Source organism: Eumetopias jubatus, unplaced genomic scaffold (genome assembly GCF_037043125.1).
Source record: "Eumetopias jubatus isolate StellerSeaLion01/CBP00866 unplaced genomic scaffold, mEumJub1_p1.0 scaffold_14, whole genome shotgun sequence".
In the NCBI taxonomy this organism is placed as follows: domain Eukaryota; kingdom Metazoa; phylum Chordata; class Mammalia; order Carnivora; family Otariidae; genus Eumetopias; species Eumetopias jubatus.
Window position 1 is genome coordinate 18,337,181 of NW_028274820.1, and position 144,179 is coordinate 18,481,359.

General features: G+C 42.9%; 1 protein-coding gene across 23 annotated transcripts; it reads left to right on the forward strand.

The window, feature by feature from the left end:
- Window positions 1-21,810: 21,810 nt before the first annotated feature.
- Window positions 21,811-98,120, forward strand: NRCAM (neuronal cell adhesion molecule). 23 transcript variants are annotated; one of them, XM_088018553.1, is made up of 29 exons: window positions 21,811-21,916; window positions 24,040-24,057; window positions 26,619-26,724; window positions 28,922-29,118; window positions 30,665-30,787; window positions 36,119-36,289; window positions 36,798-36,854; window positions 38,657-38,768; window positions 40,898-41,082; window positions 42,441-42,572; window positions 46,875-47,018; window positions 49,869-49,980; window positions 51,252-51,418; window positions 51,511-51,658; window positions 53,498-53,622; window positions 54,065-54,094; window positions 55,718-55,819; window positions 59,648-59,845; window positions 59,942-60,012; window positions 61,408-61,633; window positions 62,021-62,136; window positions 70,614-70,818; window positions 73,279-73,401; window positions 74,054-74,238; window positions 75,307-75,343; window positions 87,956-88,087; window positions 88,904-88,982; window positions 97,322-97,333; window positions 97,883-98,120. In XM_088018553.1, the coding sequence occupies exons 1-29, from the start codon at window positions 21,811-21,813 to the stop codon at window positions 98,118-98,120; spliced, it is 3,657 nt and encodes a 1,218-aa protein (XP_087874679.1). The 23 variants fall into 23 exon arrangements, with proteins under 23 accessions (XP_087874679.1, XP_087874673.1, XP_027950312.1 ...); XM_088018547.1 differs by lacking the exon at window positions 97,322-97,333; XM_028094511.2 differs by lacking the exon at window positions 97,322-97,333 and having other exon boundaries at window positions 74,054-74,230; window positions 75,308-75,343.
- The last annotated feature ends 46,059 nt before the right edge of the window (window positions 98,121-144,179 follow it).

Consider the following 144,179-nt stretch of genomic DNA (forward strand, 5'->3'; position numbering starts at 1 on the left):
GTCTGTTAAAGGACAGATAAAGATGATAGCCTTTTTCTTTCTCTGTGGATGGTGGTGGGTTTCCGGATAACATGGTCTAAAGTATAATGTGTGGATAGAGCAACGCATGGGATGGCTGGACAGCCAATACTAAACATAAAGTGGTGTGAGTCACACAGAATAATTGGTATTTCTAGAAGAGAGTAGGAGATTGTCTTTTTATGGAGGCTTTGTGCACCTGGGGGCAAAAAGGATGCTGGATCTGATTTGGGCTTTGTCTCTTTTGGCTCAGATTCTCAAGAAAAACATTATCTAAGTTTCCCTAGAGCACACGCCATGTTCAGTGACTCTTGGAGACAGCAGAAAACCATAAGCCTTCTCTTGTAATGACAGCTCATTCTAGCCTAGCCGCCCCCCCCATGCCAGGATGCCAAAGTCAACATTGCTACAAGTGATAGGATGGCAGCCTTTCTTCATAGCCACCTTCCTAGTGTGGACACGCTGTGAAGAAATGATCCCACTGGACTAGACAGAAATGTCTTGCTCTTCACCCAAAATGGTTTAGTTGAGGCCATGCCACATGCTTAGAGGAGTCACATGTGGCCTTTACATGTAGCCTGATGCTGTCTCACCAGAAAGAAGCTAAAGGATTTTTGCATGCCATTCAGGGAAAGGCCCAAACTGTCCATCTCTATGTGTTTTGCCAGAACAAATAATAGTAGAGCTAAAAGAAGAGATACGAATAAAAAACATACAGGAGCTGTGGTCGCTTCGGCAGCACATATGCTAAAACGTACAGGAGCCTTCATGATTTTGTTCTTTGCAAGCAGCCAAAGAGGTTTCCTCTTGTTATAGATTGAGTTTGGCCAGCCTGTGGGGCTTGTGCTGCCACTGCCCCAACCCACCTTGCCTGGAGAGTGAGAATAATTTTTCTTCCCCTAAAAACCCATAGAATTAAAAACCTAGAAACTGAATGAGGGCTTGGTCCAATTAGTCAGACTGGAAACAGACTCTGATTTCTGATTAAGAGAAGACAACCCAGGGAAAGAGAGAAAGTTATATGTATTTGTTACAGGAACAGACATATGGCCTTTGTTTTTAGTCCTGACTCTGGAGAAGACCATAAGAAGCAATGGGTTGCCATTAGGATGCTAAAATGTAGCTACTGTGTAAACCAATTATGCCAGTTGCAGTTAAGTGTTGTATCCTTCAGTATGGAGCATGAATATGTCTCTGAAATATCAGTTTATTACAGCCATTGGGCCATTTTTAGAGTGATCATTTCAAGTAAAGGTAGAAGAATAATCCTGGTTCTGTCACTCCTAAAGACCTTAAGGTCCTTGGGGCTCCTGTGTGGCTCTGTTGGTTGGGCAGCCGACTCTTGATTTCAGCTCAGGTCATGATCTCATGTTCCTGGGATTGAGCTCTGCGTAGGGCTCTGCACTCAGCGGGGTGTCTGCTTGAGGATTCTCCCTCTCCCTCTCCCTCTCCCTCTCCCTCTACCCTTCCCCCACTCATGTGCTCTCCCTCTAAAATAAATAAATAAATCTTTAAAAGAAAAAAAGAAGACCTTAAGGTCCTTGTGATTTTCCAAGAGTCCTGGTTGTGTGTTATCTTTCTAAATTAAACCAAAAAACCGCATGTAAGTCAGTTTGTACAGAATATAAGCATAATTAGAAATGAAATAATGCAGGGGTGCCTGGGTGGCTCAGTCATGAAGCATCTGCCTTCAGCTCAGGTCATGATCCCAGAGTCCTGGGATCGGGCCCCACATCGGGCTCCCTGCTCAGCAGAGAGCCTGCTTCTCCCTCCCCCACTCCCCCTGCTTGTGTTCCTTCTCTCGCTGTGTCTCTCTCTGTCAAATAAATAAAAATAAAATCTTTAAAAAAAAATGAAATAATGCAGCATTAAATATGTCTTCCTAGATAAATGAAAAGACGGCTTTCCACAGGCAGAAAAGACACTAAGCCATATTATATTTTCATATACGTATCATTAAATGTAGTAGTAATATTGTGCTGGGTTTGAGAAACAGCGGGCAATGCGACAGGGAAAGATCACATCAACCCGCATGTCTTCTTAGGTAAATAAAGTTCAGGAACTCTTCAAGCTGCCAGGCTGATAGGAGGTCTGGCCCAGGTCACTTTCAGCTGTCTAACATGTGTTCCTCCCTCATGGCACCCACCCAACATGGAAATGAGCTCTTCTGATTAAGTCACCCCATAAGCCTGTGAGCTGAGCTCTGTGGAGTGGGTCATCTGTGGAGATGAATGACTTTCTAGCTTCCTAAGAGGTTTCTGGGCGACAGTTGTGCTCATGGCAGGGGTGAGGACTTCAGAGACATGCCCCATGATTTGAGGCAATTGCCCAGCCTGGTTCATGGCTGGGAAACACTGGCACCTGCCAGATGGTGCTGGCAGGAAGTGGGCACCGAGCAGGCCCCGTTTCAGTGCTGCCTGAGGAGGAGGCTCAGAGTCGGGGTGATGAACTGCAGTTGGCTTCTCTGCCACTTTGCCCCTGTTAGTGGAGGCCACACGATTGTGTCACCCACACGCAGAGGATTTCTCTTTCTCCAACCTTCAGAGTTAGCATTACTGCCTTGTCCCTACATTTGGGGAGAAAGGACATCAGTTCTCATTTCCACCAAAAAAAATGTCAAACAAAATGACAATATTCTTTTCTGTGAAGAAGTTGTATGAACAGAGTGCAATGAGGCCAACAGATAAAATAATAGGATTTGGTTATTCCTCCTGGAGTCTAGAGTCTGAGAAGAAATTGGGGGTTTGGTGCCACAGGGCATCAAGGTGGCTCCTGAGGGGGCCAGAGAGAAGAGGTGCTTGCTCCAACTCTTCCTGTGATCCCCACGGGCTGTGTTATGTTCACCTTCCTTTCAGTCGTCTGGTAGCCAAGCTTGAGGGGCAGTTGAACCTGACTGAGAAATGCCTCTCCAAGCTGTGACTCATGCACCGGGGGAGTCTGCATATGCGTTTCCAGTGAGGCAAAGGAGAAAAAGAAGCTAAGGCAGGAAGCTTCATAGTGAAAGAATGTGACCCAAAGGAAGAAGAAAAGGGGAGAAAATTCTAGGCAGTGAAGCAGAAAGACTTTACTTCGAGGGTCAATAACTGACTGATCGGACATCTTGTGCTCCCTGACGTAATGGAAAACCAAATATAGCATCCTGAGAAGAAATGAGGCAGAGAGAGAGAGTGAAGTTGCACATCCAGACGTACATGTCTTGTCCTCTAGATCTTCAGAGAATACCCATGGAAGACAGAGGTGCTCAAGGCTTGCAGTAACAAGGACTTGGCTCCTCTTAGTGTGCTATAGACAGATGATGGGCTTTGAACCTGCCGGACTAGGTTCAAATCCTAATTTGAATTCTCACTGTGAGATCTTGGATGAGTTATCTGGCCTCTCTGAACCTGTTCCCTCATTGTATAAAGAGGATAAATAAAAAAAAAATGGCGCTGGCAAAACCAACAAGGCTGGGGACACAGGTGTCAGGGGAATAGCTGTGCCTGTTTCTGCTGTTGGCTTTGGGAGGAAGACACAAATCACTGCACTTGAGGAGCCCGGGTATACGGGTGATGGGTACGCCAAGGGTCCAGTCATGGGCGTTGTGCTCCTGGAGCGCAAATCCAGCGTGTGACTTCGCAAATCCGATCTAAGGCTGCCACCCAGTTGTCTTAACATAGGATCCCCCAAAAGCAGAGCCAGAGACCAAAACTTGTGCAAAGGTAATTTGTATGGAAATGTCATATCAGGAAGCAGAAAGGCAGGATGGGGGAGTGACATGGAGAAAGAGGAAAAGTCAACACAAGAATGCACAATTGCATTGTCTGTTTGATTCCCCCTGGAACCTTTGAGGGAGTTTTCGAAATGCATCTCAGGATTGTCTGCCCTGGATGACATGGGGAGGCATTTATTCACTGGCTCCAGATTCCCGTTGGTCAAGAGTGATCCCATAGCACTAACTCCCCAACCCTACTGGGTTGTGCATATCCCAGTGCAGAGTGGATTCCTGGGACAATTGAGCCAGAGATTTGAGATGCCCAGGGCAGGAAGCAAGGGATCCCTTTTGAAGGACGAGGTGAGGCCACGTCTAGGTGCACATGTGCAGAGCTGTTCACAGCCTGCGGGGGACAGGACCCTAGCTGCTGTGGCTGAAATCTGAGGAGCGACTGAGAGGGTTTTGGAGTGGGGCAGAAGAGGGGTGAATACACCAGCTCTTGTAACAATGCCCTTTGTGTCCTTGCGCCTAGAAAGAAGGTGTTGAACTAACGTCCTGGAGTGTCTTTGGTCTTCCAAGTCTATGGTTCTTGAAGAGGAAACAAAAACTTGCTGAAAATTTCTGGAGTAATAAAATGTGAATGGACAGGCAAATCACAATACAAGCATTTTTCTCCAGAAGACGCCTGCCAGCTGTAGACAAGGTATAGAGCAGATCCGAGCTATTCCCGGTGTCTACTTTGAGAAAAAACAGACCTAACTTAGACGGTTGCGATATACTCTGAAAACGAAGAAATCGTTGCTTGGCTTTGAGGAAAGTCTGGTGAAAAGTCAAGTTTATTGATCCTTAGTACCAAGACCATTATCGGGGCCTTTAGTAGTTTTTATAATGATTTAGGAGCTCTTATTAAAGATGAAACTTTGGAAGGGGTGCCAGCGCCATTTTATTAGCCTGAGATTCAGAACAAAGAAGAAGACGTGGGGAATCTTTCAAAGGAGACTTGGCTTCAGACAAAATGATGAAGTGGATCAGGTTTTCTTCAGCCTCTCTCTGCCCACAGTCCCTGCTGACATCCCCACACTCACTTCCCCTGCATCACATTCCATCTTCGGGGACCCAGGACCCCATCAGACTGCTCAAATGCTCCTAGGCTGTCAACCAGGCAGTGTTCAGTGTTTATTGACACTTACTGTGTTCCTCGAACCTAAGCAGGAATCCAGTGTGAGAACACCCCACATTGTAAATCCTCCCCTACTGTCATCCTGTGGTGTCCAAGACCCACCCATGATGGCTGGATGATTTCAAAGAGTAACTTCCATTCGTTGTGCCAGATGCCTTTTATGCTCTGCTTCAGAGCCTGTCAGCTTCCCAGTGTCATGTTCTGGGTCCACATGGGCTCTGACCAGCTTCACAGCAGCACCTCTTATTTCCCACCTGGGCTCCTGTGTTGACAGCACTGCGGGACCCACGAGGTGCCCATGCTTTGGAATGCACAACCTGGAGATGCAGGGGTGGCATGCCTTTGACCAAGTGGAGCCTGGGATAAATTCTTCCTCCCTTCCCCACGCCATCCTAGGACTGTTCTGAGATGGTTTGTCCAGCTTTTTGGAGGAGTGGTCTGTGGATTGAACAGTCATGCCCAGCAGCAAAATAGTCTTGTCCGTATTGGCTCTCCTTCTTCTCAGCCTCATTCTCCTTGTACCTCATTCCTTCCTGTGATTGTATTTCATGATAAAACAGTGGCTCATTCATTCTTTCAGCAAATATCTATAAGCTGCGTACTATGCCAGAAACTGCCAAAGGCACTGCAAATACAGAGATATTTTATATTCGGTGACTTAGCTGGCATCCGATATTGCCCAGAAGCCATATGGTTTCATACCCAATCTTGGAGGCCAAGAAATCCTTGCCCACGTGGTTTAGAGCTGGGCTTGCCTGAACAGGTGAGGGACCCAGAGGGGCTGGAAACAAATGCAATCCCACAAAAGAGCACAATGGAGAGACAGGGAGGGAAGCCAGGGACAGAGCTCCATGAGCAGGAAATAGCAGCCAATTTGGGAAGATGCACATCTGAGAAGAGGAAAGAGGTCAAGTCAAGAAGGTTGGCAACTGAATTAAGAAGGATTAGAGTGGACTGAGACATGGAAGAGGAGGCAAAACAAGGCAAAACCATTCAGGACCGACTCCTGAAAGCAGCGATATCAGGAGCTCCTTCCTCATGGGTCCGGGACCTGCAGAAAATGAAAAGATTTTTTTAAAGCTTTTTAATCATTCAATAACCCATTTAGCATACTATTACAGATTGGGGTGGTACTTCAGAAAATTCACAATTCATAGAGAAAAACAAAGACTCCACAGCTGAAACATGAAGCGACAAGTGCTTTTACACATGGGTTAGCCAAGATGTTTTCTGCTAGAGCTGCTGTGTCCACCCCAGCAGCCACGGCCAGCCACGTGTGGCTATTAGGCACTTGCCATGTGGTTAGCGTGACTGAGGAACTGGATTTTTAATTATAGTTCGTTTTACTTAATTTCAATCTAAATAGCCATATGTGGTTAGTGGCTAATGTTTCAGACGGCACAGTCCTAGAGGAGTACACATGAGCCGAGACTCCAGGAACGAAGAGGAGTCATCAGGGCCATGAGGACAGTGGGGAAAGAGTCCAGCACGAACAACAGCGGAAGGCATGGAGATCAGTGTGTCTGTTCATTAGGCTTGTGGTAGAGCAAGTGACACAAAAGGAGGCTAGAAAGATATGTAGAGGCTGTGTGTCACAGGCCTTGTCACACGTACTTGTCAGCATCTACTAAGGGTACAGTAAGGTCCTGGCATGTTGCTTTGCACATTACCCATTTATCTCACTGATCCTCTCTACAGCCCTGGGGCTAGGTAAATTAGCCCCATTTTATAGGTGAGGTGACTAAGGCACAGAGAGTTTATTTAACTTAACCAATGCAACACAGCTTCTAAGTGGCAAAGCCAGGATTTGAACTAGGGGCTGACTCTACTTTATCACTTGACCCCACTTGTGTGCGCAACACGGGGAATCCGGGCTCTATGTCATTGTATGCAAGACTGTGCTGAATTGGGGTTGTTCCTGGGACAAAGGAGTTGAGAGGACAGACAAGAAAAATAAAGGGAAGGGTGGCCCATGGGACCTAGGCTGGAAAGAGAAGGAAATAAAGATAAGAGAGTTCTCGGAGAGTGGGAGAAGTAGAGAGAGTAGGAGTAACTGAGACAGAGAGCCGCAGGCATGGAGGACATGGTGACCAGCAGGGATTAATGCTGTTTTATCCCGCTCTCAGCCAGAGGACTACCGCAAGCATTTTCAGCCCTGGAGCTGAGGGTGTGTTAATTGGTGGAGAGAACCTCTTGGAAGAGTTCCCATCCAGCACACAGACAATCTCCTGCTTCTTTGGCAACCAGAGGCTCCGGCTCCTCCTCGGGGTGAGGAAATGGATTTCTTAGAGACTGAGTCTGCATTTGAGCAGTTCTATTTTTTTAATCTCTGCTTTTGGTGTCTTATTTTTGCTCAGTGAGATAGAAATAAATGCCACTGACATTTAAAAGTGTTGGTAAAAAAGAAAAAAATAGTGTTGGTAATCCTCAGTAGGCTAAGCCAAATGGAGACCAGGAGGAGGCATGGCGGCTCATGAAGAAGGCAGGCTGTGCCCTCATCTGAGACACCTGATGAGACCGCTCTCGGCCGCCCATGAGATGGAAGTGCTGGCAAAGCCAAAATAATTCTGATTTGGGATCAAAGTTATGTACAAGTGAGTCTTCGGTCATAAACACAGTTCTGAGAAATGCTGAAAGTTGTCCTGAGCTCTTGTTAAGGAAACTGATTTGCAGATGGTGATAGAAATACCATTTTCATGAAAATGACCAGTGTAGATTCTTTTCTTTGGCCTTGTCTAGTTTAGTCAGAATAGTACCCCCTGCATTTCTGTCTACATTCCTCCTCTTGAAATCACCCCTTCAATAATTCAGTTAGCCTTATAAACTAATATATTGCTTGCCATTTCTCAGTCTTGATAGTTTTGTTTATTCAGAAGTAGATGTATTTAACTCATACTGGGACTAGCAGGAGTATTGTCTGTGATAGCACATGCTGGGGGGAAGAGACCTCTGGAATGGGTCTTTATTTGGAAAACACAGATGTTCGAGTTATTTTTCTTTTTTTTTATAGCTTTGTTGAGATACAGTTTACATACCATAAAATTTACTCATTTTAAGTGTACTTTGATGAGTTGTAGTAAATTAATACAGTTGTGCAAACTACATTCCAGTCTAGTTTAGAACAGTACCATCACCTCCCCCAAAATTCCTTCCTACCCAGTCAATCTCACCTCCCACCCCACGGCCTTAGGCAGCCGCTGATCTGTTTTCTGATTCTATAGTTTCACCTTTCTGGAAAGTTTACAGAAATGGAATCATATGTAGAATTTTTTGTGTCTGGCTTCTTTCACATAGCATAATTTTCAGATTTTACCCATGTTGGTACATCTATCAGCCATTCATTCTTTGTTATTATTGAGTTTTCTATTACATAAATATACCTCATTGTGTTTATCTTTTCACCAGTTTGGGTTGTTTCCAATTGTTGATTATTATAGTAAAGGCTATTGTGTACATTTGCATACAAGTCTTTTTTGTATGTTTCATCAATCTTAGGTAAATATCTTGGAGTGGAATTGTTGGATTGGATATTAAGCTTAAGTTTTAAGAAATTGCCAAACTTTTTTCCAAAGTGGCAATACCTTTTTACATTCCCATAGCAATGTACAAAAATTCCAGTCACTCCCCATCTTCACTGATACTTGATATGATCAGTCTTTTTTAATATAGTTTTTCAGGTGGATGCGTAGTAGTATCTCATTTGGTTGTAATTTGCATTTCCCTAATGATGAATTGTATCAAATATCTTTTCATAAGTTTATCACCTATGTGTATATCTTTAGGAAAGTGCCTATCCATATCTTTTGCCCATTTTTAAAAATGAAACTGTTTGTCTTCTTATTTTTGAGTTGTAATAGTTTTCTATATGTTGTGGATACAAGTCCTTTATTAGATGTGTGATTGTAAATATTTTTTTCCTAGTCTGTGGCTTGTCTTTGCATTTTCTTATTGCTGTCTTTTGAAGAACAAATATTTTTAATTTTGAGGATGTCCAATTTATCTTTTTCTCTTCTTGACCATACTTTTAATATTATATTTAAGAAATCTACTTAATTAAGGTCAAAAAGCTATTCTCTTATTTTATGTCAAGGATAGAAAACTATTGACTTTTATTTCTTTAAAAATGACCAAGACTCATCCGGATGCTGCATCTAGGGCTTGGCAGTCTGTTAGTTTTCTGGTTTAGTGGTTGTGGTAATGATGGGGTCAGGGGGCCAGATGTATTATTGTCACTTTACATATTTATAACTTGGCTTCACGTGACTTATATCATCCATTCTGCTAAGCACTCTACTCAAAACAGCCCAGGCAGCCACTGATCTGTACATAATCGATTCTCAGATTATTGAGTTAAATTTAATTGAATCCTCTAAAATTCCCTGCATGTTTTTTTTTTTTTTACTCTTTGTGTGAGAAGTTGGCAGTTTTTTTAATGAGGTATAATTGACATACAACATTATATTAGTTTCAGGTGTACAACATGATTTGATATTTGTATATATTGTGAAATGATGACCACAATAAGTCTAGATAACATACATAGTTATATGTTTCTTAAATTGACTCTTAGCAACTTTCAAATAGGCAATACGGTATTATTAGCTATAGTCATCATGCTGTACATTATCTCCCGTGACTTACCAATTTTATAACTGCAAGTATGTACCTTTTAACTCCCTTCACCCATTTTGCCCGACCCACCCCCTGCCTCTGACAACCACTAGTCTACTCTCTGTGCTTATGAGCTTGTTTGTTTTGTTTTCTTTTGTTTTACTTTGTTTAGATGCCACATATAATGAGATCATATGATATTTGTCTTTCTCTGTCTGACTTTTTCACTTAGTATGTTGCCCTCAAGGTCCATCCATGTTGTCACAAATGGCAAGATTGCATTTTTGAATGGCTGAATAGTATTCCGTTGTATATGTATGTATGTGTACATATGTAAAAAATCACATCTTGGCTGCACCTATTTATGTATGTGTGTGTATGTATGTATGTACTTTTTTAAGTAATCTCTACTCCCAACGTGGGACTGGAACTCATGACCCGGAGATCGAGAGTAGCATGCTTTACCATTGAGTCAGCCAGGTGACACCCCCCCCTTTTTAAGTAAACAGCTGCACCAATTTACATACCACCAACAGTGTAAAAAATTCCCTTTACTCCACATCCTCACCAACACTTATTTCTTGTCTTTTTGATAGTATCCATTCTAACAGGTGTGAGGTGATGCCTTATTGTGGTTTTGTTTTACATTTCCCTGATGATTAGTGATATTGAGCATCTCTTCATGTATTTGTTGGCCATCTGTAGGTCTTCTTTAGAAAAGTGTTTATTCAGATCCTCTGTGTATTTTTTATCAGATTGTTTATTTGCTCTTAAGTTGTGTGAGCTCTTCATATATTTTGGATATTAATCCCTTATAAAATATATGATACACAAATGTTTTCTCCCTTTCAGTGGGTTGACTTTTTATTTTGTTTATGGTTTCTTTTGCTGTGCAAAAGACTTTTAGTTTGACATAGTCCCAGTTGTTTCTTTTGGCTTTTGTTACCTTTGCTTTTGGTGTCAAATCCCCAATATTTACTGGCTTAATCCTGAGCCAGCTGACCAGGCAGGGAAAAAGAGGACCTTCAGTGGTTCCTTCCCGCCCATGACTGCGCAATCCCTGTACTCACACCGAATACCCTGTTGAAGCCATATGCATTTGCTCCTTTCAGCTCTAGGAATGTGTTTGTGTTCTGTCTCACATACATCCGTTGGTCTCAGATATTCTTAGTGGTCTCCCTTGGAATCCTTTCTGCTGCCTCTTACCTTTCTGCTGGCTTTGTTCTTCCGCTAGCCTTTCACTTCTAGATTCTGTTGGCTGTTGTTCCAGGCTTTTGAATCCCCTTCTCCACAGATGTTGCCTCTCATTTTGCGCAAGTGGTGTCCACTGGACACAGAGATGCAGCAAGTGGTACCAGGATCCAGAAACCACGGCTTAGCCTCAGCTGGGAGCCCCACTTGTCCTCCTCTCTGAGAAGGGACTGGGCACAGACTTGCCTCTCCTGCCCACATCATTCTGCCTGTTGTTGAGATAGTAACATGTGCCTGATACTCATGTCTCCATCTTTACCTTGCCGAGCCTCATCAGATGTAATAACCAGTGACCTCGCGGAATCTGATGCTTATTAGCTCTCTTTTTTCCAATTTCTGGTCTTGGTTTTATTTTTCTACTGTGGCAGCTCAATGGCTGTCCTCTTGGTGGCTGCTTTATTTAGCTCCACTTACATTAAAGCTCGTACTCCAAAGCATAGGGCTGGAGAAGACCTTAGAGAGATATAAATGTGAGGCCCTACAGATGTTTTCCTGGAAATCTTTGTGATTCTTTTCATAGGCTTAAAAAAATTATTTTTCACAGGTACTTTTCTGCCCAGTTTCTTGGTTAATTGCCATAATTTCAAAACCAAAAAGAAAAGTGATAATGTAACTCAGGAATTTCTGACATCTACAGCATTTCTTCTTTCATTGCTGTGCCTTTGTTCTCCTGTCTCACCTTTCCTTCTCATTTTCCCGTTCTCTTTCCAGAAAGGCACAAGTGTTTCTCTTTAGGAAATAAATGCTCAGTTTACCCACAAAAAATTTTCCCATGAAAATCCAACTAAAGAGATACAAGAGGCAGTAATTCTAGGTGTATTGGTCTTGTCAACCAACTTGGATGAGACACAGAGGCTTGGGGCACCTGGGTGGTTCAGTCAGTTAAGTGGCTGCCTTCGGCTCCGGTCCTGATCTCTGGGGCCAGGGATTGGATCAAGCCCCACACTGGGCTTCCTGCTTCTCTCTCGCTGTTCCCCTGTCCCTCCCCACTGCTTGGTTCCTCTCTCTTTCTCAAATGAATAAATAAAAAATACTAAAAACAAAAACAGAGGCTTCCCTGTCCTGATTCTTCCAGGAAGCAGGACACTTGAACCAGAAATACTTCCTTCTTGTTGGCGTTCCTAATCAGCTCTTTGATTTGCCATTTCTTTCGCTCTGTCACAGCAGAATATATTCTTTCGGGGAGTAAGTCAGAGGGGGAGACGAACCAGGAGAGATGATGGACTCTGAAAAACAAACTGAGGTTTCTGGAGGGGAGGAGGGTGGGGGGATGGGTTAGCCTGGTGATGGGTATTGAGGAGGGCACATTCTGCATGGAGCACTGGGTGTTATGAACAAACAATGAATCATGGAACAGTACACCAAAACAAATTATGTAATATATGGTGATTAACATAACAATAAAAATTTTAAAAAAAGAATATATTCTTTCTGGGGAGCCCATTTAAATAGTAAATAAACAAACAAACAAATAGTAGTAGAAATAGAATGTGATTTTCTCATAGAAAAAGTGGTTCCTGAGAAGTCCGTGTCTTTTAGCACACACAGCAGAGTATTCTAAAGCTTTGACCAGTGGGTTGATTAAATCTCAGGTCACAGAGAAAGTTGTCTCTAATATTCATGCTTTTGTGTGCTTAGCTTTTATACAGAATATGGACTCCTGAGGAGCTAACAATTAACTTCCTGGAAACTGAATTATATTCTAAATTCTCAGGAGGAGGATGCTCTTTGGAATAAATCTGACAAATTCGTTTGGAAGCAAGTGATCACTTATTGATTTATTCTTTTTTATAAATGCAGATTTCTACATGGCATGTTTGTAGAAAATTAAAATGCACCAGGAGTTAAATATTTCATGAATGACTCCCCCGTTTTGCTGGTAAATCCTTTGTAGTGAAAAATGCATATCAGCAAGTAACTGAGATTTGTTCTTTACACGAAATTGCCTCCAGCTGAAATGAAGGATTTCCAGCTATTTAGTTTATGATAATATACCTTTACCCAGCACTGATAACAAGTGGAGAACACAATTCTTCAGGTCATGTCAGTCTCCATTTCTCATTTTCATGGTCCTGTTGTGATTATACAGAGCCTGGATACCTTAGCAAAATATATTTTGAAATGTTTCCTGTGAAGATGATTGTCATCTGTACCATGGCAGAGTGATGTCCCTTGGATTTTATAAATCTGGGCCTTCTGCCTCCTCACCCCCAAACCCAGGCTCATGATTCGGGAAAGCCCATGTTATAGGAAAGAGTGACTCAGAAATGCAGTGAGGAGGAAGGCAGAGGCAGGGACTGCAGGCCGCCAGCACTCATACAGCCCTGCTCACCACCAGCCTCCTGCACCCTGGCTCATCCCCGAGATGAAACAACAAGACGGTCCTCCCATAGAATGTTGCTTTTGAAACTCCTCCCAGAAAAAGCCCCTTCAGAGCTACTGTGACTCACGCATACTCCCTGTGACAGAGCTCGTAGGGCTCGTAGGCTCATGAGATTTCCCAGGAGTCATTGACTACTTCTGGTTGATTGGTTTGGAGCAGATGTGTGTGTGTGTCACCTCTGAATGGAAGCCATTTAGAGCAGGAGAATACAGGAACTCTGGAAGTCACATATTGAGATGGCAACATCACAAAATGGTAGAGCCTCCGTCAGCCTGGAGCAGAAGCCCCAGCCTGCCCATGCTAGATGTTAGCATGAGTGAAGGATAAACTGTCTTGTGCTAAGCACTGAGACCTCTGGGTTAGTTTCTCCCTGCAGTCATAGGCTAATTCTTTCTCCCACTCTTGTTCCCAAACCTGCCTCCAGGCCCATGAGGAGAAAAGCACGCGCTGAGATTTTGAACCATGCCTTGCATCTCCTCAGAAAGCTTCTTGCCATTTAGCAAGAATATCGATTTGTAAATCCTGGCTCGTGGTCTTTGAAATGTGACTTTTTTTTTTTTTAAGTGACTAGTCTGCCAGGCATCCAAAATGCTATCATCTACTATTAGATGGCTGCCATTTTGCCATGTGTTGTTTACTTGACAAATGGATTAGGCATAACCCATTTAGAATACTAATATCCCGTAAGGCCTTTTATGCTGAAGGTTGTAATAAACTGTTTCTGATCCTTACATCTTTTCAATGATACTTGTAAAAAATCTCAGATTATAAGGAGATAAATAGAGCTGGAGTGTGCATGTTTCAGTGGCTTGACAAATGTTGCCAACTAGATTACTATCAAGACCCATATTCAGAATTAAATTTCCATTTCTTCAGGCTTCACCTTTAGAGCAGTTCCCTACTTTCAGTTTCTAAAATTGGAACTTTCTGTTTCCTAATCTGAAGGCAACCAACTGGGAGGAGAACCTTGTGATGGAGGAGTAGACCTGTCTCAAAGGCTTGGCTTCCCTCTTTCTCCTCCCCACTTTCTTCGCATTCCCTGTTTGCTAGGAGAGTGAGTGGATCCAAGTCAAAGCCACGACTGAGCTCAGAATTCTAGTCTGATTCATGGAGTTGGTGAGGTGGGAGGGGTAGACTAACAACGTTGAGCTCCTTCTCACCCTGTTCACTAGCTCCATTTTTGCTTTTCTGCATTAGAAATCAATTGTTATATTGTCTAAGACTCTAAATTAGGCATAATCCATAATTACTTTAGTGTAAAGAAATTTATTTGCTGTCAGTGGTAACCATCTTCAGGTTAAGTGTGGCATGAGAAATGTAACTTAAGGCTGGGCCTTTTGGCTATGCCAATATGCATACAAGTAAACATATCCAGGAAAAAAGAGAATGATAGATCATTTTAGAGGGAAAACCTACATCACCAGACTATTCATTTAGAATTCCTGTGGTTCCAGCCATAATCTCATAAGGGGATGTGTGCAGTGGAATCATCAGTTCCTTTAAATGTGCATGTGAAGGTCTTTCTGGTTACAAGAAACAGCCTGTCTCAATTTATCCTATAGATTGTTCCACATATCTATGGCTATGTAACAAATCGCCCCCAAATTTTGTGGCTTGAAACAACAATTCATTGGTTTTCATAATTCTGAGGGTTTGTTACCCCTCAGATGGTCAACATCTGGTTCTCTGTTCTCAAATGGTTCTTCTGCTACATGTAGTTTAACAAGTCACTTGCTCAGTGGCTTTTATCTGGGAGCTCAGATGGGCCCAGAAAGTCCAAGTTGGTTTTTCATCTCCCTAGGGTCTCTTTCTACTGGCTTCCCATCATGTAGTCATGTAGCTCAAGCTTCCCAGAGGCAACTTATGAGAGTCTAAGCCCCAGTGTGCAGTGCTCACCATCGCTTGCATAATTCTCGCTGGAATCCCATTGGCCAAAGTACCTCACATGGCCAAACCCAGAGTCATCGTGAGAGGGGACGACGGTATGGATGCTGGGAGGCGTGCTCCCTATGGGCCACCCACAGAACAGTCTACCTAGCACACCAGTGAGGGCTTGTTTTAGTTCACAAGATGGAAGACGTTTCAACCACAACCACTATTCTGGTCAGCCTTAGAGAACTGGAACATTGCCTGGGATACCAAGAGTTTTAGAGGCCTGGTTATCACAGTACAAGAGGAGTAGGTTCTTATTCTCACCTGTGGGGTGTTCTGTGATGCTGCAGTCACTCAGTGACCGTCTGTTCCTGTTTCTATGGATCCTCTTGCTGCCCACTGGCGTCCTTCTGCTCTCGACACCTCATCTCCTCTGCTGACTCATGGTTTCTCATGCCATCTTGCCCTTTGGCCTTTGTTCCCGTTCCAAACTATTGACTCACTCTCCCTCTCTGCCTCATAGTTACCCTCTCCCTGAGAAAGACAGCCTCATCATCCCACAGGCCCAAACATGGCAGCTGCCTTGGTCCCACAGCCACCCCTGAGTCTTCTCGCCTTGGGCAGGGTGGGCGGCGGGGGGGAGGTCAGTGCAGAAGGCCATGCTGAGCAGAACAAGCATTTAGAGAGGAATAGTGTCCTCTTCTTTGATAGTTAACTGTAATTAGATTTGGAGGTGGGTGGAGAGAGGCTTCCTTTGAGAAGTGTGGTTCCCTTTCTCTCTTACTGCACCCATCCCTCCTTCTGCAGTCAGCTCTGTCACCCCTGGAGCTGAGCCTGCTGGTTGTTGTCACATAACCAGCTGCACAAGTGTGGAACAGGTGCATCCTTGGTCAGGGCCGCCAGTAGTCTCACCCGTATGGACTTTACATTAAGCATGCTTTATCCTTTGTCTTAGATCTTTCAGTTAGATCAGTGTCTCCTCCTTCTTTCCTTGCCATTGGCTGTGCTAAACAAAGGAGGTGTGAAAAAACCAGTATCCAAATAATTCCATGTGATGCAAAAAGCTAGATCACGTTGAAAGGCGTTGGTATTTTTGATGCTCTAACTTCAGTGCCTTATAAAGGCTTATAAAAGGCTTTTCTAAATTCAAGAGATCCTTAAAATATTGTTTTATATATGTCTATACTTCTTATGCATGGACTATCTCTAGAAGTATTCGCAAAACTTGGTAGTAATAACCCTCTCAGGGAGAAATGGCATTGCTGCGGTCGCTTATGGTCAATTTATGATCTTTTGTACCTTACGAACGTTGTACCGTGGGCATATAGTGCCTGCTTTTAAAATTAACTTTCTAAAGCATGTCTTGTCTGCATTGTCGTAACTAGCGGCTCTTTAAAACGCCAGGGTGGGAATGTGACACAGTTCCAGCTGACACTATTCATGTGGAATGCCATGTGAAGAGGCCCCTGAGGTCGTGCTATGAGCAACACTGTGAAGGTCTTCTGTGGATATTCAGAAACCATTAGTACTTTTTTTTTTCCAACATCAGTGATAAACTTGGTAATTTCTATTGGTTTATTAGCTAAGCACCAGATAAGATGAGAGGGAGGGAAATGCCAGGGGCTCCTCAGGGTGTGGCGATATGGGACGACTGGAAGCTCCAGAACTTTCCAGAACCGGGACTCTGGCTCTGTCACTTAACACACCAGTGTGTGCCCTTAAGCAGGTGACTTTACCATTCTGCATCTCAGCTTCCTTATCAGTAAATTGGGAAGTGTAATAGAATTTACCTTTTGGGGTTATTGGCGAGATGAGATAAGTAAATGCATGGAGCAAGCTCAGCGTCATTCCTGGTACATGGTAGGTGCTCAGTGAATAATAGCCGTTGTGATTGGATTCCCCCCCTCCCCGTCTCATCTATTAAATGGGCACAGTACCTGCTGTCCTATATTCTGAGGTTTTTTATGAATATCAAATAAGATAACCAGTTAGAGTGCTCTGAGGAATGAAGATTTGAACTGTTATCAAGATGTGTTCTATCATCTATTATTTCAATAAAATCATCTGCTAAGTATCCACCTTTCCTTACGTGCTATTCTCGATTCTAGCTACCAAGTTCCTCATTGAAACTCTACTATGGGACATCCCTTTGGGCTAGGGGCAAATTAGAAACATGTTCCTTGGTGTTTCACAAAGTTTAGCTTGTTCTTTGAAGAGACCATTACAATCTCTGTCTGGCACATAACCCCAGACTACTTTTCCTGAGGTGTTTTCATGGTAATGTAGTTGTATAGATTTAAGTGTGACTTCGTTGATGTGCTAATTATGCAAAGTCATTGTCCATTTCTCAATGGCCTTCCTTTCATAGTCTCAGACTCTGAAATCTTTGATTGAAAAGTGCAACCATGGGCTAGAATGGACATTAATGTGCTCATTTTAATGGCAAATATTTAACAAAATAGAAAAAGTGACCATCCCCAAGTTGACAGCTGAAAGAACACCTTTCATAGTCAAGATAATGTCACACCCAGTTAGTGAGGCCAGACACTGATGGGTCACCAAAGCAATAATGAGTGTGCCCAAGAGCATCCAGTCACATAAACATATTTGTTTATTGACTTAGAGAAAAGATCATGTTACAATCAGCATTGAACCACCCATATTGGAATGCCGAAAAGCAGAAACAGACCAGAATGAAATGGTGAGAAGTACATGGCCTTCCAGTTCTGGAAAAGAGCTGATACATTTTCTTAATTAAAGAATTTCATCTTTCACTTGAGAGAAAAGCAAAGATTTTATCTTCTTTCAAATGACAAGACTTCTTAAGTGAGGAACAGGAGAGCTATGTTTCTTGGGCTTAATATGAATCCTTTGTCAAAACTTCAGGTTTTTCTTTTTTAAATATATGGTAAATAATGCAGGGGAACCTTGACTCTGTGATTAATATGAACTTTAGGCAAAAAGAAATAAGGGAACCTTGACTTGTATTTCTTTTCTAATGTTGAGAAGTTTACCGAAGAAGGGAGATGTTCCTTTCCCTTCTGTTGCAGAGGTTCTGTAGGTAATTTGTGAAGAGCTGCTTTGAGTGGAGTTCAGTGAAGGGAAATATTAAAGGGCCTTTCTGTTTATCAATACTCTGGGGTCATTTTAACAATATATCTGGTTTTAAGTATCAGGATGAATTATATTCTGAATTTGGACCTACCATTTGTCTCATTTGAGCATGCTTTAAAATATCTGTGCAGGGGCACCTGGGTGGCGCAGTCAGGTGTCTGTCCCTTGGTTTCAGCTCAGGTCATGATCTCAGGGTCCTGGGATCAAGCCCTGGGTCAGGCTCCCTGCTCAGGGTGGAGTCTACTTGAGATTCTCTCTCTCACTCTCCCTCTGCCCCTCCCACTCATGCTCTCTCTCTCTCAAATAGATAAAATCTTTAAAAATAAAAAATTTTAAAAAATAAGATGTCCATGAAAAGATTTTTTGCAATCTCAAGCTGTGTGGCACTAACGTACTCCTTAGCCCTGACTAAACATGAGGCTGCTATTTCAAATTGGGGTTTCATTCATTTAATGTAATTGCATAAACAGCTTAGTTTTAACTCGTGACTCTCGGGTAAGAGAGAATGACCAACATTTTGCAAGGCAAACTACCAGACAGATTGGCTCCTAGGGTGTTGACATCAATATTGGGAGTGTGGAAGTGGTGGTTTTTCTTTGTGAGACGTGCAGAGCACATCGCTCTTAGAGAGAGCGAGCTCAATTTTCTATAGCTATATTTGATTTTCACTTTGAGTGCTGGGGACCTAATGCTGTCCTTAGGCACTGAGTTTTTCACCTCTGATGGCATACGTAGGAGGACTGGGTGATTTTCCATGGGCAGCAGTCAGAGGCTAGGCAGGGCAGTTGCTCTGTCCTCCCCAAACAGAACCTACACCGGAGACAATTTTATAGCTATTGGTGCAGTTAGCTTATGGCTTCTGAAGAAAGACTACGTTTAGTTCATGACCTCCTCTCATTGTGAGGATTTACTCATGTCTCCTTAAGTAAGTACCTTCTCAATTTTCCTTGAAATTTGAATTTTTTTCTTTAGGCGACACTGTGATTTAATGGCAATATCTTATTCCCTATGGAGTCTGAAAAGGTAAAGCAGGTGGAATGATACTTCCTTTTATATGGAACTAACAGTGTTCTCTGTTGGGAAGGATGAATGATTAAGGCATGCAGGCAAAGTAAACAATCAGTTAAGAACTTAGAAATTGTGTGTAGCTGCTTAAGATGTTATGGGCTTTGCAATTTATCAGGGCATCTTTTAGAAAGTGTTTTAGTTCTCCTGCCCCTCTTCGGAGAGCTAGGCATGTAAATGGGATGCACTTGGTTAGCCTGACACAGATATCAGGCAGGTGAGCCATTTGTTTATTGTGTTTGATTCTGGAGTTCTCTCTCCGTATGCCTAGTATGTAACGTCAACTTGTTTTAGTGCCATTTATTTGTATTTTCCCTGAAGCTCAAGTGTAAATTCAGAATTCGCATTTCAACAGAAAAATCACGAGAGACCTAAATAAAGCTGATTAAATGATAGAGATATGCTTTGCACACATAGAAAGACTGTCTGGTGTATATTTTGGTTAGAAATAGTTAGATGAGGGATGCCTGGGTTGCTCAGTTGGTTAAGCATCTGCCTTCGGCTCAGGTCATGATCTCAGGGTCCTGGGATCGAGCCCCCATTGGGGCTTCTTGCTCAGCGGGGAGCCTGCTTCTCCCTCTGCCTGCCACTCCCCCTGCTTGTGCTCTCTCTGACAAATAAATAAATAAAATCTTTTTTTTTAAAGAAATAGATGAGCTTCTGTATCAGCCTCTCCAAGTAATGGACATGATTGTTTATATATTGTAATATGGAAAAACAAATTTCTTAGATCTTAAACCACAGAATATGGATGTTTCATTCAGAAAACAATATTTATGTACATATAATGTCTATGTTTAGCCTAGTAAGTCCTGTTTTTGTATTTGTTTACCAAGAAGTGTCCCAACTGCAATTGCCATCAGGTTCAAATCAGAACTCAATTGCTAGCAAAACATGTTATCAGCATTGTTTCATGTTCCTTTTGTACATGTAAGCTCTCTTCCACACACAGACATGAGAGGATAACTAACTGACAGTATAGACAAGGGTTTGGTTTTCAAACCCAGTAGTATAAATGTAAATACAGCTTTAGGTAGACTGCGGTCAGATAGCCTATCTGAATACAGCCTCGTCTTCAACAATCTTAAATATCCATTTCTTTTCCCTTTCCCCCTTTCTTCTTTTTTTTTTATAAATATTTATAGACTCCCTACGATGTGCCAGGCACTGCTATGGCCTCTGGGAACACAATAGGGAACAGTAAAGACACAGTCCTTATCCTTAGGAAGCTTTCAATTTAGTGGGAAAGATGGATAGTATCAAAATACACAATTACACAAATCATTCAGTAATTAAGCTGTGGGAGCTGCCCTAGTCTGTAATAATAACATCCCTCTACCCTCTCGAGAGAGCCATTGGTCACCCCCACCTGTCTTCATAAAATGAGAAGACATGATTAAACGCTTCCTTCCAGGGAGGAGTTGGCCAGAGGTCTACATTGTGGTTTGTGCTCATGCTCTTCCGTGTAGGGTGGACACTTTCATGTGCCAAGCACACTATGTTAGTATTACGAGAGAGGGATGCCTAAGTGGGAGAGGCATCACCTTTGCCTGAAGGAGGAGGAGAGAGAGCATGCATACCCTCCCCCCAAAATCTATTTATCTCTGTATCTATCTGTATAATATACATCATGATTAAAACTAGGAATTTCAGGAATTCTTAGGGGGAGGGCGAAAGGCCTTCTAGTTTGGTGGATCAGCTAATGTTTCCATTTTAACTGATCTATAAAGAAATAAATTGGACTTTGATAAGGAAATGTGGTGGAGAGGGCATTCCAGGTAAAAGGAATTGAGTAGACAAAAGCAAGAAGATGGGAAAATTGAGGGCATTTTGAAGGACTGACCCAAGAGAGAGAAACAGAAACAGACCAGCAAACCAAAAAATAGCTTTATGCAAACAGGACGGAATAAGGTTGGTAGGATAAATTGAGGCCAGATCACTGAGGTTTTTCTATTATCTGTTTAAGGATATACTGAACATTATCTGGTCGATCCCACAGTTTCAGAGGGTGACTGGTGAGAAAAGCCTGGAACTGGGCACCCCAGCACATCTGCTGCCCTGGTCTGAGAGACGGGAAAGGCCTTAACTGCTGGTGGTTCAGCTGGTAAATCAGTGTTTGGGGTTTGAAGCAAATTTGCAACAGTGCGCTGGACTTTCCCAAAGATAATTTCTAGAACGGAGAAGCCATTAGGCCTTTCCTCTAAACTCACACTTTCTAACCCATTTATATGCCAGGTTTTTTCTATTGGGAATGATATGGTAGCCTCTGATATAAATGTAGATATTTAAAATGGGAAAACCATAAGGATGGCAGTGTGGACAGATTTTGCTTGACATCACTACAAATCTTTCTGACCTGATTTTAGCTGATTTATGAATAAATGATTATTCCAGTCCTGAGAGTTAAATATTTAAAAAGTTAGCTCCGTTTTAGAGTTCATGTATAATACAGAACTGATTTTCTGGGCAGCGGACTTCCTCTCATTTCCTTCTTTTTAATACACTGTAATTCTGATCTCTCCTTTTTCAGTTCCCTGCATGAAAATTATTTAAACGTTGCACGCAAATCTTTTGTGAAAGAAGAAAAGGAAATTCAGTTTGTGGGTCTCAGCAGGAGCTCAGCTAATGCAGCTTAAAATAATGCCGAGAAGGAAGCGCTTATCTGCAGGCAGGACGCCCCTGATTCTCTTCCTGTGCCAGATCATTAGCGCACTGGATGTACCTCTTGATCGTAAGTATTAATGTTTTAAAGCTGTTAAGCCCGGGAGTCAAAGCCTCCCCAGCATTTCCCATCACTGTGAGCTGTGTGAATGGAGAAGGTGTCTGTGTGATCCTGAAAAGCTAATCAAAATTAATTTGCCTTTTCCTTACAGTACCCTGTGTTTATAAAGAGTCTCACCACAGAAATGGCCATTGAACCGGTCAGACCATTGCCCCCTCCCTATCATTATCTTTCTGCCTCGTCAGGTGCCTTTTGTGTACCATGGGGGCCGGGCAGCAGTGGAGAAGGAGCAAATTGTAGGCTGCCCTGGTCCTCCCAACAGGCGACTCTTGATAGAAGCGGTCCTGCCAGAAAACAATACGAATCACTTTGAAATGGTCATGGAGACTTCCCCACCTGTCCGCTCCCCACTACTCCATCCTCCGCCCCCTCACGTGCTCAGAATGCTCTGGAAAGATTGGGGAATGGTTTCTCAGCCAAACCCACGCCCCTCCGTATCCCCAGACTACCCATAATTCATTTCTCTAGATTCCAACAGGGCAAAATCCACTTTACATATGAGTCTGGATCTAGGATGTGTATCTCTAAAGCCTAGAGAAAGATCTTTGGTCTACAAAAAAAAAAAAAAAGTGATCAAAGACCAAAATGTAAAATTTTGTGAAGAAAACAAGTCATGGGCAAAAACACTATTTAAAATGGAACCAGCAACAGCTACTGTATCAGAGCCTACCCCCTTTCCTACCAGGAAAGTATACGCTGCACTCTGCCTGCTCTGGGTGGCTTGGTTGTATAAAAGAAAGATAATGCTGGGTTCCACCTGGTCCCTTCTCTTGCAGTGGAAAGCAGAATTTCAGATTTGGACAATGACTGTACTTCAGATGCATCCTTTATTCTTGATCTGCCTGACCTCTTTAAATCCATTAGCTTCCTGAATAGAACATCTGTTTGGCAAGCTTTCCAAGGTGCAAGGAAGATAGCACTTTCCTGGGGCTATTCAATTGTTGGGATGTCACTTTTTGCCAAAGAAGGTTGCAAGTCCCAGTGGGCAGACATTAAGAAGAGATGTGGTTTGCCCCACACTTGGTTGACTTCCTTTGCTATGCATCTGTCGTCTAAAGGACAATAAAATGCAACATTTTACTTCCTTTCAAAAAATATTCTTTGACCTAATTTCCATTAAAAAAAATGTATGATTGGTTAAGCCCGTTGGAGTTGGAATGCCCAAGTATAAAGAAGAGAGACAAAAGCACTTGAGAGAAATGGGCTTTTGTTCTCTCTTGTGTTAAATATATTCTCCCTTAATCTGACTGCTCAATCTAACAATCAGGGGGAAACTGTCACCTACGGCTAACTCAATTATCGCTGCTAATGGAGAAGAGGCATAACCATGATGAAAAGAAAGTCACGGACAACCCAGGCGCTCCTGCATTAACCTTTACAAGTAGTAATGACAGGCAGCACTGCAGAATCATTTGAATTGCATGCTAATGTAATTTCTTCCCCGCCCCTATTCCTTACACCCCAGTCCATCTGAGCTGCTCCTTGGCGCAGGTACTAGCAACCCCTCGGTGAGGAGGAATTCTGAAGCAGAAATATGCTAACAGCTGAAAACTCCAATTACTGACTTGCAGATTAACCATAGAAATGTAAAAACCCAACAGTAGTATTGCATTTGGCTCGGATGGAGCATCGGCACTGTAGTGTTGTCCAATTGTTAGGTATTATTACCATGGGCCTAGTGATGTCTGGGATAATAGGATCAGACACGACACAGTATGTGACAACTCAGATTAATTGTAGATTTCAGCTATTTTTCAAATTGAACATAATGACTTGTCCAGCACATGTACAGAATGGAATTAGCCATTCCTAGTCCTGGAAGAATCCTTTTTTGCCGAAAGCATTCCTTTTGTTCTTCCATATGTTTATGTGGGATGGCTGCAAAGCCATTAATGGGAGTGTCTTTCTTTTACAACCTCACGACTTCCACGTTCACTGTACTGGTTTTTTAGGCCAAACCAAATAGACAAGATGCCCCTTTTATCTCCAGGGTGCTAACGTTCTTATTACTAACATCTGGTTTTCTTTAATCCTGTTTGCCCACTCACCTGCTGATATTGATGGGGAAAAAGCAAAACTTCTTGAAGACTGTAAGTGTCTTTCTGTAATTATTAGGCAGTGTGAAAACTTGACCATGTCTTTGTTTTTGAATTAATACTGTGAATTGAAGGCACAGCTTTAGGTTGTGACTAACGTCTTTTTGAGCATGTGCATTTCCTATGGCTAAACATTGCATTTAAATACCAAGAAGCAAGTTTAATATATGCCCTGCATGAATTCTGAAGACTCAGGTATTACTTTTTCTTTTACCAGTATGCTGCTCGACTAACTTCCAAGCTTTATTCGCATCTGATGTAACTCAATGAGAAAATTCACAAAATTTAAAGAAAATGGCTGTCTGGGTCTAAATGCCATTAAATGCTTGCTGACATCAAGGCGTGTCTTTTGGTATCTTCCAGACTGTGCCTCACCAAACTTCTTCAGGACCATGTAGGCTAGCGTCCCAGCAGTATAACGGCCCAGTGAAATTGAATATTGTTTTGAAGCGAGCAAGGCAATCAAGCAGGCCCCACTTACCCCATTTCTGAGGGGCTTGCTCTAAGCAGAAGCTTCTGCTGACTCTGGCAGTTGGGCCACTCCTAGTGTCTCCCTAAAACAGAGTTTTCGGGCATTTGAAAAAATCCTTTGAGATTGGATTAAGCAGGAAAATCATGTAAAATCACCCTTCCCCCCTATTCCTTCAAAGCGTTTGTTAGTTGCCAGGTGACCTAAGCACTGTTCAAAGAGCTGCCCGTGGACAGTAGACTCCTGACAGAGGAGGGGCATCTAACTAGCTCTGTGGCAGACGTGTGAACAGAAGTTTTGGGTTTGAAACCACCAGACTCACAGAAAAATATAAGGAATTGGACTGAGGCACTCCTCACAGTCCCCCACCCGCCACCTGGTATCCACCACTGGGGTGTGAAATTCCAGGCTTCTTTCCATCATCCCAAACTCAGTACTCCCAGATCCTAAAGGATCACTCAAAGATGAAGCTGGTCCAAGTAAAAATGATTATGATAATAATTTGCACAGAGCTCACGCTGAACCATTACAGTAGTGGCACGTACTAAGAATTTTCCACAGATTCTTTTATTTACTGCTCCCAGTGGCCCTAGAAGGTAGATAACGACTTTTAAACCCCATTTTCCCTCCAAGGAAAGTGGGGCTTACAGAAGGTAAGAAACTTGCTGGAAGTCTCACAGCTGGTAAGAAAGAATCAGATGGGTTCTCGACTCCCAGCCCAAGGTGCTATCCAGCATGGGGAACTGACAGGGCTTCAAGACCGAGGGTTCTTTGTAGGGTGGCGGAGGCTAGGAAGGGCAGCTGGCCAAGCAGGAGCATGAGACAGGGGTGGCTCTCACTAAAGGGAGGGGGTAAATGGTACTGTTGAGTATCCAGCAGTTACTAGGTGCATAATAAATGATGACAGGGACGAGCTCTGTTTTTGATCTGGGCTCTAGGTCTTATTTGTATGGTCAGAGCCAGCATTTAGTGCCCATTGTAGTGGACAGCAAGACCAAACAAGTGAAGAGAACCATGTTGGCTGCTTTATAGGCCATCAGACATGGAAATGATACATTTAGCCCTGGCAAGGATTAACCACAGTAAAGAAAGATAAGAGCAGAGGGCAATTAGAAAACTTTGGGAAATGCTTGGTTGGCAGGTGAAGGAGGTTTCACAAAGCACAGAGCATGGGCGGAAAGGGAAAAGCTTAAATGATCTAGATAAGTCTTTGTTGGGGGAGGGGGAGGGCTGTCTTGTAAGATGTTTAGCAGCATCTCTGGTCTCTACCCGACAGATGCCACTACCACCTCTCGCCCCAAGGGTGACAACCAACATTGCTTCCAGAAATGGCCAAATGTCCCCCGAGGGGACCCTAGGTTGAGAACCCTGGTCTGTATGAACGGCTCTCCCTGGAGTTGTACAAGGCAGTGGCTTCTACTGGGAGAGTTTGGTTCTCTTCTCCATAGGATTTGAAAATAAATGATCGGATAGCACTTTGAAGAGCAAAATGGAAATGTCTCTTGTAACCGAGCACTTCCCAGTTCCACTGATCTTCTAAACGAGACTGTTTTATCTTTGTTGCTAATAGCCACCTACCTCCTGGCTCTAATAAGACGTGCCAAGTCTCTAAATTACCCATCTTTTCAACGCTAACTTCCCAAATTGATTTGTTCCCAACATATATTAATTTACGTTAGCACACTAATAAACTATAAGTCAGTTACTCTTTCCTAAGAAATGCCCATTTACCTCATAACTTAAATTTTATTGAAAAGCATCATTGGAACCAAAAAAATTCTCAAGAATTTCTCATTGTTACATCAGAAGAGAAATGGTCTTAATATTAAACTTGTATTGGTAATTATTTTCCCAAACTTGTAGTGGGGGTGAAATGGGCTCTGTGAATCCCTATAAAGTTACCAAAAGGAAGTTGTGCTTTGACTTCAAAGTTTTAGGAGACGTAACGTATGTGCTGCCACCATTGAAATTGCTAAAAACATTTGGAGCATAGTCAGTCTAGGGTAAGTGATTTTGACATAGAAAGAATGATTTTTATTATGATCTTAAGTGATTTCTTTACATTGTTCTTCTTTCTACAATTAAGTGGTACAGCCTCCAACCATTACTCAACAGTCTCCAAAAGATTACATTATTGACCCTCGAGAGAATATCGTAATCCAGTGTGAGGCCAAAGGGAAACCTCCTCCAAGGTGGGTGTGCTTTCGGCTCTGTTATAGAACTGAACATAAACATTGGTATTATGGTGATAGGTCCTGCCTATTGTCTTTCTGATGAATTGAAGTCAGATTGTTTTTCTTGGACACCCAAATAATTGATTGCATTTCTGGACTCATACCCTTCTGCAAAATGCTCCAAAATTATAGGGAGATGTGAAGGAGAGCCTTCTAAGGGCTCTACTGCCCTTATGACATGGGCAAACCTGTTTTCTCTGGGCCTCAGTTTCTTCTTCTATAAAATAAAGAAGTTGAATTTGATGGCTTCAAAGATCCATCCTTGCTCTGTAGAGGTCTGTAAAATAGTTCTGAGTGGATTTTCAGACTTGGCAGGGCTCAGTACTCAGGATTCTCCATATAGATCCTGGCATGAGCACTGCACAGAAGTTTAGAGGTGGGGGAGATATGAAAGGTTATCTGGTCCAACCAATAGGTGTTATAGATGGGAGACTGATGCCTGGTAATGCTCCTCCACGCGACTACTCAGCAGATGCTCCGTCACTTGCACAGTTATATATGGGAAGTTTGGAGAGTTGGATTATTATTATTAAAATGTAATGTGGATTTTTAAATAATAAAGAAGTGAAAGTTTCTAGATCTTTCATTTCCAAGTCTGTCTATTGCCAGCTTTACCCAACTACCACAAACTGGCACCTGAGAAAAAAATCAGCTGGTACTAAATACTGAAGTATATCAAAAACACCCTTTGAAGAGGTTTGCTTCAAAACAGTATGTTCTGCCATACTGTTAGAAACCTCTAGCACCCAAGCCCCAAGGTGATGTCATTTCATGGAGTCCCCCTTCAGGTTCACACTGATGTGACATTTCCTGCCACTCTCTATAAGGCAGGATTACTATTTTGGGCCAGATAGTTTTTTGTTGTGGGAACGGGGACTGTCATGCCCATTATCAGATATTTAGCAGCATCCCTGGCCTCTATCCTCTCCGTCGGTAGCTCCCACTTACCACCACCTCCCGCCCCGAGATGTTGGGACAACCACTGCCATAGGGTAAGGAGTGGGAAGGGAAATCCCAGTGGGCGGGCAAAACACAGTGAGGTCTAGAGCTTCGTGCCTCTGGATAAGTGTGGCCTCTGTGGATTGATGACTAGTTATAAAGTATTTCATTACACAAGCGCCGCAACTTCTGTACCAGGCAGTCTTTTCTATAAATAAAATGGAAAAAGAAGAACTGCAGTTGACAATTTGAAATACTTCCTGAGGAATTTACAAAATCATCTCTTCTGGAATTGAGAATTCTCCAAATGTGTTTTATAGAGAATTACCACTTTTAATAGCCAACATTGAAAACACCACTGACCTCATTCTCACCCCCTTCCCCCAACTTACACTTTGCATTTTGCTAACTTGAAACTGGTCTGATCCCTTTCAAATGCACACATGTACTAGTACCTGGGAAGGCCTTTCTTGTCACATTTCAGCCCAGAGCAAAATTTTATAGACAGGTTATCAACTCTGTGAACAATGGAGTTTACAATAAAAATGCTAATAAAGCTCTAAGGGAACGTGCCTCGGAGACCTACTTTCTGTATTTTCTTTGAAAAATGACAGGCAATTTGTGTGCCTGATTTCCTTGAGACAGATTTCGGCTAGTTCTAAATGAAGACATATACCTTAAAATGTATGGCCAGCCCTTTTTACTTCTCTTTTTTTTTTTTTATTATGTTATGTTAATCACCATACATTACATCTTTAGTTTTTGATGTAGTGTTCCATGATTCATTGTTTGCATATAACACCCAGTGCTCCATGCAGAACGTGCCCTCTTTAATACCCATCACCAGGCTAACCCATTCCCCGACCCCCCTCCCCTCTAGAACCCTCAGTTTGTTTCTCAGAGTCCATAGTCTCTCATGGTTTGTCTCCCCCTCCGATTTCCCCCCATTCATTTCTCCCTTCCTACGATCTTTTTTTTTCTTAACATATAATGTATTATTTGTTTCAGAGGTACAGGTCTGTGATTCAACAGTCTTACAGCCCTTTTTTCTAAGCTCTGATTCAATGAAACATTTTAGGTATGTTGCTCTTTCACTGAATATTAAAATGTAATCATTATCTCTAGAAGTCTACCAAACGGCTAGGAATTTGTGAAAGAGGAAGTCATCCTGTTTTTGTGGACTGTTAACAAGTTTAATGCTTGATGTGTTGGGCAGCTTCTCCTGGACCCGCAATGGGACGCATTTTGACATAGATAAGGACCCTCTCGTCACCATGAAGCCTGGCTCAGGAACCCTCACGATCAACATCATGAGCGAAGGGAAAGCAGAGACCTATGAAGGGGTCTATCAGTGCACAGCCAGGAACGAGCGCGGAGCGGCAATTTCTAATAATATTGTTGTCCGTCCTTCCAGTAAGTGGAACTTGTCCGCCAAACAGGACCCTATTTTTAAGGATGGCTCTGAGACTCAGCATCTGTGACCTCATCTAGCTACTATTACAAGAAAACAATGCCATTGATTCCAGTACTCTCACTTTGTTTTGCCTGAAAATTCTTGCTCCTTTCCACTAGCCTAATGCTTTGCCAACCCAGTATGTCTTTTATGCAAGTCCAGAATAAAACACCAGGAGTAAGAAAAGCATTTCTTCCCCGAATTGATCAAATTATTAATTTCTCACATATCTTATATATGAGCAAACTTCCAACAGCCCGACAAAAATAAATTCAGTATGAAATGGGTAATGGGTGGGGCCCCTGGGTGGCTCAGTCGTTAAGCGTCTGCCTTCGGCTCAGGTCATGATCCCAGGGTCCCGGGATCGAGCCCCGCATCGGGCTCCCTGCTCAGCGGGAAGCCTGCTTCTCCCTCTCCCACTCCCCCTGCTTGTGTTCCCTCTCTCGCTGTGTCTTTCTCTGTCAAATAAATAAAATCTTTAAAAAAAAAATGGGTAATGGGTAATTAACATTTTTGTTTCAAAGTTTCACTGGAAATAGAGGGACCTCACTACCTTGAGATAATTGTGGCTCTTTTTGCCGTAGTCACTACCCACGTCCTCTCAGCAACTTGTACTTAAAGAGCATGTATATGAAGAACATAACCATTTGCAGTTCTGGTCATTTTGAAAACCTGTTATTACCTGTGTTCATTATTGGGGAAAAAAATCACAAATAACAAAAAAGAAATTGAAAAATTTACTCATGACTATTTCCATTCAAGCAAGTAACCACTGCTCTTTCCACATTTTCTAGGCAGAAATGCGTGTATGTGTTCCAACCGAGCTCATTCTGAAGTACTATTTTATAACCTTTTCTGACTTATCTACATATCATGTATATTCTCATATCAATCTTCTACATACCTATACTTACTTAATATATGACACTCAAAAGTGTAGGTGCACAATTATTCGTTTAAACAAACGTTTTGACATTTAGTGCCTTCCATTCTTTCGTAAAGAACATGCTCGTAGCAAAATTATGATGTATCTTCTTTCTTTTTTTACACACCGCAGCATGCTTTTTTTTTTTTAAGATTTTATTCATTTATTTGAGAGAGAGAGAGCATGAGAAGAGGGAGGGTCAGAGGGAGAAGCAGACTCCCCGCTGAGCAGGGAGCCTGATGTGGGGTTCGATCCCAGGACTCCAGGATCATGACCTGAGCTGAAGGCAGACGCTTAACCAACTGAGCCACCCAGGCGCCCCTATGATGTATCTTCTCAGTGATTTATTTAATAATACAAACTTTCAGACATGGAATTGCTGCATCAGCATTTATACTTTTAATGGCAGTGAATAAAAATCATCATTTTTTTAGCATTGGATTTAAAATTATTTTCTTGTTTCTTAATGTACATGAATTCTGAGTTACTATTCCCCCCAAAAGTTTATTTTGTCTTCCTTTCTAGTGCTCTTTTATTTTTCAATGCAGAAATAACTTAGAAGTTATTATTTTATATCATAGGATCACCGCTGTGGACCAAAGAAAAACTTGAACCAATAACACTTCGAAATGGCCAGTCTCTGATCCTTCCCTGCAGACCCCCTCTTGGATTACCACCACCTATAATATTCTGGATGGATAATTGTAAGTTTTAAATATATGAACTTTCTCTCTTCAAGATTCTTATGATTACTTGCTGTCACAATGAATCGTTACCTCTCATGATTCATAAAAATGTTTATAAGGTGTTTTAGAGATGCTCAAAAAAAAAAGAGAAATGCTCATTGAAATAAATAACATGTCACGAAATAAGCAACATGATTTTCTTGGGCACCTACTGTATACCAGGCGCCGCTCTAGAGAAACCACATTCCCTGCCTCCACCGAGCTCATACTCTGTGCAGTGGGAATAGTTGGGGATGGGGACAGAAGCAGCAGTCAATGCATTTATAAAGTAGGTGTCAGTTGACAATAAGTTCTATGAAGGAAAATAAGCAGGGACATCTGGGTGGCTCAGTTGGTGAAGCGTCTGCCTTTCGGCTCGTGATCCCAGGGTCCTGGGATCGAGTCCCGTGGCAGGCTCCCTGCTCAGCGGGGAGTCTGCTTCTCCCTCTGCCCCTCACCCTGCTCTTGTGCTCTCTCTCTCTCTCTCAAATAAATAAATAAAATCTTAAAAAGAAAGAAAGAAAGAAAAATAAGCAGTGTTTTGAGCAGAGACTTAGAGGAATGAGAGAGCAAGGCAGGCCCCTAAATGTCCAGGTGGAAGGGAAACAGGCAGGCCCCCCAAGGCAGGAGCATCCTAGTGCCTGGAAAGCCCCAGAGGGCAGCGTGGCCAGACCACAGGAACCCGGCGGGAGAGAGACAGACAAGGTCAGAGAAGTCCGGGGCTCAGTACAGAGGACTTTGGCTTTTGCTCTGAATGAAGCAGGGAGACACGGGAGTGACTATACCTGGACCTAACCAGCTAGCATTAGCCCTCCTTCAGTTCCTGTGTGGATTGCAGAGGGGACAAAGGGGGTAGGGAGACCGCCAGGCGGCCCCTGCTGAAATCCAGGCAGAAGCTGACGGTGACATGGACTTGGGTCGTGACTGTCAGGTGGGAACAAAAAGCTTCTGGATATATTGTGGACATGGAGCCTCTAGGATTTCTTGGGATTGGGCTGGGGCCACGAGAGGGAGCGACCAAAGATAACTCCAGAGCTGAACACTGAGTAGCTGACAACACGGAATGACCGTTTCCTGAAACAGAATCCCGTGGCTGGGGGCAGGGAGTCAAGCTATTTGGGATGTGTTCCTTTTGTCATTCAGGTTGTTTTTTTTTAATCTCCAACAGCTTATATTTATTGGGCATTTATGAAGTGCCAGTCCCTTCGCTGAGAACTTTACGTGGGTTATCTCATCAATTTTTTACAACAACTCTATGGGGCATGTCCGATTATTCGTTCTACTTTTTATTTTTTTATATGTTTTTTATCGAAATATAATCAACAATGTCCTGTTAGTTGCAGGTGTACATCATAGTGATTTCATACTTTTATACATTATGGAATGATCCCCACAACAAATCTAGTTACCATCTGTCATTATACAGAGTTACTACAATATGACTTATTCCCTGTGCTGTACAGTACATCCCATGACTTACTCATTTTATTACTGGAAGTTTGTACTTCTTAATCCCCTTCACCTATTTTGCCCATCCCGCATCCCCTCCTCAATTCTGGTAACCAACGGTTTGTTTCCTGTATCTGTGCGTCTCTTATTTGTTTGTTTTAGATTCTACATATAAGCGAAATTATGTGGTGTTTGTCTTTCCCTGTCTGACTTATTTCACTTAATACTCTCTGGGTCCATCCATACTGTCGCAGATGGCAAGATTTCATTCTTTTTAATGTTGTGTGCTAGTCCATTGTCTATATACCATGTCTTCTTTAGACATTCATCTATGGGTGGACACTTGGGTTGCTTCCCTGTCTTGGCTATTGTGAATAATGCTGCAAAAAACATGGAGTGCATGTGTCTCTTCAAATTGGTATATTCATTTTCTTTGGGTAGGTACACAGAAGATGGAATTGCTGAATTGTAGGGTAGTTCTATTTTCAACTTTTTGAGGAACCGCCATACGGTTTTCCGGAATGGCTGCACCAGCTTGCATTCCCACGAGCGTTCCTTTTCTCCACATCCTCACCAACACTCATTATTGTTTGTTTTTTTTTTATATAATAGCCATTCTGACAGGTATGAGGTAATTAAACCTGTGGTTTTCATTTGCATTTCCCTGATGATTAGTAAGGTGGAGCATCTTGTCATCTTTCCAGAAACTGAGGCACAGAGAATGAAGTGATCCATTAGGCCATTTCACATCTGTCTATCCCAGTACTATCCTTAAGGGAACTGTTTGTTGCCGCCTCTCCTCCTCTGCTAATAGGTTAGCATATTACCTTAGGGGTAGCTTGGGGTTCTGCTTGGAGACCAAGGAACCAGGGTTGTGGAGGTGAGAGGCCTGGAGGCCTGGAGGATAGCCATGAGGAGGTGCCCAGCAGGACTTGGAAGGCAGATGCCGGGCTCTGGTCAGCAATGCAGGAATGGTAGAGCAGAGGTGCCCCTAGAGCCAGGGACTGGGTGAGAGGACTGGGGGTTGAAGTGGTTTGGGGGCAGAGCAAAGCCTGAGATGTGGAGATTAGGAGCCACCCAGCGGAATTTAGGGACAAACCAGCAAAGCAGATGAGAAGGAGCAGTCCCTGAGGGAGGAAGAGAACAGAGACAGAGCAGTGTCCTTGGGATAAGGTGAAGCAAAATGTCAAGAAGACAGAACAATCAACTGTTTCAAAAGATCAGATAACTTCTGAGCTGACTGAAAAACAGTTATTCAGTTTGGCGACACGGGGATCACTGTTGACCTTGAAAAGAATCGTTTAGGTGGACTGGTGGGAAGGAATGCAAAATATTTGTAGGGAATACAGTCTATTCTCAGTGACATGATTTCCTCTGAATTCACAGACTGTTCACATTTCTAAAGAGAAAATTTTGCTGGAATATTTAATTTCCATTTGTGACTCTTATATGGAAAAATACTCAGAGAAAGTATCACAAAGAAATGAAAAATAAATATGTGAATGAATCAATGAGCAAACATATTTTCCTGTTACTGCATAACAGCTTTTGAACAGATTTTGAAAGAATACATAGCGAATTGGTTGTAAATGAGAGGTGTAGCCAAATGTCACTGCCAAAACGAGACTCCATGTTTGGTCCTTGGTTCTTACCCAGAAATGATGACCTTTTCACTTAATAAATAGATGAATACATGTGAAGTTTCAGAATCAGTTGAATATGTAACTTTGTTTTCCATATTGCTCTGCTGGGCTATGTCATTTACCTACCTTTTAGGCTGTTAGCAAATCATCTGGACCTTTCAAATGAAATTTCATCTGGAATACAAAAAAAATTTTCAGATTTGTGTAGCATTCTTGTTGTAAGATGACATTATCAAGTTCTTCCTATCTGCATACATTTTTTTTCTAAGTGTAAGGCAAAGGATCTCAGGGAGCAAAGTGCTACCACCCTCTTAAAGTCTCATTCCCTTTCATTTGACCTACCAACACCCATCAATAATAAAATACAGCGTGAGAATCCAAAGAGAATAAATGAATACTTATCTTTAACTCTTTGTATTCATTAAATAAGTGTACATTATTTTCCTGAGGTTTTTTTTTTTTTTTTTTTGAGAGAGAGAGAGAGTGAGCAAGAGCAGGGGTGAGGAGGAGCAGAGGGAGAGGGAAAGAGAATCCCAAGCAGGTCCCAACCCAGCATGGAGCCTGATGTGGGGCTTGACCTCACAACCCGAGATCATGACCTGAGCTGAAATCGAGAGCTGGACGCTTAACTGACTGAGCTACCCAGGCGCGCCTCTTGAGTTATTCTTAAAACAACCCTTTCTCTAGGCATTCACGGCTTATAATCATGAATTTACAACCACCAGCCAAACCCCCATTGTGGCCAAGAACTTGGCTAACATGGCTAACCTGCATTGTTTCAGGCTCTGGCTCCACATTTCCCTGCCCCAAGGAGCTGCAGGCTTTCGACCACAATTTTGTGTTTCATGTAATGTTAGATAGGGTGCCTTTTGCAAGAGGAGCCCACTGCTTGGCTCAGACTGGAGAATCCTCCAGAAGACAGAACACCTAGCCCCAAGGCTGCTGGAGTGTGCAGGTTTCCTCGTTCTCTCACTTCAGGGGCACAGAATGCTCAGTTAGGGCTCCGGGAATTGAGTCAGAAGCTTTAAAACATGCATGTTGGGGCGCCTGGGTGGCTCAGTCGTTAGGTGTCTGCCTTTGACTCAGGTCATGATCCCAGGGTCCTGGGATCAAGCCCCACATCGGGCTCCCTGCTCAGCAGGAAGCCTGCTTCTCCCTCTCCCACTCCCCCTGCTTGTGTTCCCTTTCTCGCTGTCTCTTTCTCTGTCAAATAAATAAGTAAAATCTTAAAAAAAAAAAGCATGTTAACCCACCAAGTGTAAATTCATGTATAGATCAGCGTCCCCACCTCCCCAAGTCCTCTATCCACTTAGAAAGCCTTCCTTCAGTGCCTGAGGCTGTACAGTGCCTTAACTGGACCTGAGGGGAAGTAAACTGTTAAGCATGAACCTGGAAAGTCAGAGTGCTGACTTTCATTTCACTTAATCACGGAGCCCCTAGCAAGGGCCTTGCGTGGGTTCAAGGCTACAGCAGACCCTCTCTGTCCTCCTGGAACCTAAATTCCCAGTGCAGGAAGATGGACAATAAAGCACACACGGGCCAAGTAAAAATGTATCGTAGGTTAGAAGGAAAGAAAAAAATCGTGGAGTGGGGGTAGGCTGGGCTGGGGTGGCTGCTGAGGGGCTCATCTGCAGCATTCCATCATCATCACTCGCTGTTGTGAGTGGCCCCCGTGTGCTCCCTGATTCCTCAGTGAGGCCCCGGGCTCGGGCAGGGAGGGAGCCTGAGATGCCGGGCGCCTCACGTGGAGCCTAGTTTGAAGTTAGGTGCTCTCACAGCGTCTGGTGTCTGACTGAGCACGTGGAGACAAGCCAACTTAACAGCCTTACAACCTTTTTTAACGCATTTTCTAAGATACATGTGTATATGTGTTTAACAGTTAGGGACTAACTTAAATATTAGGAAAAGTCCCACAAACTCTTTTGTAAAGCATTTTTTTTTTTTTGTTTACACTTGCTTAATACAACACTTGACTGTACGATTCTAATCTCACCTCTGCCCGCACTCCAGAGGAATTAGGGTTTGGCAGGCGCAGTTGAAGTTTTCATGTGTCCTGCTGTTTTTTTCTACAATTACTTGCTTTTATTCGAAGAGCTTTATAGGGGGAAAAAATTATGGTGAAGTTCACAAAACTATTAGTAGATACATTTGTCTTGGTCATTGGGCAAGTGGCCACTTTGCGATGGAATCATCTGGATGTCTCTCTGTCTTTCTCCAGCCTTTCAGAGACTTCCACAAAGTGAGAGGGTTTCTCAAGGTCTGAACGGAGACCTTTACTTCTCCAATGTTCTCCCAGAGGATACCCGTGAGGACTATATCTGTTATGCCAGATTTAATCACACTCAAACCATACAGCAGAAGCAACCTATTTCCGTGAAGGTGATTTCAGGTAAGAGCTCAGCCTCCTGACTCTTTCTTCCAATGATGTTTACAAGTGTTGCCTAAAATATATTAACAGTAAACACTACTGACTTTGAAGTATACAAGTTCATTGATCAGGAAAGTACCCGTGACTAGTTATTGATGTGTTGGCAGATAAAGAGCACACATAACCTAGATACTGTATTTTACATTCTTTGCTGATTTCACCGTTGCTGTTTCCACAATAACTTTCTGGGTCTACTTGGTCCCCAGAGCATTTGCGTGTGCTTTATGCCCCAGCGAGCCTTTAATTAGCAGCCCTACAGCTTCAGTTTTGTGTCCCTGTATTACTGGCTGGGGGTGGCTGAGTGAAGTAATCAATCAATCAGTCACGTACAATGTAAAAGCCTGTGTTTACTTGGTAGGGGTGGCACTTGGTCAGCATAGCTGTATACGTCTGCTTTTGTTGCCCGATACCTTTTTATAGTACCCTCTCCCTGCTTTTTGCGTTCTTCATAATATTCTGTTTATTTCAGTGGATGAATTGAATGACACCATAGCTGCTAATTTGAATGACACTGAGTTTTATAGTGGTGAGTTATGGTGACTGCAACTGATTCTCCTCTCCTTCATTGTAGAATTCAGTTCACTAACTTCACCTCCATAGCTATTAAACCTAATTTCTTCATGAGAGTCCTAGTTCCATGTTTAATGCCGCTAGAACGAATGTGTGTTTCCTATGAAATTTAGCTATAAGCTTACGTCATGTCACTAAAACATTTTGCACGTTGTATGTATAATAATAAAAATTATTGTCACTGTTTTCATGTGAAGCACCATTTCCCGTGATTTGGAAAAAAAACTCTTTCGTGTATGTTTAGAATTATATTTTTCATTTTTTTGTCTTGTTCACAAACTTTTCTCATTAACCAAATAAGAGTGCATTAACCCACTAGAATACTAACTCGTCAGTCTTAGTAACCGTTAGCAACTAACATCAAGTGGATTTTGATAGTAAATCATCACATTTCCCATCTGTTCTCACATGACATCATCAGTGTCATATAATTAGCAATAGCGTTTCTCTTAATTTTGTTTAAAACCAAGTCACTATCTTCAGTGGAAATAACCTTTTTAAAAATAGAGCTTTTAACTTTATCCTTTTAAAAAGAAAAGAATTTGGTTTCCTTAAGGGAAGTGTGACTTTCAAGTATAGAGTCTATCAATGAAAATTGTGGTTTCTGGATATGAGGGTCCTCTTAATGATCTCTAAGGCAGAATTTCTGCTGTATTAATTTTTTGCCCTTGAGATATAAAGTAAAAAACATTAAGGTACTATCAATGACCGGAGTAGGCATACCACAACTTCTGCCTTACTATTTGATTTTAATATTCCTGAAAAAGATGGGTCTCAAAACCATTCCCAAAGTGATTTCAGAGAGGTAAGGTTTCCTCCACAATTTCTAAAGTCTTAGGAAAATTCGCATTTCTCTCAAGTAATACCTTCCCTGGTATTCAGTTTTTTCTTCTGAGAAATGAGAATAATTCATATATTACCTTTTCACTCACTTTTGGTGAGCATCAAATAGATAATGCATTTAAGTGTCGAAAACTGTAAAGGTCTATAGAACCTTAAGACGGTATAATTCCTACTTCACGTTTTTCTGAGAGGCCATTAGAAGGTAAGGCCACATTTAAATAAGATTTCCATAAAACAGAAGATGGCCTACATGGGCCTCCCTGAGATCTTGGACTTGAGGCCTCTTTATTTTTTCATTGAGGAAACCAAGTTCAATTTATTTAACATTCATTATCCTTAATGTATGGCACACAATTTGCCAGACCTCTGTCAATAACTTTCTAGTTTTGTTTTGTTTTGTCTTCCATAAACCTTGCAGTTTGGGGGTCTTGATATTTAGACATCCCCCACAGATTTATGTCCATGATTAATCAATGGAATTGACTATGATGTTGTCCCTTGTGTAAACCAAACTGCCCGCTTCCATAGTCACAGCTTTCAGAAAAATCTAACATCTTCCGCAATATGGTTAATTTTCACTTTGACCCGAGCACTAATTTTAAGAGATGGGTAGTTTGATAATGTGACTTTCCTCTCTATGTCTACATTTTGAAAATTTGCCCATGCACCAAAAATTTATAAAAACCTAACCCAAATCAAAGGAATGCACAAGAGTAAAATAGTCCTTCATATTAGTGCTTACTGTAACCAACATCGTTTCCGTTCCCAGCTGAGTGAGCAATGTTTGTAAGGCAGAGAGAACGAATTTCACAGTGTTAAGTGGTTTTGAAAAGGGATTAGATTTTTAGACAGTGAACTGTGTTTCTAGAAATATATAGTCATAACTTTTAATCCATATGATTGTATTGTTTGCAGCAAAATCAAATAGAGAGAGGCCACCAACCTTTTTAACTCCAGAAGGCAATGCCAGTCATAAGGAGGAATTAAGAGGGAATGTCCTTTCACTGGAATGCATTGCGGAGGGACTGTGAGTTCACACTGTCTTTTTTTTTTTTTTAAGATTTTATTTATTTACTTATTTATTTGAGAGAGAGAGAGCACCAGCAGGAGAGAGCATGAGCCTGTGGGCGGGGGAGGGGAGGGCAGAGGGAGAAGCAGACTCCCTGCTGAACAGGGAGGCCAGCCTGGGGTCTTGATCCTGATCCCAGGAGCCTGGGCCAGAAGGCTGACTCTTAACCAACTGAGCCACGCAGGCGCCTCATGCCTCTGCTAGGCAGCTCCGCTGTGGGTTCACAGTTCCAGGGGTCTGCTGGCTGCTCGCAGGGCAGCTCTTGGCCTTGAGTTTCTCCTGTCCCTCTAGCCATCTAGCCCTGGCTTATTCTCCTAACAAGAGAAGCACATGCACGGCCTCTTAGGGCTCTTAGGGTCTAGCCTCAGAACAGGCACTCTGTCCCTCCCACTACTTCCTGTAGGCAGGTCACAAGCCTAGCTTCTTTGCAGATGCCTCAGGACAACTGTTAAGTTAGGCGCACATCAGTGGCAAGTTTCTACATCGTTCCGTCTTAGCCCTGGCACCGAGCAAGTAATGTTGATGTAGGCACATTTGCCGAAAACATTGAATGGAATCTCAGAAACATTGCCATGATCCCATGTCCTGACCTGGTAATGCAACAGTTTCTCGATCCTTCCCAGAACTGACCTCCAGGAATGGCTTTACTGCAGGAGACACGTGGAGGTCTCTGCTGGTCATGTCGGGAAATCACTACACATGTTACTCAGTTCAAGTTAACTGAAACTAGCAAAATGCCCCTTTAAAGATGTATTAAGTATATATCCTTCCCACCAGAATTAAAAAAAAAACAAACCCCCAAACTCTTGCAGTTTTCATCATCATGGTGTTAGAAAATGGTTTAATCTACCAACCTCCAACCTTTTGGGAGTAGAGATACCCATTCTCACAATTTTGTGATTCCCCTTCCTGTGAAGAGTCTATTACGTAAAAACTAAAATACGGTTGATATTTGGAAATTGCATAAAACTTCCAAAAGAATTTTTAAAACCTTGGGATGTTATAAAACTAATATTGGGGGCTCTTACCATTTACAAACCAGTAGCTGGAGGACTCACAGAATCAAAATATTTCTAATTCTTAACAACTGCTCAGTGGAGTACTAAGCAGGCTTCCAGAACAATCCATGACTTAGTTTGACCTCATGCTTCTATCCCCATGATCCATTCACCTTCAGATCATGTGAGGTGCAGATTATCTGACTAAAAAAAAACACCGGAATATGCTATCAGATACCACATGGGTCTCATATCTTCCACTATTTAAAATGATTTTACATTTTCTACCTCTTTTTGTATTCACAGCAGGTTTTATTTTAGAAGCTATTTCATCAAAGAAATATGTTCAGTTATTTCTATTCAGCTACACAAACCAGAAGCAATTCTACAGTCAACAAATTAATCCCACTTGCATTTCTAAGGACAAATATTTTGATCTTCCTGAGGTCCCTAGGCCTTTTTTTTTGATCTTTATCTTCCCAACACACAACTCAGTGCTTGGTCCTTAGTGCAGTGCTTAGTAAATGTTTGTGTCCTGTGGATTTTTATTTTACCTTCATAAAAATCTTCTAAAGTCACTAGATCAAAATTCTTCCATTTGATAGGGAAATGTGTGCAAAAGTTCATGGGCACAAATATATATATATATGTATATATCAGCTCTTTCTCTGCATTTTTAACTCTAGCTGATAAAAAAAACTCAGTATCATTAATTTCATAGTAAGCCTTTGGAGTAACGTATTCCTTCATAAAATTTTCGAAGAGTGTCTCAGTGATCAGAACTTTGAAAAGAATAAAATAATGAGGCCCCTTCAGCGAAGTCACTAGGCTAGCCTGCTCATTACATCAGGGAAGTCAAAGGTCATGGAGTGCCATGCATTACCACGATGCTGCTTTCATGAGGGTGCTAGCTCACAGAATTCGATACAGGGCTTAAGCATTATTTATAAAAGTGTGATGCTAGTTACAACGTCTTTCTAGTCCTCATGATCTTTAAACAAAGAAGTTGTTATCAACTTGCGTGAAGATTCACCCTCAAAAGCAGTGAGGTGAACCTTTTTTAATAATATCATTTATTTATCTTATCAGGCCTACCCCAATTATTTACTGGATAAAAGAAGATGGAACACTGCCCATCAACCGGACATTTTATAGGAACTTCAAGAAAACTCTACAGATCATTCAGGTTTCAGAAGCAGACTCTGGAAATTACCAGTGTATAGCCAAAAACCCACTGGGAGCTATCCATCATACCATTTCTGTCACAGTTAAAGGTATACAATTGTTTCAAATGCATGGCTCTTGCCTTCATGAGAAGTCATAAATCTTCAATTACATACACCTTTGATCTGATTCTTCAATTAATAATAAATGTAAATTCATATCAACATTCCTGACACCTTCTTTTCTCCTTGCTCTTTAGAGTGCATCTAAATCAGGTCAAAAATTCTCTTTCTCAAACCTTCCTCATAGAAGAATTCCAATTAATAACTGTAGAAAGAAGGAGGGAAACCAGAAATCACTTCAAGGAGAAACGGGGGATCCCCTTGGCCTCAAAGTATTTCTTGTCACACACACACCCCAAAAATTAATTATGGAAGCAGGTTTAACATATTTTCACAAATTCTTCACCTTTCCTCTGGGAAGGAGATGAAGCTGAATTTCCCTACCCTTGAGTGTGGGCTGGACTTAGTGACTCACTTCTAATGAATAGATTATGGAAAGCAGGTAAATAGCAACTTTACAGAGAAACCTGGCCTATATCACCTAAACCATGTGCTCAAGGTTAGCATAAACAGTAATAAGTCATGTTGGTATCATGGACCCCCTAAAATGATGCAGTAAGAGGGATCCATTACCCAAAACCTCAGTCTAATCATGAAAAAACACCAGACAAACCCAAGTTGAAAGACATTCTATGAAATAACCGATCAGTACTCTTTAAAAGTATCAAGGTCACGAAAGACAAGGAAAGACCAAGAAACTGTCAGATTGGAGGAAACTAGTAAGGTGACAAGACAAGTAAAGACGATGTAGTAGTATCCAGGAGAGGGTCCTGGGACAGAGAGAAGCCATTAGTAGAAGATGTAGTTTAGCTAATGGTATTGTACGAGTGTTAATTTCTTGTGTTGATGACTGTATCATTGTTATGTAAGGGAACATTAGAGAAAGCTGGGTGAAGGGCTCATGGGAGTTCTGTATCCTAACTTTGCAACTTCTCAAAAATGCGAAGTTTTTTAACTTCCTTCCCAGGTTTATAATTATGTGTATTCTGCAGGGCTCAGAATCTAAATTCATGTTTCTTAGCCCTACCTGTACCTGTAAATCTCTACAACCTTAGCAAAATCTGTTACCTTTCTAATGTCTGATTAATTTAATGTAAAGCGAGATGGCCTTTGTATCAAAAGGTTCTAGAAATAATACATAGTTGTCTGTGAATCTCTTGAAACATTCTTTTGAAAATCTGAAGTGTTCTTTGAGGCATCACTTATAAATTTATTTACTCTTAAAAAAGGAAGCTAACAAATGTTTTGCAAATATTTTTATTATTAAAATAGTTCAGCATACTAGATTTGCTAGAATACTTGTATGATTCAAATGTTTGTGGGTTTTTTTCCTTTCATTCACAAAGCGGCTCCATACTGGATCATGGCACCTCAAAACCTCGTGCTGTCCCCAGGAGAGGACGGGAGGCTGATGTGCGGAGCTAATGGCAACCCCAAGCCCAAAATTAGCTGGTTATCGAATGGAGTCCCAGTAGAAAGTAAGTTGCCTTGACAGGCTCTGCGGTTGCAGTCCATTTTCAGAGCGTAGCTACATCTCAACAGGGAACAGGTTGGGGTGAAATCACTGGTGGTGAGGAAGGAAGCCATGGGTAATTTAAAAAGAGGCACCAAATTACCTTTGGATGTTTATTTTATTACCTTTAGATATTCTTTATGACGGAATACTTTGTGCCCTTAACATGACGGTATGTGTTGATTAGGACTTGGCAGTATTTCCTGTTTTTTTACATGGATCCTAGGAAGAATGACAGGGTCAGAAAGAAACATTCCCGCAGAGTTCAGATGATCATCTCTGTTCCGAATGTCGAGTGTTTTGTGGAGACAGCACAGGAGTCCGAGGAGACATGGAGGGGAGGCTGTGACGAGAATAAGAGACACAGCTGTGGTCATTTAAAGAGTTTTCATTCCTAAGCACAGCCCAGATGTTCCCCAGTTCTCTGGTCTTCAGAGGTCACTGTCCCATTTAATGCCCACAGAAGAACATATCCTCTGACCATGACTACATGCAGGACCCTCGGTCTTTGATTAGTCTTCCCTCCCCAGGTATGCCGAGCTCACCTGGAGCAGTACTGACACAGGCCCAGCTCCTGTGGGCCACCTCTTCAGCCATCTTCCCTGGACCACTCGTGGCTCTCGCTCTCTCAACCAGCTTCTCCAGCCTGCTGCCATGCTGCCCAGAACGGTCCCCCAAAGTGTGGCCACAGGCCCGTCCATTAATCTTCTAAATCACAGCAGACACCAGCTTTACAAAACCTGGGGGAAGGCTTGAGGATAATGGAAGGCTTGAGGATGATGGCAAAACAAAACAAACCTAATATCGGATATTGCCCCTCCCTGCCCCCAGATTCCTAAGAGGGAGAGCCCACCGACTGTCCTTTTGTCCTGGCCTCAGCCACCACCAGCGGCTGCTTGAAGGAGAATCTCTGCACATGTTCCCCTTCTTGGAGTTCACACCCAGACCCAGAGAGAGAGAGAAAGTTGGCTTTCGTTTAAAACCTAGACTCAGGCTCACCCTCCAGCCAATAACATAATAATCAGCAAAGATATTCTTGACTCACAATAAAGACAACGTTCAGGCTTATGAAGTAGAGCAGCTTCGCTCTTCATTGCCTCCAAGCCAGAGACAGAAATTGGTTCTACTTCTACATAACTAAAAGGCCCATTAAACTGGCTTTTCTGAAATAGTCTTCACCCTAGGATGGATCTGAGAAATGCTGGCAGATTTCCGTGGCTCATTCCCTGCGGCTCACCATCCAGGTCTTACAATGGCAGGTCTAAACCAAGGAAGAGCTTCCGATTCCATGAATTTTATTAGGAATTTGTGTCACACTACGCAATAGTTACCAGATACTCTAAAACAGACAATCTGTGTTTACTGTAAAAGGAAATTATGTTCCTGGGAGAATACAGATTCCACAGAGGCCAGCAAATGGGGCTTGGGTATTTCTGCTCACAATTTTAACCATGATTGGGATCAGGAAGAAGTGCAGAGAGTATTTTCTGGTTGTGCATTGGGAAGCTGTGGCCATGAGTGGAATCAGAAAAGAGGAATACGGCCCAGACCTAAAGAAGAAGTTTTATGGTGCACTCTCTGATTTTCCTGGGAACGCGTACAAAATGGCAGGAAAGGCTGGAGTGTGCTCAGCGCTGCGGCAGCACGGTTTGCAGCTTTGGAGGGTCTGTGCCCTTTAGGGAGGATTAACCACACACTTGAGATCTGGCCTCTGTGGGACTGACAAGGTGGTGCCTCTCAGGGAGCCTTGTGGCTCCAGTTAAATTAAGAGCTTTGAAAGGCACTCATAGACACTCCCCTTTAAGTGAAATATCTGGGTGCAGGATCAACCCAGAAGGGCCTGCCTGGCGAGAGCGGAGGCACAGGACAGCGGTCCTGGGATACAAGTTAGGCCCTTCTACTGTAATCCCAAATCATCTGATTAGGTCCCGAGCAGAAAGTTGGAACAAAATCTTCCAAATCGGGTTCCAAATTCGTTCATATACCAAGGTGATATGAAGCGTCTGTGAATGGTGGCTTCCTCCACATCCGGTGGCCAGGCTCAGAGTGCACAGGTTCATGTGCGGGATCTCATCACTAACAGGCAATGGGCTTGCGGCAGCTGGTGGGGACCCTCGTAGCTCTCTGCACAGTGGTCCTAAAGGACCACCCTGTTCTCTGCCCCTACCCCCGGCAGCTGATCTATCTACAGACTCTGCTGAGCCTTGACTAGCTGAGTTCAAAGTGAACCCTACCTGTCTCCCCTCGTGTTGACCTCCCCTGCTCCAACATAAGGAGTAAATGTGGAAGAAAACGGTCAAAAAATCGGTAGAAGTTTAAAGAGCGTTGCACCTCTCCCCTTTCCATCTTGTTTGATAATTAGCCTGTGATCTGGAGACCCCGAAATTGAATTACCTTTGAAGTTTGGGGGCCACTCTAGACATGGGAGATGGGCTTGTTTCTCCTCTGCAGCTTGTTGAGCTGTGCACCCCACAGATGCCTGCAGAGATGGAGCAGTGGGGGACAGCAGAGAGGCAGGCTGGACGAGGGATGGCACAGTCGCCTCAGGACTTGGTGGATGGAATTGGCATGGCGAGGGTTCCTAACCTTCAAGGGGGCCTCGTGTAGACCCCAGAAGTTAGCTGGGACCACCAGCTGTGGTGGCCACCACACCTTCCCTTAAGAAGCTGTAGAAACCTTGAGGGGGGCAGCTGCTGAGAGCGGGTGAGTCAGAAAGGCCTCAGGAATAATAGACTTGGGGTCTGGGACAGGAATGTAGGTGGCCCCCGGGAATACTGCATTCTTGGGGTACCTGGCTATCTGCCGCAGCTATAGTTCACTTCCCAGACCAGTGTGACATCTCTGTCCTCTGCTGTCACGTACTGATGTAATCTTTGCCCTATTAAAGGAATCAGAACTTGTATTTGTCTTCTGGTTGGAAGAACATGTTTCTTAAGGCATTTTGAAATGTTTAGAGTCCTAAACAGCAGAGATGAGCTAAGAAGCTGACCCGAAGGATCCTGGCATACCCCTACCACTAGGCGAACTAACTGGAGTATCTAAAGTGTCGTTATAAATTAGCTATTGATTGCGGTCAGAGTGTTGAACAACCACATAGAGAACTGTCGGATGGTAAATTTATGTGGTTTTAAGCCACTAATTTTGTAACTTGTTACAGCAGCCATAGAAAACAAATACAGTGTGAGTGGGTACGTGACTACAACGACAAGGCTGAATGACTGCAGCTTGGTTGACCTGTATTAAAGTGAGTTAATAAGCCATAGGTGAACCAAATATTCGAGATTTGCAAGGGATAAAGGCATCTAAATGCAGTGATAACTATGTCTTAGATGTACCTCCCTTTCCTGTCATCAAAGAGAAAAGTACAGTGTTTGGAATGGAAGCAAAGCCTTCTTAAGTGGGTCAAGTTGCAAGAGGAGATTTCAGGGAAAAGGTGCTATTACGGAGTGTTGATTTTGATCCTCATGCTGAGGCAGATGCCTCTTGCCCCTTTGAGTGTGCTTTTAAAGCAATGTAAGGTCACAGCCTGAGGTTTAGCACTCACAGACGGGAATTTATCTCCAGGAACACAGCACTTCCACACTGCTGGGCATGACCTGGACTAAATTCCTACATATTATGTTACATGCCCTGTTTCACTCCACTTCGGTAAGGATCAGTCCTGGTCCTGACTTTTTTTTTTTTTTTTTTTAATGTACTTGAGAGATTTAGCTGAAAAACACATAATTTCACATGATTTGTTTCTGCCTCAGTCTCAGGAATTTCTGATACAGGAAAATATTTTCATATTTGATGATTGGCCCTGTATATGTCTTTACGTTCTTATTTGTTTATTTCGACGAGAGGCTCGTCAAGGACACAGGTTTGGTAGAGCTAGAAGGTTTTATTTTTGACTAGTGTTTGCTGTCTCCTCTCGAGAATTAATTTGCCTCCTCATGAAGAACCATGGTTTCTTTGTGAACAAGGCAATGCTTTCCCAAATGTGTATTTCTGTTTTCACCTACCTTGTGCTTTTTCCCCTGGATCTCTCGAAATAATGTTCAGTTTTACAGAATCAATCAACTTAGGACTGAATGAATATCGAGTATAATGTGCTGATAAGTGATAACCAAAGTCAGAGGAGGGAAAATTATGATTTCTCCTCCTCACTACATATACCTCAATCGGCATGTATTTCTGTTCTACTTACTAGAGTGTAGTCCTCACACTTTACATCTTCTAAGCAGAGAAGAATAAACAGATGCTTTATATTTTTACACCCAAACAGTTGCTGCGGATGACCCCAGCAGAAAAATAGATGGCGATACCATTATTTTTTCAAATGTTCAAGAAAGATCAAGTGCGGTGTATCAGTGCAATGCCTCTAACAAATATGGATATTTACTGGCAAACGCATTTGTAAATGTGCTGGGTAAGCTCTCCCTTTATTAAAGACATGGCCAGTTCAGTTAATGACCGCTGTTGTTCTCAGCAAAAGTAGAGCGAGTGTCTACTGTGTGCGATGCACAGAGGACTTGGAGCTGCATGGGTTGTATGAAGGTGGGTAAGATACAGATCTTCCCTAAAGGGTATGGTACTCTGGCCTTTGTGTTCTTTTGTAATGCAATCTTTGTGGCAAATTGTTTACTGTAGATGTAATCAAATAGACTGCTCCATCCACAGATGGTTAGGCTAAGTGTCAAACCCTCAAAAGGAAAATAGCATTAATCTGCTATTGGTAACTGAATGTTACTGCCACTCCATCTCTAGAAACTGGTAAGTTCAACAACAATCTCATTCTGATTTTTGAAAAAATAAATCACCAGTCGTTAATGTTCGACCTTTATCCTCGTCACAGATGTACGTTTATTTATTAATCCTTAATAATATGTTTAGAACACTATGGTAGACTCAAACATCTTCTGAAATGTTTGGTGTTTTGTTTTGGTTTTTTGAGTGTAGTTGACATACCATGTTACACTAGTTTTGGGTGTACAACTTAGTGATCTGACAAGTGTACACATGATGCTTATATTCACAGCAAGTGTAGTTGCCGTCTGTCCTGATACAACACGATTACAGTATCATTGACTGCATTCCTGATGCTCTGCTTTTATTCCCGGGACTTAGCCATTCCATAACTGGAGGCCGGTCTTTCCTGCTCCCCTTCACCCATTTTTTTTTAATATTTTTTTTATTTTTTTTATTCTTTTTTTTAATTTTACTATGTTAATCACCATACATTACGTCATTAGTTTTGGATGTAGTGTTCCATGATTCACTGTTTGCGTATAACACCCAGTGCTCCATGCAGAACGTGCCCTCCTTAATACCCATCACCGGGCTAACACATCCCCCCACCCCCCTCCCCTCTAGAACCCCAGTTTGTTTCTCAGAGTCCATAGTCTCTCATGGTTCGTCTCCCCCTCCAGCTTCCCCCCCTCATTCTTCCCCTCCTGCTATCTTCTTTTTTTTTTCTTAACATATATTGCATTATTTGTTTCAGAGGTACAGATCTGTGATTCAACAGTCTTACACAATTCACAGCGCTCACCATAGCACATACCCTCCCCAATTTTGCCCAACTCTGGACCCTTCCCCTCTGGCAACCATCATTATTTATAGTTCCAATCCTGCTTTTGTTTGTTTATTCTTTTTTTTTTTTTTTAGATTCCACTTATCGGATATGAGTGGAATCATGGGTTTTGTCTTTCTCGTCTGACTAATTTCACTTGTCATAATACTATCTATGTTCATCCATGTTATCTGAAATGGCTCAGTCTCATCCTTTTTATGGCTGTGTAATATCCCATACACACACACACACACACACACACGCATGCACGCACGCATGCCCGCATGCCACATTTTCCTTGTTCATTTGTTTATTGAGGGACACTTAGGTTACTTCCATATCTTGGCTATTGTAAACAATGCCGCAATAAACACAGGGGTGTATATGTCTCTTTGAGTTAGTGTTTTTGTTTCCCTGGGTAAATACCCAATAGTGGAATTATTGGATCATATGATATTTCTATTTTTAATTTTTTGAGGAAACTCCATACTGTTTTCCGCAGTGGCTGTACCAATTTACATTCCCACCAACAGGGCATGAGGGTTCCTTTTTCTCTACATCCTCGCCAACACCTGTTGTTTCTTGTCTTCTTGATTTTAGCCATTCTAAGGCATGAGTGATATCTCAATGTGGTTTTGATTTGCGTTTCCCCGATGATGAGTGATGTTGAGCACCCTTTCATGTGTCTCTTGGTCATCTATATGTCTTCTTTGGAGAAATGTTTATTCAGGTCCTCTGCATGAAATGGTTGGTTTATGTGAATATTCCATTTCTCATATTGGACAAAACTACCGAAAACATCAAATTTATTAAAATTGTATGTGAGACTTGTCTTCATGGCTCCAGGGAATTATATTTCAACTCAATAAGTGTAGTATCCTCCCTTTCAAATGAAATTAAAGTCAGGAAGCCAACCAGTCCTTGGTATGTTTCCTTCATGCTTGAAATGGAGGCCAGTGACTCACACGCAGAGCTGAGCACACGTGAAGTGTTGGTGGGTGTTTGGGAGCCAGTTTCTGGTTCTGTTTCAGGTGTCCACACTCTGAGCTTTTCTGCCACTGTGTCCCTGTCACCCCTCCTACCCCACCCCCAGCCCCCTCATAACCCCAAGGTTAGCATGGGCCAATCACTTAACAAAGATGTACTCAGCCATTATTTTTGTGCCAGATACCTGACCTCGTTTCTGGGAAGAAAACAATAAAAGTCCCATTCCCTGCCTGCAAGGGACTCACAGGGTGGTAGGACATCTAGATAAATAAAACACTAGGGCGCCTGGGTGGCTCAGATGGTTAAGCGTCTGCCTTCGGCTCAGGTCATGATCCCAGTGTGCTGGGATCGAGTCCCGCATCGGGCTCCCTGCTCCTTGGGAGCCTGCTTCTCCCTCTGCCTCTCTCTCTCTCTCTGTCTCTCATGAATAAATAAATAAAATCTTTAAAAAAAATAAAATAAAATAAATAAAATAAAATAAAACACTAAAATACCGTGCCTGGGCAAGATGAAATGTGGGGTATGAGGCAGAAGGAGAAAACTTGTATTTCTCCACCTTGAGATGCTGGTGGTGTCGTACCTGATAGAGAACATAAGGGGAGAGACATAGTGGTTATGCTTTACTGTAAACTTGAACAGCCTTCAAATGCAGTAAAATACATGGTGGGCCTAAATGTTTGTTTTATTTAATATTTACTTTACCTTTTTAAATTTTTTTAGCTGAGCCACCACGAATCCTTACATCTGCAAATACACTCTATCAGGTCATTGCAGACAGGCCTGCTCTACTGGATTGTGCCTTCTTTGGCTCTCCCCTGCCGACCATTGAGTGGTAAGTAATGGCTCTGTTTGCCTTTAATATTTATGTTTGCTAAAGCCTTCAAATTTCTCTGGGTGTTGGGTTTTTATTTATTCAGAGGACAGGACTGACTCCATCATACTATTATTAAATTCATTCGTAAAGATGTATTAACTACTTGCTCGGTGCTAAATACTTCCACATGTATAATCTATTCAGCAGCACACTTTGTCAGGCACAGAGGTGTAGGGAAGTAGGTTTGTTGAAAATTTAAGGTATAGTAATATGTTACAATGCCATGAGCACCACCTGGGACTTTGCAAGGAATGGTGCGTGGAGACTGTTGGGGGTACCCTCCTTGCTAATAAAGGATCCTCTGGGGTCGGGGAGAGGTTCTATAAGCTCCAAACCAGCATTTGCTCCCCCACATGCCACTCAGGACTGATTTGCCTGCTTACTTTAGCCTGAGCTGGGAGGCTCAAGGCAAGGATGGGCAGCAGCTCAGAAGGAAGGAGTGAAAGAAAATTAAAACATTCGTTTCCCGATCGTCCATCAGGGACCAGACACAGAGCCGGGCTCCCTCGGCCGATGTGAGGGCAAAGCCAGGTATAGGATTAAGGACAGTCTCCCCAGGTCTCCACTGTAGCCGCAGAGAGGAGAAGCACGGTGCTTGGGCAGACGGCATCCTGGTGAGGTCTCTTAGGTTGCTTAGGTTGTTTTAGCTTAGGGTGACTTTGCCTTGCCAGTTTTGTCTGACAGTAATCAGGAAGCTGAACAGACATATACTTTGCATACAGGCTTTCTTGCTTTTCTTCCCTGAGTATTTTCCTATTCATACAAATAAAAAATTTCTTTAGAATTCAAATCAAGTATCTTCTACTCAAGTTGGCTTTAGAATTGTAGCCTGCAGATGGACTTACGAATATGTCCCAGGAGGGAGAAAAAGGCCAAAAAGATCTGTCATCATGTTGCCTGTTTTATTACCCATGTGGAGATAGAATGGGTAATCATGTGTGTATTAAATATGAATCTGATACAGAAAATTACAATTGAAGTATTTCGTATTGTTATCCTGATGCTTCAAGCACCACTTCTCATGAAATTTTCCACTTTTACATCCTGCCTTCCATGGACCCCACTGACTTACAGGCATGCAATCCGAGACATCTTTTGCAGATTCCAAATGTCTCTGAACTTGATACAATGATGCACATCATCATGTGCTGACCTCGAATGTGGCATTTTATGTCTGACTTCAAATTATGATTTTTTTTATTCCCATTGTGATAATTTCTGTAATGAAGGTTCAAGGGAGCTAAAGGTAGTGCCCTTCGTGAAGATATTTATGTTTTGCATGAAAATGGCACTTTGGAAATTCCTGTGGCCCAAAAGGACAGTACGGGAACTTATACATGTGTTGCAAGGAATAAATTAGGAATGGCAAAGAATGAAGTTCACTTAGAAATCAAAGGTAAGGCGGAGGTGATGAAGTTTTTTCAGGTATTATGTGACTTTGAGCAAATTCTTCAGCTTTGGCAATGGATAACAATAGCTAAATTTCAGATGCAACGAGGATCATTAAACAGCCCGAATATGCAGTCATGCAAAGAGGGGGCACGGTGTCCTTCGAATGCAAAGTGAAACATGATCACACCTTAATCCCCACCGTCACGTGGCTGAAGGACAACGGTGAGCTGCCCAATGACGGAAGGTATTTGAAGACCATTTCTTTCCTTTCTCCTCCCTGCCTCTTTGAGCTTCTCTGAACTAAAGGTTTATCGTAGAGTGACTTACCAGTGGTGTTTTTAAAGTTTCTGAGATCTGGTCTCTCCAAAAAAAAAAGTGCATTTTCTCCCTGCTGCAAAATGTGGGGACCTAAAAAGGTATCGAGTTATTGAAATCAGACCCTGAGAATGTTTGTCTGTCTTTGTGTTCTGGTCTCCTGTGTAATTCAGGATGGGAAAAACCTTTCAGGCCTTGGATGACTTCCATTGTTTTCTACCTTGTACAGTGACGTCTCGACAGATGATGTTTTCATTACCATTCTACAAATAAGCAGAAATGTGATTGCTTTAATCAGCAGAGTGCACCTAAATCCTTGTCGTTATTTTAAAGGACACCAGTTTTCATTCGGATAGGGAATTTTCTTTTGATTTCACTTTGGCCAGTAGAAAGAGAAGGGGGAAAGAAACAGGTAAACTATTTAAAATAGCCTAAACACGTTGCAGTCCTTGAGCTTAGAATGGAGGAAAAGTCATACCCATTTTCTGGGTGAAGCCTCAATTTGAATGAATAGGTATAGAGCTGACCTAGTGAATTTTAACTGTCACAGAGGCTACAAACATTGCCCCCCTAGTGGAAGAAATGCCGTGTGCTGGTGGAAATGCTCTCTGTTGTTTGCTTGCAACTGTGCCTAAGCAGTGCGTGTTGCTTAACTGCCCCTAAACACACACACACACACACACACACACACACACACACACACACACACACACACAAAACTATGTGACCTTCTCCTCTATACTCAGGATTTCCATCTAATTTTATGCTTCCAGCTGGCCAGGTTTTTATTTTGTTTTTTTTTTTTAAAGATTTTATTTATTTATTTGAGAGACAGCATGAGAGAGCACAAGCAGGGAGAAGAGGGAGTGGAAAAAGCAGGCTCCCCGCGGAGCAGGGAGCCGGATGTGGGGTGTGGGGCTCGATCCCAGGACGCTGGGATCATGACCTGAGCTGAAGGCAGACGCTTAACTGACTGAGCCACCCACTTGCCCCCGCACCTGGCCAGTTTTATTTGTGGAATCTGAGTTGGTAAAGGTGAGAAGGAAATAGAAAGAAATGACCATCGAGTGAAGGTGGCTAAAACTTTAACTTGGAAATTCCCTGCAAAGACAGTGAATGATTTATGCATCCTCTTAAAATCATGCATGAATCCTATTTACATGGATTTTTGACCTACTGAGTAATTTCTCATGCCAGCTAGTAACCTCTAGAGAACTCTCCGTGGCGCTCGCTGATCTAAGTCATCCTGTCCCCTTATGATAAAGTTGATACTATTCTTTGCATTTACTTACTCCCATGAGAGTTCATGCAGGTGGCAAAAATGGCACAAAATTTCTGCAGTCAATGATAAATTATTTTAAAATACACACTTTGTTAGAAATGGAGCTGAATGAGTGGTGTTCAAATGTTCCTTAGCAGCCGAAGCCACAAGAGAGCCTGCTCGTAAGGGTGACTGCAGCTGCCCCCACCACCTCTGGGTGCCCCCCTGGTCTTCAGGGAAGCACCTAACCTTCCAGGGGTGTGCTTGAAATGACTTGACATCCCTTCTAACCCAAGCTTCTAGTCCATTCTAATTGTCTTCCGGCTTTTGTCATGATCAAAGTGAGACATATTTTTTGGATTTCTGCTCTAACGAGCTGCAAATGTTTGTCCTCTCTCTCTCTCTTTGTTTCAAATTCACAGAGTTTCTTTCATGCCAGTAAAGCAAGCATCCATCATGTATGGTCGGGTGTCCGTTTCAGCTGCTCTGAACCTGTTTTCTTCACAGGTTCACTGTGGACAAAGACCATTTGGTGGTGGCTGATGTAAGGGATGACGATGGTGGGACCTACACGTGTGTGGCCAACACAACTCTGGACAACGTTTCTGCCAGTGCTGTGCTGAGCGTTGTTGGTAAGAACTAGAACACACCCAGCGCTGCATGCTGCCTTGTGTTAGGTCGGAAGGAAAACTGTCCAGAGTAAATGTTTGCTTGTTACAGTTTTACAGTTTTGTAGGGGAATTAAATACCTACACTTTTCTTCTTTGAGAGACGCCTTTGAGGCAGTAATATCAGTATAAATATACTACTGTAGCAGCGCTGGAATAAAATGATGGTTGTGTGTATTAGTGATTTTTGTATAAGAAAATCGGGAGAAATAATGTACTTTGATTTAAGATTGAAGGTGTCCTGCCCCCCACGTTGTTACTGCATGTTTATCAATGCCGTGTCCCACAGCTCGCGTACAGCTCGGTTTTAGATCTTAATCATGGTCAGTCTTTGTCTTCTTGTGCTATTTTATATCTTTCCATGACTAATTTTGATTAAAATCCTTTATATTAATGTCCTTTCTAGCTCCTACTCCAACTCCAGCTCCTATTTACGGTAAACTAATATGAGTCTTCTTTCTCTATTTTCTGTCAAACAAGTTCACATGTGCAAATAATAATAATAATAATAAGTCCTCTCTTTTCTCTACCACATCATTGATTGTGTTGCTTTAAGGACAAGGGCTCTGTCCAGCGTTCTGTTCTGTTGCTTATTTACTGCCATAAATCATTTTCTTCATTATAGCTCTGGAATGTTTCACTGAGTGTAGTACCACTCATTGCCAAATATTTCATGTGTTATTATAAAGTCATTTCATTTGATAAAAGTCCCTCTTTGGTATAATTGCCTTGTAAAATAGCATCATGCTTTTTCAAAAGCTGTCCTCCACTGTTTCCAGAATGAAAAAAAAAACTATCTCAAAGATCATTCCACAAATCAGGTTTTTATTTCAGGCTATTAAAAGTTGTTTTGGAAACGTGGACGTGTTTTTTTTTTCCAGAAATTTACATAGGAAAGCAGTGAATGTTTAGAACATTTGACCTTTGTATTAGAGAAAAACAACTCATTGCGTTAAAAAACATAAATCACTAAAGAAAGACCAAAAGGAGGGCACTTCCAGGTTGTGTGACTTTTCTGAGTCTGGAAAATAAATCAGAAATTATTTCCAGAACTCTTTTTGATTAAAGAAACTTCATCTTTATTCAGCCTATAAATACAAAAATTAATTTTATGGCATACACTCAGCTGGATTTTACATAGTGTCAGTAGTTAAGCTATAGAAGAACTGCCCTTGGTAGATGTTTACTGTTTCTTTACTGATAGGAAAGAAGTGCCCATATTTTTATATGGCTTCTGGTTCCCCAAGAGCCACAATCACTCCCAAGAGCAAGGTCAGGAAAAGCCCAGAGGGAAACGTTAACTCTCTGGATGTCAGACGTACCATTAGAAGAGGCAGACCATGCTTCCGGGACACCTTTGTCCCCACAGGTGTCTGTACCCTAGTGTCCTCTGGGAATAAACACACCGTGTCCCCATGGGCCCGCCTGACTATTGTACTGAGCATCTGCATGAGGTATGCATGCTGAGAGCTACTTATATAGCATCAATCTTAGAATTCCCCTAAAAATATAAATATTCTCCAGGAGCTCCAAAATCTATAATTTCACATGTTTCAGAAAGAACATTGAGGTCTTCTTAAGCAGTACATTATATTTGCCTGTATTGGTCTTTTAGCGTTTGCTGTTCTGTCTCCCATTTATTAGAAATTAAGCTTCAATATTATTTTTTCTGTTTGTGCTCTTCATGTCTATGAGAAGACACATTGAGAGTGCTGGTGAACCATGTATGCCCACCTCACTGGTTTTGGTCACCAGTGATTTGGTTTCATTTGAAAAGGGAGCAAGCGGAAGCAAGCAAGAAAAGGAGCAAGCAAGACCTCCTCCTTGCTTGGAGAAGGTCTTGGGTGTGCTTGTGTGTTCCCAGCAACCTCAGTGGCTCCCATTTCATTTCAGACGCATGCTCATTAACCATTAAGTGTGCTATTTCTTTAAGATGCCCCCCACCCCCCACACCACCCCCAACTCCATCCCACCCCCACCCCCCATGAATAGTATCACGGGTAAAGGAGAACCTCATAAGAATGGATGGGTAACGGTGGTATGTGTGTTCGGTCTACAGATGTCCCAAATCCTCCCTTTGATTTAGAATTGACGGATCAACTCGACAAAAGTGTTCAGCTGTCATGGACGCCAGGCAATGACAACAACAGCCCTATTACAAGTATGTCATAGCCTTGTCTTTGTCACCGATACATTTCACCACCATTTCCCAAGCACTTTATCACATGCAATTGAAATTCCTTACAGAGATATTTGCTGGCATTCTCTGTTTCATTACTAATACAACAAAAACGTTGATCTATCACTCTCCTCTCTTCGGAGACTGAGTTATTCCTGCTTACTGCCTCTGGGATAGGACACCACTTAGTTGCCAAAGATGTGAACTAAGCAAATACACTTTCCTTTTGTGTATGCGATCTGTCAGAATCACCTTAAATCTCCCCCATAGTAGGATGATGCCTTGTAAGCTATTCATTTTGCGCATTAATGCGGGAGGAAAACACAGGAGGACCAGGCACTGGTCTGCCAGTGTGTGTGTTAGGAAACTGAGATTTGGTGAGTAAAGTGATTTTGCAGACCCACAGTTGGTCACAGAGCTGGGTGTGGACAGTAGGTCTATTACCTTCCAGTGTGGGCCTCTTTCCTCCCCTCAGCCCCTGCAAAAAGAGGCACATTCCATAGTGTCTGCTTCTCGCCATCAGGACATTAGCCTAGGGGGCAAAGTCAGGGGAGGGACCCCATTGTAAGGATACTGGAAGAGCTTCGTAAAATCAGACTCTAGAGGTGCTTAGACATTTGACAACTGAAAAGATACTTGAGAGAGTATCACAAGCCTGTAATATATTATGACCTTCAGGCATATGCTGCAGGAAAGCTAAATTCCTTTCTGACAAGTACCTCAGATTACTCTGAAGTGATGTGTGTGTTGATTTCTTGCACCCACTGATAAAGCAGAGTATTTCCGATGAAATTCAGCAAAAACTTCCTCTCCATCTTGTGTTATTTCGAGGTGTTCTTCTCTCAGCTGAGTATTCGGTCCTTGCTCAGAACCCTTAATCATTCGTGCTGAGTCTTCCAGTTAATTCAATACAGTAGCCAGATTTAGCTGGTTAGGATGCGTGGAGACCCTTTGTACCTATATTTAAATGATACCATTAGATTCCAAAGCATTTCTACTCTTTCATTCATTCACTCATTCATTCAACAGATATTTATGGAGTGCCTATAATGTACCAGGCATTGTTCTAAAACAAAACAGTCAAAAATTTCTACCTACATGGAGCTTATATTTTAGCTGAGGACACAAATAAAATAATATTAATAATAATATTTTATGCTGTTACATTTAATATCATTATATATGTGTGTATATATGTAAAATGCAATACACATTGTATATGCATATATATGTAGAACACACACACACACACACACACACACACACACACACACACTACTTAGATCTTCCTTCAGAAGAGGTGTTGACAGCAGTCTCCTTCTGCCCCTTCCCCAAGGATCTGCTGCAGTGTGCACATGAGGCCACACTCTTCATGAGCTCCAGCAGCAACTAAGGGGTAGAGTGTGAACTGGGCAGGCCTTTTAGGCCATTGTAAGGGTTGGAAGTCATTGGAGGGAACTAAATAGAGGAGTGATTAATGGATCACTCTGGCTATTCTATTGAAAACGGTCTAGGGGCACCTGGGTGGTGCAGTCAGTTGAGCATCAGACTCTTGGTTTCGGCTCAGGTCATGATCTCAGGGTGGTGAGATTGAGCCCCGTGTCGGGCTCCGTGCTGAGTGCAGAGTCTGCTTGAGATTCTTTCTCCCTCTGCCCCTCCCGCTCATGCACGCACGTGTTCTCTCTCTCTCTCGCCCAAATAAATAAATCTTTAAAAAAAAAAGTGAAAATGGTCTATAGAAGAACAAGAGGGGAAGCAGGGAGACCAGGTAGGACCACAGTTCTCTGTGAAGTACCCTGTAGAACCTCAGCAAACTAACAAGGGTGCCTCGGGATATGTTTTAAGTTTTTGACTTTTAAATTTTGATGTTTAAAAAACAGTCACATCTGTCAGACGCCACATGAAGTACGAGATCAAGGCAGCTTACGGTTCCCCTACAATATTGTGGTACCATATTGTGATGATGCCGTGCCTGCAAAGCCTTTGCTGTGGTAAAAAGCAAGTACTGCATGAAAATCAGTGTGTAACAGGGAATGAGGAAGGTGGTATCTTAACAAGGTTCGAGAAGCTGTGCAGTGCCGAATAGGTTTTAAGTTGTGAAGGCATGAAAATTTATTAAGTTCTGTGGACCTAACCACTTACGTGGAAGTGTTAGATATTTCTTTTGGCCTAAGGAAACCATGAAGAAAATTACTGAGTTGCTGCGTGCACCATGAGCTGAGAAAATCTGGGAACTCATGAGCTGGGAGGTTTTGCAGTGATTCACAGGAGAGAGAGAGAGAGAGAGAGAGAGAGAGAGAGAGAGAGAGAGAGAGAACAGTGGCTTGGGTTAGGGCTGAGAGGGATGGAGGTGCTCAACAGTGGTCAGATTTTGCATGTTTTAAAGGTACAGCCAACAAAACTATGGAGAGTAGGAAACAAAGAGGGGATCTAAGACGGGCTTCAAGGTTTTGAGCTGAGTTGTCACTGCCAGCCGGCGAGGAAGATCGGGATCACTCCTGGCCGTAACCAGTGTGTCATGCTGTCAGAGAGAAGCAGATGGAGTTGTTGAGTCAATGAGCTGCCCAAGCGTGCAGTTCACGGGAGAGGCAGGGGCTGCCGAGAGAAATGTGCAAGTCACCAGTTTATGGGACTGGAGATCACCAGCCAGTGAATGGAGATTGAAAGGCGAACTCAAGCTACTTAGCTTCAGAGCACTGGAACACAGAGCATTTCTACTTCGTCTTTGTATCTGTAATTCACATCACCGTACATGGGCACATTATAGGCAATTAGTAAATATCTAAATACCTATTTTTTTATGAGGGTAAACCATATACATGCCACAAATTTGTAGTAGATGCAAAAGGGTATGCACTAAAAAGTAAGTCTTCCTCCTACCTCTAACTCCCACTTTCTCCAAGACCCCAGTGTGTATCCTCCAGAAGGCAATACGTGTATATTCAAGCATATAGGTGTGTGTGTACGTTACAGCCCATCTTTGTGCTCTTACCCAAGTGTTCCACACTGTTCTGTATCCTACTTGGTTACGCTTAACAATGTAGTTCAGAAATCATTCCATTTCGGTGGCATACGGAGTGGCCCCCTTCAGTTTTTACAGCTGCAGAATATTCCACTGTGTGGATACACCATAATTTATTTGATCAGTGCCCTGGTGCTGAACATTTAGGTTGTTTGCAATTAGCTTGTTTCAGCTGCAAACAATGATGTAATGTGGATTCTTTTTCATGTGCCTCTGAGCATGCGCATGAGCACATTTATTCAAAATAAATTGGTAGGAGTATCATTTCTCAATCAAAGGATATTTGAGTTGAATATTGTGAGGTGTTCTAAATTGTCCTCTATAGAAGTTGTGCCAATTTACACTTCCCAGGAAGAACGTAGGAGAATGCTTGTTTCCCTGTGTAATAGTCAATAAAGTATGTTGAACTTTTGATTGCTGCCAGTCTGTTTAGTGGAAAGTAGTATCTCACTATCTTTAATTTCTCCTATTATGAAAGAAAAAAAGAAACCCTAACCATCTTTTCATATATTGAAACTTTCCTAAGGATATGGAGACCACTTCTAAACAGATTTAAGTAACTCAACTCAGCATGCTAGAGAAAGAGTACTAAATATTATTGGGTATGCTTAAATATTGAGGATACTGATAGAACTCTTAAATCAAAATGTTCTTACAGAATTTTTCTTGAAAGTGAAATAATCAATGTTCAGCTACTCTTGTTAAATTGTTCTGTTCGTTAGCCTCGAACCTACCCTCGGGTGGCTGACCTCACTGTCTTGGGTTCTGTGTGTGTGTGTCGTGGCCAGAATTCATCATTGAATATGAAGATGCAATGCACGAGGCAGGGCTGTGGCACCACCAAACCGAGGTTTCTGGAATGCAGACCACAGCCCAGCTGAAGCTGTCGCCTTACGTGAACTACTCCTTCAGAGTGATGGCCGTGAACAGCCTCGGGAGGAGCTTGCCCAGTGAGGCATCTGAACAGTATTTGACTAAAGCCGCAGGTAAAGTGAGGCTTCTGTGACAGGAAATGAAAAGTTTTCCACTGTTTAAAAAAAAAAAGATCCAAACTTACATATATGTGGCTGTTTAACTTCCAGAACCTGATACAAATCCCACAGCTGTGGAAGGACTGGGATCAGAGCCTGATAATTTGGTGATTACCTGGAAGGTGAGCTCAGCATGAAGGCTTCAGCTTTTCTCAGTGTATCTTAGAGTGGGGGGGGGGGGAGTGTTTTTAAACAATGTCTGTATTGGGGCGTCTGGATGGCTCAGTTGGTTAAGCATCTGACTCTTGATTTCGTCTCTGGTCACGGTTTCAGGGTCATGAGACTGAACCCTGCATCGAGGGGCTGCTTGCAATTCTCCCTCTCCCTCTGCCCTCCACCCTCCCACTTGGGTGCTCTCTCTCTCTCTCCCTCTACAAACAATGTCTGTATTAAAATCCCATTTCATCCATTTGGGGGAAAAATATGTATTATATCTCTTTCTTTAAGAGATATTATTGTGTAGCAGTTAAAAGCTTAATCCTTGGAGCCCAAATGAATGGATGCAAATCCCAGCTTTGCCACTCACGGTGTGACTTTAAGCCAGTTGCTTAACATCACCATTATGTATCTGTATGATGGGACTAGTTATAGAACCAACCTCACGCAATTCAAGGAATAAATACATAGAGGCCCCTAGAACAGTGCCTAGCACATATATGTGCTCAACAAATGCTAGCTGGTATTATCATCATCATAGAGAACCATCTAGAAGATGTACCAAGCTGTACATCTTGGTACAAGATGTATAAGACCTGTACCAAGCTATTCCAAGTAGTCAACTTCTTCTTCTGCCTCTGCTTTTCTCTCTCTTTTTTCTGGTTTATTCATATTTTCTGGATTTGGAAAATTAACATATATTCACTTGGGTGATTTTAAAACTTATTTTAATAGACCTATGCATGCACACTTATATGCATACGTACTTGTACATATTTATATACATACTGACGTGTAAAACAGGATAGACTGACAAGCCAATGTTTTTTTAAGATTTTATTTTAAGTACTCTCTACACCCACTGTGGGGCTCGAACCCACAACCCTGAGATCAAGAGTTCACACGCTCCTCCGACAGAGCCAGCCAGGTGCCCCAACAAGCCAACTTTTTTTTTTTTTTTAATAAAGAAAGAAGCAGTTCATAAGCTTCTGGCTCTAAGTAAAATAGACAATGATGTACTGTCACACAGACAGGGATATATAAAGGAAACTGTGTAACTGAAATGCTCTAAGTCACCCACCCTTGACTGTGGAGCCAGAGTTTGAGAGGCTTATGTGGTATGTACAACTTCAAGATAGAAATTAACAACCTTTGAAATGTTGATCCCAAACAAGCTTTGAATCTCATCACGAATGAAAAAAAAAAGATAAAAGGTCCCTGGAAGGCATTGTTAATAGCTAGCATTTTAGCATTTCAGTGCTCACTTTCCTTAAGTCTGGGAATTAAATTTTGGTGTTCCGGGGAGAAGGTTGCTCAGTCTGTCTGTTTTATAAGCTCTGATTATTTGGCTTTTCTTACAGCCCTTGAATGGTTTCGAATCTAACGGGCCAGGCCTTCAGTACAAAGTGAGCTGGCGCCAGAAAGATGGTGACGATGAATGGACGTCTGTGGTGGTGGCAAATGTATCCAAATATATTGTCTCGGGCACACCAACCTTCGTTCCATACCTGATAAAAGTGCAGGCCCTGAATGACGTGGGGTTTGCTCCAGAGCCAGTCGTGGTCATGGGGCATTCTGGAGAAGACCGTAAGTGTTCAGTGCTGTTTCAGTGATACTTTCCTTTATACCAGCAACACAGACTTACCAAGGTGCAAGCCAAGGCCATGTCCAGGGGGTGCATAGACTAGGAGGGACGGAGGTGGCAATTATTTTGCTGAACATTCCTGAATGCAGACAGCCTGCTATGTAAAAAATAGGTTCAGAATGTCAAGTGTCATTACTTTTAAAAAGATACATTATTCTCACCAAGTCAGATGAACAGATACCAAAAAAAAAAAAAAAATCTACTCTCAATACTTGATAATCCGTAGAATAAAGCTGGGTCATACATCAAGCGAAAATTGTTAGTGGCATTTTTGCATGAAATTGCAAAATAACGTTGATACTTCTGCCCCCTTTCCTGTTTTTCCCTAGTCCCAATGGTGGCTCCCGGAAATGTGCATGTGAACGTGGTCAACAGTACCTTAGCTGAGGTGCACTGGGACCCCGTACCTCTGAAAAGTATCCGAGGACACCTGCAAGGCTATCGGGCAAGTGAAGGGAAATTTTTTTGCTTTTTTTCCGTAGGAACAGGCCTTCAGCGAATGCCAGATGCACTTCTTTTGATCAGAGGCCTTGAGAATTCATCTGGTTTATCACCTCAGACAGGCCATGTCTCAAGAACCCCAGCTAGAGCAGAAGCAAAACCTCACTGCATCCAAAGTGGTGGGGGGGGGGGGGGTGGCGTGTAAGAAAGTTTTTCTCCATTTTTCCCCACAGATGGCCTAAAATTCTTCCAGCTAAACAATTAACAGAGGCACAAAGTGGGGAAAATTAGTGTTTAAAAAACAAAAATACAACCAAATGCACCTAGCTTTAAAGCAATACTGACCACATGTGTTAAACACACAAAATTGTCCTGAAAATAATGTAGGCATTTTTTTTAAAAAATCATTCAGATTATACTTCAAACTCATATAGTCCCAACAGGGTCATTCTTTTTTTTTTATTGTTATGTTAATCACCATATATTACATCATTAGTTTTTGATGTAGTGTTCCATGATTCATTGTTTGTTCATAACACCCAGTGCTCCATGCAGAATGTGCCCTCTTTAATACCCATCACCAGGCTAACCCGTCCCCCTACCCTCCTCCCCTCTAGAACCCTCAGTTTGTTTTTCAGAGTCCATCGTCTCTCATGGTTCGTCTCCCCCTCTGACTTACTCCCCTTCATTCTTCCTCTCCTGTTATCTTCTTCTTTTTCTTTTTTCTTAAAATATGTTGCGTTATTTGTTTCAGAAGTACAGATCTGTGATTCAACAGTCTTGCACAATTCACAGCGCTCACCGTAGCACATACCCTCCCCAATGTCTATCACCCAGCCACCCCATCCCTCCCACCCCCAACCACTCCAGTAACACTCAGTTTGTTTCCTGAGATTAAGAATTCCTCATATCGGTGAGGTCATATGATACATGTCTTTCTCTGATTGACTTATTTCACTCAGCATAAGACCCTCCAGTTCCATCCACGTTGTTGCAAATGGCAAGATCTCATTCCTTTTGATGGCTGCATAATATTCCATTGTGTATATATACCACATCTTCTTTAGCCATTCATCTGTCGATGGACATCTTGGCTCTTTCCACAGTTTGGCTATTGTGGACATTGCTGCTATAAACATTGGGGTGCACATACCCCTTCGGGTCCCTACATTTGTATCTTTGTGGTAAATACCCAGTAGTGCAATTGCTGGATCGAATGGTAGCTCTAATTTCAACTGTTTGAGGAACCTCCATACTGTTTCCCAGAGTGGTTGCACCAGCTTGCATTCCCACCAACAGTGTAGGAGGGTTCCCCTTTCTCCACATCCCCGCCAACATCTGTCGTTCCCTGACTTGTTAATTTTAGCCATTCTGACGGGTGTGAGGTGGTATCTCATTGAGGTTTTGATTTGGATTTCCCTGATGCCGAGCGATGTTGAGCACTTTTTCATGTGCCTGTTGGCCATTTGGATGTCTTCTTTGGAGAAATGTCTGTTCATGTCTTCTGCCCATTTCTTGATTGGATTATTTGTTCTTTGGGTGTTGAGTTTGATAAGTTCTTTATAGATTTTGGATACTAGTCCTTTATCTGATGTCATTTGCAAATATCTTCTCCCATTCTATCGGTTGTCTTTTGGTTTTGTGGACGGTTTCTTTTGCTGTGCAAAAGCTTTTTATCTTGATGAAATCCCAATAGTTCATTTTTGCCCTGGCTTCCCGTGCCTTTGGCGATGTTTCTAGGAAGAAGTTGCTGCGGCTGAGGTCGAAGAGGTTGCTACCTGTGTTCTCCTTTAGGATTTGGATGGACTCCTGTCTCACGTTTAAGTCTTTCAACCATTTGGAGTCTATTTTTGTGTGTGGTGTAAGGAAATGGTCCAGTTTCATTCTTCTGCATGTGGCTGTCCAATTTTCCCAACACCATTTGTTGAAGAGACTGTCTTTTTTCCATTGGACATCTTTCCTGCTTTGTCAAAGATAAGTTGACCATAGAGTTGAGGGTCCATTTCTGGGCTCCCTATTCTGTTCCATTGATCTATGTGTCTGTTTTTGTGCCAGTACCATACTGTCTTGATGATGACAGCTTTGTAATAGAGCTAGAAGTCCGGAATTGTGATGCCGCCAGCTTTGCTTTGCTTTTTCAATATTCCTCTGGCTATTCGGGGTCTCTTCTGGTTCCATACAAATTTTAGGATTATTTGTTCCATTTCTTTGAAAAAAGTGGATGGTATTTTGATGGGGATTGCATTGAATGTGTAGATTGCTCTAGGTAGCATTGACATCTTCACAATGTTGATTCTCCCAATCCATGAGCATGGAACGTTTTTCCATTTCTTTGTGTCTTCTTCAATTTCTTTCATGAGTATTTTATAGTTTTCTGAGTACAGATCCTTTGCCTCTTTGGTTAAATTTATTCCTAGGTATCGAATGGTTTTGGGTGCAATTGTAAATGGGATCGACTCCTTGATTTGTCTCTCTTCTGTCTTGTTCTTGGTGTATAGGAATGCCACTGATTTCAGTGCATTGATTTTATATCCTGCTACTTTACTGAATTCCTGTATGAGTTCTAGCAGTTTTGGGGTGGAGTCTTTTGGGTTTTCCACATACAGTATCATATCATCTGCAAAGAGTGAGAGTTTGACTTCCTCTTTGCCGATTTGGATGCCTTTGATTTCTTTTTGTTGTCTGATGGCCATGGCTAGGACTTCTAATACTATGTTGAATAGCAGTGGTGAGAGTGGACGTCCCTGCCGTGTTCCTGACCTTAGAGGAAAAGCTCTCAGCCTTTCCCCACTGAGAATGATATTCGCTGTAGGTTTTTCATAGATGGCTTTTATGATATTGAGGTATGTACCCTCTAACCCTATACTCTCAAGAGTTTTGATCAAGAAAGGATGCTGTACTTTGTCAAATGCTTTTTCTGCATCTATTGAGAGGATCATATGATTCTTGTTCTTTCTTTTGTTAATGTATTGTATCACGTTGATTGATTTGCAGATGTTGAACCAGCCTTGCCGCCCAGGGATAAATCCCACTTGGTCGTGGTGAATAATCCTTTTAATGTACTGTTGGATCCTATTGGCTAGTATTTTGGTGAGAATTTTTGCATCCATGTTCATCAAGGATATTGGTCTGTAATTCTCCTTTTTGATGGGGTCTTTGTCTGGTTTTGGGATCAAGGTAATGGTGGCCTCATAAAATGAGTTTGGAAGTTTTCCTTCCATTTCTATTTTTTGGAACAGTTTCAGGAGAATAGGTATTAATTCTTCTTGAAATGTCTGATAGAATTCCCCTGGGAAGCCATCTGGCCCTGGACTTTTGTTTCTTGGGAGATTTTTGATGACTGCTTCAATTTCCTTAGTGGTTATAGGTCTGTTCAGGTTTTCTATTTCTTCCTGGTTCAATTTTGGTAGTTGATACATCTCTAGGAATGCACCCATTTCTTCCAGGTTATCTAATTTGCTGGCATAGAGTTGCTCATAATATGTTCTTATAATTGTTTTTATTTCTTTGGTGTTGGTTGTGATCTCTCCTCTTTCATTCATGATTTTGTTGATTTGGGTCATTTCTCTTTTCTTTTTGATCAGTCTGGCCACGGGTTTATCAATCTTGTTAATTCTTTCAAAGAACCAGCTCCTACATTCGTTGATCTGTTCTACTGTTCTTTTGGTTTCTAGTTCATTGATTTCTGCTCTGATCTTTATTATTTCTCTTCTCCTGCTGGGTTTAGGCTTTATTTGCTATTCTTTCTCCAGCTCCTTTAGGTGTAGGGTTAGGTTGTGTATTTGAGACCTTTCTTGTTTCTTGAGAAAGGCTTGTATTGCTATATACTTTCCTCTCAGGACTGCCTTTGCTGTATCCCAAAGATTTTGAAGAGTTCTGTTTTCATTTTCATTGGTTTCCATGAATTTTTTTAATTCTTCTTTAATTTCCTGGTTAACCCATTCATTCTTTGGTAGGATGCTCTTTAGCCTCCATGTATTTGAGTTCTTTCTGACTTTCCTCTTGTGATTGAGTTCTAGTTTCAAAGCATTGTGGTCTGAAAATATGCAGGGAATGATCCCAGTCTTTTGGTACCGGTTGAGACCTGATTTGTGACCTAGGATGTGATCAATTCTGGAGAATGTTCCATGGACACTAGAGAAGAATGTGTATTCCGTTGCTTTGGGATGGAATGTTCTGAATATGTCTGTGACGTCCATTTGGTCCAGTGTGTCATTTAAAGTTTTATTTCCTTGTTGATCTTTTGCTTAGATGATCTGTCCATTTCAGTCAGGGGGGTGTTAAAGTCCCCCACTATTATTGTATTGTTGTCAATGTGTTTCTTCGCTTTTGTTATTAATTGCCTTATAAAAGTGGCTGCTCCCATGTTCGGGGCATAGATATTTACAATTGTTAGATCTTCTTGTTGGATAGACCCTTTAAGTAGGATATAGTGTCCTTCCTCATCTCTTATTACAGTCTTTGTTTTAAAATCTAGTTTTTCTGATATAAGGATTGCCACCCCAGCTTTCTTTTGGTGTCCATTAGCATGGTAAATGGTTTTCCACCCCCTCACTTTAAATCTGGGGGTGTCTTTGGGTCTAAAATGAGTGTCTTGCAGACAGCATATGGATGGGTCTTGTTTTTTAATCCAATCTGATAGCCTGTGTCTTTTGATTGGGGCATTTAGCCCATTTACATTCAGGGTAACTATTGAAAGGTATGAATTTAGTGCCGTTGTATTGCCTGTAAGGTGACTGTTACTGTATGTTGTCTGTGTTCCTTTCTGATCTATGCTGCTTTTAGGCTCTCTCTTTGCTTAGAGGACCCCTTTCAATATTTCTTGGAGGGCTGGTTTCGTGTTTGCAAATTCCTTTAGTTTTTGTTTGTTCTGGAAGCTTTTTATTTCTCCTTCTATTTTCAATGACAGCCTAGCTGGATATAGTATTCTTGGCTGCATATTTTTCTCGTTTAGTGCTCTGAAGATATCTTGCCAGTCCTTTCTGGCCTGCCAGGTCTCTGTGGATAGGTCTGTTGCCAATCTAATGTTTCTACCATTGTAGGTTACATATCTCTTCTCCCGAGCTGCTTTCAGGATTTTCTCTTTGTCTCTGAGACTCGTAAGTTTTACTATTAGATGTCGGGGTGTTGACCTATTATTATTGATTTTGAGAGGGGTTCTCTGTGCCTCCTGGATTTTGATGCCTGTTTCCTTCCTCACATTAGGGAAGTTCTCTGCTATTATTTGCTCCAATATACCTTCTGCCCCTCTCTCCCTCTCTTCTTCTTCTGGGATCCCAATTATTATTCTAATGTTGTTTCGTCTTATCGTATCACTTATCTCTCGAATTCTGCCCTCGTGATCCTGTAGTTGTTTCTCTCTCTTTTTCTCAGCCTCTTTAATTTCCATCATTTGGTCTTCTATATCACTGATTCTCTCTTCTGCCTCATTTATCCTAGCATTTAGTGCCCCCATTTTTGATTGCACCTCATCAATAGCCTTTTTGATTTCGACTTGGTTAGATTTTAGTTCTTTTATTTCTCCAGAAAGTGTTTCTCTAATAACTTCCACGTTTTTTCAAGCCCAGCCAGTATCTTTAAAGTCATGATTCTGAACTCTAGGTCCAACATCTTACTAATGTCCGTATTGAGTAGGTCCCTGGCTGACGGTACTACCTCTTGTTCTTTTTGCTGAGGTGATTTTTTTCGTCTTGTCATTTTGTCCAGAGCAGAATAGATGAATGAGAGAACAAAATGCTAATAGGTTTACAACGTCCCCAGCAAATATACTGTATACAAATCAGAAAAGACCTGAAACCAGGGGAAAAGAAAGGGAAAGAAAGAAAAAAGAAAGAGAAAAAAAAAGAAAAAAAAGATAACAAAAACAGAACAATACAAAAAAAGCAGAATATGATCAAATATGATCAGGCTAGTGCATAGATTAGTGCAACACACTAGATTTTGGGCGTATTTTGGTCTGTTAGAAAAAAGTGCCTCCTAAAATTTTAAAGGAAGAAAGACATATATGTACAAAATAAGGGTTGATACAATGAAGGGATGGAAGATGACTGTAAAGATGAAAATTATAAAAGATTTTATAAAAGGACTTGATAAGATAAGTTGTTTGAAAAAAGAAAGAAGATTTAAGGAAAAAAAAAAGGAAAAAGGGAGAGAATGTGATCAGGCAGGAGACTAGAACAAAGCCATACACTAGTGATTTAGGGTATATTTTGATCTGTTAGAAGAAACTGTATCTCAAAATTTTAAAGAGAGAACAACTTATATATATATGCCAAAAATAAGGGTAACTACTATGAAGGGATAAAATATGACTCTAAAAATGAAAAATAAAAAAAAAAATTTTTTTTAAAAGGGATTGATAAGATGTTGGTTGAAAAAGGGAAAAAGAAAAATAAAAAAAAAAACAGTTAACAAAAATTAACTTTGATGAACTAATGAATCATGGTAAAAAAAAAGCCATGAATTCTATGTGCAGTATTCCCCTAGCGCTGGAGTTCTCCCATTCTCCTTGATCGGTAAACTTGGTCTTGGCTTGCTGGCTGTTCGTGCTGATCTTCTGGGGGAGGGGCCTGTTGCTGTGGTTTCCAAATGTCTTTGCCGGAGGCTGAATTGCCCCGCCCTTGTCGGTCTGGGCTAAGGAACCTGCTGGGCGTTTGCTCTCAGGAGCTTTTGTTCCCTGCAAGCTCTCGGTACAGCTTTGGAGGACCAGGGCAGAAATGGTGGCCTCCCAATCTCCACCCGGAGGAGCCGAGAACTCGGAGCCCCGCTCCTTAGTGTGCCCCCAGAGAAAAGCAGTCACTCCCGTCTCCCCGGTCTCCGGCCACACTCCATGCTCACCCGGCCTGTGACCGAGCGTTGCTATCTCTGGCACCCAACCCCGTGTGGAGTCTCCAAACCCAGCAGATCCCTGCGGTGCGCTCCCGTGCCGCTCCTCCCCGGGAAGGAAGGGGAGTCTCCCCGGATCTGCCACTTGTTGGGTCCCTGCTGGAGGAGCAGTGGCCCGACTGGGCTGCGGATCACAGTTTACGGCCACCCCGAGCTGAGAGCCCGCGCCTCGGCTCCGTCTCTGCAGCCGGCTTCCCCGCTCCGATACCTGGGAGCTCTGCCGCACTCAGGCACCCCCGGTCTTTCTGTGACCCCAAGGGTCCTGAGACCACACTGTCCCGGGAGGATTCCACCCCCTGCTTAGCCACTGGAGCAACGTCCCTCAGCGGAGCCGACTTCTAAAAGTTCCGATTTTGTGCTCCGCGGCTCTAACACTTGCCAGAAGCGGCCGGCGGAGGCCCCTCCCCCGCCGTCTGTCCTCCCGAATATCGCCTCGGATTCACTTCTCCGCACGTCCTACCTTCCAGTAAGTGGTCGCTTCTCTGTTCAGAGAGTTGTTGCTACTCTCCTCTTCCATCTCCTGTTGAGTTCGTAGGTGTTCAGAATGGTTTGATCCCTATTCAGCTGAATTCCTGAGACCAGACGAAATCTAGGTCTCCTACTCCACTGCCATCTTGCTTCGCCTCCCAGGGTCATTCTTATGACCATCATTTATCTTTGTTCTTGGGAAGCACGGAAAGACTGATGCATAGAGATTTGTGATGGATGTGCCAGGAACTGGTTTTGCACCCACAAAGAAAGTCTTGGCTCTGGTTCCTTTACACTGACCCCCTAGAGATCACTTTTGGTACTGCATCATATTCTGTGCGGGGATTTTTTTCTCTAACAATGCCAGATTCTGGATATATGTTGACTTCTCTTTAAACTTCTAAGGAGAATTTAAGAGAACTTATTAAATAGCAATTCTGGGTTTTTAGCCAAAGGTAATCAACCCTTCGCTTACCCATCTTTCCAAAACCTGTGCCTGCCATTTAATACAAAAAAAAAAAAGTATTTTTAACGAAGTGATGCAGTTTGGCTTAGTGAGAAAGCCCTAGACTTGGCGTGGAGGATCCACTGTGGCTTTTGATTGCCCAGTGGCTGGGGGCAAGCCACTCAGAGGTCCGGGGTTCATCTGTGCTAAAGGAATAATAATAATAAAAGCTTCACGTGGCTTTTAAGATTAAACTAAATGATATATCGTGCGTGACATTGTATTAGCTCTGGAAAAGTATGTAAATACTGGCCAGTAATTTTTGTTTTTAGAATATTTTATATAAGTAAGACGCTTCAATCGTGCCATCATCTTCCATTCCCTTATGTTCTAGAGAGATCTGTGTGGGTGTCATGCTGTTCCATTTATTTCACTCACGCTCCTCCAACCCAGTAGTCTAAAGCCCAGCTGCATCACATATTCTCAATTCCATTTCCCTCATTATGTTTAGGTTTCTACTGTCTTGCCTCATAATCAATATCTCTCAGTTTTGCCAGGAATCTTCTTCTAAAATGCACCAAGGGCATTATCTAGGATACAGCCATAAGACTTGAATCTCGTGAGCAGGAGGAATCTTATTTGCTCCCTTAACCTGTCCCTGACTTTTGCCCGTGCTCTTTCAGATTTACTACTGGAAGGCACAGAGTTCGTCTAAGAGAAACAGACGTCACCTTGAGAAGAAGATCCTCACTTTCCAGGGCAGCAAGACTCACGGCATGCTGCCTGGGCTGGAGCCCTTCAGCCACTACACACTGAACGTCCGCGTGGTCAACGGGAAAGGGGAGGGCCCGGCCAGCCCCGACAGAATCTTTAATACTCCAGAAGGAGGTAGGGGGCGGACATGACTGAGATCCTAGAACATATGGCACATCCTGAGAGGCTTTGCATTATAGAAGGGGCCCCACAAAGCTGGCATCTGTCAGCTTGTATGTGGCCCGAGGGTATGTGGGAGGCTTCACAGTGCAAAATGCTGCCCCAAGCCGTCCTCTCCTGACTTAAGTTTTCCTCCCCACTTAGTCACACTGTCAGAAACCTTGCTAATTTGATATTTATTTGGGTCATTAACTTTCTGATCTGCAGGGAGTTCTGTAACTTCTCTAACCCTCGGTTCCTTCATCTGAAAAGCATGAGCACTGATGTGATAACCTAAGAAAAGCACCTGGGAAGAAAAATAATCCTGTCATTTGTAGTTGACTTCTTTCCTGGTGCACCTTCATCGTTTCTGCTGAAGTTGAGATGAGGTAGAAGGTTGGAAGTCTTGACAAAATGGGTTGGGAAGACAAGGAAAAGCACTGCAAGAAGGGGCCATTGCAAGGGGAGGGGGAAGGAGGATCAAATATCCATGGATGCAGGGGTGGAGCACAAGGCATTTGGACACAGGGACACAGAGCCTAGCAGATGAGGGAGAGAGGGACAGTAGAGTAAGAAAGATAAGGATTCATCCATTTGAATTTTGCTTCAAGCCCGTATTAAAAATGAGCCAGATAACTTCTGTGGATTCCTTAGGTCTTTTTGATACAAGTAGTTCACAGACAAACTGGGTCCTGGCTCCTTTGAAGGGCTCACGATGTTGGCACCTGCCCAACATCCTCCGAGGGTCATCCTGTGTCCCACTCCCATCCTATGGCAATTGCTTGTCCTCAGTCTGTTGCTCCTTCAGAGGTTGAAGGCTTCTTCCTCTTGAGGCTTTCACTAGTGAAACCTCACTGCTCCTTGAGATGGTTCAGGGAAGGTGTCATAGTAGAGATGACCAGCGAATTAAAGGGTAAAGAAGAGAGGAAGTAGTATGTCCACACACATGATGGTATGAAACAATATGGCTCCTTCTCCTTCAAGAACTATAAGTCATGTAGCCAGGAATGGTGAGGAAAGAGAGGAAGGTGAGCAAGGGAGGACCCATACCATGGATGGTCTTACATGCTATGGGTATTAACCTGGAAGCCAGAGGCTCTTAACCTGAAGACTGTAGTCTCCTAGGGGGTCAGTAAATGGGTTTAGGGAGATCCATGAACCCCCTAACTTTATTTTTTTTATTTTTTAAAGATTTTATTTATTTTTTGACAGAGACACAGGGAGAGAGGGAACACAGCAGGGGGAGTGGAAGAGGGAGAAGCAGGCTTCCCGTGGAGCAGGGAGCCCAATGTGGGGCTTGATCCCAGGACCCTGGGATCATGATCTGAGCCGAAGGCAGATGCTTAACGACTGAGCCACCCAGGTGCCCCATGAACCCCCTAACTTTATATGCAATATGTGTTTACTTCTCTGGGGAGAGTTTTTGGCTATTGTCAGATTCTGAGAGGAGTGCCTTAGGGAAGCTGAGAACCATGTGCCAGGACTCAGGCACAGGCCACTGAGGGCCTCAAGTGGGGCAGTGGTAGAGAGGAGAGTAGGGAATGGATATGGTTGAGATGTACGAGGTGAAATTGACAGGATGTAGTGTCCCAGGAGATGGAGGAAATGAGGCAGAAGGAGAAATTCGGGTTGACTCCTTGGTTTCTGGCTAGAGTGACGGGAGAGACAGGGGTGCCATTAATGGGCCTAGGAAATATGGTGGGTGTGTAGAAAAGCTAGCGACCGTGAGGAAGAGCTGCCTCCATCCATCATCCTCATGAGGAAATGAATAAAAGAAGACCAGGCATTTGTCCTCTGGTGACATATGGCCAGCCTCAGCCATAGTGGACCTGACACCCTGTGGGTCGTCCCCAGAGTTTGGTGGGGCGGGGGGCGGTGGGGGGGGGGTCTGCCAGCACCGCAGCTTTTGTTCATCACCACGAGATTCTGGGCGTCTGTCAGCTCTCCAGAAAAGAACCACTCTGCACCTGGGCAGGCTGGCTCATGCCCAGAGCCCAGCAGGCAGGGTGTTCTGGCTGCTTGGAGACACCTGATTTGTTGGAGAAAACAGTTCTTAATAGCCCAGAACACAGCTGCATCTACCCAAAGGTCTGGTTAGAATAGTTTCACCAGTTTGCTTTTATTAAAACACCATTCACAAAACAAGTACCGTCTCTTTTAAAAATATTGGTTTGGATTCATCTAAAGGCAAAGTCTTTATGTATTTTGGAGGATGGCTTTAATGAGTCTAAATGGAAATGATGAGAAAAAAGAGGACGAGATTAGCTGGATGGTTTCTCATCACAGGTTTCTGGTAGTGTATTTTTGGCTGAATCGGGAGCAAGAGTGGGTTACAGAAAACCTCGGTGAATGGTGTGAACATGGTGTAGCACATCACCTGAATACATTCTGAAACATCCAAAAACCCTTTTGTTGACTCTGTGTTCTCACTCCAAGTCCCCAGTGCTCCATCCTCTTTGAAGATTATTAACCCAACACTAGACTCCCTCACTCTGGAATGGGACCCACCGAGCCGCCCGAATGGCATTTTGACTGAATACACCTTAAAATATCAGCCAAGTAAGTTACTGGGAGAAGGAAAGGGGGGAATATGATTTCAAAAGGAAAAAAACTTAGCTGTTTCCTTAAAATACAAACTGGTTATTTCTTTAGTGCTGTAGAATATATGCATATACCTTCAGGTGGTGTTCTAGAAGGAACTTCACATCAGACTTTCTAAAGACATATATGCTGTTGAAAATTGAAAATCAAGCAGTCTGTAGAATCCTACAGACCTTTGACCATGGGGTGGATGCTGTTGTTAGGTTAGGTAGGCATTAGTTATCTGTAACTAGAAAATGGTAAAAAAAAAAAAAAAAGAAAAAAAAGAGAAAAAGAGGGGTTCCTTTGGCACAAGACCTCTGAGGATGAGGTTTGGGGTTATCAGTACATGACACCACCTGCAAAAACACAGAGAAAAGAAATGCTATTGGAATCCACCCATAAAATTCGCCTCACTTATAAGCGGGTGGGGACTATATCTCCCCCTGTTTTGCGATCATGTAGAAGCTGTAAACGGCTAACGACAGTTATGTCAGGCAAGGAGTGAATGGATTACATTACACAGGGAATGTAATCCAAGTTTGACATTTTTGCTTGACACATTTATTTGTAATAGTATTCCTACAGCAATTAATGGGGAATGCACTTCTCTGTTGTCTCTTATTGCCAGTTAACAGCACCCACGAATTAGGCCCCCTGGTGGATCTGAAAATTCCTGCCAACAAGACACGCTGGACTTTAAAAAATTTAAATTTCAGCACTCGGTACAAGTTTTATTTCTATGCACAAACAGCAGCAGGATCCGGAAGTCAAATAACAGAGGAGGCGGTGACAACTGTGGATGAAGGTAAGATGCATATGTATAAAATTGACGGAACTCTTAGGTGTCGCGAGACCAGGGTCTTTGACCTGAGCGCATGCCTTCTCTTTCCTTGTGGAGGATCCATCTTACCCACCTAATGCGAACGCTTGTTTGTAATTTCCCATCCTGACATCTATAGAGTCAATTATTTAATTCATGTTAGGATAACTATTGGATATTTGTTTTCCGAGTCTGTGTGAAATTTTTAAACTGGCATTAAAATGTTGAGTTGAGAGTGGGAAGTTACAGTATTTTGCCACCCAGGAAGGCAGAGTTCAAGGCAATGTGTTTTCCTGTCTACAACTTAACATGTGTGTACATACACACGTACATACACGTGCATGTGATACACACATGTATGCGTACACCGCCACACATATCCTTGTGCAAATACATAGATGTAATTCTAATCCTGGTCTTGAGATACCAGAAGATAGTTTGCTAGGCCACGTACTGGTTGAGGATTTCTAGCAAGGAATATGAAACACTAATGAAATAGTGCATTTGTTTTGTGTTTGAGCACGGGACTTTGTATTTTGGTATGCCGTCTGGTACAGAGAAAGCAAAATAGTCCCATTAGAGTATCAAGAAAAGGAATTAATACTTCCTTCCCGACTTTAAAAAAAATTATTTTGAAAAAATTTTGATTCGATGAAAATGTCCAAAAATTTTACAAAAGATTTTCTGATTTTGCATGTCACTAAATTGTAGAATTTCTTGAAGGTTATTTATTCGATTATCTTCCCTAGCATGAGGAATTGACATTTCTACCCAAAAATTGGTTTGAAATACCGTAAGCCTTGTTCCATAAGAGGGAAATATGATAATGCACCTTAAGGAATGTGTGTATTTGATTGCTGGGTAAGCTTGGTAACACCTGGTAACACCCAGGTAACACCTGGGTAACACCAACATATCTCTGTCCCCTGTACCTGATGTGGGACACTTCATTCTTCTTGCATGCTTTGGCATTTTAATAAGTGTTTTTATATCGCTTTACATGCTCATGGGTGTGTTACATCTAACTATATAGTGTCCTATTTCTGTTTCCCTTCATTAAAGCTGGTATTCCTCCACCTGATGTAGGTGCAGGCAAAGGTAAAATCATTCATCTGCATGACTTTATACATGTGTGAAATTTGCAATGTTAAACATGGCGAAGTGCAGCATGGGTTAAAAAAAAAAAAAGATATAAAATGAGCTTTGAAAGACCAAATGGAAGAGAAGATCTTGGAAGATCTTGGCTTGAAAATTCATGTCTAGTCTTTTCCACAAGTAGAAAGCCACACACTGAATTCTACTAACCCTTCTTCACAAGACCCATCCCTGGAACAAACCCTCATCTTCACTTTTAATGATGGGATTGGGGCTGGATCAGACAGGACCCAAACTGTCACACATCCTCTCTGTGGCCACACCACATGCTCAGGGTTCAGAAATATTCCTCCTGTTCTGCAAACAGCCTGTAAGAACTCGATCAGCCGAGCTCTCCATTCTCATCTGATTTAGCCCTACTCCTTGTAGACACAGTGTCCTCTTTGCTGACACGACACCACACTGTCCATTCAGAGTTCCGGCTTAGTGATGCCCTCTAACTGGCCCTGAACCCACGGTCTCCCCACCAGGATCCCTCTGAGCAAGTCTTCCTGTCAGCCTGCATGCTCTGCCCAGTTGTGTGAATCCATCCTGTCTTCACCACGCCGCACACATCTCTTCCCCCTGGGGCATAGTGGAGTACTTCTGTTCTCCTTTGTCTCTCTCAGCTCTCTGGGTGAGAAAGGTGTGTTGGGAGAGCAGTGCTTAAATCCCCTGGGATAGGCCCTCCCGCCTGAGGCAGTCCCGAAGATCCTCCTCCATCCCCTTGGCCCTTGTTGATCTGTTAGCTTTTTCAAGAGCTGGGAGTCCCAGCCACAGGGCACTGTTTTCCTGGGGCGTCCCCCTGGCCAGGGGTGGTCTTGGACTTTGACAGACTTGAGTACAAATAGGAATGAAGAAGAAGACCAAGAGAAAGAAGTGCCTTGCCCGAAATTACTCAGATCTTGTGCGAGTACACCTGATTCAGATCTTTTTTTTTTTTTTAGAAATCTGCTTATATTCATAGCCTTGGTAAATAATAAACTGTAGGGCACCTGGGTGGCTCAGTTGGTTAAGCGACGGCCTTCGGTTCAGGTCATGATCCTGGAGTCCCAGGATCGAGTCCCACATCGGCCTCCCTGCTCAGCAGGGAGCCTGCTTCTCCCTCTAACCCTACCCCCTCTTGGGCTCTCTCTCTCTCTCTCTCTCTCTCTCTCAAATAAAATCTTTTAAGAAATAATAATAATAAACTGTAGATCAAATAGATTTTGAAGTGACTGAATACAATAGCCACGTTCACTAATCTTAATGTTGTGTACTTTGAGTCTTGAAAGAACGAAGCTGGGAAAATTCAAAATTTCCACAGTATGGTAGAAAGATATAAGCCTCCCCCTTACATGTATGCGCTTTGCCTCGCTTAATTAGATATCAATTAAAGTCCTTGGTTGTGTTACAGTAATTCCCTGCTATGTTCCCCTGGTAACCTTTCACTGAAGCATTCCAGAGAAAGCCTGGCCTCCTTCCCGATGGCGGTGGACGCGTCCCTGGGGCTCTGCCTGGAGTCAGTAGCTGTGTTAATTGTGCTGTAAGAGGGCTGTCTGTGAGTGAGCCTGAGTTTCCCACTGACTTGCCGTGTTAGAAGACAGCATGCATTCGCTGGAAAAAAGAATTATGCACTGATGTTAATGAATTAAAACCAATTAAGAGAAATCCTTATTAAAATAGTTTAGGTTCTACCATTTAATGTTACTAAATTGAATTGTGAGTTGCTTACGATGATAGAGACAAGCAAAAATGGACTGTCGGAAGGTTCACAAAACCCCTGATGTTGAAATCGGGTGGATCTCAGATAAGAAGAAAAATAGGGTTTAAATGTGTTTTAAAAACCTAAGCCCAACCTTATTTTTTTTCTACATTGCTTCTTTTAATAGTGCCATTGAACATTGCATAAAGTGAAGGCAAATGCCTTAAGACTTTTAACAGCTCGAGAAATAATTTGTTATCCTGGGTTTTCTTTCCTTAAAAATATCTCTTTTTTTGATCTCAGAATGAATTCTATTCTCTGTCCTTTTCTTCTCCATACAATTTAGATACTCTCTGAGAGAGGAGAAAAAGGAAAGTTCTCTATGATCCTGCTAAATTTTCATATTTTTATGGTTTTTCGCTTTTTCTTTGAAAGAGGGGCGCCTGGGTGGCTCAGTTAGTTAACTGTCTGCCTTCGGCTCAGAGCATGATCCCAGGGTCCTGGGATCAAGCCCCGCATCAGGCTCCCTGCTTGGCAGGAAGCCTCCTTCTCCCTCTCCCAACCCCCCTGCTTGTGTTCCCTCTCTCCCTGTGTCTCTCTCTGTCAAATACATAAATAAAAGATTTTTTGAAAAGAAGAGGATGAAAAGAATCAGAAATGGCTTGCTGAGAGAAAACAGGTGTGATATCCTCAGCTCTGGATGCATCAGCCTCTGGTGGCTTCAGTCCACCTCTTATCGAAGGGAAAAGAGATGCATCTGAGTTTACATTTTTTTAAATTTTCTTACAGATTTTAAGAGATGTTAATGAAACCCAAACTTACAAATATGTAATTGCAAAAAGGAGCATTTAAATCACTACTTAGAATCCAGGATAGTCCGTTTGGCTGTACTGCGTCATACCCACCTCTTCCCTTCCCATGCCTCAGTTGGGCATGGACACACTCCTGAGATCTTTAGGAGTCACTTATTTGGATCCATGTCCTTGTTTGAATAAAGCCTTTAGTGTCTGTGTAAGAGTAGTGGTTGTTTAGCTGCATCTGTTTAATTTCTGTGTCCTTTTAAATAGTTTCAGGGTCTGGGATTCTAGAAAATAAACCTGTGAAGGCATCTATAGAAGTGATCTGAAAAATCACAGCTAACGAGTTTGCCTTCTGGGCCAGTGTTGCTGACACGGCTTTACCCATAGCCTTTACTTTCTCATCCTTGGGACCATTCATCAGAACACTCTTGTGAGGTGACCAGTTGGGGTACAGAAATAGGGAGAGACTGACAGGTCAGAAACTGAACATGATTCTTGACATAATTAGCAGCAGACTGTGGTCAGCCAGTCAGGACGGAACAGAGCTGGGCACCAAGGAGCTGGTGACGAATCCTCTCTGTGGTCAGACTCTTCACTGTATAATTACACCTGAGTTGGTCCCACCACTACCAATGAGGTCAAGAAACAAGGAAAAGCTAAAGAATATGTAAACAAAAATCAAGTTTAAAGTCTGGCCCAAAGAACAACAACAAAATGACTATATAAAAAGTTCAGTCAGTTCAACAGCTGAAGTCTATCTACTGCATAAAATGCACCAGGCTTTTTTAAGGTACTGTGTACCCGGATGGTAAGACAGACCTTGCCTTTGATGTGCTAAAAATGTGGCAGCTGACACCAACACAGTAAAAAAAAAGAGTATAAACAGGGGCGCCTGGATGGCTCAGTTGGTTGAGCGACTGAGTCTTAGTTTCTGCTCAAGTAGTGATCTCATGGATTGTGGGATAGAGCCCCAGGTCAAGCTTTGCACTCAGTGGGGAGTCTGCTTGAAGGTTCTCTCAATCTGCCCCTCCCCCCATTCATGCTCTCTCGCTCTCTCTCAAATATATAAATAAATCTTTTCTTTAAAGAAGAGTAAAAATAGATGCTAAACTAGTAATTTGAACAATATTTTATCTAAGCATAGAGGAAGGAACCATTTATTTGCTCAAAGGGATCAAGAAAAATTTCACGAAAATAGTAATATTGAACTGGGCCTGGAAAGACAAATAGAATTTGGACAGATGAGTCCGGGGGTTGAGGTGCATAAATTCTTGGTAGGAGGCATAAGCAAAGGCATGGGCTTTGAGAATCCACAGGACCTTTCAGTTGTACCCAGAGACGTGACTGAAGAGGTAGATGAGGCCAGATGTGAATGATCCTTAAGGACCACGAATGTCTTGCTAAGGAAAGAGTGTTTACCTGTGGGCAAAGGTGAGCCATCCACCTTTCAAACACGGAGTGACAGGATCACATATGTAGTTCAGGAAGCTAAAATCTAGGTAGCTACACTGATGGGATCTACAAAGAAGGACTTAGGGTAGGGAGAGAGACAAGAGACAGGCTTTGCAGAAAGCTCCAAATAGAAATGACACTCTCAGTCCCTTGGCTCGCAGTCCAGAAAGTGGGTGAGTGGAGGGTAAAAGTGAGGAACCTTGGGATTCTCTGTGATGAAAGTATGATATCTTCTCTGACTGTCTTTAAGAATAAGCTAAATGCTTTTCTGTTGGAAGTGTTTCACTGTGCTTCTGCCTTGACCTCTCCCATCAATACACCAAGACTAAATTCCTCAGTTCTATGATTCCAAAATTTCTTAAAGAAAATTAATATTTTGCCTGGGATCTTTACCACTGATGTTGTACATATGTGTTTGTATTTATTATCTCTGTTGATTGATCATATTCCTATCATTATCTACTCTTTTAAAATCTCAGACGATAAAATCAAATAGCTCCACAGAATGACCCTAACATAATTCTGTAATCAGTTTCGCTCTCTGCTGTTTCCCTTAGCACAGAGGGGTACACTGTACACATAGGATGGTGAGTTATATCTCAGAGGTCAAGTGCATTATTTCGTTTCTTCAATATACAGAACTTAACTTATTTTTTTTAAGATTTTATTTATTTGAGAAAGAGAGAGAGCACAAGCAGGGGGTGAGGGGCGAAGGGAGAGGGGAAAAGCAGACTGCCTGCTGAGCAGGGAGCCCAATGCAGGACTCGATCCCAGGACCCTGGGATCATGACCCAAGCCCAAGGCAGACGCTTAATCAACTGAGCCACCCAGGCATCCAGAACTTACTCACCCTATGATGGGGTTACATCCCCATAAACCCATCATAAGTCAAAAATATTGTAAGTCATAAATGCATTCAATGCACGTAACTTACCGAAACTGGCTTAGCCTAGCCTACCTGACATGGTCTCAGAACACTTACATTAGTCTACAGTTGGACAAAATCGTCTAACACAAAGCCTATTTGATAATAAAATAGTAATTATTTCATGTAATTTACTGAAGACTGTACTGAAAGTGCAAATGGAACGGTCATGTGGGTACAGGATGGTTGTGAGTGTATAGGTTGTTCACTCGTGATCGCGTGGCTGAGAGGAGCTGCAGCAGGCTCCCCTGCCCGGCCTCATGAGAGTGTCGTACCACATACCACTAGCCCCAGAAAAGATCAAATTCCATTTCTACTGAACGCTTACAGATTTCACACCGTTGTAAAGTCAAAAAATCCGAAGTCGAACCGTTAAGTCGGGGACCGTCTGTACCTCTGTACCTCTCTTTCTGATTCTAAGAAATGATATTTCATGAAGTTAATTTCAGGAGAGGCCTTTAGCTTCCAAATTCTATAAAATAATTGGGAATTTAATTTTAGAGCTTAAGTCAGCCCTTGGACACTTTCTGATTTACTATCCTAGGACATTTTCTCTGAGATTATATGTTGATCTTATTTTTGGGACTACCCAAGTTAATATATCTGTAAGTATGTCATTTTTAGTTTAGGTTGTTGTGAGAAGGCCGAGAGAACGGTCAGCCTCAGATAGCCAAAAGACATTAGTCTTTTTTTTTTTTAAGATTTTATTTATTTATTTGAGAGAGAGAATGAGAGAGAGAGAGCGCACATGAGAGGGGGGAGGGTCAGAGGGAGAAGCAGACTCCCTGCTGAGCAGGGAGCCTGATGCGGCACTCGATCCCAGGACTCCAGGATCATGACCTGAGCCGAAGGCAGTTGCTTAACCAACTGAGCCACCCAGGCACCCAAGACATTAGTCTTTTAAAGGCTGTATATGTAAACCTTTCCTCAGAATCTTTAAAGACCCGCACTGAGCTGATAAGTAGAACTGAGAAGCAGCCGCCTAGTATTGGGGTTTACCTTGCAGTAAGATTCTGTTACCTCTGTCCCCAGCATTGCTCAGCAACCCTCTCCCCACCCCACATCCATAAATGAAGGCTGATGTTTCCTGGGACTCTATCTAATGGACAACAGTTTACATCATTCAGGACCCATATAACAGAACTCATCAATCTGAATATTGTACATCATTTTTCCTGATTATTCATTTATGTCCTATTCCTGCTTTTATAAAGGAAAACCCTTTCTGTTATGGAAGTGAAAAACGAGGGAACCCTAAATTTCAGCAATAAATCTTAAATTTAATTTTATTTGCACAATCTCAGAGGACTTCATCTTAGTTTATATTTGTGTGTTAGACGCTGCAGATCGATTGCTTGTTTGTTTTATTCTTCTGTTTTATATTTATCTTAAGCCATAAATCCCTGGATCAGGAAACTTACTGCCACAGCTGCAGAGACCAGTGCCAGTTATCAGTGGGGAGTCGGAGGGGCCAGAGCACGTGAACTTTTACCTTGAATATGATGTAGCTGGCAGTAAGAAGCAATTTCATTGTCTGGTTGTTAATTTGGGGGATGCATTTTAAGAGAGTAAGAACATTTTTAACGACTTACTGTGGATCATTCTGAAAAATAACTCGATCCAATTAAATGAATCCTGTTTATCTAAAAAAATTCTAGTGAACTGAACCATCAAACTGTATGTTTTATACATTGCTAGAAGTCTCTTTTGTTCCTGTTATTAAAAACAAGGGGCGTAATATGTTCTGTTGCATGTTATTTTCGTACTGTGGTACTTAAAACTGTTCTATACCCACAACATGTAAACAAGGGTAAGGTAGCAAAAAATTATATTTGTAAGTACAAGTAGGAAAGAAGAAAACTCTGTTCAAATTGGACTTTGAAGGAGCAAAAATCAAACTGACTAATCATTTTGCCCATACCACCCAACAGAATTTTATCAGAAATTTCAGAACATTAACACTTGGAGGGAACATCCATTATTTCAGTGTTTCAATGTTTAATGTAGTCCCCAGTCAGGCACCAATGTATAGCCCGGCCATGTCCACCAGGAGGCAGGGCAGCTTGAGTTTTCAGCCATTGATGAAAACCCATGGCCCCTCCCCAGTGCAGCCTGCTCTGCATGTGATAAACTGGGTGGCCAATGAATGTTTGTGACAACAGGTTGAACATTGTCCAGCTTTCTGTTCAGGCCTTTATCACACAAATAAATATTTTTAGAAGTAATTATTCCTTTAGGAAAATGAATACTCAGGAAAGGTTGAATCTATAACTTAGACAAATTTGAAAGCATTTAAGTGGGGCACCTGGGTGGCCCAGCCGGCCACCGGTTAAGTGGCTGCCTTCGGCTCAGGTCATGATCCCAGGGTCCTGGGATCGAGCCCTCTCCCACTCTCCCTGCTTGTGTGCTCTCCCTCTGTCAAATAAATAAAATCTTTTTAAAAAATGAAAGCATTTATGTTTACCAAAAGATTCATCTTGTGAACCCCAAAAAACAATTTTTCCATAGTTCACTTGAACTATTTAATGTATAACAATTCTTTTTATAAACATCGTTAGAGAAACAATAATTTCATAAGGCAAAGCGCAGGTAAAGAAGTTTCCTTTGCATTAAAAAGAAGATTTAATACACTGGGAATGTCTACAATGAATATGCAATCTCTATATCCAATCAATTTTTCTTTGAGGACATTTTCATGTAGTTTTTCATTTCAGTTGATTTATTTGGCATGACTAGATTTATAATCATCTAAAACGATAAACTTAAGCAGTCTAGATTTTGTCTTTAGTGTATAAAGAATTTTCCTTTCTTGGAGTGTTAAGTAACTTCCAGTTCCTCAAAATATTCACATTTGTTGTTTTTGCAAAACTCCCACAGACAAAGAAGAATGGAGGAAAGAAATTGTAAATGGTTCTCAGAGCTTCTTTGAGTGAAGGTGCCTAATGCCAGGAACATAGCAAGTTTGAATTGGTGCTGAGGGCGACTCTGGTTTTGTGAGTTCAGAGGATGTGTTTGAGATAGGCCCAGTTGGAGACAGGGGCCTAGTGGAGTTGGATTATGGGTAGGGCCATGAATGTCTTTCTGTGGGGCTCAGTTGGGTTGGGACTTGGGCTTTTTAATTGTCTTTGGCTCTTTATATCAAATGAATTACAGAATTGGGCAGATCACCGTCTAATCATGGCATAGGCAAAAACCATTACAAAAACAGAGATAAAAATGATTCTTAACTTACACTATGTAGGTAATTCAATTTTTCACATCCTTTACATGTGTCAACCTTCCCTTGGAGTTAGGATGGAATTTTCGAAATGCTTTTGAAGCTAAAATGATTCCTTCATAGAGTTACGATTTTTTTATGTCACAAGGGGACTATAATCAGCACAAACCTGCAGTCTGGTTAGACAACTGAGGTAAAGATTATTATACTTGAATAGAATGAGAAATCGTTCATATCATGTATCTCTTGTGACCACACCAAATTTGACTGCCTGCATAATTTTCGTTCTTTGAATGGTATCATAATACGCAACAAGTGATTAAAGTTTCTAAAATAATGTTCATGTAAGATGCGAGAATATTCATACCAACTCATAAGATGGAGAATAATCCCTGCTAACCTAAATTAGAGAAGGGCTGTGTGGCACAGACTCACTTTGTGATTCATCCATCCGTGTTACTTCTGTTCCATAGCCTTGTGCATTCTTGAGGAGATGCTGCATTTGCTATAGAACCCGTAGGCAAAATGCATTTTGTGTGTGTCTTTCATTACACAAGCATTGTGATTTTCAAAGTCATGTAAAGTCATACATCATGTATAAGATCTACAATCACGAGCAGTTTTTAAAACAAGAAATCAAAGGTAATATTTGGTAACTTATCAAACTACATTTTAAGCTATTTGTGAGCAAAAATCATAATGTGTAAAGAGAAAACCACTTTTCTGTAATTTTGTTCCTTGTGTTTTCACAACCGCATGTGGACAGAGCTCTAGGAAAGCACTGCGTTAGACTGAGAAGAGGAATATCAACTAACAGTTAGGATTACAGGGTGTTTTTTTGTTAGTGATGGCTTCTAATTTCAAAATATGAAAAGCTCAGGGAGATATGTTGTCCACTGATAGCTGGAAGGCTAACGATAGTCACAGTGCTAGCATTTCATGAGCTCGAAATTCTACCAGGCGACTGGTTTCCAGCGGCTTCCCTCGTTCAGTCTGTCCAGAAATCCTATGAAGTGGGCAGTGCTCCTTCCCCCTTAGGTGTCAGGTCAGTAGCATGTCACCAGGCTGGAATGTGAGAGAGCCTTCCAGCGCTGGAGGAGATGCTCTCACGACATCCCCCCCGCCCCCCGCCGGGGTCACAGAGCCCACGTCCCGAGGGAAACAGGCTGGACTGACCACTTCGTTTGGCGCTCGGCGCATGTTCTGGTCCCCTGAAGGCTCCAGAGTACACCTAGCTTGCAGCGCTAGCTCGAATTAGATCCCATCTATGACATCAAATGTGATGGTTTTTTGTCCTTTTATGGGACAGAAGGCAAACCCTTTAGAAAAGTTTTTTCCTCCAGTGTTGCCGTACCTACAGTGCTGGCTACCCCTGACAGCTTGTTCAAGGTGAGCCGTCGCAGTGGGTGCGCCATTCCTGCATGCCCGCAGTGGAGGTAGGATGAGGCCACACCAGTTATTGTCACCTTTGACATATAAATGTAACTATGAAAGAGAGTGTTAATTCAGTACTGTCTCCAAACTTTGGCCAAGGAAATGTTCTGCTCTTTCTGTACAATTCTAACTATTTTAATTCAACAGCACATTTGTAGGCTTAATGGATTCTTCATAAATAGCCATTTATTCACTCTGTCCCTTCCACATTATTCTGTTATTCTAAGCATTTCCTCAGAGGCCTACCACCACAGGGCACAGGTTGGCCAGAAGACAGCGAGCAATGTGTTGGCAGAACCCTTGTTAAAACTGACTTCTAGGAAACAAAGCAAATTTTATTCCTCTGGCTTATTTTCTTTTTTCACATTCTTTATATTTATCTATTCATTTAATTTATCGCTTTATGGATTACTCAAGAAATACATGAACATAATTTTATTGTAAAGATTTAAATAAAATGAAAATCCTCTTTAATTCTCCTACTCAATCCTACAAGTACCTGCCCATTGGAACCCAGATTCAAGAAGAAAAAGCCCCACAGGTTTCGGTATGTGTGTTTGTGTGTGTGTGTGTGTGATGCACAGTGGTGGCCATGACTTGGGTTTGTATGTACATCTGCAGTTAAGATGATTTTAGAATGTCTTGGGAAGAAACGAAGCCTCTCATAGTCATTCCAGGCTTTAGATCCCTTCTTCTATGGATGAGAAGTCAAGAAAAGTTATTTTTCACTTACCTAATTTTTGTTTTATACCAACTTCTGGTGCACTTGTGTGCGCCTCTGTGAGTGTGCACACTCACACACCTGTTAACGCGCTGTGTCTGCCTAACCTTACATAGTCTGGTGGGAACATACTTGATGCTTTTTTTCTTTAGACATAGAGGTAGAAATTCAAAATCCATTTGGATATTCCTGTATCGACTGTCAAAGAAACATTTCCACTTTTTGCATAGTTGCACGTAGCAAGCTGCCCAGAGGCAGCTCAGTTGTGGCCACCACCATCTTTATGTGACAATGTCTGTGCTAGCATTTGGGTATCTTACTGCATCTTGCCCTTATTGGTTGCATTTAGTTGGATGGAAAGTGTAGATGCAGCTACTCCTACAACGAGGCTGTAAATGATTAACTCTTCAACTTCAATCAGAGGCTCAGTTTTGGTGAAAAAGCACACAGTCAAAGACCATGTGCAAATTTGAAAAAAAACGCATTGCCAAGGAGTATGTGGTGATGGACTTTTCAAATCTTTTTGCCTGTCTCAGAATGGAAAGTCCCTGTAGCCTTGTATTTTTCGCAAAGACTTCTGCAGATGTCTGGGCTTGTTTTCCGGAATGCATGAGAGCAGTAGAGCATTCAGCTAGTATCTCGGGAGTCGGACAGACTCAGTCCAACTCCAGCCGTCAGGCAAGTCCTTTCCATTCCCGGGGCACGGGTGTACTCCTCCCACCCACCTCAAAGCACTGCTGTGAAAATTAAATCGGATGTTGCCCTCAGCCTAGTGCCCAGCACACAGTAGGAGTTTCAGGATGTTAGCTCTCATTATCCCTGTCATCTTCTCCATCATCTTCATGGTCATGGTGTGTGTATGCAGGAGAGCACAGCCTGCACTCCTGCCTCGGTTGGATCTAGTCATGATACAACTCAAAACCCCTCAAACCCACGAGGCACCAGTGGCCATTGAGAAAGGCCACTGGCATTTGATTTATAATCCAGATGGTGTATTTCCACTTCTCATGTTATTTCTTAACCACACATGCACACATTCTTCACATCCTTCTTCATGCTTGATTTTAAGCATTTCATTTTTCGCCTTCTGCTTTGTGTGGAGAAAAATAAGGCAACGAGGTTCTATTTTGGCCATGGAGGATGGAACCTGGGATCTGTGTAGCCATGTTTGTTTCTGCATCCAGAGATCACATATACCCAACCCAGCCATGTTAAATGCACTCAGAAGAAACTCAGTCACATTAAAAGCATGATACAGGCATGCTTGTGAATCAAAAGAAGAAAACCTTTTACTTTGATTATGGTCAAAAGAAAAAAATAAAAGCCTTTGTAAAAAAAAAGTTTCATACGAATTTATTTAAACAAATCCTCATGGGCATGTCTGAATAGCCATTGATGCTGCACTTTGTCCCATTTGATTGACACTTTTGAATAATACCAGAAATGCTAATTATTCTGTGTTTTTCTTAGGAGATTTGCATACTGGGACTAGTTGAATATGGGGCTTCACGTTTATTGACTCAAACAGAATAGATGAAGACAAAGACTATGTATATATGTGAATGAGTATTTTCTCCTTAAACTGGTCATTTATTCCAATAGTGATTCTGCTGATCAAGCTACCTTTCAAAGTCTTTTAAATGGATCCAAAGCAATATTGAATATCAAATATTGATCCTTTGAGGGTAAATTGGATTTTCCAGAAATTTCCAAAAATCTTTTAGAACCAACTCTTGTAAATGAGATGAATACCAAATCTAAGTAATGTTTTAGGTGCAAATTGAGATGCTATATAAAATAATAAGGCTGGCTGTCTTATGTGGACAGGTTTCTTGTGTGGACAAGTTTTCTTTTTTAATAGAAGATTTCCAAAACATTTTGAAAAATGGCAACATCATTGCAATGATATGTTAGCCTCCAAAAGCAGTTCCTTTGAAGGAAAAATACTCCATTAGATGTATACATTCTGTTTTAAAATTCAGTCTTACATTCTTACCATTGTACTTAATGTACAGTTTATCTGTAGACAGTACTTTTAAAACTGACTTGGGACTATGTTTCTATTGAGAATATATAGTTAAAATAACTGGGAACACAGTGGCCAGATTTGTTAGCATTTGATGGTATTAGCATTCAGATTTTGCTATTTGAATTTTTTAAGTAATGAAGATTTTTCAAAGTTTGTATATAACTCCTGATTGATAACTGACAGATTTCAATTTGGGGCACATGTAAAATGTATAAAAGCTCATTTACTATGGTAATTTTTTACTGCAAGAGACTACAACAGTTCTCATTTCCCCCTTAAGCCATGCCCCCTGATGCCACTGATTTGTTTTCCAGCAATGGCGAGCCGGCAGGTGGATATTGCGACTCAGGGCTGGTTCATTGGTCTAATGTGTGCTGTCGCTCTCCTTATCTTAATTTTGCTGATTGTTTGCTTCATCAGAAGAAACAAGGGTGGTAAATATCCAGGTAAGAAAGAAAGATTAAAATTGCCTTAGAACGCTGCATAATTATTCAAAACTATAAAGAAATAATGAGAGTGATCATGTAGATTGCAATAAGCATATTTTCCCAGAGCCATAAATTTGGACTTTCTGTCCAAACAATTTTTGATCCCTTTTTTTTTATAATGGGAGCCTAAACATTGTCAAGGATCAGAAGGTATTTGGGGGAGTAAATTCATCTGTTCTCTGAAGATTATTAGTGACTCTGCTTCCTTAGGTTCCACCTAAGTCACAAGGGCTACACCTAAAATCAACAGGCAGAGGGGGAAAGTATATGGAATCTTCTGGAGGAAATACTGCATGAACTATCATGATGTGTAACATTGCTTTTCCTCTATGGCTAATGTTTTGCTCAATTCAGTGGATCCAATGAATTTATATTTTCTTTACTTGGCCATTTCCCCTTCAGTGACAAGGAAAAAAAATCTGCAAAAGCAGAGATGTGCTGAAACAATTTGTAACCTTGAATATAGTTAATGAATAGATGGGCCAAATAGGGGAGAGATCTTGGAGACTTCAGACTTATTCCTTCATCAGTAGGATGCTCATAGGAAGTCAACTTTATATGTTAACAAATGTTCATTCTCTTAGGTTGTCTCAAAGAGACTAAAACAGCAAAGTATATGCATGGCCACATAATCCATCTGTTGTGGTACAACATATGCTGTGTATAGAATTATTTTCTACTGCTATCTATCTATCTCAGGGAGTGCACTCTTTAAAACTTTGAATAAGGAAACATGGAATCAATAGGTAATGTTATCACTTTGAAATTTTTTAGTCAAAGAGAAGGAAGATGCTCATGCTGATCCTGAAATCCAGCCTATGAAGGAAGACGATGGCACTTTTGGAGAATACAGGTGAGCCACTGCTTCTGAGCCTCCCTTCACCCTTCCCGTCCTGCCCACACACTGTGCTCATACAGACTCCCGCCAATAGGATGAGGCCAGGGACAGGCTCTGTGGCACTGCATATTTTCCTCCAATACTAGTTTAGAAACACTTCCATGTCTACATGGCTACACATCCCCAATGAAAATATTCTCACTTTTCATTAAAAAATAAATTTCCATTTTAGTCGTGGGTTTGGAGACAGAGTACCTTCCACCCCGCCATATTTTTCCAGAGGCATTGCTGTATTGCTCAACCTAGGAAAAGCTGGTGTGTTATAGTAAGAGTTAAAGCAACAATAAAAACCCTACCAAACCTGCATTATAAAGGAAACTACACCTGTCATTTTCTAAGTAGTGAGTTTATAAAATTGGTGTTACTTTTTTTAATCCTGGATTTAATGCTTCTTTTTCCAAAAGAAATACCCATATCCTGTCCATTAATCATGAAAGGATGGCAAGGTTCTTTTAGAAGCTGTAAATTACTAAGAATATCATAGACCTCTAGGCAGTGTGTTAATTCACAGGACTTTGATAATACGTTCTTGGCTTGGCTCCATCATTAGGGATAAATTTTAACATAACCTATGTGCTAAGTAATGAAAAGAGGGGGGGAGAGAGGGAGAGAGACTCTTTAAATAAAGATAGTCTTATCTAGGATTTATATGTCTTTTTAAAAAGAAATAGTTGATTATTTTAGACATGTTTAAAATCAGAAACAAGCTCTATATTTATTCCTTTAAAAAGTTGGGATTGGGGTGTTCCAAAGGAATACTTCTATTTATAAAATGCCTTTATACCTTGTTTTTTCTATCAGCTTCTTGACTATAGAAATACAGTCTTTTAAATATGCACTGAGCCCAGATTGAGCCTTTTTTGGCAGATGAAAAGGCTTTTAGGTGAAATAAAATATTTCCCTGTTGTGATTGCCAGATGACATTTATAGATATTTGTGCTAATTTTTACTCATCTCTGGAGCTCAATGCCAAGGTTAAGAAATATGATAACTGATTGAAAAAAAATATATTTTGGATACATTTGGTTTCATATCAGTTTCCATGCAGATACAAGTGTTTGGACTTTGTGCCTTAGCACCTACACCTTCAGATATTCTGATCTTCTCTTCCACAGAGATGATTATGATTTGTAAAACTTCTCAGAATTTCTGTACCTCATGATACAGAAAGATGTCTAGTGAGGGTTGTCTGGATGTCACATGTTGACTCTGGGACTCAAAGTTTGTGGAAGCTTCCTGGGCCACCCCCTCCCCCCCACTCTCCACAGTACATGGTAGGGCAGCGTGCAGATGGCTGTGGCCTAGGGAAGCCATGTGTGACACTGGGTGAGTTGTAGTCTTTGCTGATATAATTCACTCTTCTACATGTTTTTCCCGTAAAGCAGGTGAGGCGATAATAACTAAATAACTTCTTAGCGTTCTTGTGGCTAGAATATTATACAAGATAGGCACACCACTCCCTTCTTTATTACAATGAAGCTACATCTTCCATGTAGCCTGAAACACCTCTGTATTGGCATTAATCGGAAAGAAAGCATGGCACCTCCTGCATTCCTGTTGTCCGTCATCGTGCTTAAATCGATCTGGCGATGTACTGCTCGCCTCGTGGCTCCCAAATGTCAGCTTGCTTTTACAGTGGTGTGAAACCAGGGTCTGATGTAATGTGACGTTCTCAGGGCAACCATGCTGCCTACTCCGTAGAAATGGGATTGAAATCGAGGTTGAATAGGAACTAGCCGGGAATCCAGAAATTGTTATTTTTATGGTCAACCCAGCCCTACCCTTGATTACTTTAGATATGGCACTTGATGTGTCTGGGTCTCCATTTCTTTCATCTATAAAATGATACAGTTGTTCAACTATTAGATGATCCCTGAAGGCTTCTAGTTTCTACGATTTCTAACCTCCTCCATGAGATATCTGCTAACAACCTTTAATATGATTTGGGCTTCAGAGCGGTCCATGCCAAGTATTTGATGACTGGCCTCATTATCACTATGTTTACATTTCTTTCGCCATATTTCTTTGTCTTGGTGTTCATGCATACACAACATGTTTGTGAAGTGTTTTCATGTGGCTGTCTTTAACTCATGCCTTGAGCTCCTCAGAAGAGACTTTTCTTTGGGCCTATCAAGTACAGACCCGTTGGTTCACATGTGAAGACAAAACTGTTTGTCACACATACAATTACATTGATGTGGGAGGTACCAAGGGAAGGTTCTGATGGGTGTCTAAAACTTAATACACAAACCAGTAATTTTTTTTTTTTTTTTTACCTAAACTGCCAAGTCCATAAGGACAGTCAATCCCACAAGTGAAGTCACTTTCCCAAGTACCCAACCACCCTTGCTACAGCTGTGGCTTTGTCCTGTGACTTCTTGACGCTACCTCAGAATTTTTTTCCCTGTGGATTCTTTTCTACCTAAAGAGGAAAAAAAAAAAAGACTTTTAGTTTCTTAGATGTTACGATGAATGAAAACGGTTCCAACTGTTTATTACAACAGATTTTTTATTTTAAATAATACATTGAAGTGTCATTCTCCTTCCTAAATCACCAGGGTCCCTTCTCTGCTTTGCACCTTCTGGAAGTTTTGAGCTCTGTATTATTTATTGATGCTTATTGTTTTTCATTCTGAAAATAAATTAGTATGCGGATCACACGCCAACACAGACAAAAGTAGGGCTATCGCTAAATGTAAATTAATTCTGTTTACGATTTGCTCGTTCTCCAGCTTGAGGATGAAACAGTTTCTACATGGTTGGCTCTGAGCCAGGGGATATTTCATAGTGCAAAGAGGGATGGAACTTCACTGGCCAAATTTGATTTTTTTTTTCCCGTAAGCTGTAACCTTGTGCCCTCCCTCTAACTCCCACCCCCAAGCAGTGACCCTCTGGTGGAAGCCTGCAGCTTTCTTTGTTTGTTTCTTTAATTATACAGACAGTAGGATCTGCATCCTTACTAGCATATAGAAAAATCAGAGAAACAATGCAACCAACCGTGTAAGGATTTTTTTTATTCTTTAGATCCATTCCTTTAAAAACCAGAATGAACCTAGGTCATAAAGACTATGATCATGGTACTTGAACCCATAGCATACATGGAGGCTCTGGGCATGGGAATCTTGTCATTTAAGTGAGTGAACAGTATAAATAATGATGGACATTTAGAGGGAGGGTTTGGGTTGTGAAGGTCAGTCGAACTGCGGCAAGATTTGGCAGTGGTGGGATGGTGACCACAGGAGAGTCAGACCGAAAGATCACAGATTTGTCTGTTGCTGCTGGATTTTGGTCAGTAGACATTCAGTAGGTACCTCCTGTGTGCATAGCCCTGAATGAAGTGCTACTGCAAAAAAGGTGGACTCCTTAAAATTCATCCTGAGGGTAAGAGAAAGGAAAAAATATATATACACTCCATTGCTTTGTTGGACATCATGAAATTCACGAAAAATAAAAATTTTCTGATGTTAGAATTCTGAAAAATTTCTAAAAATGCCCATCATCTCTTCTATTGTGATTTTACAATGAATTCATTCATTCAACCCGTATTTATTGAGTGCCTACTGTATGCCAGGCTGTGGGGATATTGAAAATGATAGAATGTTATCTCACTAGTTTATAGTCTAGTGAGGGATCCAGGGAATAAAAGAAGAGTCAGCATCGTGTGAAAAGTGCTATGAAAGAGATATAGCTCAGGCTGGAAGCCAAAGCCACCTGGGTGGATGGAAGGAAGGTGAGGTGGGAATCCTTCCCTGAGGACGCGGCGCAGGAGCTGAGTTCTGGTACCGTGATGGGAACATTCCTTTACACTGCAAAACCATCTTCATGCTTGGCTATGAGGATCAAAAATATATTTTGGAGCCACATGTACAATATTATGACTTAGTTTCAAATTTGTTGAGTCTTTGTCCTTAACAGTTCTCATAAAACATGGCTGAATATTTTTAAGCTTTTAACACCAAGTAGCTAAATAAGTGTATGACTTTTAAGTCATCCTCCGTAACTTCTAAATTCCTCTCGTTTGGGAGGCTGTACTTTCACACTGAAACTTGACAGAGCAACTTCCCTTGACACAATGTCAAAAGCAAGTTTGTTTACTATTTCATTATAAAATTCATCTTTGAGTTGAAAAAAGGCAAGCATTAATACAGTGCTTCAACACAGGATTGTAACCAGGCATCACTCTGGAAACTTCTAAGGCTGTGTGTTACACAGGGTATTTGTGAGAAAAAGAATCTCTCTGGGGTGGGGCCTGGAGTGGATCAAGGAGGTGTGGTGGTAGACAGATGGGTACTAATATTTGTAGGGCACAAATCACATGCTGGGAAATGGGCTGGTGCCTCATATGATTGTTTTCCCATTTAACCTGATTCTAACTGAAGTATGACATTACCTTGTACCCCTTTTTAAAAACCAGTCTTAGGGTGCCTGGGTGGCTCAGTTGGTTAAGCGACTGCCTTTGGCTCAGGTCATGATCCTGGAGTCCTGGGATCAAGTCCCGCATCGGGCTCCCTGCTCAGCGGGGAGTCTGCTTCTCCCTCTGACCTCCTCTCTCTCTCTCTCTCTCTCTCTCTCTCTCTCAAATAAATAAATAAAATCTTTAAAAAAATAAAATTAAAATTAAAAAAATAAAACCAGTCTTAGATCTTGAGCTGCCTTGGAACAGCTTTTCCTAGAAAGACTCTGTGTATGGATAGAACAGCCCTCTTCCTTCCTTCTCTTCTTTCAAGTACAGCCTACGTTGCTGTTGATTCTCTCTCATCCACTATGGCCATTAAACTGGAATGGATGTGGGGCACCTAGGTGGCTCAGTTGGTTAAGCATCTGACTTGATCTCAGCTCAGGTTGTGATCTCAGAGTGGTGAGTTTGAGCCCCCCATTGGGCTCCACACTAGGCGTGGAGAGCCTACTTAAAAAATAAAAAAGCTGGAATGGATGCTTCTAGGGAGCCCTTCTTGGCTGGTCATTATTTATAACTGATAGGATTATGTGTGTGTGTAAAAATCCAAATGAATCAGGAAAATATTAGAATTCATAAAAGAATTTAGTGATGTTGCTTGACACAAAACTAACATGAAGTCAATTATATTTCTTTGTACCAGCAAAGAGTTGGAAAATAGGATTTTAAAAATAATCTCAGCTATGATAGGATAGAAATATGATATAGGAATAAAGCCAACAGAAAGATCTCCCAAATATCTCAGGGCCCTTTGTTTGATTTGTCTATCTTTGCACCAAAACTATACTATCTTAATCCTGTAGCTTTTAATAAGTCTTGATATCTGATAAGTCAAAACCGCAACTTTGTTATTCTTCCTCAAGAATTTTTTAGATATTCCTGGCCCTTTCCTTTACATATATGGCTGAGAATGAGCTTGCCAAGATCCACATAAAAACCTGCTGGGTTTTTATTGGAAATAAATTGAATTTAAGACCAATATGAAGAAGGTTAACATGCTTATGATATTTGAGTCTGCCCGTCCACACTTATGGTATGTTCCTCTATTTATTTAGCTCTTCTTTAATAACTGAATAAACCTTTCATTTTCTTCATAGAGAACTTCAAACATTTTATTGGTTTTGTTCTTATATACTTCATATTTGTATGATATAACCGGAATCACTTTTTTATTTCATTTTCCAATTATTTGTAAGTATGGAAATAAAATCGACTTTTATGCTAATATAGTATTTAGCAACATTACCAAACTCTCTTTTTATTCTAATGTTTGCCTGTAAATCCTTTTGGGTGTTTTACATGAGTGTAACTGTATCAGTTATAAATAATGACATATGCCTTCTATTTCTATTTGCACATTGCTTAGTACTTTCCATGCAGTTTTGGTTAGAAGTGATGAGAACAGGCATCCCTACTGTGATTTCTGATGTGAAACAGAAATCTGTCAACATTCACCATGAAAAATGATGTTTACTGCAAGTTTCTTGTGAATACCCTTAATCAGGTCAATCAAGATATTTATATTCCTAGAGTATTGAAGATTTTATTGTGAATGGGTATTGAATTTTACCAAATACCTTCTTCTGAATCCATTAAAATAATCATAACACATTTTTTCTTCTGCTAAAATTGAAAAATATGAATTGATGTTTTAATGCTGAAACAAACTTGCATTCCCGGGAATAAACCCAACCTGGTCATGCTATGGTATCCTTTTAGTAGATTGCTAAATTCCATGGGCTGTGATTTCTTTGGGATTTGCGTATCTAGGTTCCTGAATGAGATTCACCTGTAATTTCACTTTCTCAAAGTGTTCTTGTTGGGTTTAGGTATCATTGTTATATTAGATTCATAAAACGATGAAAGGGGTGGTTCCTCTGACGTAGCAAACTTAGCATGTCCGCAACTGAACTATTGACCTTCTACCCCAAACACGCAGCCTTCCATAGTAAGGGTGATTCCATCCTCTGTGTTGTGCAAACCGGAAATCTTGGTGTTGTCTTTTTCTCTATTATTCCACATACAATCCATCAGGACATTCTTCCGGTGCTGCTTTCAAAATATGTTCATAATCTAACCACTTTGTGTGACCCCGGCGTTCCACTCTTGTCCGGGTCACAGTCATCTGACTCCTGTGTTTTTGCACTGACCCCCCTGATCTAGCCCTACCCCCTCCTAACTTAACTCTGCTCTCTCCACTTCGGTTCCAGCCACATGAGCTCCGTTCCTAGAACGCGCCAGGCTCACCACCACCGCAGGTCTTTTGCACTGCTTGCTGCACCTGCCAGAATGGTTCTCCCTCCAGCTATCCACCTGGCTAACTCAACCCTTTTAAGTCTTTGCTCAGATGTCATTTCTACTGAGGCCTTCCGTGGACACCCTGTTTCAGTGTCAACTTCTACGCCCTCCCCTCACACCTTCCATCCCCTTTACTGAGTTCCGTATGGGAGCTAATGTTTTCATATGTTCGTTGTTTATTTTCTGTTTTCTCCCCTATTAGAAGTAAGCTTAATGAATTCGGGGTTTCAGTCTGTTTCGCTTGCTGCTATATCCCAATGACTAGAACAGTAGTCAGGGTAGGCACTCAATAAACATGTGTTAGATGTGTGAATGGTTGAACACATGGATAGATGGCTGGATCAAAGAACTGCCACAGGATAGAATTTCCTCTCATGTATTCCGTGGAACACTGGTCCTGTAAAGTAAAATGAACAAGTGGAATCCAGGTGGCAAAATCTGCTCAATATTGAACACGTGGATGGAATTTAGGGCCTCACCAAGTCATGAGCAATGTTTTGCAGGAAGTATTCAAGCACAGTCTAGAGGTTAATGATTAAAGATGTACACTTTATCCTCACAGCAGATTGGAGATTAAATGCTCTGCCTCCCGAAGGGCCCCAAACACAGGTCACTCCAAGGTCCTGTGATCCCTCCCCAGTTGTCAGTCAGCAGTGGTGATCGTCTTATTTATTAGGCCTGTGACAAGAACTTGGGTCTTATTGCAGCTGGTAATTTCCAATAGCAGATACCCGTGTCCTGTTAAGCAAGTATTGTTTTTATAGTGTTGAGATTTTCTTCTTGGAGAAAAATTGAAAACCCTAGTAGGAATTATTGGCCAAAGAGCCAGAATATTTGTGCATCCCTAAATGTGTGTATCTTGGCTAGAACAAAGCTCACTGTCAGAGACAGAGGGTGCATAAAAGCCTGGCACAAATTGCCGGGTGAAATACGGCCGCTGACACAACCTCTTTTTGACATTACGCTTTTCCACTTTTTAATAATATTGCTTTATGTTTCCTCTTTTGCCTTGCATTTTTGTCCTTCGAAAGGAAACAGAATGCTCTCGTGGCCTTTTATCTTTTTCTTTTTTTTAAACCAAATGTTACCTTTTGAAGAGTCAGTCACTGTGCATTCCTAGTGGCACAGCCATGTGGGCGGGTGTTCTAAAGCATACTCTCCGACTCCCGGATATTGTGCTAAGGGATTTCATAGAGAAATAAAGGGGAAACAATCGAGTTCTATAACGTTTTTAAAATCCTGCTTCTCAGATTTCCATCCAGGACGGATAGGCTACATAGCACACTGGGAGAAGGGGGCACAGAGCTAGAATGTCCTCTGACATGTTTTGAATCACTCACGCTCTTTAGACTATATTGATGTTCCATCAGTAGTGCTCTGAAGTGCAACTGTGTCTCTTCCCAAATTAATCAGTCTTGACCCATTAACTAAAATTCTGACAGAAAAAAAAAATACTGTTTACTATCAGTATAAGGATTTTGCTTTTCTTCTTAGGCTGTTTTCATTTGTTTCTTCTGCATCCTTTTAATGGAATTTCTAGGTCTCTTGAAAGGTAAGGTTAAAGTTTACAGTCTGGCCTGCACTCAATAACAAAATTATTTGAAAAGCAGGATTTTGCTTCCTCTTGCTCAGAAAAGAAAACTCCTCATATTTCACACTTAACCAAAATCATTCTCCATTCACATCCAAGGAATCCGAGAATCTCACACAGTTTAACATACTAACTTCTCTACTTGCCATAAGCTTTTCCTTTCCTTTGAATTCAAAGTAGTGATGATTTTCACCTTTCCTCAGTTCTTCCTTTTTTAATGCCTGTGACTATTTCTCAATTGCTTCCGAATCGGGAGTGAGAATCAGTCATTGACATTGGCGTGCGCAGTGAGAAGCCATCCACCTACTGAAGACTTCATGATTAAACCATTCCTGCACCTGATTTTCATCCCAACCACATCCCAGCCATCGGAGTCCACCTGACGATTAGATTTGGCTAGCGAGGCTCGCGACTCCACACGCTTTATCATAACCTGCATGCATGATCTTTAAGAACACAGCACTTCGCTTAAATGCCGATTCCGACGAAAACGTTTTCTCTTTCTTCCAGTGACGCCGAAGACCACAAGCCTTTGAAAAAAGGCAGTCGGACACCTTCAGACAGGACAGTGAAGAAGGAAGATAGCGATGACAGCCTAGTTGACTATGGAGAGGGGGTGAATGGCCAGTTCAATGAGGACGGCTCCTTTATTGGACAATACAGTGGTAAGAAAGAGAAAGAACCGGCGGAAGGAAACGAAAGCTCAGAGGCACCTTCTCCTGTCAATGCCATGAATTCCTTTGTTTAATCTGTAAACTCTCTGCCAATATCCCATTTCTCTAGAATGTTTCTCTTAAGCACTTGTTTGTCTGCCTTCTCGTACTAGGAACACAGAGGCAGAAAGTACGTGTTCTGCTGTGCGTTAATATTATGAGAGCGGTGCAAACAAGAACATAACTCAGATGATTTGTTAATGTGAACTGCAGTGCAAAGTACATCCTTTTTCATTCAAAATAGGTATTCTTGTTCAGAACTGATAAAAATAATACAACATCATCAACCGATCACACTATTTGCTCTTCGGGACACAGTTCAATATGATGCATGAAAAATGCTACACGTAAAGGAATACCTGTGTACCTTATTAAAACATGGTTTGATACTTTGTTTATATTCTCCTCAGCTGAACCCCCGAAATACGAATTCCGTTTTCATTGTCAGGAGTGTTGCTGTAGAATTCTCTAGAACTCCAATGTCTTTGTGGACATTGTGGTGAAATTGGTGACTCTATGTCTAGCTGTCGTTAGTCTTTTTGGGAGACTGTTAGCAACAGTATGTACAGGATATCCTTGCTGTATGAGTTCATGACGACCGTCGCATTTGCTGATGCTTTGCCGAGACTCTGTGACCGGCCTCTGCCCCTTATTCCTCCGGGTATTACCGCAGCACAGTGTTCAACTTTTCACATCTTCTCTACGGTCAGTTGTTTTTAGGCATAATGTGTATTGCAGTACATTGTGGCACAAACACCAGACCAAAAGAATCGAAACGAGTCACTCCACTTCAGTTTCAAAAATGATTCCAGAAAGCACAGGGCAAGACACATGCAGTGCCTTCAGATGGGAAGCATTCCATAACACGCTGCCTTCGGTAGCAGTCGGCACAGCTGATGCAGAGCCCTAGCTTCCTGGCATGCTCCAGAAGTAACTTCTAGAAAGCACAGGTCCTGGAAACGGCCAATTCTGAAAGAAAGGAAACGTGAAAATAAAATTAATCAGACAGTTGATGGTAAGGAGCATTTCCCCATATGTATAAAAAGAAAAAGCCTTAGCACCACCTGGAGCGCAAGCTGATTCTGTGGGTTTTGTGGTTTCTATTCAAGCAAGCCAGTTGGGTCAGAGGGCTGTCGATTTGGTAGGGAATCTTTGTTTAAAAAAGCAAAAAAGAAAATCTATTCCCAAACCAGAAGCAGACAACAGCATGCCAACAGGAATGCTTTTCTCCGGGCCTTTACCTAGGTGGCAGCTTCTGAAACTCTCTGCAGCATTAAACAGTGTATATGCAAATTGCTGTGGACACATTTCCAACTCTCAGAAATCTGACGAGTGCTAACAAGGCCAACAGTCAAAGGGATTATGTCTGCAGTTTCCAAAACAAACATACACATCCTACCGTATCCACCAACGATATCTATCAAATGGTTTACCTCCAAATATGAAATCCTCTAACAACCTATGGTTGAAGGAATGCTCAGTTTCATTTGCCAATAAATTGGTTTCTCATAACTTGCATCAAGTTTAATTTTAAGTAAAGCTTTTTATATGTAGATATTTTGTTGAATCTGTAAATACACTGAAAGTGTAGATGCTGTATGCTTAGAGGTGTTACATACGAATAAACACGCAACCAACGTTGACGTCGTACTGTCTGAGAAGTTAGCTCACAAATACAGTGCATGGGATTGGAAAGCATTTCCTTAAATACCTTTTGGGTTTTTATTTTCCCTTTTTTGCTGTGAAACTGAAATAGTGAACGCTTTGACATATTGACAGCGAGTTTCTAGATTGAATCTTCAGAGCTTTGCCTGTAAGGCTCAGGAGGCATCTTCACTCTATGTAGGCAGAGCCCAGTTTGAAGTCATCCCAGGTAAAGATGACCCTATTTCCACGGCTCCATATTCCCTTTTCACAGACCAATCGTGCTAATGGAAATACAGAAAACCAAGACAGGCTAGCCTGGGCACCAGTGAGCACAAAGATAAGAGTGACTTTAAGTTTGCCGCTGGAGGGGGGGGGACAGTAAAAGTACAGTTTTTACTCTTCCGTAATGGTAGGCGCTAGAGTTATCTGTGCATGAAGGGGTCACCTCTGTAATAGTGCAACAGATTTTGTATTAAAAATTAAATGTGGTTTTAAACGTCCCTCTCTCTTTTGTAATAAGTCATGTTCCTAGTGGAGTGTGAATGTCCGAAGTAACGGTGTATTTAAGAATACAGGCAGATATGACTGGATTTCCATGAAAAAAAAATCACTATTAAACCGTCTTGATCTCTTTGTGATCTTGAACTTTGTCCAACATCTGTCTTCTAATGTTTTCAAATAGTGCAGATTTTTATTTTTGCCTCTGAAAGGCTGTAACATGCAGAGAAAATTTAACACAGAACCGAACACAGGTATACTACGGAGCTCATGAAATAGGGGGCATGCCAAGGAATTTGTAACGAAGAGCAGATGGAGATATGGCCAGCCTTTCGAGAAACGGTGGGAGAAATCAGGGGCTGCCTCCCTTGCTGAAGCGGGACCTCCGCGGGCCTGGTTCCCGGGTGCCTGCTGTGTCGGCCTGTCCGCTTGGCGGCACCTCCAAGCTCCTCAGCCCCGGGCAACGTGGATTCCTAACCCCTCCCCGGCTCGGGGGCATTTGCAAGTCTGGGGGGGTCTGTCACCCGCGCCCTCCTCTCCAGCCCCGTCGTAAGCACTGTCTCAGACGCCACACCGTCAGGCACAACTACGTGTGGCACGGAGGGGCTGGCCGGGGGAAGCCGGACCGCAGCAAGCAGCGGTCCACCGGGGCCTTCCCGCTCGGACAGTTTGTAACGGCCCTGCTTTACTTTCAGTGCCTGATTTTGGAAACGGCTTTGCGGAGGCAAGGGAGAGAGACACGAGGAACTCTCACCCCTACTGAGCCGCTCTCTCCCTCTCACGGGGTTTTCCCTCAAACTGCCACCAGAGGGCTCCCGTGCTTTAGTCAGCGCAAAAGAAACTGCGGGAAAATGACGCCTCTGGAGAAAATCCTGCAAAGCACTTTGTATCCTCAGACTGTGGTCTGGCGTGCCGAGAATGATTGCCTGCTGCGGCCGGAGAAGATGGAATTTGCAACTCTCTCTGAGCAGTTCACACCTTCCAGGGAGTCAGTATGAGTCACTGTGAGCCTGGCGCATCTTCCTCCCCTTACTGATTGCTGGGTGGCTGATCAGCAGAGGGAGGAAGAGGAGGGGCGTGCCCCCGGCTCCCACAAGGCACCCCATCACTGCCACAGGCTGGTGTCCCCTCTTCCTCCAGAGGGTGTCATTTTGTCTGCTGCCAGTGGTCCGATGTTTTGTGATTGGACAACACAAAAGGCACAGTTTAAGGACAGTTTTTATTTTTCACTTAAAAAAAAAAGTCAGGCAAGGGAGAGAATACAACCAGGGTATTTATGGTCAACAAACAAATAGTTCTCAGGTTGAGCTAGGAAGAGGCCAGGATTGACATTCCAACTCTGCCATCAGCCGTGACCGTGTAGAAATCACCCCCCTCCGTCTCCCACATCTCCAGGCCTCTGTCTCTCCAACTTCAAAATGACAGAGAGCAGATGATTTCTAGCATCCTTTTCTGTTTAAATCCTATGGTTCCCAATTACCCCCCCCAAAAAAAATTTCTAGCATTCACTACAGCCAGGCATCTTGCTAAGTGGGGCAGGTACAAGATGAGCAAAGCCAGATGTGGTTCCTGCTCTCACGGTGCCTGATAACCACCCAAATGAATGTGTAATTCCAAACCAGGATGAGCCATGAAAAGAAGGCATAGGTTCCATGAGAGCAAGCGGTGGAGGGGGCTGATGGTGCAGAGTGGTCAGGAAGTCTCCCCCAAGGAAGCGGGTGCTGGGCACAGGAAGGATCCAGAAGGAGAGGGCAGATACATGTCTGTACAGCAAAGACCAGCATGCCTGGAAGAGAGGTAGGGCCCGGGCCAAGCTGGGCCCCCGGGACCACAGGACAGGCTTTCCTCTTTGGTCTAAATGGCGGAGTAATTGAAGAGGTTGAAGCAAAGGATTGTATGATGGGATTTGTATTTGGGGTGGAGGCAGAATGCACGAGATTGAGCGGGAGGGATGGGCTAGAGGAGAAGAGCCGGAGAGATGGACAAGCCGCTGGGGAGCTTTGCAGTAGTTTAGACAACAGGTGATGCGGTTAGATCTGGATCATCCCACTGGAGATGGGGAGAAGTGAGTGGGTCCCAAAGCTATTTTGGAAGAAAATTGATGGGAGCAATAGATTCGACATGGGAGGTTGAGGAAAAGGGAGGAATCGAAGACAACTCTTCAGTTTCTGACTTGTCTAACTGTGAAGTTCACTGAGGTGGGAACATCGGGAAAGAACCAGATTTGGGGGTAAGTCATGAGTTCAAGTTAAGAAATGAGCTTGAAAAGCCTCTCAGACATCCGAGTGGAAAGGACTAGTACAAATTGGATGTATGGGCTTAATGCTCCAAAGAAACTTCTAAGATGAGGAGTAGTAATGAAGCCATGAGGCAGGGATGAGATTGCCTAGGGAGGAAATATAAGCAAGGAGGCTAAGGAGTCCACCCTATTGAGAAACTCCCACGTACAATGGACAGGAAGAGGCAGACAGACCTCTAAAGCAGACCAGGAAGCAGGGGCCAAAAAAGCTGGGAAGAAATAAGGAGAGTGTGTTGTCTTGGAACCCAGTGAAAAGAGACCATTTCGAGAACGGTGTCACATAATGCTGAACATCACACACTTCTTGGATTTGAAGGCATAGAAGCCATCTGAGATGTTGGTAAAAGCTGTTGCTGGACTGTGGTAACAGGTTGAGGTGAGGAGTGAGTAGAAAGGGGAGGAAACGGACACAGATTTGCCAACACCCACATGGACAGCCCACTTGTCCCTGGGCTCAATTCCTTCTTTTTTTTTAAAATATGTTCTTTTCTAAAATTTTAAATATTTTATTTATTTATTTGAGAGAGAGAGCACAAGCAGGGGGAAGGGCAGAGAGAGGGAGAGGCAGGCTTCCCACTGAGCAGGGAGCCCGATGCGGGGCTCGATCCCAGGAACCCAGGACCATGACCTGAGCCGAAGGCAGATGCTTAACCGCCTGAGCCACCAGGCGCCCCCCCGGTCAGTTCCTTGGCATCTCTGCCTGCATTATCACATAATCTAAGCATCCTGCTCTCTGCCCACAACCTCTCCCCCAACACGGTGTCCCTCTACTTTTTTTTTTTTTTTTTTTTGTGAGAGCGAGAATGAGAGAGAGAGAGAGCACATGAGAGGGGGAAGGGTCAGAGGGAGAAGCAGACTCCCCGCGGAGCAGGGAGCCCGATGCGGAACTCGATCCCGGGACTCCAGGATCATGACCTGAGCTGAAGGCAGTTGCTTCACCAACTGAGCCACCCAGGCGCCCCCCTCTACTTTCTCTCAGTCCTTCAGCTTATTCTCCTTTTTCCGTCCCTTGTCCCGCATGGATTTTAAGGTCCATTCTTTTTGAAACAACCCTGCTTTACCCCGAGGCCCTTTGCCCTTCTGTCTTTTCTAAGTCCCTGTGGAGGTATCCTGTCAACTCAGGATCAAGTGCGCTGCCTGTTGTCTCCTGCCTGCCCCCAGGGGCTGAGAAAAAGAAGAGAGGTCAGTGTCCTCCTAAACAGAAGGATCTTCAGTGGTTGCAAGCTCCACCCTGCCCCAGTAGCCCTGCTTATTTTCCTCAGCTGAACGTATATTCTCTCACCCTGAGAGGACTATTTCAAATCCTTTCCACTCTCCCCACCCAGCCTCACACGTCACTCTCTGCAAGATGACCTTCCATCACAATTCACTAAGAAAAGCAAAAGCAAACACAGAGATGGGAATTCCCTCATCTTCCTGCTAGCAAACCAAATGCCTGCCTCAGTCAGTGTGCTCCCCCCACTGCCTCCTGTTGAAACAGAGGAGTCACCCATGCCTTCCTCCTGCGGAAGACCAGTGGGACTGGGAGCCGCCCTCCTCCCTGCTGGGTTCTCACCCCGTCGGTCTCCCTTCTCCTGCTCACCCAGCTTGTCTGGTGCCACTTAAACACATTCCAAGTCTCTCCCGTGGAAAACAAGCAGACCCTTGAACCCTTGGACTCCCCACCCATCCACCATGTTCAGTTACCATTTACTCTTCTCCATGGTCTAAAAGGCTGGAAAAGTTGAAATACCACCAGGAGGATAATCATCACAGCTGCTGTTTGCCAGAGAGCACTTTCTTTGTTCTTCTAGAGCCATAATACTTCCCCAGGCTCACTTAGTTTGTGCTACGGATGGACTGTCTTCAGCTGTACTATTCAACTATTATCTCAGTGAATGACTTAGTCTTTTTTTTTTTAATTTATTTATTTGAAAGAGAGAGAGACAGTGGGGAGGGGAAGAGGGAGAGAGAGAATCTCAAGCAGACTCCCTGCTGAGCAGGGAGCCTGACACGGGGCTCCATCCCAGGACCCTGAGATCCTGACCTGAGCTGAAACCAAGAGTCAGACACTTAACCGACTGAGCCACCCAGGCACCCCTTTCCTTTCTTTTTTTTAATCAGAGGGGCTCAGCCTGCACAGTGGAATCACCTGGGAGCTTTCAAGCCCCGATGCCCCCCTGCCAGCCCCTTCCGTTCCCCTATTATTCTTGTCTGAGTAGTAGCCTGGCAACAGTATTGTTTAAAGCTCCCCAGATGATTCTGATGTGCAGCCAAGACTGAAACCAGTGTAAAGAAACATGTCGTTACCCTCTTGTGTGTGCACTTAAAGTATTTAGTGAACAATATTTTGAATGGGTTTCTTCACAAAAGTTAATTTCAAATTCTCTTATAGTCCTCTTATTTAAAAAAACAAACAGAGACACCTGGGTGGCTCAGTCGGTTAAGCATCTACGCTCGGCTCAGGTCATGATCTTAGAGTCTTGGGATTAAGCCCCATGTCGGGCTCCCTGCTCAGCAGGGGGTCTGCTTCTCCCTCTCCCTCTGCCCCTCCCCCTGCTCGTGATTGTGAGCTCTCGCTCTCTCTGTGTCAAATGAATAAAATCTTTAAAAAATAATAATAAAATTAAAATTAAAAAAAAATATCTAAGGAAAGTAGACCCCACGTTGCTGGTGGGAATATGGTACAGCCACTTTAGAAAATAGTTTGGCAGATTCTTAAAATGTTAAATATAACTTTACCATATGACCCAGAAATTTCACTCATAGGTATATAGTCAAAAGAAATGAAAAAAAATATGTCCCCACGGAGACTTGTACATGAACATTCATAGAAGTATTAATCATAATGGCCAATAAGTCACCCAAATGTCCATGAACTAATGAATAAACAAAATGTGGTCTATCCGTACAATTAAACAGTGTATCCATACAATTAAATGGAATACTATTTGGTAATTTTTTTAAGTGCTAATAATACATGCTACAATGTAGAGGACCCTCAATAATACACTAAGTTAAAGAAGCCAGACACAAAATTGCATATTGCATGATTCCATTATACTGGAAATGTGCAGAAAAGCAAACCCATAAAGACAGAAAGCAGATGAGTGGTTGTCTGGCCCTGGACTGGGAGTAAGGATTCACTATAGATTGGCAGGAAGGATCTAACTGGAGTGATGGAAATGTTCTACAACTGGATTGTATTGATGATTGTCCGACTCAGTACATTTACTAAAACTCGTCAAATTGTATACTTAAGTAAGTGAAGGGGCGCCTGGGTTGCTCAGTCATTAACGCCATCTGCCTTCGGCTCAGGTCATGATCCCAGGGTCCTGGGATCGAGCCCCGCATCAGGCTCCCTGCTCGGCGGGGAGGCCGCTTCTCCCTCTCCCACTCCCCCTGCTTGTGTTCCCTCTCTCGCTGTATCTCTCTGTGTCAAATAAATAAATAAAATCTTAAAAAAAAAAAAGCTGTTAAGAGAAACCATCCTAGGCTTCTCTGTATCTGAGAAACGATCAGGACTGTGTATAAATAAGGCTTATGATGAGTACTGCACCACGTGACAAGCTGCTTCACCTCCCTGGCCTCCTGGCTCCCCAAGACCAGTGGTTCTCCAAGTGTGTTCCCTGGAACAGCAGCATCAGCACGCCTTGTCAGGAATGCATATTCTTTTTTTTTCCTAAGATTTTATTTATTTATTTGACAGAGAGAGACAGTGAGAGCAGGAACACAAGCAGGGGGAGTGGGAGAGGGAGAAGCAGGCTTCCTGCTGAGCAGGGAGCCCGATGTGGGACTCGATCCCAGGACCCTGGGATCATGACCTGAGCCGAAGGCAGACGCCTAACGACCGAGCCACCCAGGCGCCCAGGAATGCATATTCTTGGCCCACCCCACATCGACAGAATCAGAAACTCCGGGGGGGTAGAGACCAGCACCCAAGCTTCGTGTAGCAAGTGCTCTGGCCCCGATCATTCAGCAGGATTCTGACGAACCGACGGGTAAGAAACACTGCGCTCAGTCTGCGCGCCGGCCTCTCTCCTCTCCCACCTGTAGGCAAGGAAGTGATTATCTGTTGAGACGAAGAGAAAAAACTAGGCTCTTTTCGCAATAGCAAAAAATAAAATAAATAAAATTGAAATAACCCAAATTGTCCATCAACAGGTAAATGAATAAACAAACTTTGGCGTATACACTAATATTCATACCAATGAAATACTAATCCACAATAAAAAGGAATAAACTCCTGAGCTCCTGGGTGGCTCAGTCGTTAAACGTCTGCCTTCGGCTCAGGTCATGATCCCAGGGTCCTGGGATCGAGTCCCGCATCGGGCTCCCTGCTCCACGGGAAGCCTGCTTCTCCCTCTCCCACTCCCCCTGCTTGTGTTCCCTCTCTCGCTGTGTCCCTCTCTGTCAAATAAATAAATAAAATCTAAAACAACCATATTAAAAAAAAAAGGAATAAACTCCTGATAGAGGTATCTCAGTCCACTGAGTGAAAGAAGCCAAACAACGTTTCATTTATAGGAAACACTGGAAGAGGTAAAAACCAATCTATAATGACAGAAAGCCTATCCGTGATTGCCTGGGGCTGGGGGCGGTTGGGGATTTATACCAAGGGGCTGAGGGAACTTTTAGGGATGAGGGAAATAGTCTAGATTTTGACGGTGGTTCTGTTTACAGGGGTGTGTGCATTTGTCAGGCCTCAAAACTATATACTTAAAATGGATATGTTTTATTGTTACAAGTTATATCTCAATAAAATTGGTTTTAAACGGAAAAAATATAAAAGACACTGGGCCTAAGTGAGTCCTTTCTTAGTTCTTTCTCTCTGGACAACTTGCCCAAAGGGGAGTGGGGCGTGCGGGGGCAGGGGGGTACCTTTGGCTCTGCATCTGTGTGTGACAAATGCAGGAGGTCAGGCCCCCGGCTTGCTTTCTGGAGAAAGGTCTGCTGGACGCCATCTGTCTCCCGCCCCACTAGTTGTGGGGTTAATGGCTGCCTGTCAGACATCTCAGTATGTCTGTCGGCTTTAGAACACACCCAGACCTCCCTGGGGGGTCCCCAAGATCTGGGAGACAGCCCCTTCTAACTTCCGTCTCTGGGTGACAAGACCACCTTTGGGGCTTTTCAGAAACCCTAGCTTGTTGGCTTCCCCACCTTGGCGCTTGCTGCCATCCCTCCATCCCTCTTCTCTTATTTTTCTTTCTGGGGCTTTTCATCTTCCTTAATCTTTCCTGGTGTCTCTCTTTGCTCTCCTGGGCTTAACGGCATCCTGTTTTCTAACTTCTCCATTCAAATGAGACCTAATTGACATCTCAGAATTAATCGTGAATTTAAATCCTGAGCTGTTTTATGCCCTATAACTTTCCCTCCCCCAGTGCACCCCATCTGGTCAATGCTACCAGGCAGACCCCCTAGGAGGCATTGTTTTTCCTCCCTGATCCCAGTGAAACCAAGAGCCAGTTCTCTGGTTTTTTTCCAAAATATACGTTGAATGCATCCACCTCTATTTATCTGCAGTCTTCCAGCCATATTGCCTGACCCTTATTAGAAAATGATTAAAGACAACTTAGGTGACACAAGCTTTATTTAACACCTCATGAAGTGGACAGTCTCCTTTTGGATGACCGCAGAATGGGGTGGCAGGCAAGAAGCTTTTATAGGATAAAGAACAATGAAGAAACAAAGAGAAAAGATCTGATTGGCCGGCACCACGCAGTCAACCCCTTCGGGGGGTGAGAAAGCCCAGAGTTGGCTTCGCTTTGCAGACTGGCTGGCTGGATATACTGTTTTTTGGTCAAGCGCAGCATTTACTGGGACATGGAAGATATCTAGGCTCTGGTTTGCTGATGTGGCCCCTGGGACAGGAGTGCCATCTTGGGCCTAAAAGTTTATTTCAACACCTTCTTTCCCTCCTGCAAGCCAAACTCCACACAGGGTCGGCAAACTGTCTTTAAAGGACCAGATAGCAAATAATTGAGGCTTTGCAGGCCCTTTATCTGTATTACAACTACTCAGGTCTGTGGCTATAAAAGAAAGCAGCCACTGACTTCAGATCTAAGATGTGTATGATCCTGAAATAAATGGGTGTGGCTGTGTTCCAATAAAACTTTATTTACAATAACAAGAGTGTTTTGTGCTGATCTCAGCATTTCCATTTTGCTGCTATCAGCTAGAAATGCCTGGGGCAAGAGATCAATCCATTTCAGGGATTGAAATTAATCACCTGAAAATAATTTAGAGAGGGTCTCTTTAAGAAGAAAGTAATTGCCTGAAAGTCACTGAAGGAGTGTGTCTTTAAGACGCTCAGTGGGGCCAGCTGCCAGGGGGCCATAACCCGGATGGAAGTTCCAAAGACTATTTATGTTGGCGAGCTGTCGAGTCTCCTGAGAGGTGAAATGGGTGCCCTGCTCAGAGTCAGTAATGTCTGGTGATCCAAGAGAACAAGAATAAATTTAGGAAGGAAAGAGATGACCTGTTTTGAAGAGGAATTCCAGGAGGGGGTCGCCAAGAGGTGTCCTGTGTAAGTATTGGCGACTGTGATGCTGTATCTGGAAGCCCAACAGAAGGGGGCAGTGCGCCAATGAAATCAGTCTGCCAGTAGGAGTGTGTCAGTCTCCCCCGCGGAAAATCCCTGTCGGAATTGCCTCCCCTGTCTGGTTTGGGAGCAGAGAACTCACTTGTCTATCACAACCATGGCTGCCCCAGGGGAAGTCCCCTCACCGAGCTCAATACTTAAGGGGCAAATTCCCCGGTGACCTGAGGTTGTGTGGGCCCATTCTTGGAGTTGGTGGGAAGGGTCGGTACCCTGAGGAGTCTCTACCGGGCAGGGAGTGGAGGGCCTGGTCGGGGAGCCTGCCATGTTGTTGAAAATGGCTCCTAGGGCAGAGCGCTGAGTGTATGCTGAAACTTGAGTAGCAATGGCAGGAACTCTGCTCATTACTTCCGGATCTCGGCACCCCAGATCGGCTGGCCTTGTATGAGAAAATTGTCCCTTAGCCATTGGCCAGACCAACCGTAAGGAATCTGTGAAAATGTGACGCTATGCAAGACCCCACTTTATGGCCTTCTTCAGGGCTGAGCTGGGCATGCCCTCCTGCCCCGGAGAGGTGCCTGAGGCTGGACAAAATGCCCCTCCACCGAGCTGCATAGTGTAGAATGGTGGCGGTGCCCTTGGTGAAGAACACTGACTCCCTGTCCACCTCAGACGGTTGGTCCCAAGGGACTCCCCAAGTAGCCAGAGGAGGAGGTAGGCGGGGTCACTGCTATCACTTCCTCAAACTCTCAAGGGGCTGAGTGTGGGGGAAGCCACATCCTCCTGTAATTTGGAAAGGCCTTTGACCAGGTTAAGCCCTCTCGTAGAGCTACCATTTCCATTTTACTAAGGAGGCATCTCTAACCCTGGGCATTATAGGAACTTGGGTACAGAGTCATGCCGGGTGGGTGTCGGTTAGGGACTTGGTTTCTTTGAGAGCCCAACAGGGTGGTGTTGAAGGAGAGTGTTTTGGGTTGGGGTTAGGCACTTAGTCTAAAACCCCAGAGGAAGCCAGGTAGACTCTCGTTTGGTCCGGAGACTCCGGCAGGCATAGTCAGGTGTGGCCGAGGACCCAAGTCAGAATGTGGGGTGGGGGGTACTAAGATGTGGCTTGTTGGACCACCTGCTGGGCAGCTTCCAAAGTGCCCTGCTGGGCTTCACCCCAGTGGAAGGTAGCAGAATTTCGTGGGCTTACATATATAGGGCAAAGAATGTGAGGCACAGAGGATGTGATCCTTCCAGAACATGAGAAGACATAGTATGGGTTGTGCCCGTCTGAGGTAGAGGGTGGTGTAATGGTAAGTAATTGATGTTTGACTGTTGGAGGAATTTCTCAGCCTTCGGAGGCCCAGATGATGGCCAGAAACTTGGTTGATGAGGCTGGGCCTTGGATCTTGTGAGGGGCGGTTATCCAACCACATTGGGATAAGTGGTCTATGAAGGTGTGTAAATCTGCTCAGACCACTTCTTCAGAGGGACCCCTCAGCATAATGTCATCAGTGTAATGTGAAAAGCCACACTTCCCAATTGTAATGTATTTAAATCCCAGTGTCAGAGATTACGTGCAATTGCAGGGCTGTCTAAATATATCATTGGGAGCTGCGAAAACGTACACTGAGCCCCTTCCAAAGGGAAAGCAGTTGGTCTGGGATTCCTCCACAAGAAGAGCAGAGCAGAACATACGAACTAGGTCAGTGACCTCAAAGGACTCTCCTTGGGTCTGTCCTATGTCCTCAATCAATTCTATAAGATTAGGAATTGGAGCTTTAATCAGGGGAACCTGAGCCTTGAGGTATCGATAGTCAAGAGCAAGGCACCAGCATTAGTGGCTAGTTTAAGTACTGGCCAAATGGGGTGTTGGAAGGAGAGACTGTGGGTTGAATGACTCCTGTCTCAAGCATATCATTAATGACAGGGTACAGGCATTTGTTGCCCTGTTTGCGTGAATACTGGGGAGGGTTTGCCATCCTGACCCGAGGAGGAAGAGTCATCAACTCATCCTGTGTTCCACCAGGACAGCCAAGAACTTGGGCCTGTTCCCTGTGGCATGGTGTCACGTCTGTGCATCCATGCCTAAAAACAGGGAAAGAAAGCCAAGGACCACCACCAAAGGAGGCTGTTTGAGGTGAATGGTCCTAATGGTTACATACAAATGGGTTACACACTTTTGATTGTTTTACTGGCGATGCCTTTCTCCCAAAAAAAACCTCCCTTTTGAGGGATTGCCCCAAATGACAGTGATTTGGGCCCTGGTGTCTAAAAGGACCAAAAAGAATGGTGCATTTTTATTGTCCCAGTGGGGCACCAGAGTGGTATCGGGAGATGGGACGAGCCTGGGGAGCTGCCAGGCCTCGAGGGTGGGGGAGGGGCAGAGGGCATGTGGGGACAGGGTTGTGGGGCGGCCCAGGGGCTAGGGGGTGGCTTTGCAGCAGGAGGATGGAAAGGGACTGTGGCTGAGAGAATGCTGGTTTTAGGGTCTGGGGTTTAGAGGTTTAGAAATAGAGAGTAAGGGGCAGGGTCCCTGGGTTCCCATAACTCCCAGGAGGGGCTTTCTTGTGCATTCGCATAAGGGGCAAAACTCGGTTGGGACGAAGTAGGGCAGCCTCTCCTTTGAGGGAAACTGGTTTGAGGAAGACGCCGTGGGGCAGTAGGAGCCTGAAGCGTCTGGATGCGTGGGTGGGAATCTCACTTCTGGCAACCATGTCAGCACCCTCTGCTGCCTTTCGAATGGTTTCAGTAGTCCCAGTAAAATGTAGGAGCGCTGCCCTCTAACTGGGAGGTATAGGAAGAATTCTGTGGACTCGAGGTCAGATGGGGCCCCCTCAGGGTTAGAAATGGAGAGGTCATTTAAGTCTCTCCGGTCATGGAAATGTAGACCCACTGGACCACGCCTGTTTTGCACAGAGGGAGATGGACCTCATCTCTTGTATTCCACTCCCAGTGGGCCTTAGCTGTGATCCCTGAGATGGTAGGATGGGCACAGCCCCGGGCAATAAATACCCAAATAAGGAGACGGAGGGCCCTGGTATGAATGTGGGAGGCTCCAGCCGCTTTTGCCTTCCTTTCTCCCGCCTTCTCCCTCGGATCCTCAATAACCCTGTCCGCTTTCCCATGGTGGCAGCGACCGCCTCCTGAGGTAGGTTCCTTTCTTCTGCCCCATTCAGGGGAAAGGCGAGGGGGCTAGCATCTGCGGTATCTTCGAGGAAACAAGCATATAACCTGGGTGGATCATTAGACGTTTATAGATTTTAGGGTCTTTAGAGATCCTGGCCAGTTAATGCAGTTTGGCAGCCGGGAGTAACAATTTCAGGCCTGGTCTAAAAGCCCAAGATAGACAATCATCTCCCCTCTCTCCTTCCTGCTACACAAAATCTTTAAGGAAGGTTTGAATTTCAGTTAAGATACAGTTCTTTATCTTTGTTACAACTTCTTGATTCTTCTCCTGTTATCTTAATTTATGTGTTGTTACTGGAAAAATTTCTGGATAATGTCACCATAAGCCCTCTTCCTAGGCAGCTGCTCTCCTTGCCAGGATATCCCAAAGAGACCTCTCTGGGATTGGGGTCTGCCTCCACTAGCATGCTATGCACAGGGTCTTTAGGGAAAAGCCCCTAGGCTTCTGGAGCTTAATACCAGAGCCTTGGCCTCTTGCTATGCATGGCACTGAGCAATGCCCAGGGAGCCTTTGGGGTTTGCATTTATCAAGGAGCTGGTGTACCTCCTTGGGGTTCTTAGAAGACATTAGCATCAGGTGTTTAGGACACGTATATTTGTCCATTCATTTTTTAGGAAAATCATGTCAGGAATTGACCCACAATATCCCATCAGGTCGGGGACGAGGAACAATAGCAGAGCTAAGTGGGGATGTGGGATTGTTGGCCTTTGTTGTATCTTCCCTCTGGTGGTGCCCTTGGCTTCCTGTTGCAAGGCGATTTCACTCCTCTGGATTAGGACACCTAGTCCAGGCATGACCCACCAATTCAGTAGTCTGCAGTGGAGGTCTCCCATCCTCCTCACCTATGGGAAGATCCTTCTCTGGGCCTTTAGCCCAGAGCCTCTCCTTGCATGGTGACCACAGCCTTGAGATGTAGTCCACCCCCCTTAGCTCTCCTTGGCCTCACGGCATGGAGGACCCTCACCTACAGAATTGTCAGTTAAGGCCTTTATCATTAGTGGTCTAATCGTCCCGTTAGGTCCTATGCCCTTGATCACGTGGCTCTGAATTATGACAGCAGTGATATTTCTGGGATGGATTCAGCAGGCGACTCACAACAGAGGCAATGTGCCAAAGCACATAGTGTGACAGACCTCCAGAAAGCAGTGTTTCCTTCTCAGAGGGAGGAAACTGGGTTAGCCAGTTGCAGCCAAAGGGCATTTCCCTGGGTTAATTGCAAGGGCAGCAAGGCGTTCCTGCTGACTACGCCAATTGTCTTGGGTCCGTCCCAGCCATTCCATAGTGATGCTCTGGCTAGAGATGCCTGGGACGCTCACCTGGCCCATGGAGAGCCCCTACGGACATTTCCACCAGAGCCAATCCTATGGACGGACTGGCCCTTGTGGTTCTTAGTGTGGTGGCAAGATGCATCTCAGCAATAACCATCATGGAACTGGGCAAGACAAGGCTTATTGCTCACAAATCCCAGAGATACACAGCATATCTAGGGCCACACAGTGAGGTCAAGGAGAGAAAGAGCATGGACTTGGGGCTTTGTTTTTACTGGGGTGGAGGTTGGGGTGCCTAGGGTTTCAAGGGTTTACTCTTTATTGGTAAATGTAAAACCTATCAGTAGGAATTAAAGCTTCAGAAAGGAAAAGCAAGCGGTCAAAGGGTCAGTTATGGAAATCAGCCAGAGCTTTCTAAAAAGGGATTTATGGGTACAAGGGCCTGGTTCTTTATCTGGCACTGTGTTTACTTGAGATGGATGTCTTTGGAGTGGATACCTTCAGCAATCAAAAACTTATCGTCAGACATGTACATTACAATCAAAAAAAGCTAATTGTCAGGTGCTTACACTACAAGGTGACTGGCCAGGTTTGGCCCACTGGCCACCGTTTGCTAATCTCTGCAGTCCACTTAAAAAATAATCCAAATTTCTTGCCACAGCCTCTCCCTCCTTCCCTTCCACTATGCTCTAGCCACAGTGGCTCCCTGGCTTTTCCTCCATCCAGCTTTGCTCTGGGCCTTCCGGACCCAGAGCCTTTGTATTTGCTGTTCCCTTTGCCTGGAGGCGCTTCTCATGTTCATTACCTGTCCCTCGTGCCTAGAATAAAATGCCAAAGACTCGTGTGTTCTCTTACCCATTCACAAATACTTCTTCAGTGCCCAGGATGTGGCACCCAGGCTCTGCTCTAGGCTCAAAGTTGACACTCAATAAATGTTGGTTGAGTGAATTAAGGAAAGAATGCATGAAAGCTACCATTTCCAGATTCTTTCTCTAGGCCTCACTGGGATAAGCGTGCAACCATCTATCCACATACTTGTGCATTTTTAGAGCAATTCCTTTATGTCTCCATCACCCTGGTTATGGGCATATGAGCTCTCTGCTGACATTTGAACAAAGGCCTGCATCTAACTGCCCGAGCCCCTTTGTGAAGATGCATATCCACCTGTGCAGGGTGGGGCTGCTACATTCCCACTTGGGTTCCAGAAGCCCCAGGAAGCCGTGAGCACATGCTTAACTCTAGCCACACAGGATTGGAAAGTCTCTGGCTGGGGGAAGACAGGTCCTCAGCTAACCTGGGAACTTTTCTCTTTCAAAGGATGACTTATTTTCCTTTCTCCCTCCACCGAGACAGCAGAGCTCACAGCTTCAGGGACTGCTAAGCACTCAGGGGTGTCACGAAGGAAAGTGACAAGCCTTCTTCCCCAGATCACCGGGGCAAACCTAGATGTCCCTCCCTCAGCGGCATCACCCACTGTTTGCCACTCCCGCTTGTGGTTTTCCCTTCGGCCCTATTCTCTGTGTTCTCTGGCTAAAAGGGGGGAAAAAGTTTATAATCCCCTAAAAAACAAAGGTACAATTTTATATAATACTGCCGGATACAACGTACAGAAACGGGCACAGAGCCGCTTTTCACAGGAACACAGTGATCGAATGTATTTTCAGAACAAAGCACTGCAGCACTGAGTTATCAAAATAAGTCAGAGCTACAGCAACTGGTACCTCGATGCTTTCAGTGGACGCCTGCCTAGGGTGGAGGACAGGGACGAGGGTGACAGGTGCAGGGAGCACGCGGTCTTCAGCAGGGATGGTATGTAGGGTTGAAGGTCCGTGGTCTCGCTCACTGCTCCCCCCTCTGCACGTCTCTCCAAACGCACAAGGGCTAAATCCTCTCACGCAGGTGATATTAGAAGTCCCACTTGGTTTGCAGGGAGCCACGGGGCTGCTCACGGAGCAGGTGCATCTGGGGACCCGGGAGAAGACCCCATTCATCTCTAGAGCTGTGGGGAAATGGCAAAACATGAGGGAAGCTGCCACGGCCTCCGCTTTCCTTTCTGGCCATGTCCAGAAATGGAGAAGTGGGGAAGGAAGCTAGTTTTATAGGTCTTAACACAATTTAAAATGCCCGGTGCAAAATCAGAAATAAAAGGAAATTCCAAGTATAAGCCTGACTGTGGAATCCATTATGGACTGACGTCTCCCCCAAATTCTTATGTTGAAGCCCAACCCCTAGTGTCATTGTGTTTGGAGACAGACCTTTATAGAGGTAATTTAGGTTAAATGAGGTCATGATCAGCTAGGACTAGTGTTGTAACTAGAAGGGACAGCAGAGAGCTCACTAGCTCATCTAAGCTTCCCACCTCCCACCCCACGTGAGTATATAGGGACAAGGTGGGCATCTATAAGCCAGGAAGCAGCATCTCACCAGGAACCAACGTGTCTGGCGCCTGGATCTGGGACTTCCAGAGCTATGAGAAAATAAATGTCTGTTGTTCAAACCACCCAATCTGTGGCATATTGCTATGGTAGCCTAAGCTAAGAGATAATCCTTTGCAAGTTACTTTATATTCTTTCACCTTCTGTCACCCAAATGCAAATGATCTTTGTGGTGTTTTCTACTTTTTATGGGTTTTCAGCATTAGATCCCCTTGAGTTAGTAAGGATTTGTTGTGTTAAAATGAGGACGGAGAAAAAAAGAACTAATCCATCTTCGGTGCCCATTAAGTGCTAGGTACTCTACAAAGCACTGCATATACATCATTCCCACTTACAGTTCTCATCAGTCCTGTGAGGTGGCACTGCTTTTCTGGACACAGAGATTGCTCAGCTGTAGGAGAGATCTAGTGTGTGAACTCAAGTGTGGCCGGCTCCCAAATACAAGCTCCTCCCTCCTTTAAATGATTTCTCCTTGCACCTAAACTACATAAGGTAAAACTCCAGTGTTCACAATGGGAGGAGAGTAGGGCTAGAGATGGGAGGTGCGTCCAGTTGTGAAAGACCAGTATTTTAAAAATGAAAAGGACACCTGGGTGGCTCAGTCGGTTAAACGTCTGCCTTCGGCTCAGGTCATGATCCCAGGGCCCTGGGATTGAGCCCCGCATTGGGCTCCCTGCTCAATGGGGAGCCTGCTTCTCCCTCTCCCTCTGCCTGCCGCTCCCCCTGCTTGTGCACTCTCTCTCTCTCTGACAAATTAATAAATAAAATCTTTTAAAAATCTTTTTAAAAAAATAAAAAATCCTGTTTTTGAAGGTCAATCCAAAGGCTATGGAGGGAGAGCCCCAGCTGCCTGGGTACCTGGGTTTAGAGCTGCCTGCCCAGGCTCAGACCCACATCTCATTCCTTTCAGATCTGCGCTAGAGTGCCTGCCTTCAGGATGGCCAGTTCTGAAGAAGAATCCAGCTCTCCTGGTTGTGAGGCTGCCGGATGTGATGTTCTGGAAGGCAGAACCACAGCTTCCTTGACTTCCCCACACTTGCAAGTGCTTCCTAAAGTCCCTTAAACATTGTTGGGACTCACTGGAGGTGGCCAGTGGTGTGTCATGATGACTATTTGCCATGGAGAGGGGAAGGACCCAGTATGAAATGAATATGAATGTCATGCCTAACTGCTTACCAGCTCCACTCTGGGGACGAAGTTCATGGGCAGACAATGGCTTTGGGATCTCAGCCCTCTACTTGGCTCAGCCAAACTCCATCTTGCTTCTATCTTAAGTGAGCAAAGGGAGGAAGAGAAGGGGGCACATTGGGAGGTGTGGATTTGCTGGACGGTGTCTAGTTACACCACATAAGAATGGATCCCACCTTCAAGCAATTTTTACATCTTTGAGAGCATGGCCAATGTGCAATGTTTCAGGAGAGCCAGAGGAGTGTAAGCAATAGTCTCTGGACTCAAGTCACCTTCAGAGAAATTAGAGAAAGGGGGTGATCTTCATGTCCAACAATTAGGATCTAGGACGGGGCGCCGTGGTAGTGGATAGAGAGACAGAGACAGAAACAGATTTCACTATGGGCTGGTGAAGAGGGGTCCCAGAAGAGGACCTTGGAAGATGAATTTGGAAAGAGACATGGTAGTCAGAATACTGGCCCCCAAAGATGCCCACTTCCCAATCCCAATGTCATGTCTCTTCAGGGGAATTTAAAGACATAGTGATTTCTGTCATTTTATTTTAAAAATGGGTTAGTTCTTATTGCTTTAACCCCTCCAAGATAAAAAATAAAAATAGGTTAACAGCCAATTGTTAAAGACTTACTCAGAACGCTGTGACGTTGAGATGCGTTTGCTCAGAGGAGGAGAGAAACATTCATTCAACACATGTTGAGTGCCCACTGTGGGCCGGGCACTCTCTTGGGCACTGGGTGTGTAAGGGCAAACAAGACACAGAACTATGTTATGTTACATGGTCAAGATGACTTTGCAAATGTGATTAAGTTGAGGATCTTGAGCTGGGGAGATAATTTTGGATTATCCGGTAGGCCAAATATAATCTGAGCGTCCATTTAAGAGGGGGGAGGAGGGTCAGATGAGTAGATGTGACAACAGAAGGAAGAGATTTGATCAAAACCTCAATGAGATACCACCTCACACCCGTCAGAATGGCTAAAATTAACAAGTCAGGGAACGACAGATGTTGGCGGGGATGTGGAGAAAGGGGAACCCTCCTACACTGTTGGTGGGAATGCAAGCTGGTGCAACCCCTCTGGAAAACAGTATGGAGGTTCCTCAAACAGTTGAAAAGAGAGCTACCATACGATCCAGCAATTGCACTACTGGGTATTTACCCCAAAGATACAAATGTAGGGATCCGAAGGGGTACGTGCACCCCAATGTTTATAGCAGCAATGTCCACAATAGCCAAACTGTGGAAAGAGCCAAGATGTCCATCGACAGATGAATGGATAAAGAAGATGTGGTATATATCCACAATGGAATATTATGCAGCCATCAAAAGGAATGAGATCTTGCCATTTGCAACGACGTGGATGGAACTGGAGGGTGTTATGCTGAGTGAAATAAGTCAATCAGAGAAAGACATGTATCATATGACCTCACTCATATGAGGAATTCTTAATCTCAGGAACAAACTGAGGGTTGCTGGAGTGGTCGGGGGGTGGGAGGGATGGGGTGGCTGGGTGATAGACATTGGGGAGGGTATGTGCTACGGTGAGCGCTGTGAATTGTGCAAGACTGTTGAATCACAGATCTGTACTTCTGAAACAAATAACGCAACATATTTTAAGAAAAAAGAAAAAGAAGAAGATAGCAGGAGAGGAAGAATGAAGGGGAGTAAGTCAGAGGGGGAGATGAACCAGGAGAGATGATGGACTCTGAAAAACAAACTGAGGTTTCTGGAGGGGAGGAGGGTGGGGGGATGGGTTAGCCTGGTGATGGGTATTAAAGAGGGCACATTCTGCATGGAGCACTGGGTGTTATGAACAAACAGTGAATCATGGAACACTACACCAAAACAAATTATGTAATATATGGTGATTAACATAACAATAAAAAATTAAAAAAAGAAAAGAAGGAAGAGATTTGAGAGAAGCAAGCAGGGAGCCATGGAATACGGGCAGCCTCTTGATGCTGAAAATAACAAGAACATGGATTCTTCCCTCAGAGCATCCGGAAGGAGCCAGGCCTGCTAACGTCCAGACTCTGAACTTCCAAACTCCTAACTGTGAGGTGATCCATTTGTGCTGTTTCAAGCCACCAAATTTTATGGCAATTTGTTATGGCAGCGATAGGAAATGAATATAAGGGGTCATTCAATTTGGAAAAAAAGGAAGATTGACAAATCCAAAAGTCAGTGACTTTTAAGTGTTAAACCCTCAGTCCCAATACTGGGGTTACGGGAGAAGGATGAAAGTATGATGCTAAGACGTGTTTGTCAAGGCAGAGAGCACCACCAACTGAGCGGCTTAAACAATACAGAAAAGTATTGTCTCACAGTTCTAGGAACTAGAAGTCCAAGGTCAAGATGTTGGCAGAGCCATGCTTGAGAAGAATGTGTTCCAGGCCCCTCTCCCAGCTTCTCATAGGCCCTTGGCTTGCAGCAAAATAACTCCAGGTTTCACATGGTGTTATTTCCCTTGGGTGCACGCCTCCGTATATCCCAATCTCTCCTTTTCTTAGTAAGGACACAAGTCATATTGTGTCAGGGCCACCCCCTCCAGGATAACCTTAACTGGTGACATCTGCAGTGGCCCCATTCTCAAATACGGTCACATTCTGAACTACAGGGGGCTAGAACTTCAGATGAATTCAAGGAGTAGGGGGTGACACACTTCAACCCATACCACATGGTAAATGGGAACTTCATCCTGCCAAGCCAACATGTCCTGTGGCTCCCATGATATAGTAGAGGCATGACACCTACAAAAGGAAGGAAAGAAAGTCTCTGCCCTCAAGGATCTGACATTTGTGCCTTGGCTTATAGTAGGCAGAGGTGGCATCAAACTCCACGTGGTCTCAGGTTTGAGACTAGAGAATCCTTAGGTCATCCAGTTGATGACAAATCCTGTAATGAGACAAAGTGAGCAATCCAGGCCAGAAGACTGAGGAAGGAAATCAACGGATTCGGGGAAGAATGTCTGCCAGTGTTGGGGACACTTGCAGCAGGTGTAATACTTAGCTCCCTAGAAGGGCTTAGAGTTTTCTGCAAACCGTGTTCCTAACCGTATCATCATTCCCTATGCTGTTTAATGACTTGACTCCAAATTAATTCTTGAACATGACCCCTTGGCTCTTATCACCCATAGTGCCTTCTGAAAGTGGAAATTCAGAGCATTGGAAAGAACCACCAGAAAAAAAAAACAAAAACAAAAACAGAATATTGGACTCCAGGGAGTGGTTAGCTCAAACATGTGGAGTGGTAGAGGATGCAATCGGCATGAGGGAGAAGTTTCTTGACGTGGCAAGGACAGAGCAGAAGAACACCAATGACTTCATGGACGTGGGAGGACTAGTAGGAGAGGCTTTGAAACCCACAGATAAGCGGAGACACGGAAAACGAGAAAGGTACCCCGTGGAGCTCTTCCATCTGCCTCACCCTGCCCGACTTGGGATGTGGGTCAAAGCTGGCCTGGTCCCCAAAGCTTCTTCAGCCGGTGCTCTCACCACATCCCACCTTCACGGAGTGCAGCCACCCCTGTGAGACCACGACAAGCTCATCATCGTTACTTCTACCTCCACTGCTGCCTGGCTATGTCATATCTCTTCAGGGGAATTTAAAGACTTAGTAATTTCTGTCATTTTACTTAAAAAAATGGGTTAGTTCTTATTGCTTTAACCCCCCCCAAAATAAAAAATAAAAATAGGATAACAGCCGATTGTTAAAGACTTACTCAAAACGCTGTGATGTTGAGATGCGTTTGCTCAGAGGATGAGAGAAGCATTCATTCAACACATGTTGAGTGCCCACTGTGGGCCGGGCACTCTCTTGGGCACTGGGTATGCAAGGGCAAACAAGACACAGTCCACACCTTCAAGCAATTCACAGGCTGGGTGTGAAGGCGTAGGGGAGTCTAAGCACCACAAGTGTAGCTGTACCCACACCCCAGGGGGAAGCCAGCCCAGACCGGACAGTGAGGGAGGGTCCTGGAGGGCATGCTGAGACCGTAGGGACATTAAATAGATCATGAGTGTCTTAGTCCATTCGGGCTACCGTAACAAAATACCAGAGACTGGGTGACTGACAAACAACAAATTAATTGTTCACAATTCTGGAAGCTGGAAGTCTGAGACCAGGGTGCCTGCATGGTCGGCTTCTGGTGAAAACCCTCTTCCTGACTGCAGACTGCCGACCTCTGTGCCCTCCTGTGGTGGAAGGGGCCAACGATCTCTGTGGGGTCTCTAACACGATCACTGATGGCATGCATGACCTAAACACCTGCCCCAAAGCCCCGCCTCCTAATGCTAGCATTTGGGAGGGCCAAGATTTCAATATATGAATCTGGGGGGAACTCAAAGATCCATTGTTAACCATAGCAATAGGTTTTCTGGAAAGGGCCAGAGAGTAACGATTTTTGGTTTTGCGGGTGGTATGTTTTCTTTCACCGCTTCTGAACTCTGTCATTGGGTGAGACTGTGCAGTTGCAGGCGCTGTGTAAACAAGTCGGCATGGCCATTTCCCTCAAGCTTTATTTACGAACATGAAAATGTGTACTCCATCTCATTGCCTCATTCCACAAATTCTTCTTTTATTCTTCTTTTGATATATTACTCTTTTGAGGGTTTTTTTTTTCATCTTAATAATGTAAAAGCCCGTCTAAACTTGTAGGCCATTCCAAAAGCAGCTGGTGAGCCAGACAGGGCCTGTGGCCTGGGGATTGCCAACGCCTCACCCGGATGAAGAAGAGAAGGGAGCAATCACAGGAAGAGGAGACGGCTCCGGGGGAGGGATACAGGCACATTCCAGAACGACAAGCTGTTGCTAAGATTAATTTTTTGAAACAGTAGAATGATGGCTTGTATACAAATATGAAGCAAACGTGTGCCAGAGATTTTATTTAATTCATTAATTAGGGAACTAGTACAAAGTGACAACCATTTCAAAGGAAAATTTCTTTTAAAAAACGTATATATGAGCCATCAGAAGTGCTGAAATCAGGGCGCCTGGGTGACTCAGTGGGTTAAGCATCTGCCTTCAGCTCAGGTTGTGATCCCAGGGTCTGGGTCTTTGGGCTCTGCGCTCAAAGGGGAGTCTGCTAGAAGATTCTCTCCCTCTGCCCCTCCCCCAACTCACACGCGCTCACTCTCTTTCTCTAAAATAAATAAATCTTAAGAAAAAGTGCCGAAACCAATTGGTCTGTATCTATAAGCAATAATCACTCGCATCTCCACAGGACACAGTTTGCCTTTCTATGGACAAAAACTCATTTGCATTACCCTCAATATTCAGTTGTAAACGAGCTCAAAGACAAAGGATATACTACTGGGGACAACAGGAATCTTTTTCCTCATTTCACAATTTTTCTTGGCACAGTACAGTGTGATTAGAGGGAAGTGCTCTGGGACGATTGGTTCTTTTTTTTTTTTTTTTTTGGTCCAGAATGTTCCACAGCTGTCTGACTTTAATTTAGAACATTTTGGCTATTGACTTTCAGGCTTAAGGCACAGGATAGTCAGGATATTTACCCATGATAGGCCTCAACAACCTGGCCCTCATTACTTCTACTTCCTCTTGCTTCCTTGTTGTAGCAGTTCATTTCAAACGAATGAAAGGCAATGCTGGCAAGTTACTTTTTTGTGCCTCAACTTCCCCATCTGCAAAATGAGAATAATTTAATACTCACAGGGTTGTGGCAGAAATTAAACGATTCGGTATTCCTTGTCCTCCTACAAAACACTCCCATTTCTGTGGACTCACTGAAACCTTAAGTATGCGAGCGTGACACTGTGCCACAAAGCCATCACACGGAAGGACAAAATAAAAGAAACATGGCTGTCCACCATGAGTGTTAGGGCGGGAAAAATGGAGGATGGCTGTGGACCAGGATGTGGCATTGGCCGAGTCATTTAACTCTCTAGTTTTAGATGCCTTACCTTGAGGGCAAAGAGTTAGAACTAAAATTATCCACTACTCTGTGTTTACAATTTTGAATAGAAATGACACAGCTTTTACACAGATGACCAACAACTGAAAATTTGGTACGTTTCAACATTTTCCTATAAGTATGGGAATGCATTTTTTTAAAATTCTGATAGGAATTATTAAAACTCTTCAATGTACTCGAGTCCCCTGGATCGCTCTCAAATGCCCTATGAGCTCTGTCTACCTCAGTCTGGTAACTGGAGAATTTCAGGGCAGATTCTGAGGTGGGAGTCAGCAGGATTACCTCAGACCTAGGCCCCTGCAGGCTTAAGGATCTCATCTTCTCTGGGGGGAAAGTTGGTTATAAAAGAAACCAAAGGGTAAATCTATCTTCTCTCCAGGTGCCTGTGGTTCTCTGCCTGAGGTCACTCTGAGGTAACACAGGGTGGCTGGCATCAGTCCTGTCAGGGAGGGCTTTATGGTTTCCTCACGGCCTGAGGACTTTGTAGGTGGGCATCTGTCCTTTCGGAGTTTTGGCAGCATGTGTCAGCTCCATTAAGCATTGTGGTCTTAGTTTCATTCAGATCCACCGAATCTTATTACAGGCTGATCAGCTGTCTGACATCTCCTGAGATTTGATAATCCTCCCCACATCCTGTCAGGGTGTGCAGGCCTCCTTGCGCTCAGTGAAGACTTCTGAGCCCTTGTGAAATCTTGAGTCGGGGCAAATCTGAGTAGGTGCTCAGCCCCACTGTTTTGGTGGGCCACCACCCCACAAGGCTCATCGAGCAATTCTGGTTGTGATAAGGTTGCACGGAGGAATTTCTTCCCAGGTTGCCTTCCAAGGAAATATCCAGTCCTAGAGCTACGAAATGTTCACTTCTCTCATATTTTTTTTTTATTGTATGAGTCCATTTATCATACAAGGTCCAGAATAGGCAAATTTATGGAGATAGAAAGTAGATTAGTGGTTGCTTGGGGCTAAGGGGAGGGTTAGAGGAACAACGGGGGCTGATGGCTAGTAGAGTACCCTTTGTGGTGGGGACAAACTGTTCTAAAATTAGATTGTGGTAATGTTTGTGCAGCTTTGTGATATATTTTAAAACAATGAGTTGTACATGTTAAATGGGTGAATCATAACACATATGAATAACGTTGTTTTTCTTTTTCCTTTATATTTTTTATTTTTTCCAATTCTTTTTTCTTTTTTTATTTTAATTTTAATTCCCATTAGTTAGCATACAGAGTTATATTGGTTCCAGGTGTACAATATAGTGGTTTGACAATTCTGTATATCACCTGGTGCTCATCATGACAAGTGCACACCTTAACCCCCGTCTCCTATTTCCCCCCTCCCCTCTGGTAACCATCAGTTTATTCTCTACAGTTTAGAGTCTGTTTCTTGGTTTGTCTCACTCTCTTTCCCTTTGCTCATTTGTTTTGTTTCTTAACTTCCACACATAAGTGAAATTTTATGGTAGTTGTCTTTCTCTGACTGATTTCACTTACCATTATGCTCTCTAGCTCTATCCATGTCCTTGCAAATGGCAAGATTTCATCCTTTTTATGACTAAAGAATACTCCATTATATAAATATATGTGTGTATATATATATCCACTCATCAATTGATGGACACTTGGACTCCTTCCATATCTTGGCTATTATACATAATGCTGCTATAAACATAGGGGTGCAGGTGTCCCTTTGATTTAGTGTTTTTGTATTCTTTGGATAAATACCTGGTAGTACAGTTGCTGGATTTTAGGGTAGTTCTATTTTTTACTTCTTGAGGAAACTCAAGAAAACCGTTTTCCACAGTAGCTGCGCCAGTCTGCACTCCCACCAACAGAGCACGAACAGTTTCCCCTTTCTCCACATCCTTGCCAACACCTGTTGTTTCTTTTTTAATTTTTTTTATTTTATTATGTTACGTTAATCACCATACATTACATCATTAGTTTTTGATGTAGTGTTCCATGATTCATTGTTTGTGTATAGCACCCAGTGCTCCATGCAGTACGTGCCTTCTTTAATACCCATCACCAGGCTAACACATCCTCCCACCCACCTCCCCTCTAGAACCCTCAGTTTGTTTTCTCAGAGTCCATAGTCTCTCATGGTTCATCTCCCCCTCCAATTCCCCCCCCCTTCATTTTTCCCCTCCTGCTATCTTCTTTTTTTTTTTTTAACATATAATGTATTATATGTTTCAGAGGTACAGGTCTGTGATTCAACAGTCTTGCACAATTCACAGTGCTCACCATAGCACATACCCTCCCCAATGTCTATCACCCAGCCACCCCATCCCTCCCACCCCCCCACCACTCTAGCAACCCTCAGTTTGTTTCCTGAGATTAAGAATTCCTCATACCAGTGAGATCATATGGTACATGTCTTTCTCTGATTGACTTATTTTGCTCATCATAATACTCTCCAGTTCCATCCACATCGTTGCAAATGGGAAGATTTCATTCCTTTTGATGGCTGCATAATATTCCATTGTGTGTGTGTGTGTGTGTGTGTGTGTGTGTGTGTGTGTGTGTGTATACCACATCTTCTTTATCCATTCATCTGTTGATGGACAGCAATGTCCACAAGAGCCAAACTATGGAAAGAAACACCTGTTGTTTCTTGTATTGTTGATTTTAGCCATTCTGACAGGTGTGAGTCGATATCTCATTGTAGTTCTCATTTGCATTTTCCTGATGGTAAGTGACGATGAACATCTTTTCATGTGTTTGTTGGCCATCTGGATGTCTTCTCTGGAGAAATGTCTGTCCATGTCTTCTGCCCATTTTTTCTCTCTCTCTCTCTCTTTTTTTTTTTTTAGAGAGAGAACGCACATGTGCATGTCAGCAGGAGAGGGAGAGAGAATCTTAAGCAGGCTCTACACCCAGTGGGCTGGGTGTAGATCTCATGACCCTGAGATCATGATGTAAGCCAAAAATCAAGACTCAGACACTTAACAGACTGAGCCATCCAGGTGCCCCTTTGTCCGTTTTTAAATTGGATTATTTGGTTTTGGGTGTTGAGTTATATAAGTTCTTTATATCTTTTGGATACTAACCCTTTATCAGATATGTTATTTACAAATACCTTCTTCCATTCTGTATGTTGCTTTTTAGTTTTATTGTTTCCTTCCCTGTGCAGAAGCTTTTTATTTTGGCGGCACCTGGATGGCTCAATAGGTTAAGCATCCAACTCTTGATTTCTGCTCAGGTCCATGATCTCAGGGTTGTGAGATTGAGCCCCTCATTGGGCTCCACACTGACCATGGAGCCTGCTTAAGATTCTCTTCCTCTCGCTCTACCCCTCCCCCTCCACTCGCACATGCTCTCTCTAAAACAAACAAACAAAGAAGAAGTTTTTTATTTTGATGGAGTCCCAATAGTGTATTTTTGCTTTTGTTTCCCTTGCTTCAGGAGACATATCTAGGAAAAATTCCCATCGGTGTTAGTCAAAGGAGTTACTGCCTGTGTTCTCTTCTAGGATTTTTATGGTTTCAGGTCTCACCTTTGGGTCTTCAGTCCATTTTGAATTTATTTTTGTGTATGGTGTAAGAAAGTGGTCCTCTTTCTTTCTTTTTTTTTTTTTTAAAGATTTATTTGAGAGAGAGAGCAGAGGCAGGGGCAGAGGGAGAGGGAGAGAGAATCCCAAGCAGACTCCATGCTGAGTGCAGAGCCCAATGTGGGGCTCAGTCTCAGACCCTGAGATCACAACCTGAGCCAAAACCAAGAGTCAGTCACTCAACCTACTGAGCCACCCAGGTGCCGCCCATCTTTCTTCTGCATGTGGCTGTCCAATTTTCCCAACACCATTTGTTGAGGATACTGTCCTTTTCCCATTGGATATTCTTTCATGCTTTGTCAAAGATTAATTGGCCATATAGTTGTGAGTTTATTTCTGGGTTTTCTATTGTGTTCATTGATCTATGTGTCTGGGTTTTTTTTAAGATTTTATTTATTTATATGACAGAGAGAGACACAGCAAGAGAGGGAAAACAAGCAGAGAGAGTGGGAGAGGGAGAAGCAGGCTTCCTGCTGAGCAGGGAGCCTGATGTGGGGCTCAGTCCCAGGACCTTGGTATCATGACCTGAGCCGAAGGCAGACGCTTAACTGACCGAGCCACCCAGGCGCCCCTATGTGTCTGTTTTTGTGCCAGTAGCATACTGTTTTGATTATTACAGTTTTGTAATATAACTTTAAGTCTAGAATTGTGATGCCTCAAACTTTGCTTTTCTTTTTCAAGATTGCTTTGGCCTTTTGGGGTCTTTGTGGTTCCATACAAATTTTAGAACTGTTTGTTGGAGTTCTATGAAAAATGCTGTTGGTATTTTGATAGTGATTGCATTAAATGTGTAGATTGCTTTGGGTTGTATAGACATTTTAACAACATTCATTCCTCCAATCCATGAGCATGGAATGTCTTTCTACTTCTTTGTGTTATTTTCAATTTCTTTGATCAGTGTTTTATAATTTTCAGAGTACAAGTCTTTTACCTTTTTGGTTAGGTTTGTTCCTGGTATCTTATTATTTTTGATGCAATTTTAAATGGGATTGTTTTCTTAATTTCTTTTTTTTTAAGATTTGTTTATTTATTTTAGAGAGAGAGAGTATATGTGATCAGGAGGAGGGACAGAGGGAGAGGAGAGAGAATCCTCAAGCAGACTCTGTGCTGAGCATGAAGCCCAACACACAGCTCAGTCCCAAGACCCTGAGATCATGACCTGAGCTGAAATCAAGAGTTGGATGCTCAACTGACTGAGTCACCCAGGCACCACATTTTCTTAATTTCTTTCTGCTTCTTCATTATTGGTATATAGAAATGCAACAGGTTTCTGCACATTAATCCTGTAACTTCACTAAATTCGTTTACCAGTTCTAGCAGTTTTCTGATGGAATCTTTTTGGTTTTCTATATATTGTATCATGTCATCTGCAAAGAGTGAAAGTTACTTTCTCCTTGCCAACTTGGATGCATTTCTTTTTGTTGTCTGATTGCTATGGGAAGGACTTTCAGTACTACACTGAATAGAAATGGTGAGAGTGGACATCTTCATCTTGTTCCTGACCTTAGGGAAAAGCTCTCAGTTTTTCCCCATTGAGGACAAGGATCCCCACATCCTAGCTAGCTGTGAGTTTTTCATATATGGCCTTTATTATGGTTAAAGTAAGTTCCCTCCAAACCTACTTTGTTGAAGGTTTTTATCATGAATGGTTGTTATACTTTGTCAAATGCTTTTTCTGCATCTATATGGTTCTTATCCTTTCTCTCATTGATGTGTTGTATCACACTGATTGATTTGTGAATGTTGAACCACACTTGAAACCCAGGAATAAATCCCACTTGATCGTGGTGAATGATTTTTTTAATGTATTGTTGAATTCAGTTTCCTAGTATTTTATTGAGGATTTGTGCATCTATGTTCATCAGGGATATTGGCCTGCAGTTCTCCTTTTTTAGTGGAGTCTTTGGTTTTGCAATCAGCATAATGCTGGCCTCTTGAATGAATTTGGAAGTTTTCCTTCTGTTTTTATTTTTTGGAATAGTTTGAGAAGAATAGATATTCTTCTTTAAATGTTTGGTAAACTTTGCCTGTGAAGCCATCTGATCATGGACTTTTGCTTGTTGGGAGTTCTTTGATTACTGAGTCAATGTCTTTGCTGATTATTGGTCTGTTCAAATTTTCTATTTCTTCCTGTCTCAGTTATGGTACTTTATATGTTTCTAGGAATTTATCCATTTCTTCTAGGTTGTCCAATTTGCTGGCATACAGTTTTCCATAATATTCTTATAATTTTTTGTATTTCTGTGGTCTTGGTTGTTATTTCTCCTCTCTTATTTGTGACTTTATTTGTATGAGTCCTTTCTCTTTTTTCTTGATGACTGTGGCATCCAGAAGTTTATAAAATTTATTGATTTTTTTCAAAGAACCAGCTCCTAGTTTAATTAATCTGTTCTATTGTTTTTGTTTGTTTCGTTGGTTTTTGTTTTTTAGTTTCTGTATCCAATTTTTACTATTTCCTTCCTTCTGCTGGTTTTAGATTTTGTCTGTTGTTCTTTTCCTAACTCCTTTAGGTGTAAAGTTAGGTTGTTTATTTGAAATTTTTCTTGCTTTTTGAGGTAGGCATTGCTATAAATTTCCCTCTTAGAACTGCTTTTGCTGCATCCCAAAGGTTTTGGACCATTCTGTTTTCATTTTCATTTGTTTCCATGTACTTTTTAATTTCTTCTTTTTATTTCCTGGTTGACCCATTCATTGTTCAGTAGCATGTTATTTAACCTCTACATATTTGTAGTCTTTCCAGATTTTTTTTTGTGGTCATAGTGTTGTGGTCAGAAAAGATACATGGTATGATTTTGATCTTCTTGAATTTGTTGAGGCTGGTTTTGTGGGCTACTATGTGACCTATTCTGGAGAATGTTCTGTGTGCACTTGAAAAGAATGTAGTCTGCTGTTTTAGGATGGAATGTTTGAATATATCTATTAAATCTATCTGTTCCAGTGTGTCACTGAAAGCCATTTTTTTCTTCAGCTCCTGATTCCAAGCTTCCTCTGTGCTTAGTCCTGGAAAAGACATGATTCTAGTCTTCTAGGGGTTGCTTTCCAGGGCATCTGAAGTGAATGGGTAATTTGACCTCTAGGGAACACATTAAAAACAAGGGGCATTGATTTAAAATACAGCAATAAATAGAAACACAGAATTAAATAACAAGTAAGAAACTTTGGTAAAACACTTTAAAAGCATTTAAAGGTCTATAACATTAATATTGGAGGAAAGGTTATTGAATCTATTCTCTCACTAGTTGATACTGTATAAAAAAATCAGTATCAAGGGTTGCTCAATTCGCAGTCATCTTCCACGAGCTTGTAGGAACCCCAGATGTGTCTTTGCAAGCAATCAGCAAACATACCCAGCTGACACTTCAGAGGAGATCTATCCCGGATGCCTTAATATATGGACAGGTGAGTAAAATTTAAGACTCTACCTTAGTTTCATTTTTGTCCTATAGATCCTTGTAGGAGAACGGAATAACCATGGCGTCCCAAGTCACTTACATCTGCAATTCCTGCAATGGTTATACTTGGCTAATCACAAGGCAAACAGAAGATGTTGACACTTAAGACGGTCCCTCGTCAGTTGGGATTTGACAGAGCACTGAGAACCGAAAAGAAAGTATTGCACCTGATCCCCTGGAAGTAGATTGGGGTGGGGTTGGTTCCCTCATTTCTAAGAAACAAAGCCCTCTAGTCCAGGACATTTTACAGCTGATAAGTATCAAGCTGCCTGAAAATGACTACAGAAGCATGAACCAGAAAAAATGAATAAACAAAACAGGGAACGAGATATTCCTGCCTTATCCCTGGCAATTCAGATTGGCTTCAGAGAAAAGGAGAACTCTAAGAGAGGGAAACAAAGGAAGTCTAAGAGATGGGGGGAAAAAATGAAACAAAAGAGAATTACATTTTGTGGAAAAGACAAACCATGATTGATAAGAGAAGTAACAGTTGATTTAAATTACCGCAGGGCCTTGTGAGGGCAGGAAGAAGAATTTTCCCTCCATTCTAAATTATTAGACACTAGAGAAAATTGTCGCTCTCTTGCTTTGAATGTTTTACACCCTGCAAATTCTCTTTGATGACTTTTCTGTGCCATCCACTCAGCTAACTTATCATGCCTATTGAAAAGCCAATGGAAAGCAGTTCAATTTTACAATAAAAGTTTTATATACAATATAAATTTTACAATATAAGTTCCAAACCTAAATTCAGGGATTTCGATTTTTCTGATATAAAGATTTCTCCATATAATTTTGTTAGCAGTTTCTTCAACTTAATGCACCTCATTCAAAAACCAAGCCCCTACTGTGTGCACTGCACTCAGCTTGGCATTTGGGAATACAGTGTGATATGGTTTAAATCCTTGGCCAAAACACTTGCAGGGTGGAAGATCATGCCTGAGTGAATTCATCATGGCGGGGGCGGGGGTGGGTGGTAGGTGACAGGCTCTCTCAGCTACGAAAACTGGCCAAGAGAGCAGCTTCTTTTTCTTTAAGTTTTAATTTAAATTCCAGTTAGTTAACATACAGGGTAATATTAGTTTCAGGTGTACAATACAGTGATTCAGCGCTTCCCTACAACACCGGGTGCTCATCACAAATATACTCCTTAATCCCCATCACCTGGTTAACCCACCCCCCACCCTCCACCTCCCCCCCTGCTAACCATTAGTTTGTCCTCTACAGTTAAGAGTAAGAGATCAGCTTCTTTTTTAATAAAGATTTATTTATTTGAGAGAGAGAGAGCTCACACGTTTGAGTGGGGCAAAGGGCAGAGGGAGAAGGAGAGAGAGAATCTCCAGCAGACTCCCCACTGAGCACGGAGCCCAACGCAGGGCTCGATCTCATGACCCTGAGATCATGACCTGAGCCGAAATCAAGAGTCAGATGCTTAACTGCCTGAGCCACCCCGGCGCCCCTAAGAAAGCAGCTTCTTAAGAAGAATCAGTCCATACTCCAGGACTAGGTTAGGGGGCAGAGGAATAGGCCAGATTCCTCCAAATTCTGGTAATGGTCATCCAGTGTGGAGATGAGGCAAGGCCCAGCGGTGGAGAATCCACGAGGCTTCCAAAATTGAGGATCTGTCCACTGTGGCAGAGCCATAGGTGGAGGCTGACGGGAAGGGGGACCTACCCCAAAGAAGAAGAAAAAGTGCTAGCCTCCTGATACTGAGCCAGGCTACCTACCAGAAAGAAAGGGACCCTGGACAGAAGCCCAGTCCTGCAGAATGGGCCAGTGCAGGAGGAAGGGAAGTCTGCATGACACTTCGGAAGTGCTGCCCCCTGGTGGGCATTAGAATACCCAGCGCCAGGCCCTTGAGCACTGGACCTTGAGTCTGGTGATAATGAAGATCAGAGGGTACACAGGAGTTTACCTGCTAGAACTGAGCCACTGGCTTCCGGGCAAGGGAAACAGGAGCAGCCCAGCCACTGAGTCAGAGGGAGAGCAATAAGGATGGTCGTCTCTGTGGTCCTTGACATCACCTTGCTCAGAGGAATGAGGGGGAGGCCACTACCAACATTTCACTGCAAAGGCAAGCCTGTCCCTCTATTGTTGTACTTCTGAAGCAAGAACAGCCAGCTGTCTCTGGAGGAATCTAGAAAAGGTTTACAAAAGGTGGCAGCTAAAGGAAAAGTGGAGAGGGGAGAATGGTGTCTCACAGGAAGGAATGGCCTATGCCAAGGCTTGAGTCACACGAGTGTGTGACGTGCCCAGGGACAGAGGGAGCAAAGCCTAGCTCTCAGGCAGGCAGTGCGCAAGCGGTGTTGGGGCCAGACTGTAACCCCATTTTGTTCTGCTGCACTAAGAAACGTGGATCCGGTAAGCGAAAGGCTGCCGGTGAAGGATTGTCAGCGAAGAAGCCTGAAGTCTAAATCTGTGTTCTCTGGTGACAATGAGGATGATGGCTCAGAAGAAGCAAGGATAAAATCTGGGCAACAGTGGGGCACCTGGGTGGCTCATTCGGTTGAGTATCTGACTCTTAATTCAGAGTCCTAAAATTGAGACCCCCCCCCACCCGCCGCCGCCAGGGGCACCGTGTCAGCAGGGAGTCTGCTTGGGACTCTCTCCCTCTGCCCCTCCCCCCCAGCTCGTGCGTGTGTGTGTGCACGCTCTCTTTAAATAAATTTAAAAAAATAAAATTTAGGCAACAGAGACTATGAGAAATGACGACAGCTCCAACGAATACTTTGATATAAGGCTAGAGAAGAAAGAATAAGTGGAGAAAAACAGCTGAGTTACCAGCATTTGGGAGAGATTTCCTTCATAATATTATTTGACCACTCTCATCTTGAGAAACGCTAAGTTAAACGTCAAACCAAAAATGTGATGTTGTAAAATGTTCTGCTTTGAGTAACTGAGGGAGACATAACTCTGTTTTGGTCCTCAGGACCTGGCCACGAGATGTTAAATTTGGTCTTTGTAAGCAAAATGAAACAGTCCAGTCAGTAATATTTAGCCTTCTTCCCCCCAGCACCCCCACTTTCCTGCACTGTACTAGAAGGGATTTTAGGAGTAAAGCCAGTGGAAGTTCTGACCCACTGACTGACAACGGGGGGGCGTGGTAAACTGGGATGCAGGGGCTGTTCCAAATGGACAGGAACCGGAAGGAAGCGCTGTGAGGATGGAGCCTTTAAATCCTCCCATTGGTGATGCTCTGAGACCCAGTGTGAGCCCCGCAATCTCCCTCTGAAACGACAGGACAGTGTCCCAGGGCCAGCAAGCCAAGGCCCAAGGGGAGTCACTAACACTGTGACTGACCACCAGCCACGCTTGTGCTGAGGGGAAACCATAGGAACTTTGGGGGAAGAAGCGGAAGACCACATCCCTGTCTGTCACTGGACCCCATCAAATGTTCAGGGAGGCTGTGCTCCGAGAGTGTGATTTTATGTCTCAGGGCAACGGAAGGAGGGGGCATGGAATTAAGCAGAGCTGAGGTTCCCAGCTTGGACAAATGACTGGATAAAGACGCCATTAACTGAGAAGGTATGAGGATGAGAAAGAGGGAGAGATTCCAACAACACAAGAGTTCAACTGTGAACGTCTTATGTTTGAGGTACTGGTGAGTCATCCAGAGAGAGGTGTCCGTAGGCAGTTGGGAGCATGGAGCCAAAGCTCAGGAAGTAGGTGGGGTTGGAGATAAAGAAGTGGTTTAAGCCATGAAACTATCTGAATGAGTTTGCCTCAGGAATACACACAAAGATTTCTCAGGTGATAAAGCCCAGAGGAAACATCAACATTTAAAGGGGAAGGTAGAAGACAAGAATATTTTCTTTTATCTCTTTGGTATATGACAACATAAACATTGTTTGCTTAATAACTTACAGACATAGATCCAATTAAATAATGGAGGAATAAAGCCAATCACTCCCAACCTGGGAGGTACTTGATAGTATTTCCAGAATTTCCATAGCAGAGCATGTGCTACCAAAGTATCTGGGTAAAGGTAAAAACAGAGATTTTCAAGGCTGAGTGAATGTGGAAAGACTGATCTTCTCTGCCATGTCTTCTCTTGGACAGATGTCAGTATAAATCAGTGAAATGGGTTAGTTAATTTTGTCTTAATGACGCATTTGTAGAGAATACCTTTACTACTCAAATTCTAGGAGCCAAAGTATTCCGCGGACTGTCTTGCTCTTTCTCTGTTAGTTTCATTAGATACAGTTTCTTTTCTCCAAAGCACCAAAAGCCTGGTATCTGAAAGCAAGGACTCCGGAGCAAAAGACTATACAAGTTAGTGAATAATAAAAAATCTGCGTTTATCAACCACTCTTCTCCAGGGTGAGATTTACTTTGCAACACATTACAATGGCAAGTAGGAAGTATGCCTACTGGCAAGTGTTTGAATGTGCCTAAAGCTTCCATCCAAAGGAACTCCGGGCTGCTCCCACAGACAATTCATTCCTCAAGAAAACACTGCACCCGGGGCGCCTGGGTGGCTCAGTTGGTTAAGCGACTGCCTTCGGCTCAGGTCATGATCCTGGAGTCCCAGCATCGAGTCCCGCATTGGCCTCCCTGCTCAGCAGGGAGTCTGCTTCTCCCTCTGACCCTCCCCTGTCTCGTGCTCTCTCTCTCTATCTCATTCTCTCTCTCAAATAAATAAAATCTTTAAAAAAAATAAAAAGAAAAGAAAACACTGCACCCTGGTTGCTTGGGGGAGCAGTGTGAGCCTCTAATTCTTTGAGTCTTCCCTCTTAGTTTCACGAGGCTGGAGCAGCTAAGGGGAAGCTGCAACTTAGTTACAAATTTGGTAGGAATATTGTAATTTGTTGTTGTGACCCTGATCTCAACTCCTCCCAGCTTTTGCTTTCAGAAGTCTGGCACCTAATGAAGAACATTTGCTGTAAAATAGAGCTCTTTGCCTCTGTATACAAGGGTGTGTGTGTGTGGGTGGTTGGGTGTGGGCGTGCCGTGTGTACGTCAAAACCCAAGGCAAGTAACTTCACGCATCACCTTTTATGGCAGGTTCAGGAACATTTCCCATCTTTTTTCCCCTCCCTGTAGGTGCCTTGGGGGAGAGGTTTTCTCCTTAAACTCTCACTTTCAGGTGTGCCTTTACACGCTCTGTTTGCAGCCTGCGCCTCTCAGCACAGCCTCGCAAATCCCGGTAAGTCTTATCTTCTCTCTCCCTGACATGTTGGCAGTTTTTGATTAAGTGAAGCTATCAGCAAATTCAGAATTTGTTGTGTATGAGGGGAGCCAGCGTAGAGGAAAATATATCAGAGCATGGAGTATATGTGTTACTTTCACAGAATGATAATCAGATAACATGTATACATAAGACAGGTACACAGTACAATAGCCAGTGGCAAAAATTGGTGCTTAGTGGCCAGTGGGGTGCAGCCAGTGACCTGAGCTTTTCTGTTCCTTAAAGAAAGCTTTGAATGATGCAATGTTGAGCTGCACAATTTATAAATTGTATAATAGGTGAATACTTACTTTCCCATGGTGATACAACTTGGGACAGTTGGGAAAATGTCCCAATTCTGTAGAACTAGCCGTATTTTCAAAATATATTGTTAGTATCTTAGGTATGTATAAGTGGTGAGTTTTAAGGAGAGCATGGTGTCTGCTGTAATTTAAGGGAAAGTGAGATTTATAGCTTCATGTTCTGCATTCCTCACTGCGATGCAATTTAGGGCAACACAGTTGAAATATCTAATGATTCCTGAAGTAATGTGGGAGGAAAAAAAAAACATGTGTTACACAGATAAGGGAAAGTTAAACATAAGGTTTCCATGAGAACTGTCATTTTAAAATGTGTAAAATAACCCATTTGAAGTGTTCCAGAAAAAGAATTAAGGGCTAGTATAAATATGTGGATTATAATGATCCCCGTGGATTAGAGATTACTGTACAATTTGCAGAAGGAAGCCTGCAGAGAGGCTGTTTTCCACGCGCTGTTTGCACCTGTGGGTCTACCTAGGATAGTGTTTGGACACTGCTGGGCAGCTCGACATTAAATCCCCTCATGTCTCCCTCTGTTGCCTCCACATGTTTTGACAAAAAAGAAGAAACTGTTTGACGAGCTGTCCCGTTGAGCACAACCTTCCAGTGAGGGCAGATGAGGTAATGGTGGTGGTCAGTAAATTAAAATTGATTAGCAATGCTGGGAAATTAGTTATTGTCAGTTTCACATACTTTACTGTTTAGTGTGACACTTATTATAGATTGGGCCCAGGGTCCTCTAGCGGCATTCCCTAAACGATCACTAAAATGCATCCGGTGCCTTTGTAAACATATTTACACACTCTTTGTCCAAATAAGGGGTGATAGTGTGTTTCTTCATCCCGATTACTTTTACAAATATCACCTAAACTCACCAATGAATTTAGCAAGAAAGAAATTGCATGTGGCCTCTGTGAAGCTTCGCAAAGGTCAGGTCTGGTACACCAACCAGACAAGCAGCACCAATGAAATGGAAAGCCTGCTGAAGGAAGGTATGGGGGAGGTGACCACCGCACCCGAAAATGTGCTCTATGTACAGCCGTGCGTTTTTATGGAGACTGGGTGATTTCAGCAAACAGATTTTGTAAGAGTTGCCAGACTGCATACTCTAACACTCATGTAGCTTGGGACTTCGATCATCTCAAATGGGAGACAGAAAGCTGGGAGCAGGACCAGAGCTGAGGAGCTTATGGACACGGGGGTGACAAGGCCCTGCCTCAGGGCACCGTTGAGATTTGGGGCAAGATCATTCCTACTCAGAGGGATGGGGCTGCCCTGTGCGTGGTAGGAGACTCTCTAGCCGTATCCCCGGCCTCTGCCCACTAGATGTCAGTAGATCCTCCTCTCCAATGTGACAGCCACAAATGTCCATAGACCTAGGGTTCTCTGCTGGGCAAACCAATCCTGAGAACCCACCGCGCTCTTGAAAGCAGGAAAGCGGATCTGGCCCTCGGCCTTTCCCATGTATTCACAGGGATCAGCCATAATCCACCTTTGCTGAGAAGGAAGGAGATTCTTTATCAGGAAGTAGAATTGAGTGAGGTGAGATAGAAGGAATGAATTGGTAACAGGATGCCAGGAACCCATTGCAAAATGACATAGAGAAATAAAATGGGGGCTGATTGAAGCCCCTTTGCCACATTTTATTGGACATTTCAAGGAGAATATTTTTAGTAGCCTGAATTCACCAGAATTAACTCACGTCTTCATAGCCTGGGCCTCAGGGATTTCAGAGATAGCTGGATTAAAGAATCGGATTAAACCCCAGTGTTGGCCTTCCTTTGGGACCACTCCCACTACTTGGCTGGAGGACAGGAGGCCGGGGACCCCAGCCCATTTTCTACCCATCACACCCCTGGGCCCTGTAGAACCCCATGTGTGGATGCTTTGGCCCCAGACCAGTTCTTCTGACCTGAAAGCTGTAAATCCTTCACAGGATGTGGGTTCCGGATTGTTTCCCTAAGCAAAGTTCTAGATCAGTTCTAAATGGAGACAAAGACCGGGAATGGATGAGCTCCTCTAGAGTTTCTTCCAGCTGTGATATGAAAACAAAATTAGGAGTGGGCATTGATCTCCCAAGTGCCTCCTCTTACAGTATTTAAACTTGCAGGTTTAAAGACCTCTAGATTCACACTGGGACTCTGGAAAGCAAAGACCAATGGAAATGGGGAGAACGTCCGGAACTAGAAGCCACAGAATAAGGCGGTGGGGGGAAGAGGCAGAGAAAGGTCCGCATCAGGGAACACCCAGGATTGGCAATTGCCATGGGGATTGTGAAAACAAAGCCAAAGCAGCCCCAGCAGGGATGGGCCCATCCAGGGCACAGTCAAGGCCTTCAAGTCGGGACAGATGAGGTGAAGTTCGTGAAAGAGGCAGTAACAAAAATCAAGCTAGAACACCACGCATGCAGTTGGCGTCAAGGTTGGATGCTGACGTATTTTAGCAGAAATGCAAACTGCCGATCCATGAGTATGGAATGTTTTTCCATCTTTTTGTGTCTTCTTCAATTTCTCTCATGAGTGTTCTGTAGTCCCTAGAGTATAGATCCTTTACCTCTTTGCTTAGGTTTACAAGGTATCTTATGGTTTTTGGTGCTATTGTAAATGGAATCGTTTCTTGAATTTCTCTTTCTACACTTGCATTGTTGGTGTATAAGAAAGCAACTGATTTCTGTGCATTGCTTTTGTATCCTGCCATATTACTGGATTGCTGTATGGGTTCTAGTAATTTGGGGCTGGAGTCTTTTGGGTTCTCCACATAAAGTATCATGTCATCTCTGAAGAGAGAGAGTTTGACTTCTTCTTTGCCAATTTGAATACCTTTGATTTCTTTTTGTTGTCTGATCGCTGTTGCTAGGACTTCTAGTACTATGTTGAACAATAGTGGTGAGAGTGGGCATCCTTATCATGTTCCTGATCTTAAGGGAAAGGCTCTCATCTTTTCCTCATTGAGGATGATATTCACTGTGGGTTTTTCATAGATGGATTTTATGAAATTGAGGAATGTTCCCTCTATCTCTATACTCTGAAGAGTTTAAATCAGGAAAGGATGCTGTATTTTGTCAAATGCTTTTTCTGCATCAATTGAGAGGACCATATGGTTCTTCTCTCTCTTATTAATGTGTTCTATCACATTGATTGATTTGCAAATGTTGAACCACCTTGTATCCTGGGGATAAATCCCACCTGGTCGTGGTGGATGATCCTTTTAATGTATTGTTGGATCCTATTAGCTAGGATTTTGTTGAGAATTTTGGAATCCATATTCATCAAGGATATCGGTCTGAAATTCTCCTTCTTGATGGGGTCTTTGCCTGGTTTGGGGATTAAGGTAATGCTGGCCTCATAGAATGAGTCTGGAAGCTTTCCTGCTGTTTCTATTTTTTGAAACAGCTTCAGGAGGATAGGTATTATTTCTTCTTTGAATGTTTGGTAGAATTCCCCAGGGAATCCATCAGGCCCTGGACTCTTGTTTTTTGGGAGGTTTTTGATCACTGCTTCAATCTCATTACTGGTTATTGGCCTATTCAGGTTGTCAATTTCTTCCTGTTTCAGTCTTGGGAGTTTATAGGTTTCCAGGAAGGCATCGATTTCTTCCAGGTTGCTCAATTTATTGGCATATAGTTGTTGATAACAATTTCTAATAATTGTTTCTATTTCCTTGGTGTTAGTCGTGATCTCTCCCCCTTTCATTTATAATTTTATTAATTTGGGTCCTTTCTCTTTTCTTTTGGATAAGTCTGGCCAGTGGTTTATTGATCTTATTAATTCTTTCAAAGAACCAGCTTCTAGTTTTGTTGATCTGATCTACTGTGTTTCTGATTTCTAATTCATTGATCTCTGCTCTAATCTTAATTATTTCTCTTCTAATGCGTGGCTTAGGCATCATTTGTTGCTTTTTCTTCAGTTCCTTAAGGTGTAAAGTTAGTTGGTGAATTTGGGATTTTTCTATTTTTTTGAGTGAGGCTTGGATGGCTATGTATTTCCCCCTTAAAACCACCTTTGCAGTATCCCACAGGTTTTGGACCAATGTGTTTTGTTCTCATTGGTTTTCCATGAATTGTTTAAGTTCTTCTTTGATTTCCTGGTTGACTCAAACATTCTTGAGCAGAGTGGTCATCTATGCTGCCCAGAGCAATCTATACCTTCAACACCATCCTGATCAAAATTCCAATGACATTTTTCAAAGCGCTGAAACAAACAATCCTAAAATTTGTATGGAATCAGAAAAGACCCTGAATCGCCAAGGAAATGTTGAAAAAGAAAAACAAAGCTAGGGGCATCACGTTGCCTGATTTCAAGCTATATTACAAAGATGTGATCACCAAGACAGCATGATACTGGCACAAAAACAGACATATAGACCAATGAAACAAAATAGAGAGCCCAGATATGGACCCTCAACTCTATGGTCAAATAATCTTTGACAAAGCAGGAAAAAGTATGCAATGGAAAAGAGACAGTCTTTTCAATAAATGGTGCTGGGAAAATTGGACAGCTATATACAGAAGAAAGAAACTCAACCATTCTCTAACACCATACACAAAGATAAACTCAAAATGGATGGAAGACTTCAATGTGAGACAGGAATCCATCAAAATCCTAGAGGAGAACATAGTCAGTAACCTCTTTGACATTGGCCACAGCAACTTCTTTCAAGATACATCTCCAAAGGCAAGTGAAACAAAAGCAAAAATGAACTTTTGGGACTTCCTCAAGATAAAAAGCTTCTGCACAGCAAAGGAAACAGTCAACAAGACAAAGAGGCAACCCACAGAATGGGAGAAGATATTTGCAAATGACACTACAGATAAAGGGCTGGTATCCAAGATCTATAAAGAACTCAAACTCAACACCCAAAAAACAAATACTCAAGTCAAAATTGGGCAGAACACATGAGCAAACACTTCTCAAAAGAAGACATACAAATGGCTAACAGACACATGAAAAGAGTGTTCATCATCATTAGCCATCAGGGAAATTCAAATCAAAACCACATTGAGATACCACCTTATACCAGTTAGAATTGCAAAAATTGACAAGGCAAGAAACAATGTTGGAGAGGCTGTGGAGAAAGGGGAACCCTCTTACACTGTTGGTGGGAATGCAAGTTGGTACAGCCACTTTGGAAAACAGTGTGGAGGTGCCTCAAAAAATTAAAAATAGAGCTACCCTATGACCCAGCAATTGCACTATTGGGTATTTACCCCAAGACAGAGATGTAGTGAAAAGAAGGGCCATATGCACCCCAATATTCATAGCAGCAATGTCAGCAATAGCCAAACTGTGGGAAGAGCCGAGATGCCCTTCAAGAGATGAATGGATAAAGAAGATGTGGTCCATATATACAGTGGAATATTACTCAACCATCAGAAAGGATGAATACCCAACTTTTACATCAACATGGATGGGACTGGAGGAGACTGTGCTAAGTGAAATAAGTCAAGCAGAGAAAGTTAATTATCATATGGTTTCACTTATTTGTGGAACATAAGGAATAGCATGGAGGACATTAGGAGAAGGAAGGGAAAAATGAAGGGGGGGATATCAGAGGGAGAGATGAACCATGAGAGACGATGGACTCTGAGAAACAAACTGAGTGTTTTAAAGGGGAGGGGGGTGGGGGGATGGGTTAGCCCGGTGATGGGTATTGAGGAGGGCACGTACTGCACGGAGCACTGGGTGTTATACGAAAGCAATGAATCATGGAACACGGCATCAAAAACTAATGTACTATATGGTGACTAACATAACATAACAAAATAAATTAAAAAACAGAAAAAAAGATGCAAATGGCAATGACTTCAAGTTGGCAAATGTTTTTGGTATTTTTCTACATACCTCTGAGGAAAAGAAGATGAATGTTGGCCTTCAAGTGCTTACAGTCTCTGAGAAAGGTTTAGACGAGGTCTTAACATTAGTTTAAGAAACAGAGTGTTTTTCTACGGTGATGCATTTACCCCAGAGAAATGAAAATACATCCATCCATACAAAAACTTGTAGATAAATGTTCATAGCAGCATTATTCATAATAGCTGAAAAGTAGAGAAAAATGTTCATGAACTGATGAATGGCTAAACAAAGTGGTATATGCATCCATATAATGGAATATTATTCAGCGGTAAAAAGGGGCCATCCCTGCTGGGGCTGCTTTGGTCTTGTTTGCATGATCTACAAAGCCCAGTGGCATGACGGGTTGAAGGGTGCCCCCACCCACCTGCTCTGTCCCCCCCGTACCACAGCCTGGACCTGCAGTGCCTTAAGTGGGGGGCCACCCAGCCCAGGCAGACAGTTGGGAATGCACGTGGCACAGATTAGGTTCTCGTGAGGTGTTACTGCTGTCCCAGCAGTAGCAGCTCTGGTCTTCAGCGTTTGGACCCGGGAGTTACTGCATGAGCAGTGGTTCTCAAACTTGGGCATACATCAGCCTCATCTGGAGGGCTTTGTAAAAGTGCACGGTGCTGGGCCCCATCCCTAGACGTTCTGAATCAATGGGTCTAGTGCCGGGGCCTGATCATTCGCATTTCTAACCAGTTCCCAGGTGATGCTGATGCTGGTGATCCAGTAGGGTGACCAACATTTGAATTTGCCCAGACCAAAGGGCATCCCAAGGACCTGGGAACTTTTGGTGCTAACACAAGTAAAGTCCCCTGCACACTGGGATGAACTGGTCACCTTGTTAAATCCATGGACCACACATTGAGAATGACTCTTTAAGGAGAGGAGATCAAATTTAAATTCAGAAGCGTGACAGGGAGGGAACAAGGATGACCCTCAACATTCTGGCCTAAGCAAGTCGGGCCATGGTAACCCCAGTGGCTCCCAGACTTGGCTGCACATTGGAATTACCTAGAATCTTAAAAGAAAAAAAAAAAAAAACCACTGTTGCTGGCACCCCACCCCCAGATATTCTGATTTGATTGGGATAAAATGTTCCCTGGGCAGCAGGACGTGTAAAACAGGCCAGGAGATTCAAATGTGCATCAACATTTGGAGCCATTGGTTATGCCCTTCTCTTAGAATGGAATCCAGGAGGAGGGCAGGTATGTGGGCAAGTTGATGAGTTTTAGGGGTTCACAAGCCATTGGTGGTTCTCTGCCCTGGCTACATATGAGAATCCTCTGGGGGGCATCGTGGACACATTGGCACCTGGGTCTCACTCCAGCCATTCTGACTGAATTGGTCTGAGTGGGGCCTGAGCATCAGTCACTTAAAAATCTCCCCCGTACATACAATGGAATATTATTCAGCCTTAAAAAAGAAGGAAATTCTGACACATGCTACAACATGGATGAATCTCAGAAACATCATACTAAGTGAAACAAGTGAGTCACAAAAAGATACTGTATGATTCTACTTGTATGAGGTACCTGGAGTAGTCAGATTCATAGAGGCAGAAACTGGATCGGTGGTTGCCAGGGGCTAGGGGGACCAGAGATTGACAAGCTGTTTCATGGGTACAGAGTTTCGGTTTTGCTAGATGAAGAGTTCTGGGGATTGGCCGCCCAATAATATGACTGTACTTAACCACTTTCAGATGGTCAAGATGGTAGATTTATGTTATGTGTATTGTATCAGAAAATAAATAAGTATTTTAAAAAGAAGTCATGAAAAAATAATCTTCCCAGGGGTTTCTGAGCTGCGGCCAGGGCTTTGGAGGTGCTCAGCCAGCAGGGGAATTATCGATAAGCCCGGTAATTCTGCACTGAGGAGCTGGTGATATGCATTGAGCAATTATGAATAAGAGAATGGTATCTATTCTAGTCTAGCTTGGGTTCCCCTTCTGGGGCTCTCTTCTTTGGAGCAAGTCAGGCTGGAGCCTGGCTGATGCATGCTGGGAGGTTCACTTCCTTGTATCATGATCTTTACTGTTGCTTGAAGATACTTCGTAGACTGACAAAATTCCCAGGAGTTTATTTGCATCACAGATGTGTGATGAACTGTGATGCTAGGAAGTTTTGTCCCCCACCCCCATCCCCCGTGCTCTGCCAAAGGCATCCCTTTCTTTTTTTAAATTTAAACTCAATTAATTAACATATAATGTATTATTTGTTTCAGGGGTCCAGGTCTGTGATTCATCAGTCTTATATAATACCCAGTGATCATTACATCACATACCCTCCCCAATGTCCATCACCCAGTTTCCCCATCCCCCACCCCCCTCCCCTCCAGCAACCCCCAGTTTGTTTTCTATGGTTAAGAGTTTCTTATGGTTTGTCTCCAAAGGCATTTCCTTTCACATGAGTTTTGCTCCCGTGGTCAACATGGCAGTCTTCTTTCTCTCTAAACCTGGGTCATTAGAATTGTGCCATCTGCGTCCCTCCCACCTTCCCAGAGGAGGAAGATTTTAGCCCTCATCTGTAGTTGGAAACAGTGTTTCAGTTTGGAATCTGCCCTGTGAATGGATTCCCCACTGGAGAGAAGCAGAGATGCTGCGTAATTTCGTAATTTCAATGGCTTTCAGCAACCCAGAGGCTAGATCATTTCAAGCCCTGAATTGTAGGCTGTTCGCATACATCATAATCTCACCGAGTTCAGTTTCTCTGGTTATAGAGAAGAATACTTTCATACTTTGCTTGTATTGCCCATTCTTATTAAAAGGATAACCACGCTGTTATTCGTCCTGCATTTGACAAAATGAAGCACGCAGGCTGGA

Bases quoted from the DNA above. Each gene is read 5' to 3' on its own strand.
- NRCAM (XM_088018553.1), top strand. From the start codon at position 21,811: ATGCAGCTTAAAATAATGCCGAGAAGGAAGCGCTTATCTGCAGGCAGG. The intron at 36,855-38,656 runs GTGAGTTATGGT...TATTGTTTGCAG, and splicing joins TGACACTGAGTTTTATAGTG to CAAAATCAAATAGAGAGAGG. The intron at 38,769-40,897 runs GTGAGTTCACAC...TTATCTTATCAG, and splicing joins GAATGCATTGCGGAGGGACT to GCCTACCCCAATTATTTACT.